The sequence below is a fragment of the Poecile atricapillus genome, chromosome 20 (genome assembly GCF_030490865.1).
Source record: "Poecile atricapillus isolate bPoeAtr1 chromosome 20, bPoeAtr1.hap1, whole genome shotgun sequence".
In the NCBI taxonomy this organism is placed as follows: domain Eukaryota; kingdom Metazoa; phylum Chordata; class Aves; order Passeriformes; family Paridae; genus Poecile; species Poecile atricapillus.
Window position 1 is genome coordinate 5993348 of NC_081268.1, and position 138463 is coordinate 6131810.

General features: G+C 49.8%; 7 protein-coding genes across 18 annotated transcripts in view; 3 read left to right on the plus strand and 4 right to left on the minus strand.

The window, feature by feature from the left end:
- Positions 1-9333: 9333 nt before the first annotated feature.
- IER5L (immediate early response 5 like) lies at positions 9334-11958 on the plus strand. The gene has a single exon (XM_058853888.1). It carries the CDS (start codon positions 9656-9658, stop codon positions 10643-10645), a length of 990 nt encoding a protein of 329 aa, XP_058709871.1. The 5' UTR covers positions 9334-9655; the 3' UTR covers positions 10646-11958.
- Positions 11959-20275: 8317 nt separating this feature from the next.
- On the minus strand, positions 20276-47036 carry PTPA (protein phosphatase 2 phosphatase activator). Of its 2 annotated transcripts, none has more exons than XM_058853862.1 (10): positions 46886-47036; positions 44720-44820; positions 43470-43556; positions 38366-38491; positions 37515-37632; positions 35960-36059; positions 34975-35099; positions 34388-34488; positions 29826-29933; positions 20276-24887 (listed from the first exon to the last, which is right to left on the minus strand). In XM_058853862.1, exons 1-10 carry the CDS (start codon positions 46908-46910, stop codon positions 24813-24815), a joined length of 966 nt encoding a protein of 321 aa, XP_058709845.1. In that variant the 5' UTR covers positions 46911-47036; the 3' UTR covers positions 20276-24812. The 2 variants fall into 2 exon arrangements, with proteins under 2 accessions (XP_058709845.1, XP_058709846.1); XM_058853863.1 differs by having other exon boundaries at positions 46942-46982.
- Positions 47037-47042: 6 nt separating this feature from the next.
- Positions 47043-63362, plus strand: CRAT (carnitine O-acetyltransferase). 3 transcript variants are annotated; one of them, XM_058853859.1, is made up of 15 exons: positions 47043-47407; positions 49516-49618; positions 50726-50989; positions 51464-51582; positions 53663-53716; positions 54641-54806; positions 55348-55522; positions 55964-56142; positions 57143-57243; positions 57425-57544; positions 58036-58158; positions 58290-58425; positions 58879-58941; positions 59460-59597; positions 60149-61060. In XM_058853859.1, exons 1-15 carry the CDS (start codon positions 47058-47060, stop codon positions 60362-60364), a joined length of 2307 nt encoding a protein of 768 aa, XP_058709842.1. In that variant the 5' UTR covers positions 47043-47057; the 3' UTR covers positions 60365-61060. The 3 variants fall into 3 exon arrangements, with proteins under 3 accessions (XP_058709842.1, XP_058709843.1, XP_058709844.1); XM_058853861.1 differs by having other exon boundaries at positions 47365-47407; positions 49527-49618; XM_058853860.1 differs by lacking the exon at positions 49516-49618 and having other exon boundaries at positions 47252-47407; positions 60149-63362.
- DOLPP1 (dolichyldiphosphatase 1) lies at positions 62289-80187 on the minus strand. The gene is made up of 8 exons (XM_058853864.1): positions 80057-80187; positions 71848-71948; positions 70168-70252; positions 69813-69912; positions 68891-68989; positions 67486-67614; positions 66883-66972; positions 62289-66380 (listed from the first exon to the last, which is right to left on the minus strand). Exons 1-8 carry the CDS (start codon positions 80130-80132, stop codon positions 66344-66346), a joined length of 717 nt encoding a protein of 238 aa, XP_058709847.1. The 5' UTR covers positions 80133-80187; the 3' UTR covers positions 62289-66343.
- A 2742-nt stretch (positions 80188-82929) lies between these two features.
- Positions 82930-97774, minus strand: MIGA2 (mitoguardin 2). Of its 3 annotated transcripts, none has more exons than XM_058853461.1 (15): positions 97644-97774; positions 96794-97004; positions 95867-95979; positions 93771-93882; positions 93151-93290; positions 91570-91687; positions 91302-91402; positions 90714-90829; positions 90214-90286; positions 89886-89972; positions 89610-89708; positions 89103-89237; positions 88338-88391; positions 87260-87376; positions 82930-87128 (listed from the first exon to the last, which is right to left on the minus strand). In XM_058853461.1, the coding sequence occupies exons 1-15, from the start codon at positions 97737-97739 to the stop codon at positions 86925-86927; spliced, it is 1776 nt and encodes a 591-aa protein (XP_058709444.1). In that variant the 5' UTR covers positions 97740-97774; the 3' UTR covers positions 82930-86924. The 3 variants fall into 3 exon arrangements, with proteins under 3 accessions (XP_058709444.1, XP_058709442.1, XP_058709443.1); XM_058853459.1 differs by having other exon boundaries at positions 91504-91687; XM_058853460.1 differs by having other exon boundaries at positions 91504-91687; positions 96794-96989; positions 97644-97767.
- Positions 97775-99500: 1726 nt separating this feature from the next.
- SH3GLB2 (SH3 domain containing GRB2 like, endophilin B2) lies at positions 99501-122922 on the plus strand. Of its 6 annotated transcripts, XM_058853462.1 has the most exons (12): positions 99501-99640; positions 107490-107631; positions 107934-108062; positions 108758-108891; positions 109363-109455; positions 113125-113187; positions 116719-116742; positions 119193-119282; positions 119485-119585; positions 120030-120044; positions 120626-120887; positions 121506-122922. In XM_058853462.1, the coding sequence occupies exons 1-12, from the start codon at positions 99578-99580 to the stop codon at positions 121611-121613; spliced, it is 1224 nt and encodes a 407-aa protein (XP_058709445.1). In that variant the 5' UTR covers positions 99501-99577; the 3' UTR covers positions 121614-122922. The 6 variants fall into 6 exon arrangements, with proteins under 6 accessions (XP_058709445.1, XP_058709446.1, XP_058709447.1 ...); XM_058853463.1 differs by lacking the exon at positions 120030-120044; XM_058853464.1 differs by lacking the exon at positions 113125-113187.
- Positions 122923-124409: 1487 nt separating this feature from the next.
- The window catches only part of NUP188 (nucleoporin 188), a 24259-nt gene continuing 10205 nt past the window's right edge, over positions 124410-138463 (minus strand). Inside the window, exons 18-44 of one of the 2 annotated variants that reach the window (XM_058853511.1) lie at positions 138061-138148; positions 137903-137979; positions 137639-137753; positions 137179-137299; positions 136920-136986; positions 136390-136518; positions 136102-136235; positions 135609-135715; positions 134948-135154; positions 134376-134545; positions 134005-134074; positions 133314-133381; positions 132525-132720; positions 131948-132025; positions 131530-131615; positions 130880-131025; positions 129609-129790; positions 129007-129207; positions 128274-128366; positions 127988-128146; positions 127647-127784; positions 127164-127238; positions 126278-126487; positions 125957-126088; positions 125758-125828; positions 125438-125567; positions 124410-125255 (exon numbers count right to left, since the gene is read on the minus strand). In XM_058853511.1, the coding sequence (XP_058709494.1) occupies positions 125085-125255; positions 125438-125567; positions 125758-125828; positions 125957-126088; positions 126278-126487; positions 127164-127238; positions 127647-127784; positions 127988-128146; positions 128274-128366; positions 129007-129207; positions 129609-129790; positions 130880-131025; positions 131530-131615; positions 131948-132025; positions 132525-132720; positions 133314-133381; positions 134005-134074; positions 134376-134545; positions 134948-135154; positions 135609-135715; positions 136102-136235; positions 136390-136518; positions 136920-136986; positions 137179-137299; positions 137639-137753; positions 137903-137979; positions 138061-138148 (3421 nt within the window). In that variant the 3' untranslated portion in view covers positions 124410-125084. Of the gene's footprint in view, positions 125256-125437; positions 125568-125757; positions 125829-125956; positions 126089-126277; positions 126488-127163; positions 127239-127646; positions 127785-127987; positions 128147-128273; positions 128367-129006; positions 129208-129608; positions 129791-130879; positions 131026-131529; positions 131616-131947; positions 132026-132524; positions 132721-133313; positions 133382-134004; positions 134075-134375; positions 134546-134947; positions 135155-135608; positions 135716-136101; positions 136239-136389; positions 136519-136919; positions 136987-137178; positions 137300-137638; positions 137754-137902; positions 137980-138060; positions 138149-138463 lie in introns of both variants that reach the window. The other variant, XM_058853509.1, reaches the window with a different exon arrangement.

Genomic DNA, 138463 nt, shown 5'->3' on the forward strand with positions numbered 1-138463 from the left:
CAAGACTGTGTCAGAAGCTATCAGCTCGGGGGGTGTGGAGGGGTGCATACCTCAGCAGCCTCAGTGCAGGGCTCCTTAGAGGCACCTGCTGCCACACAACCATCACAATGTGTAAGGCAGCTGCAAGGCTGCTGGTACGAGGCTCCCAAATGGCAGCAAGGGATGAAAAGCAAAAAGGAATAAGCAACAGAGATAAGACAGTCCTGTAGAAGAGCTTTCCTGGGTGCTTCTCCACCAGAGAGCTTCACCAGGTCTCTGTGGAGCCCATAATTTCCCCCCAAATGCTGTATCAGGGTTCACACAGCCCTGTAGGCAGGTCCCTGCTGAGCCAGGCACAGCACACACATGTACAGGAGCTGTTTGCAAGACAGAAACTTACCAGCATTGCAGCACCAAGGAGCACCCGGAGGACAGGGAGTGAGTGACTGGACCAAGGTTCAGCCATATGCAGCACCCACCACCTCACCCTGAACAGACTCTGGAGAGCAGCCAGGCACAGCATGAGGTGTTAGACTGAGCCCCTACCAACTTCCCTGCATCCCATAGGATCCTCATTGTTCACAGTTCACTATAAGGGTTGCACTGGTGCTTCCATAAACTGCTGTGAACTGGCAACACCAAGAGCAGGACCCCTTATGGTTCCTTGTCTCAGCATCCCTGAGGCAGCAGGCTGGCTGCATCCACAGCACAGTAGCATCATGAGCTTCCTGCAGCCCAGGTTCCTTGAGGGATGCAGCAGCCAGCAGCTCACCACAGGCAGCCTCTCCCACTCCACTGTTTCCTTTTGCATAGAAAAGGATGTGATACAGACTCAGCTGCAGCCCAGAAGGGTCTTTCTGCTGCCCTCAGTGTGTCCAAGAGGTCACAGCTGCATGGGTTGTGCTCCAGCACCCAACCACGAGTCCCTGGACACAGGGCAGCCAGGGCCAGGCACAGGAGGGCTCTCCAGATACAAGCTCTGATGGGCTTCAGCCCTTCTGCTCCCACAATGTCACTCATGCACCAGGAGTTTTCTGCACCCCAGGGAAGAGTTCCTCTGCTCTGGGTATGAATTTCACCCAGACAACTCCAAAACCAAACAAGACCAGCAGCTCTGCCCTCTGCCAGCCATGCCTGACCAGGGACCAGGCTGGAAGCATTTTGGACACTATCCTGAACAAATAGCACAGACCAGTTAGAGCCCAGTTCCAGGCAGGAGCATGTGTTCCCAATGCTCTTTCCAACACCCACACACATGAAGGAAAAAGGATCAAGTACAGCCCCTCAGCAGGCAAACATCCAGACTGTGAGGAGGCTGAGCTGCACTCAAAAGACCAGGAGCAAAAGGCTCAGCCAAGAGTGCTGGGCTCATCTCTGCCACCCAAGCCCTCCCCTAGCCTTCATGTTGGTGACAACCCACGTGTGAACCGCAGTGTGTGACCCTAGGAAGCAAAAGCAGGCCTGGGCCACCTGCCCCAGAGAATCACCCAGCATCAGCCAGCTCAGCTGCCAGCTCCCTGAAGCACCACAGCCCCCCCCACACCAGTTGCGTTTGGGTGGTTATTCCTGCTTTTCCAGTCAGCAAGGTTCCCGTGCTGCGCTCCACCAGCCTCTCTCCAGCACATTCATCTGCCAGAGAAATTTCATCCCCCTCTGCCGAGGCTCAGAGGGGCATGGAGGCAATGACCACCGGTGCAGGGAAGCAGGGACAAAGCAGTTGAAAGCAGCCAGTGCCGGGCTGCAGCTGCCCAGCTTCACTGGGGGACAGATGTTTCACAAGCACCCTCACCACGATCCCAGCACAGGATCGCCCACCCAGCTGTGGCTCCCACCACACACCCAAGCCAGCCCCGGCTGCCCCACAGCAGGCGGGAGCTGCTGAGGGCTGGATGCTCCGCACTCATCTCCCTCCAGGTTTTCACAAGCTGTCTAGAGGTAGCTGCTGGCGAGGGGCCAGGCAAGCCGCGGTGGCTTTGATGTGGGTGTCTGCTGGGCACATGCCAGGGCCGGGCCAGGGTGTTTTGCTGGAGGCACCGGGTGCTAGACTGAATTATGCCGGAGGGAGGAAGAAATCTCCAGGTCACGGCTGTGGCACAGTGGCATGAGAAATCTGCCGCGCTGCCCACGTCGTCGCTACTCCACGCTTCTCTCCAGAGCTCTTTATCTGCGGCGACCATGAGCAGCGATGTCTCCCCTGCAAGGAAGTAGATTTTCCGTGGCACGAAGAGCGCTGCGGGTTTCGGCACTCACACCCCGGCAGCTCCGGGCTCCCAGACAGAGAGTGCCGGGAGGAGGATGCTCTGGCAGGGATGCAGGACCAGAGCGGTCCAGTGCAGCGCAGCAGCCCCGCGGCGGGCGGGCCCAGCACCGCGCCGGCTGGCGATGCCCAGGCGCCGAAGGAGTTACTGAGAGCGGGAGATGTCGTTAATAAGGGAGGCCACGCGAGTGATTTTTATCTTTAAAAAGCCCACAGCCCGGGTTGCGCGGCTCCGCTAGGGAGCTCGCTCGGGCACAGCCACTGCTCCTTTAAGGTATATAACAACAAAGTGGGTGAACACGCTGGCTCCTCCCCGAGCCGGCACATTCCCTCCGGGTCCCCCCGCCCCAGCCACGAGTGGCAGCGGGGACCCCCACGCCAGGCCCCGGACTACCAGTCCCGGCACACCCCGGGGGTTTGCTCCCTGCCGGGGATTGTAGTTCTGCCGCCGTCTGTCTGTCCATCCGCGGGGCACCGTAAGGACACGCTGCTCCCGGCCGGAGGGGTTCTGCTCGGGAAAGGCTGGAGGTTCCATGACAGACGAACCATTAACCCTTTCGGAGCACCACGCCCGCTGACAGCGCTCCTGGAGTCACTTTCAGCGAAGAAGGGATCCCCAGTGGGACCCCACCGCACCCAGGCCAAACTCCCATTCATCACCCCAGCTTTCATTCCCCAGGCGAGCCACAGCTCCAACTTTACTACATTTTTTACCCCAACTGCCCTCCCTAGAGATCTGGCGGAAACAGAGAGTTTGGTTTGATTGCCCTCAATGCCCAGTGTGACCTGGCACCCCGAACCCCAGGTAGGTTGTGCCACTGGAGATGAGCAGTGCCCATCACAGGAGTCACCCAAGGGTCTCCCGCACCAGTAGGATATGCCCTGCCCTGCTCTGATGGATATCTAGAAACCGCGGGACAGGGGAGATGGGAGGGGAAACAGAGGTAGGATTAGCCCTAGATCACAGGTGCCTGGTCCCCACCCCTCCCAGAACCCTATAGCAGGTGATGCCCAGCCTCCTCCAAGCCTGCTGCTCCCATCGCCAGCAGGGAGCACGATTACAAACCCCACTCCATCCCCAGCAAGTCCTGTCCTGCTCCACCCAGGACAGACAGGAACAGGATTTGCAGGTAAGATCCCTCATTCATGCTGGTGCTGGAGACAGACTTCCCAGTTTGGGTAAGGACTGTGCTCCAGCACAGCCTCATTTACAGCTGTAACTCAGGGTCAGACCAAGTCCATGGATCAACTCTTGGCTACACAGCAATAAAGACTGCAGGATATCTGACCTGGCAATTCAAATAAGATCCCTATCAGATACCACAGCCCAGCAAACAGCACTGGTTGCCCAGGGCACCTCATGGGCCCTGGAAGTGATGCTTTGGGGCAGCAGCAGCAAGACCCCACAGCAGCTCCAGAGAACCACCAGCTGCCAAGGGAGTCCCCTGGCATAGACTTGTTTTCTCTCCCAGGGTCAAAAGAATTCCCAGGATTCCACATGACCCCAGGAGATGGGTGAGCACCATGTCTGTCAGGGAGATTTAATGAGCTTCTTGGCTGGCCAGGCCCAGGGGAACACCCAGTCCAAAGTGTGAAATCCTCACTGGAGCAGACCCCAACTTCATCCCCTCTTCCCAAAAAGGCAGGTCCCGAGCTTGCCACACACTGTTATCTTGCAGCTTTAGCAATGTGCAATGGTTTTGCAGGAAATCAATGGCCTCCAAATGCCAGAAACAAGGAGACAAGGTACCAACAGCAACCAGCACAGCTGGACAGGTTTGTTAGAGACATGGGGAAGTGCCTGTGCCAGGAGCTTTACAATGCTGCCCCTGGAGAGCATCACACAAGCAGCTCTGAGCATGAGATGAGCCAGACAACTCACGCTAAGACCAACTGGGACAGTGCAGCCTCTCCATGAACACCCACAGCTCCGCTTACACCAGCAGCAGCTCATTCCCCTCCTCAGCTCTAGCAAGGAACAGATCTGCTACTGCAGATTGACCTGTGGGCACAGCAAGCCATGGGCTAAAATACATCAGCACAGACAGAAACCCCCTTCTCCTTTGCGTCACATCACCAGCTGGCCAACACAGCCAGCATTTTCCCCCTTGCAGCAGGATAAGCAGAGGTCCTTCAGGAGAGGATCAGCAGTAGGATCCTAGTAACAATAACACCCTCAATTCCACCCTTCCAGGGTAAGTCAAAAGAAGAATCATACAGTTCCCATCCAAGGGACCTCCCAACACTCCAGTAGGAGCATGGAAGGCACCAGGAGAATTTGTAAGCACCATGTGGGGCACAGGTGCTTGGCCACACAGCAGTGAGAGGCCACAAAGCAGGGAAGCTTACAGAAGCACCCCTACCCTGCACAGTGGTTCCCAGGAACACAGGAAATGAGTTGAATTTAGGTAGGAGCAGACCAAATCAAAATACTGAGCATGTCATCCATGCCCAGTGCCAAGGTGGTGCTCAGGAGGCATTATACAGCTCCCCACCTAAAAGCATGGAGAAAAGATAATTAAATGGATGCTTTTCCAGTATGGTTTCAATCCCTTTTTCTCCAGGATTTTACACCAAGTATTTGACTGTGATACAAAAGCTGTGAGAAAGAGCTAACAGCTACAACAGCGAGGTGACAGCCCTACCACAGCCCGCTCAATCAATACAGATGGATATGCCTCTCCAAGGGCTGCTGGCTTTGGGAGCCAACATGCCCCATTCCCCACATGCTACAGCAGAACCTGTGGGTCTGCCCTACAAGTCCCCCCAAGATGGGGAGCAGCCTGGGGAGCCAGGCAACATTAAGCTTGCCCAGCACACAGGTGGCAGAGGCCAGCTCTGCTCCAAGAGCTCAGCCTGAAAACCTTGTTCTGGCTTGTTTTCCCACTAGCTTTGGGTGCCTGACTTGTAATAAGTAAGCCTGAAAAGCAGGCTCCTTTTCAGACATGCCAGGCACCCGCAGCTCCAGCTCATAGATGCATCTCCAGGGAGTCAAGTTCCAGGTGCACCCAAAAAAACTCGTGTTTCAGCCAATACCCAAAGGCCTCCGTTTCCTTGTCTGAGAAAACCTGGGCAGTGCCCAGGCCCAGGACTCCGAGGCTCAAGGGGAAATTGCTTTATAGCAGCCAGTCTAATTGCACTGAAATTATGAGATCAAGCAGTAAATTCACGTCTGTGTTCGTTGCTCTGGGTGGCAAAGCTGCACTGGCAAGCTCCTGATCTCCAATCGCTGCAAATTCACGTTTCATTGGAAAGGGAAGGAGGGGGTTAATGAAGGAGAGCATTGCCAGTTGGAAGTGCTACCTAAAAAGGGTTTCTCCTACTAGCTGAAGCAAAATGGTTTCTCTTGCCAGCTTGTTTACTCTGCAGCTGAGAGCAGCGGACCGCCAGGTCTTGCTGCTGGATCCTGCTGCAGGATCGACGGCTGCGAAACCAGCCCTGGCACCAGGACATCAGCAGAGCTGGAACAGATGTGGTACAGCTGCACCATCCCCAGCCCAGGAGCAGCCTGGGTGCCCCACAGTGCCCAGATCACAGGCAGTCCCCAGCACCAGCATCATCTACACCAGAAAACGTGTAGCTCAGCACTCCAGAGAGCAAATCCTGGGCCCATCCTCTTCTCCTTTGGGGAAATAATGGTTGTCACCATATAAAGGCCAGGTAAAAGCTAGAATTTAATTTAACCAAGATGGTTTTACATCAACTGTCCATTGCAGCAGTAGGGTCCTTAAGGGCCTTGCCCAAGGAAAGGGCACCCAAACCCCAACACCAGGGAATAGGGATGCTTGACAGGACACACAGGTTTTCGTGAGAAAGGCAAGCACCAAACCCATCCTGCCCCACCTTGCTGCTGCAGAGCCAGAAAATGGACAGGACTCATTATCCTCTTTAGAAAAGCAGAGCTTGCAATCATGTGCCAAAACAGGTATCAGCCAGATTCCTGTCTCTGGGAGATTTTGGAGTCCACAGGCCAAACTGAAGCAGCATGGCTCTCACAGTGCACAGCCCATCCCAGCTCCAGGATTAAAGCCACCATGTCTGCAAACAAAACATTGGCACCTGCCAGGAGAGCCAGGCAGGGAGGAGAGCCAGCCTGCAGCTGCTGTGGCCCTGCCGGCCACAGCATGGTGCCCAGCAGTCAGCACCAGGATCAGGCCCACGTTTATAGCCTTTATATTAATTACTCAGAGTCTAAATAAGATTAAAGTTTTAATTCCAACTTCATCTCCTAGAGGCTCCTGCTGTGCTCTTGGGTTTTCCTGGTGCCACGAAGCTTCTCAGGCAGTTACAGCAGAGGGCACTTCTCTGACAGCCAGAGACAGCAGCAGCTCCTGTATCCAGGGCTGCCCTGCAGTGCCCAACCGGCTCCGAGGATGCACAAACCTCTGCACCTCCAAAACCCAGCACTGCTGCAAGCAGAGCTGTGCAAAACCTGACCCTTCACTGAAATGTACAACTTGAGGGCCGCTCGATGATTAAAAAGCTGAGGGCAAACACAGGGCAGTGTCCTGAGGCCACACTCAAGTTGTAGGTGGGAAGGTGAGCAGGAGTTCAAGGCAGAAGGTGTTTGCCAGGGCAATGCTTTATGTCTGGCCCCATCTGCACTGCCCAAGCCACCCCATCACAGTTGGCCAATGGGCAATTCTAGCTCCTAGCCTGGACCACCTAGGCTGGAGTTTTACAGCTGGAGATGGGCCAGAGAGCAGCAAATGCCAGCTGAGCAGGAGAAGAAATCACTGCCTGCCTTGGCTGGGTGGAGGATGTGGCACAGGTTGGCGGCAGCAGCGCTTGCTGCCCTGGTTCCCCAGTGCCCACGAGGACAAAGAAAATGCTGCAGAGCTGCAGCTGGGGCTCAGTCCACAAGCAGCAGCCCAAACAGCCCATGGTGGCAGAGCCTCAGATCTCACTGAGCAGCACCAAGAGCTGGCTCAAGCCACCAAAGCACCCAAAGCTCAGCACTGACCTATGCAATGTGTCAAAACCTAATCCTGCTGCACCCTGTAGTATCTGCACAGACCAGCTCCAGTTATCACCTCCTGGACTTCCAGCTGCTGAGCAGCCACAGCCCTGGAAAAGCCAACTTGCATCCAGGGAGAACTGCAGGGGAGAGAGCCTGGTGGAGAAGAGGACGGACACAGCATAACCCCCGTCTCCAATGCTGCATGTACTCATTGCCTGGAGCTGCAGCCACCCCTTTGGACAGGGTTGTGATCACTTTTTACTTTATGAACAAGGAACAAGCATCCTACAAGAGCTTGGGAATGCACAGAGTATCATTCCCCCCAGCTTACGTGGCTGAAGGCAGATTGTGGAGGTTGCTCCATGAGCACGCAGGACTTAGCCAGCTGCCCCTCAGGGAGCAATGAACTGCCCCAGCCCAGCTGCTGCCCCAGTCACCCTTTCACAGGAACAAAATCCTCTGTGGTGCTGGGTCTACTCCCATTCCCTTGAGTGGAGGACATGGGCAAGATGAGCCAGCAGAATACAGACGGGCCAGGAAACAAGAAAAGCCCTCCAAGCATCCCCCTCAAAGCTCCCCGTGGAGCCCAGGTTTTGCACAGTAAGCTGACGACCCCAGTGATCACCTTATGTCGCTGTCCCCGTGGTTTAGAGTTTGGGCTGCAAAGGAACAAGGGCTTCAGAGGTTTTCTTTCCAATGGGCTCCCCACCATGCGCAGACATGAGGCTGCCCATAGCCACTGGTAAGGTATGTTAGGGTGACCCCAAGGCAGGGTGACCTAACAAGACCCAGCCTAGAAGACCTCTGCAGTCAGTGGGGAAACCCCCTCCTCTCCCCCCTACCTTCTGCTTTCTACAGAAGATGTTGTTTCAGAAGCAGCCCCCCTTGTCCCGGCACTGCAGTCCCTTCCTGGCTACCCATCTCACAGCCCTTTCTCCCACCCAGATACTGCAGCCTCCTGTCCTGAGTCCCCCAGCTCTTACCTGGTGGACAAGGGCTGCTTCTCTACGCTGTCACCAGCTTCGGTGGGTGCCACTGCTCCCGGGGAGCCATTGTTGGCTGTCTCGGTAACTGGGGCTTTTAAGCAACAAACGTGGGGACATCCCTGAGTCTCTGCATCCCCTAAACCCACCCCTGAGCCCCTGCAGTCCTTAACCCCCCCAGGGACCAGCCCAGACCCCTCCCCTCACACCCTTCTGTGCGGAAGAGCAGGGACCGCGCTGCCCTGCAGAGCCAGCACAGCCGTGTGCCCCAAGGCGGGACGGAAGACCTTCATTAGCCCATAATTAACCCGAGTGCGGTCCTGCTCTCACTTTGGGGGAAAACTATGTGTGATTGGGGCACTTTGTGAGGAGTGACTGATGCACGGTCATGCCCCCACATCGGGGGAAAGCTCTGACCCCCTTCCAAACGCGGGGTGATGGCGGGAGCTCTACAGACAGGACAAGAGGTGTCCCCGCCGGGGGCTGTCGGGGCGTGTGGGGGACCCGGCAGTACTGGGGTGCGGCAAGCACCTGAACCGGGAACTCCGAGCCCAAAGCGGAGCGAGACATCCCACCGCACCCTCGGGGATGGGATTCACAGAGGGTGCCGGTGCCACCGAGGGTCCCGCTGTGGGTACGCGGTGCCTCAGGGGTGTCACAGGGCGGGACGGGGCGGGGAGGGATGGGGCCCCGCCTCCGCCGCTGCTCGGGGCCGCCCACCGAGGCGGGCACCGCCCCCCGCTCACCTGTGCGAGGGGAGCGGCTCGGGGAGGCGGTGCCCCGGCTCCGCCGCCGCTCGGGCAGGACCCCCGGCGCTCCCAGTGTCCCGAGCCCGGTTCCACCGAGCCCCCGCCGCCCTCACGGGCCGCGCCGCGCCTGACACCATTTGAACGGCGCGAGGCGCCCGCCTCACTCCTATTGGCCGCGCTGCCCGCCCGTCAAGCCGTCCGCCGCCTTTCCATTGGTAGCGGTGGCCCCGGGGGGCGGGGCTCGGGGGCCGGCGCAGCGGTATAAAAGGCGGGGGCCGGGCGGGCGGGCGTTCAGTGTCTCTGCGCGACAGGTACGGGCGGGTGCGGGGGGCCCGCGCGCGGGTGGGCGGGGCGGGCGGGAGCGCGCGGAGGGGCGGGCGGGGGGCGGTGCCGCGCGGGAGGGCGGGGCGGGGGCGCGCGCGGCGCTGGTGGCGCTGCCCGCCCGCGCCGTCCGTGCTCGGAGCGCGGCGGCGGCGGCGGCAGCAGCGGGAGCCCCCGGCGATGCCCGCGCTGCTCCCGCCGCTGGCCGCCCCCTGAAGACACCCCTCTCTATTTGCCCCCCTTCTCCAGCGACCTCAGGCTCTGTCCCCCCTTTTCCCCTTCCCCCCTTCCCCTTTATTCCCTCCCCCCCCGCCTCTTTATCCTCCTTCCTTACGACCCTCCGCACCCGCCCGGCTGCCGTGTGGATGCGGGCCGGGGTGCCTGGCTGCGCGGGCGGCGAGAGCCGATGCTGAGGGGCCGGAGGAGGATGGAGTGCACCCTCGATGCGCAGAGTTTGATCAGTATTTCCCTGCGGAAGATCCACAGCTCCCGCACGCAGCGAGGCGGCATCAAGCTCCACAAGAACCTGCTCGTCTCCTATGTACTCCGCAACGCCCGGCAGCTCTACCTGAGCGAGCGCTACGCCGAGCTCTACCGCCGCCAGCAGCACTACCCCGACGGCGCCCCGCTCCTCGCCATGCCCGCCTGCCCGCCGCCCGCCGCCGCCGCCCCGCCGGAGCTGGCGGCGCTCCCGCTGCCCGCCGACACGCAGGACCGCGAGGCGCGGAGCTGCGGGGCTGCGCGGGGCGGCGCGGAGCTGCTGGAGGTGCCGGTGTGCGCGGTGCCCCCGGAGCTGCAGCGAGCGCCCTGCAGAGACTCGTCCCCGGGCTTCTACCGGGCCGCCGGCAGCGCCGGTCCCGGTGGCGGCGGCAGCGCGGCCCCGGGGCTGCTCTACGCCGCCGGCTGTGACTTCGGGAGCGGCGGGGCCCCGCACTGTAGCAGCCGCACCACGGTGCTGGATTTGGACACTCACGTCGTGACCACGGTGGAGAACGGGTACTTGCACCAGGACTGCTGCTCGCAGTGCCCCTGCTGCTGCCAGCCGGCACCGGGGCTCGCCTCCCCGCCGCCCGCGCCCGGCACCAAGCGCAAGTATTACCCGGGGCAGGAGGAGGAAGAGGAGGGGGTGGAGGAAGGGGAGCCGGGGGGAGGCGGGGTGGCGGGCGGCCCCCCCTTCGCCCCGTGCACCAAACGCGCCCGCTTCGAGGAGTACAGCGCCGAGCACCCCCAGGACTCTTCCAACATCTCCAACTTGATCTCCATCTTCGGCTCCGGTTTCACGGGGCTGGTGAGCCGGCAGCAGGCGGACTCGGAGCAGCCCCTCAACGGGCAGCTGTGCAGCAAGCAGGCGCTGGCGAGCCTGGGAGCCTGGACTCGGGCCATCGTCGCGTTTTAGAGAGAAGTGGGGGAGCAGACGGGGTGTGGGGGGGTGTTGACAAAACGGGGGTGCGATCCGAGGGACGGCGGCTCCGGAGGGGGGACCCTGAAACAAAGGCAGGGAGGGGGGTTGGGGCGAGGGGAGGGGGGGTGCCGAGGGGTGCGCAGGGGAGGCGGGAGGGCAGAGCCGCGCTAGTGTTTTATAAATTGTACAATAAAGAAAAAAAAATCTAAGATCTTGGGACTTTATTTTTGCAGAGATGAGAAAAAAAAAACAACAAAAACAAGCAAACAAACGAAAACAAAACAAACAACAACAACAACAAAAAAAAAAAAACAGCGAAGCACCTATTTAAATAATCCTCTTTGTGTCCGCTCGGGTTCTCTTCGCGGCGGGCTTCCTGGGGCCGGTGCTGGCGGCCGGTAGCGCCACGTGAGAGCCGGGACCGGCCCCGGGACCCCGCGGCGGGAGCGCCCCCGGCCCCGCTCCCCGCCCCGGGCCGCCCCGCGGGTCCCGCCGCCCCCGGCTCGGTTTGTTTCAGGGTGCGGACAGGGGAAAGCCGCTGCTGCCCCGTCGCTTTTGTGCGTTTCTTTATCTATTTAAAAGAACAAAAAAAAAAAGGCAGAAATGAAAACATTTCAACTTTCCTCCCAGAAGAAACGTGTGCGATGTGACTTCTTCCCACCGCTTGTGCCAGGGGAGCGCTGGAGGGTTCTGAGAGCTGAATGTGGGGAGGGTGGGAATGGGAAAAATTGGGGCCGGGGGTCCCTCCGGGCTGCTCCCCGCCACGCCGGGGAGGGGGCGAGCCACCCCCGGCAGCCCGGAGCCTCCGCCTCGGTGTGTGCTTGTGATGCCGCAGGTAACCGTGTAACACGACTCACGTCTCCAATGTGTGTGTCGGGTCTGACCCTTTTTTTGCTTTTCTCCCCCTCTCTTCCCCCCCCCCTTAAGTTTAACTGTTCTGGTTTCAGCCTTCCCAATCATAAAACCAGCATTGTTTGGTCTTGTGAAGAGATTGTCTCCTGTAGAGTCTCTTGATTTCTATTTTTTTTTACATTATTTTTTTAAAGAAAAACCTTTTGTTGTAAAAAGGTGGGTTTTCTGGTCGTCGTCCCCTCCTCTTTCTTTTGCCCACTCCCAACTTCACGGTATCAGCACTGTGTGTAACTGAGGATGCTTTGCCAAACGGTCTGTTGGGGTCTTCTTTTTTTTCCTGCTCCTTTTTCTTTGTTTGTAAGCCTGTATTTTTGTGCATATGGAATTGTATATCACCGGGTAAAACTGTTCAGATTTGTTTAAATTTATAATCTTAATAAAAAGTCGATTATAAAGTTGCTGTGTTCTTGCTTTCCTTCACCCCGCAGCCCGTCCAAGCCCCTCTCCTGAGCCACTGCTTCCCCTCTGCACCGGGGAGCCTTTGCCGAAACTCCGACACCCCCCTCCCCTCTCCGTGTACCCCCCGGCCTTGGAAAAACCCCTTTGTCTCCTCCCCAACACCATCCAGATTCACCCTCTCCCCACACACACACCCGCAGCCCCCCCCGGCTGCCAGGATGCAACAAAAGCCCCCGCTTGGGTCTGGCAGTGCGGCGCAGAGCGAGTCCCAGGTGGGAAGGGGCCGGTGGGGAAGGGGCCGGAGCTCGGGTCCCCGCCCCGCTGCGGGGGGAGCAGCCAGGACCCCCCGGCCCTACCTCGACCCGCACCTGGGCAGCGCCGCCGCCTCCGCGCCCCCCGACGCGCTCGGGAAGTTTTTTTTAAGTTGGAGTTTGTTATCCCCGCGCGGGGCCGCTGGGTGGTGCGGGCGGGTTTTCCTTTTTTCCCCCTTTTTGTGCATGTATTTTTCTCCTCCCCTCCTTTACCCCACAGGAACGAGCCGGGGCCGCTCCGCACCCCTTCAACATCCCACGGCCACCTCAGGAGGGGAGAATTATTATTTCTTTTAACCCTATGCATAACGCACAGTTTCTAGCATGCAGCGCAAATCCCGCAGTTAGAGCCGTCCTTCTGCCCCCGCACCTCCAGCATCCCCGGGACCCCCCACAAACCAACACCCGGACAAAACCCCCCTTCCCAGCCCCGCGCATCACCGTGGGAGCGCAACCTTCCCTTCTCCCGGCCAGAGAGGCCGAGGCGGTGGGATGGCGGAGCGGGGAGCGGTTGCGGGGGGGTCGCAGCCGCAGAGGAGCCGGAGCGCGGAGCCCCCGGCCCGGCTGCGCCCCCGCTCCGCGCCCCGCGCCCGCAGCGCCCCCTGGCGCCCGCCGGGAGCCCCGCAGCGCCGCGCGGGGCCGGGGGAACGGGGCGGGAGGGGCGGCCCCGACCCCCCCGTGGGGCAGAGCGAGGGGCAGGGGCGGCCGCGATGTCCCCAACAACCGCGGCTGCTGCTGCCCACGGGCAGCCCTGTCCCGCTCAGGACGTCGCAGGCCTGAGCGCCGCTCCCCCTTCCCTGTTCATCCTCCAAATAATCTCACCTCAAAAAACAATAAAAATGTACAATTGAAAATATAAGTCCTGTAAACCCCCTGCCCAGGCGCGGAGGCACTGAGGGAAGCACTGCTGAGCGCACCAGCGCTCGCTCTGCAAAACTAGAGCTGGATGCTTTGACCAGAGAAAATTCACCCATGGGGCCATAGAGAAGCCCCCTCCCTGCCCCGGGACCTCCAGGACCTTCCCTGGCCCCATCCCGCTCCCTTGCCCTGGGAGTCGAGGCTCCCCGGCACGGAGGCGGCTGGAGAGGGGCCCCGGCAGTGGGATTAAGAGAAGCAGCAGCTCCTGCATCCACAGCCCTGGCTGCTGCACACGGTATTGGGGGGAAGTTTGAAAACCCAGGTGCTTCTGCGGACACCCAGAGGTCAGCACAGCCGGCCGCTGAATCTCAAACCCAAACCCTTTTCCTACAGCCCCTGCTCCAGGCAGCCCAGCCAGCCAGAGTCAGAGCTCGCTTTAGCCCAACAGCCCCACGCACACATTCATCACCCTCCCAAACCGCTCCCCATCTCCCACACCTCGGGGTTTCCAGTGACACAGGGACCATCAGCAGAAGAAGCTCCCGTTCCTGAAGGAGTCCAGCACCCCAGGCGCACCTATCCCTCCAAATCTCCCCTCTCCCGGGGGGAGCCAGCTCTCGCCCGCTTTCACAGTGGAAGTTTCTGGGGCTTCAGTCAAGGTTTCAAAGGCTGGAATTGGCAAAGACGCCTCCGCATCACCGGTACACACGCGGGACGGGGGGGAGTCGGGGTGCAAATGCTATAGGGTCACCCAAAAATCCCTGTCACTGAGGAACGAGAAGATCCCACAGCTCCGCGGAGCCGCGAAGGCTCACAAGCTCTTGGTGGCGCAGTTATTTATTTATTTTAAACGCTGGTACATGACATTTTTCTTCTTACGAAGGCGGCAGCAGCAGAAGGCCCATCACAGCCTCTCCTGAAAGCAGAGCCTGGAAACCAGAGTCTCATCTGCATATTCATAAGTACCTGATAAATTAATCATGATGGCAGAAGCATTCAGGCTAGAAGGGAGGTGACAGGGGAAGGTTGCACCCCCCAACACAAGCCCATCCTCACTCTCGCACACGCTCCTCGTCTTCCAGGCACAAAATGTTTTGATCCCTTCACAAGTCGGCTGAACCCCCTGGGTGTTGCGGGGAAAGGGGCTGTGTCCCTCAACACGCCGGTAGGCACCCACCACCTCACCCCTCCGGTCCCTGGCTCCGGTGAGAGATGCAGAACAGATGGGCTGGAGCAGGGTGAGGACCCAAAATCTGAGTGAGTTCAGCTGCACCCCCAGCCCAGCCGTGAGCTCTGCTCCCGTGTCAGCGCCTTTCCCCACGCCAGCTCTGCCCCCAGCGCGGTCCAAGGTGCCTCAGCACTGCCCGACCTTGAGCTGATGCTAAAGGGTTTGACCCTAAAAATCCTTCCATGTCCTCTCCCCCCTCAGTGCTCTCCCGGCTGGGGGTGAACTGGCATTGCCAGCATTTTGTGCCCGGCAGCCCTGGAGCGGGAATAAGGCACAGAGGAGTCCTCAGGAAGGGACAGGTGGAGTGTGGCTGGCACAGAACCGCAGGAGATGGGGAGAGTGAGGGGAGCCAGGGGAGTCCTGCACCGTGCCAAGGCAGAGGGAGCCGGCTCTGTGCACACAGCGCTCGCTCTGCCAGCTGCGAGACAGCTGTGGCTTTCTCTTCCCAGTGCAAAATGCTCTCCCACAAGCAGATCCGCTGCCTGTGGTGTCCTCAGTGTCCCCACACTGAACCCCCTTGGTCTGGGGAGAGTCACTCTGCCCTGACCAGAGACGCTGCCTGCGGTAACAGAGGCAGAAATTCAACCCGAGGCTGAGCAGCGCCTGAGCCCAGCCTGCTTTTCCCTCGAGCTGCCCTCAGCAGAGCAGGCAGGAAGGGCAGAAGGCACCTGGCAGCTGCCTGTAGAACCCAGGAGGGTCCAGATCTCGCTTGATTTCCCTGACCCAGAGGCAACTGCAGAGGTGGCTGCCGGGCTGGGCTGGGCTCACCAACAGCAGAGGGTCAGCACAAACCCAGCACGCAGCGGTCACAGGGCTCTGCCCTGCACCCCCAACACCCCACTGGTGCTTGGAGGGCTCAGAGCTGGCATTAGGGAGACACTGATCAAGCCCAGTGCTAAACCCAGTGGTTCAGCCAAGTCCTCATGCCACTGAAGCAGCTCAGCCTGGAGGATGTCACTGCACATCCAACAGGTCTGTCCGCACCAGGAGGGACAAGGACAGACACAGTGATGGACAACTGACCCTCTCATCTCCCAGGCTGCCAGCCCAGCTCACCCCCAGCTCCCAGGGGGAGATTGGGTGCCCAAGGAAAACCCACCCTCACACCATGAGCCAAGCACCAGTTCCCAGGTGCTGACCCACAGCTGGAGTAGCTCCATGTCTTCCTAAACCACAAGTGCCAAAACAAACCCATACCCAGACCCTGCAGCCCATCCTCAGAAGAGCAACTTCGTGCTCTGCAAAACCCAGCACAGAATCTATCTGTCCTTCCTTCCTTCCATCTGTTGATTTTGAGTCAGATCCCTCCCATCTCATCTCCCCAGCTTAAACACAAATGAGCAGAAGAATATTTTGGGATATGCACATGTTAGCAGATGTTTGTAGGAGTCCCCTGCAGAGAGAGCAGTAGGAGATCAATGGGGGACCCAGCAACGTGGTCGAGAGGCCGCTGCCGTTAGCAGTCTGTTTAATATGTTGGGTTTGGTCTGGCCTGGGTAATTAGCACCTGAGCAGTAATTATTCACACTTGGCCTTTCTATATCCTGGTTATAGATTTGATGATTAATGTTGCTCCTTGAGTTAAGCCTGCCCTGGATTTACCAGCGCGCAGTGGGAAAGTTAGGAGGAGGTTGTTGTGTGGCAGAAGCTTCTGTCCCTCACATTGAACAGTAAAAACAGCACAATAGAAAAAATAGAGTAAAAAGCACTTTTTACAGAAGCAGCAGCCTCTAAGCACAGAGCAGCCATCTCAGCAACACTCTGCCACCACCATCGACACATGAGGAGCTTGGGTGTACAGCAGAAGCAAAAAACCTCCCTCAGCATTCGGAAGACACTGATGCCAAATGATTTAGGGGTTTACTGGCACCCCAGAGACACAAGCTGGGCAGAGCTCTGCTGCAAGTTGGGGTGCACAGACCCCCTCAGCCACCTTTCTGTCCGAGAAGCACAATGAGGGGTCTGCAGAGAAGGACTTGCCCCCACAAGCTGGGAAATGGGGAAAAGCAGCTTCTAACTGCTCCACATTGGGACTTACACAGCTTAGAGGAGCAAAGTCCATAAGCCAGGGGTGGGCTCACCTGCTCTCCTAAGCACTGGCTCCTCTGGTGTCACTGCTGGTCCTGGGTGAGGGGGCTGCACTGCCAGTGATGTCCTGGTCACCTGCAGAGGGACCTGGGGCAGCCTCGCAGCACTGCTGACCAGGACCCTTGGAGGCTGAGGGCATCTCCAGCTGCTCCTCAGGGCAAAAGATTTCCAGCAGAGTCACCCTCTGGGATTTCTATGCCAGGCAGGCAGGAGCTTCATCCGAGATCTCAGCCAGTGCCAAACAGCACATGGAGGTTGGCATGGAAGGAGATGGCCAAACCCAGAGGCAGAGCTGCCATAGCTCCTTTCCTCAGGAAAAACACTGACTCCATATCTCATAGATAAAGGAGCACAGAGGGCAGAAGCCCCCACCAAAGCCTGCTCTTATCCTCACTCCTTGCCCCATGGTCCAGCTGAGCAGAACCACCTGTGCCACACCTACAGAGTGAGACATGAGACAGAGCATTAACCCCATGTGTGCTTCTGCCCAGAGGATGGGAAAGGGCTTTCCCAGGGAAACCTCCAGATCCGTGATGCTGCTGTGGACCGTTCCTGCTCCCTGCAATCCTCCTCTCTTTTCTGGGACTGAAGCTGTCCGTTTTTGCCTGGCTGGCAGGTCCCCCACTGTGCGGGATCGATGTGTTTTCCTCCCCATGCCTGTTGCCTCAAACTCATGAGGACTCCTACATGTCAGAGCACAGCATCTGCACTGTGCCCCTGCTCCCACCTTTCCCATGTGGGAAGCTCCAGCAGCCACTTCATGGCCCCACTGGGCTCAGCCCCAACAGATAAGAGCAGCTTTGGGGCAACCCCACCTGCCTCAGGCTCCTGGTTATTTCCACACTTCCATTCTGGAAGCTAAATTTCTAATAAAGAACCCCTAAAGCAGTGCTTTCTCCCTCTTTTCCTCACCGAAATGAGACTTTTGCATTGAAATGTGTGAAGCTGCACTTTTTTCCCTCCCTTTTTCCCCAGGTTTTGCAACATGAAAGTGGATGTTGATGTGAATGGAATTTTGAAATTGGAGACTGGGAAGTTCTGCACTGGGAGGTGACTGTTTGCTCAGAAAATCGCCCTTTTTCAAGCTCCCCGATGAAATTCTGCACAATTATTTTTGTCTCCTCCTCGCCCAGCCAGCCCTGTGCCCCGCGCTGCTCCTGCTTTTGTTTCTCCTCTTCTCCCTGGTGAGGATGAACAAAACACCAACCATTGCCCATGCCCACTCCTCCTCCTCCTCCTCCTTCTCCTCCTCTCACGGCTGCCAGCGCAGCCCGGTGCTGCCCGCCTGGCAGAGCGCTCAGGATTCAGAGATATTCTGATGAACCCCCCCAGCAGAGAGCCAGGGCTGTTCGGGTGCACAGCTCAGGGAAAGGCATCCCAGCAACTCACCCTTCTGTTTGCTTTCATGCTGGAGAGCAAACACCAGCCCAAAATACATGTGAAGGGACAGGCTTCACCCTCACCCTGTGCTGGTGTGAGGGAAGGGAAAGCTCTGCAGACAGAGGCTTGGGTTGGGATGTGGGATGACCCTGCTCAGGGGTAAAGCAGCACCCAGGGTGTCTGGGGGACACTCAGGGCCAGAGGAGAACCCCTCTATCCAGGCTCTGTGTCTGCTCTCTTCCATCAGCCATCTCCCCCCAGCTTGTTGTCCCCACAGCAGCATGAGCATCCTGGCTCTTCCACTCCCACATGCAGCAGGAGACAAGGACATGGCTGAAAAGCCCAGAAGCCAGGACACGGAAACCCCAGGCTCCGCGGTGCTGTGCCCTCAGCTCAGTCACACCAGAGATGAGGGGGAGGATTGAGCCTGCAGTTTCTTCCCCTTGAGTTACCACTGGATTAACTCAGCCTTAGGTTGTTTCAGGAGCTCTTACATCCAGAGCTCCTTCAGCTCAGCCCCCTGGTGCCTGTGGGGTCAGGCAGTGCCCCTGGCTTATTCCTGGCCTTGGGATCTGTTGACTCAGGAAAATCCTCAGGTTTTGGAGCACATCTGCTAAAACAAGCAGCACTGTGGCCATCCAGGCTCTTCCCCTTCTGCCCATGGACCATGGAGACCTCGTGCTTCAACCTGGTGGGAGAAGAAGAGGAGCCAAGTGCCAGCCAGGGCAGATCAGCAATTCCCACTCCAGGTAGGGTGTGATCTCCTTTCTTTGTCCCATGGTCCCCACCACACCAGGCAGTGACCAGAGCATCCAGATGTGTTTGGAATAGGCAGGACAAGGCATGCAACCAAAGAAGAGCAGATGGAAACATGGCAAGAGGGTGGAAATCTGGTCCCTCTCACCCCAGTTTGAAATTTTCCTTGTTTTTGGTACCTCAGGTTGCAGTAAACAGGACCACACCACCAGGCTGGGCAGAGAGGACACACAACGAGCTGCTGGAAGCCAGTTCATGGTCACCTCCCTGGATTTCATCTTACTGATGTATTTATATCACCCCATGCCCAGATTCACTGGGTTTGAACAGCAGGATGGTGTTTTTATCCTTGGTCTCCAGGTGGGAAAGGGAGGCAGTGTCCTCAGGTAAGGTCATAGCGGGACTCCAGGTAGAGCAGGTAACTGAACACACAGATCCCGAATCCATCCCAACCAGTGGCAGCTCTCTCATGTATATGAAATTTATGTTTGACTCTCTCCCCAGAGATTCATCTCTCATCTTTCCCCTTTAATTATAAAATTAGAAGGTTTGAGGTATATTTGAGGGTTTTTCTTTTCCTGTGTTGACAAAGTGCAATACTTGATGACTCTAACCCCAAATTCTCTGTGACACAGATACCCTACCAATTATAAAATACTTCCAAGCTCGCTCCATAAACCCCTTTGCTGTTTCTATTAGTATGCATTAACATTTTATTGGTGTTACAGGATGAAACATCCAGTCTTGCAGCTCCAGTGGGCTTGGGGATTTCCAGCATCCTGCAATATGTATCCGTGCAGAGGAAATTAAAATGTGGATGGATCAGCAAGATACAGTCAAATCCTCTACAGTAATTTGGAGAAGACTAAACTCTGGTGCTAGTGGAGCATATTCCGAGCTATCTAATAGAGAGTTGATGATCTCTGTAACAGCCTTTTTGTAAGTTTTATTCTTGCCTACAAGAGAATTTTTTCAAAGGGGCTATGTAATACCTAAACTAATATTTTTAAAGGTATATGCTCTAAACATGGAAAAGTAAGGCCCTTTGCAGAGCAGTCACTTCCAGTGATCAGCAAGTGCTTGATAAAAGAACATACTCCAGTATCTTACAATCTAGCTGGAATTTCTAACCACACCAGTCATTTCCCTATAGTTTGTATCATCATAGAACACACAAACTTTTAGGAATATTGCCATGCTTCGCTCTTTTAGTCATAGTACAACACAGGTATCCTTTAGCAGCATCAGCCCTTGAAGCCCAAAGTGCTGTGTCCACCCAACAGCTGTTGGAGCATGATGCTGGTGCCCAGCATCACATACCTCACCATCTCAAAAAAAACCCATTTTCACACATAAACCTGGGAGGAATTCACGTCCAAATGGAAATTTTGGGTACCTTGACTTGTGCAGTGCAGTCTGCTTGGGTTTATCTCTCCCAGGTGCCTTAAAAACACAGAAGAAGCAATAAAGAACTGATCCTCTGCTTTCTCTCCCTCTATTTATAGGGTCAGCAAAACCTTAATCTACTGTCTAAAAGGGAGGAAAATTTGATCAGGAGGACTTAACCCCACACCTCAGCGCCCGCTGGGTCAGGGCCCCGCAGCACCACTCCTAAAGGACCCCCCTCCTGGGGATTTTTTGTTTCCATGGGTGTGACCGTAGAGAGCATTAAGGAGCCCAAACTCTAATGTGGGATTTCGATGTTATTTATTATCTGTGTTACAGTTGCAACTGGGAACATGGGGAGGGACTCGTTCCAATTTTAGCGACAACTGCATTAATGCCCTGTGTAGAGCCGGCCCATGTAGACATTCCCAAGCCCAGGCTTTTTATAGCAAGCAGAAGCAACCACTCCACCCCCTGAAAGGCCTTTTCTAACCTCCAAAACCTGCTTACAGCCTTGTGCTCCTCAGAACAAGCCTATCTCCAAGCTGATGATACCCGTCACGGTTCAGCCCTCGCTGAATCTGATGTGGAGACAGCCCTTTTTCAATTTGGCTCATCCTTGTTTCAAGTTTGGCACAATTTTAGAAGACCCTGCGTGTCCCCAGGATGTTCAAGGAGTTTCTCCAATGTCAATGGCAAGAGTGCTCATCCACCGAAGGGGAAGCAAAGTCAAAGGATGAAGATATCTCCTCTTGGCTATTAGAGCATGAAATGACCTCCAAAAGCCCTGTTAAATTCTGCATCTGAGCCAGGAGAGTCCTTATTGAAGCAGCGAGAAGATTCTTGTGAGCTTCTCAACTGTACAAGGTTTCCACCAGCACGCTGGCAGTGGGAGAGTTCAGGTTACTTTAACAGTTATCATTAACAACCAGTTTCACCTCCTCCAACCCATTTCTGCCTCCTTCCCTCTCCCAGGGAGCCACTGCAGTTGCAGGGACACAGTGCAGATTCCAGGGCTCTTGTGTGGTTCAGCTCCAGGTCCTTGGGGTACAAAGTGCATCTTCATCTTGGCAGGTGCCCACTCAGACTCTGCAGGTCCTGCTGTGGGGGCTGCTTTGTTTATCCACTTGCAGGATCCCAGCACTGCATGGTGGAACTGAGCCACACACCAGGGACAAGTAAATACAGCAACAATGACATCAAGTAGTTCTATTTTTTTATTCTGTTACTTCTATCTTCACATGAGGCTGCTTCACTCAACTCTGACTTCATCACTGGCTGCCACAAGCGATCATTTATAAAGGAGGGCTGTGAAGGAAGAGACAGGGCAAGGCTGACGGCGATTCATGAAACACACCCTGTGCAAAGGCAACAGCTGTTAAACAGCAACACAAACTGCCCTATGTATGGCAACCCCAAAGATTCAGCTCTGAAAACTGAATTTAAAAAAATGGCTTGGTCAGTGGGCTGAGGAGGAAGATAGCCAGAAACCCACGCTACGTCTGCTTCCCCTTCACTGCGCGTCACTGCGAGGGACACGTTCAAGACAAATTCAAGTGCCTTCAAAGAAAACATTTGTGATCCAAGATGACATTTCTGCTCACCATCCACCCCTCCACACTGCTGCCGCTTTTAGCAACGTGCACTCACACAGTTGGCCTGTGTTGATGGAGAAGATGTAACCCAGAGACAAGGAAAGGAGCATTTGCTTAGCACAGCTATGCTACCTCCAACCACTCGTGAGAAGGTCCAGGTTTAATTTAATCCAGGTCTATTATAAGTCCAACAAAGCTGCTGAACTACACTGATGCTGGAAGTCCTGAGTCAGCTCCTACAGCAGGACAGGAAAAACATCTGAAGTAAAAGGTTCCAGTTCTCACCCTGCCTCAGAAACAAGGCTCAAACATCCTTTGGTTATGAGAGTCTCTGATCTTCAAGAGGTATTTGCTGGTCTGGGATCAGGCTTTGCACATCACCTACCTGCCAAATGCCAGATGGGATGGGGGCTGGACACAGCAAAAAAGTTAATAAATAAACCATACAATACAACAGAAAGACACCTTGGAAGGACACAAGGACAGGCTGGATGTACTTAATCATGCAATTAAATAATGAATCAATTTTAGTGCAAGCACGAGGTCAACCACCGACATGGCAAGTGCGTCCACAAGACCTCCTCCCTGCACCGAAGGCTCCAGCCATTGGCTTTGCTGGCTCTGCTCCCAAAGCAGGAGCAAACCCAGTCTGAGAGAGACCAACACAGTCACCAGTGCAAAACACAGAAACTTTAATTAAACCTACAACACGGTGGGAGGTGGGAAGTGCTGCTTTGGACACAGAGCAGCCCTGGGTGCTGCCACGCGCGTGGGCAGAGGAGCTGAGCCCGCGGGGGACGTCACTGGGAGCAGGAGGGAGGCAAAGCAAGTGGCTGCCACGTGATAGGGGCACATCCCAAGCGGGCTGATAAGACTCAAACGAGAATTAGCTGCTTGACATCCCAAAATCCCCAGCAGGACAGATGTGCAGACTCGGGCAAGCAACAAACACAGAGCTGTGCGTGAGCCTCCTCCCACCGCCTCCGCAGGTCCTGAGCCCAGGGACACTGTCCCAGGGAGCAATGCTGCAGCTGCAGGGGAAGGAAGTACCTCTCCACCCTTTTATAGTGCTGTATTCCACATTCCTGGAGTCCCTCCCATTTATCAATATCAAAATTTCCACCTATCCTTTTGCATGGAAGCCTCATTTCCACAAGACAACATGGAGAGATGTTTTCCCAACCCTTGGGCAGATAAAGAAAACCAGAGGCTTTTGCTCAGCCATTGCTGGCCAGATGCTGCACAGTCATTTCAAGTATGGGGACACCTGCCAAAAGACACAGCAACGTGAGGGGACACAGGTGGAGACACCGCGTGTCTGCTCCAGGCACAGGCTGCTCCACTGAAGGTGGACTCATCAAGTCCCAGCAAGCACATAGATCTCCAGCAACATTCCAGGAGTGGATCCATTTGGAAAGCCAAAACACATCCCATTTAGAAGTAAAACAAGACTTAACCCCAGTCTTCCATTTTCATTTAAAATACAAATTTATAGAGTTGTTTCAGGCAGGTCAAAAGCTCCTTGTCCCCCACCCCTTGCACAGGGCCAAGCCAGGAGCAGACAGGACAGCAACAGTGCCAGAAAGCTCTGCTTCAGCTCTGTGAACATTTCAGCACCTCTTAACTCACACTCTTTTCTTACTCTCCTTCCCCTGAGTGCCTGCAAGAACCTTTACAAGACAGAGTGAATAGGTATGTTAAAAATAATGAAAAAAATATTTTAAAAAAAGAGAAAAAAAACCACAACCAGGTTCCCTCCTCTCACCCCAGCAGTAAAGCAGTGCAGCAGCAAAAGCTGAGCAGCCTGGTTGGGGGCAGCCCCTTCATGGTCTGCAGGAATGCCAGAGGAAGTATTCCTGCTGCTCCTGATCCCCAGCAAACACCAGTCCAGACCTCTGTCCCTGTCACACCCAGACTGGGAACCCCAAGAAGAAACATCCCCACTGCAGCTGCAAAGCTGTGCACCACCTTGGTCATGACCTGCGGACAGGCAGCTCATCTCAAAAACAGCACCAGCCCTTTCTGCCCTCCAGTGATGCTGCTGGTGTGATCCACACCACCTGCCTTCAACACACTGCTGCTGGTGGCACTGCAAGTGTGGTCCCCCTGCCTGAGGTCCAGCACAGCAACAGCAGGGAAGGACAAAGGGGAATAACTTTCTCCAGGTATAACCTGCTGTCCTGGGCTCTTTATGCTTTTTGCTTCCAGCGCGAGTATATAAATGCATGAGAAGCTGCATGCTGCCCCCTCATGCTGCCTGTGCTCCAGGGATGTCCCCCTCGAAGAGCTGGGGATTGTGCTGCTTCGTGGGGAAATCCCTTTGCTATGGGGGTGTCACTACAATTTATGACCAAGCAGGAGCAACCACGGTCACCTTGTGCCACTGAGGCCAGCACAGCCCCAGGACAGCAAAGCACGGGGAGTGCAGAGGGCAGGTTGGACCCAGTTATGGATCTGTGTGAATGTGTCAGGGTTTTAAGAAGGAGCCTGAGCCGTCTTTGCATAGCTGTTCCCACAGAGCTGGGTCCCTCCAGGGACCTTGTCTCCAACTCCAGAGCAGCTCAGACCCCCACAGCCCAGAAGGTTCCCAGCTTCACCCGAGAGAAGAGGTGCTAGTGGGAAAGGAAGACCCAGGAAACCTTGCAGAAGAGGTGGAGGGAGAGCACTTTCTTTACCCAGAAAAAGGGAGAGACAGTACCCTGTGCTTCCACAACCCACAGACACCCCCTACAACTCCCTTTTCCCGTTTCAGACCTCCGGTGCAGGCAGGGCTGGCTGATATAGACACGCGCAAGCTCACACCTCACCCCGCGCAGTGGTTTCCCAAAGCAAACAGCAACAGGAAACTCCAATGAAATTCAAAAGGGAAATTGCAGTTACCACTGCCCAACACATACACACGTGCCTTCCTCCCCTCCACACCCCTTTCTCTTGGGAAGCGAAGCAGAGGGCCTTCGCTGCAGGCAGCCCCTGCTCAAACCCACCCCCATTCCCGGCAGTCACGCGGATGCGGCACAGCGGAGCAGCACGGCCCCAGCTCGGCCGCTGGCGAGACGTCCCCAGGGTGAGGACGTGCAGGAGGAGCTGCTCCAGGTCCCATCTCCCGTGCCAGGCCGGCGAGTGCTTCGGATCTGTGGTTGCCGATGAGGATGTGCAGGAATGGATGGGCTGGGTGGTGAGGAGGGGTGAGGGGAGGAGGAAGAGCGCCGTGCTGTGCCTCCACTGCCTCGGCTCCTCCTGCGGTCTCCTTAAGATGTCACAGGCTGGATGGGGAGCAGGCTGCCGAACTTAAAGTGCTGGATCACAGGAAACTTCTCCAGGCACTGCAGGAGGGGAGATAAAGAGAGGTGAATTCAGGAGACATTTCCACCTTACACACACAGCCTGAGCCACATCCTGCCCGCAGGGTCAGGAGCCAGTGAGTTCAGGCCCACTCAGCTCAGACAAAGGCAAAGGATCAGTCTCATGTCTCCCCCTCCTCCATTCCAATCAGGCTTCTCAGGCACTTCATAACCCCATCTCCTTCCTTTCAGCCAGTCTTTTTCTTACTGAAATTCTGTATGGGGAGGCCTGGAGCATGAACAGAAGCAGCATGTCTATGTCAGCAGCTTTCTCCCTCACCACTCTCCTTGCTCGAGCTGATGTCTTTGAAAAGCTTCACCCTACAAACACTGGGAACTGCAGAATCCCCTGAGGCAGAGAGACTCTCCCTGCTCCAGGCCAGTGCCCACACTCTGGGTTTGAGGCACCATTCTGCAGCTGCAAGGCACTGCCCAAACTGCATTCCAGACTCTCAGGTCTTTGATGGACAAGCACCAGTGATTTTGCAGCCATAGTTTAAGATATGATCCTATTTCCGACAACTCTTCATCCCTGAAATTCCCACCTCCCATTGAAGAGTAATGGATCACAGGTCAATCACATAGATTCACTACAAAGCAGATCAACTCTGAGCTACTTCCTGCAGCTACACCCAGGCTCTGCATAGGGTGAGTGGGGCTGCAAGGGCACAGCCCCTTCCACTCACCAGCCCAACAGCAGGAAGATCATGGACCGTGGTCAATAACCACATCAGAGTTTGCCAGCACTTGCCTGGCAGAGCCACTCAGAGCTCTGCTTTTTGAGTTACTGCAGACTCAGACTGCTCAAACCTCATGGAGGGCACAGAGCAGGCTCAACTCCATCACACAGAGCTCAGCAGTGTGCGTTCACCAGCCATGATGTGGTTACAACTCTCCGTGGGAAGGAGTCCTGTGCTCTCCATGGGGCCAAACTGGACTCACTGCAGCAGGGGACACAGCTGTGTGCTGCAGACAGCTCTCACCCCAAGGCAGGACTTGGGCACAGGCACCCTGCCCTCGTGCTGTCGTCATGGGCAAGCAGGAGGATTTGTGCTCAGAAGCCCAGGCCTACAGTAATCCCTTTGGAGCCAGACATCAGGCAACTGGTTCCAAGCACAAGCACACCGAAGCCAAACAAATTTGGAGGTGGTGAAAATACAGCATGGCTGTATCCACTCCTGGGGAATAACAGCCAGGCAGAAAACCACAAATCTCCATGGCAAGACACCAAGGAGAAGTAAGTCCTGTGAGCATCAGGGCATGTCACCTCCAAAGCTTCCTAATGCTCAGAGCTGCTGCCATCTCTGCACACAACCACTTAGACAAACTCTCAGAGGAAGCAGGGCTGGGTAACACAAACATGAGGGGAGAGCAGAGAGAAATGAACACTGGAGATGCTGACAGCTAGAAATGTCAGCCCAATTAGCTCCAAGGAGTCCCATAGAAGACCAGATTAGTTTGGGCTCCAGATGAAGAGACTTTACCACCAGTGGGAAGAAGGAGTATCCAATCCATGAAACACATCACCAGCTCATGAAGACACAAGCAGAGAAACTTCTCCTCTATCCAAAAGGACTAGCACAAGTTTACTGGATTATCATATGTACTGAGCAACAGGGACTTCCTTGCATCAGCAGTGGATAAAACTGTCCCCAACACTAGCTCAATTTCAGACTTATTTCTTCTTGCCACCATCTTGATCACACTGAAGGTGGGCTTGGGACTCAACTGGGGAGTAGATTCATATACCAAGTCCAGCCTTTAAAGATGGAACTGGGACTAGATTAGTTTCAATGGAAACTATTTCCTGACTGAATGCAGAGAAGGAAAGGTCAGGAGACTCAAAAGCAGGCTCAGGGGAAAAACATCAAGGCTGCTGCTTTAACCACACTCTATTCTGTCAACTTCTTCATTTGCCTTTGATGGAAAGAATAAGAAAAGCCCATGGACTTTCAAGCGAACATGTTTTCACCCATTATATTATAAATAGACACATTTGGGATTTCATAAACACACAGAGTTGAAGACATGCTGTCTTCAGTCTACTGCTCATCCACCCTGGAGTGCCTGGATCCAGACCACAGCTCCTGGACACACAGGAGTTATCCCATAGAAGAGACAGAGAAGAGATAAAGCCTTTGGAGTGCTTTTTAGATGAACTAGGTCTGGGGGCTTCCCCACTCTCACCAAGTGGGGTTTCTCCTGATCTGTTTCCAGCAAGTGACCCTGTCCTCTGCTGCTATCTCCACTCAGTCCTGGTCAGCACTGTCCGACACCCAGCGCTCCTCAGCCACCCCAGGTGTGTTACAGAGCTGGAGCCTCCAGCTGAGTGTCTGATTTCACCTGATCTAATTGCAATGGGTGATCAAAGGGGCAAGGAGAAGGGAGGGGAAAACAAAACCTGAAATCTTGCTCTCACTTTGCCAGTTAGACAAAGCAACACCACAACTCCAAACCTTTGTTCTCTTTGCCATCACATGCCCCAAGCTCAGCCACAGAAGCTGCCTGCCTTGAGCTGGATGAAGACCCATGCCAGCACTTGAGGGGTGTTGCTGACTTCTCTTCTGCTAATGCTGGCAGTGGCTAATTGCAGAAAGACTGCACTAGTGAAGGCTACACAGAGAGCAGAAATACACTGGGAGCCAGCAGAAAACAGACAAGATCTCCAGCAGTGACTTTGTGCTTGGCCTGAGACACCCAGACAGATTCAGTTTGCAAAGGATGAGGGTTAAGTGACTCCTAACCTTGTGTCACTCCCAGAAGATCAGTCTAAGAGATCCTCTAGCTGCAAATGTTGGCATAACCTGCAGGGCCAGGCACATCATAATTGAAAGCTCTGCCCGGCCATGCTGCCATGTCCACATCCACACCCCTGTCATCTCCCAAGCCAGGCAGGAACTGGCTGAACAAGCCATCAGGGTAGAAAACTCCCCAGAACAGATTATATCTAAAGAGATAATAAATGTATTGTAAAGAACCCTGAGGACTCCTTGAGCAGGAGTGCCCCCTCTCCTCTGCCTATCCAGGTGAACACAGCTTCCATGCCGTGGCAAGAGAGGACAACATTGCACAAGGATCATGTTTTAGGATTAGTCCTTTAAGACCTCCAAATATTATTTGAGAAAAAACGCTAAATTTAAAGCTCTTTGGTTGACTCAATGTTTTTTACACTTTAGTTTAAATTAGTATCGATCGTTACCCTTCCTAGCAGTTTTTGCATTCTCCCCTTGACACAGCTACATCTCAGATATTTCTAGAAACCTACCAGTACTGGATCCAGCATTTTCACACAAAGTCACCACTATTCAAAACAGACTAAGGCCTTCAGAAAGACCATGTCTTGGGTGCACATAGAAGAGCCAAAGAATCTCCCAGTCTCTAGAGAATCCCCGAGCTGTGCTCTCTCCAGCCAGGGGACAAGTAGATCTGCCAGCACATGGTGGCCCTAAGATATCAGTGAATGTGTGCACTGCACTGTGGGCTCATCACTGCCAAGCTCCTCCAGCCACGTAAGCACGGCACAGGGCATGTGGGGTACCAGGCAGGAGCACCTGAATATCCTGGGGAACACCCAGCTTATGAAGGAACTGATCCAAAGGAAAGGAAGGACCATGGCAGGGCTGTTGAGGCAGCAGCAGACCACACTGAAGCTCTAGGTTTTAGGAAACTCAAGTTTCACTTAAAAGGCACTCACAGTGCTGTGGTCTTCCCTTCAGACCCCTCAGCTCTCACAGCTGAGCCTCCAGCTCAGGGTTTTCCAGCAGGCAGTGTCTCCAGCCCCTGTGACTGAGCTGCAGCCCAGGGACAGCCCCCTCTCCAAGGAGCAGCCCGGGGCACCCCTCCCAGGAGCAGCCAGGCGAGGGGGTCGGCCCCCAGCCCCACTTCTCTTTGGAGGCTGTGAGGAAAACTGAGCTGGGGGCGGAAGGAGCCAGCGGGCCTGGGAGTGACACCTCACAGATTAGAGAGGTATGTGGCCTGGAACCTAAACACAGGATGTGCAGTGCAGAGGAAGGGCTGGGGGAGGGAGCGGCCGTTCGGCACAGTTAACCCCTTTGTGCGCTGGGCCTGAGCAGAGCTTCCTGGCAACAGGAGCTTGTCCCAGCTCCCATCAGGAGCATGGCTGACACCAGCAGCACTGCAGGGAGTGGGATTAACTCTTTCAGGCACCACCGGTCCCTGCTCCCCGGTGCCAGCAGGGAGTGGCACCATCCCTGTTCCTCCAGTGCTTTAGTGCAGCCAGTGCTTCCCACAGAGCCAACACCGTTCCCATTCCCTCCGGAGACCCAGATGTGGCGGTTCCTGTCCTGCTTCCTCAAGCCCAGGGTTAGCTTGAGCAGGAAGGAAGATAAGGGAGAGCCAAAACTGCCCAGTTCTCCAGGTCAGGGTTCACCAGGAAAGCCTGGGGTAATGCCAGCAGAGCTGGTGGGCGGAGGGTGGCCAAACCAGAGAGGTGGCTGTGGTCTCACTGGGCTGGCACATGACATGGATGGGGCTTGTAGAAAGGGCAAATCAGTAGGAAGTATTCAGCTTTCTCTGGGGCTCTTGAAACGTGGGATGGTAATTTAAAATAAGTCTCCTCTAGCTGGTAAAGTAGTGGTGAACCAGAAGAACAAGCAGGTCAAGACATTGGCCCTGGTTTGGAGAATCTGCACTTGCACTGTGGTAAGACAAGACATGGCTAAAGTCATGTTTGCAAGGAAAGACCACTTTGTAATTGGTTTTGGGGCAAACATGAGGCAGGAATTTCCTTCAAGAAAGTATCACCTGAATGGCCAAGGGCTCCCAAGCCACAGTCAGCAAGGAGTAACAAATGGCTGTGATGGGGGTCCCCACACATGGAGCCGCACAAGAGCTGACCCAGGGTGCTGTGGAAGAGAGCAGATGTGTGGCAGAGCAGCCTCCCCTGCACACAGCACTCACCTCTGCCTTGTACATGCGGATGAGGCCCTGGTTGACCTTGGACCAGGAGGCCACGGCACTGATGTTCCAGAGCTGGTTGGAGTGCTCGGCAAAGGGGCCTGTCTTCATCTGAAAGAGACCCAAGCACAGGGCTGAGGGAGCCAGGCCAGCCAGGAAGCTCGTGCACCAGCAGTGACTCATGCTCACACTCTCTCCAAGCAAACATTCCCACCAAGCCCAGTGACCCACGCACCAGCCACCTCACTGCGTCTTCCCTCCCTCCCTCTGTGCTCCCTCCCGCTGTGGCCACATCACATGAAGCCGTGGCAATCCAGCTCCGCTCCTTCTCTGATAAAATTAAGCCTTTTCCTGCCACGCTTTCCTAATCAGACCTCCCTCTGCACACCTCCCTTTTAATGACTGTATTAAAAAAGCCCCACATAAGTCCCATTCTTCCCCTCAGTAGAGCTTGGCTCAACGCTGTTCCTATTCTACCCAGAAACCTCCCAGTGCAGCACTGCTGGGCTTTCCAAGAAAATGACTCATTCCCCATTCAGATCAACAACAAGCAGCAGCGACAACAGTCGCTGCCTTCCCTGAATACAGAGGGCAGTGCAGGTTGGCAGCAGCTCTGCGTCCACAGCCCACTCCACACCTGCCTCTAGCTGAGGAGGGCTCCAAGGGAAGCAGGAGCAGAGGGAACATGCTCTCCAAACTAGCTCCAGAGCTGCGAGCTGCTGGCTTGCAGCAGATGCTTTAAATTTTTTTTTTCTGTTTTTTTCTACTCCACTGTTTCTCCTCCCAGGGAGAGAGGTTTGGAGGAGGGAAGGCAGGAGGGAAGCTGCAATCAGGGGCAGTTGCATGTAGATTCCCTGGGTAGTTGTCTCTCCTTCTCTTCCATGAACAAAAACAGACCCTCAGGGAGAAAAAGAAATACAACACAGCCACTCTGACTGAGCGAAGTTCCCATGACATCAGAAACCACAAGGCCGAAGCTCACGCTAAAGAAGAGCGTGGGGAGAGAGGAATCTCTTGGACTCTCATTCCCGACCTGGGGCTCGAACAACTAACCCCTTCCCTCCATGCACGCACAGGCCTGGAGAGAGGGTGGGAAAAGTGCCTCCAAAACAATCTCTCCGCTCACTAAAAAAGCAAGCAAGGCCAATCAATTTTTGGGAAAATGCTGCTGCCTTTCTGCAGTGCCTGTGTGACACCAGCCTGCAGCAGAGAAAGAATGAAAGAGAGGGAGAGGGAGGGAGGACCCAAAAACCCCACTGCTTGGAGGGTGATGTGCTTCAAACCCACTGGCCTTGGGGCTGGAGCAGCAGGGGAAGCAGGGCTGCAGCTCTGCTTGGTGCCGGGAGAGCGTGCATGCATCTCCACTTCCCCTCGGAGGTTCCCGCGAGCTGGGGGATGACAGATGAGCCGCTCCCTGTCCCCTCCACCACACGCTTCCCTCGTGGGTATGAGATGAAACGTGCACACACACAAAGCACGGCACTCCCCGGCAGCGCCGGCGCAGTACCCACCACCAGGATTTGGCACTGGTGGGCACCCAAAGCAGCGACTGCCAGGGAGCTCTGTGCCAGGCAGCCCCATCAGAACCTCCCCTCCCCACACGGAGGTTTGGCTGCCTGAGATTTGACGCCAAACCTTCCCCCAGCGTCACCGCCCTTCACAGGGGCACAGCTGGCATCAGCCACCACCACCGTGCTCTTCTCCCCTTCCCAAGCCAGAGAGCGGGAAGGAGGAAGGCACAGCTGGCCAGCCCCACGCTCACACCTGGCACGGCCACCACTGTGGCCCTCCTCACCCAGGACGCCCAGCGAGGGGTGGCTTGGCTGGGGTGGGAAAAATAAGAGGGATGAGAAGGGGAACAAAAAAAAAATAATCTCCTTCCAGCCACAAAGGGCGAAGAGGGAGAGCTGGGGGGGAGAGCGAGAGGCGGTGAGCGCGCTGCAGTCCCGCAGTGACCCCAGGGGAACGGAGTGAGTCAGAGCAGCCATATTGAGCAGGAAATTACTCACAGACGTGGCGTTCCTGCCTCTCGGTTCCCAAGAGAATCGGCCTTTTGTAAATGGTTCCTCTGTCAGTGCAGGGGGGAGGGGGACGGCTGAGGCCGTGCTTTCCTGTCAGCTCCTTCCCTTCCAGCAGAAACCCGAGCCCTCCCTTCCCAAATTTAGAAGCCAGATTGAAGCTGAAATTCCTGCTGCCTGCCCTGAGCTCTCAGAGCAGCATCTGGGCAAGTGCACTGATCCCCCACAACAGCTGGGGTGTACCCAGCTTCCCTCTTCTGCATATACACAGGCAGCCCTGCATCACTGTCCTCCACAGCCCCTGGGCAGTAGGCGCCACAGGGATGCTCCCAAACCCTCCTCATCCTCATACCTTCAGGTAACACACACACCCCTTTGGCAGGCAAAGGCAGCAGCAGGAGAACAGCTTGAGTCCCAGCCAGCTCTGCAAACCTCACCCTGTCTAGGTCCAAACCCACCCTGCAGATTTCCCAACATCAGGTCAGCTCATGCAAGATTCAGTGCCGTGCCTGGGCGCTCCTCTAAGGAGGATGCCGTGGTGGGTTCAGCCTGGACATCATCTTGCTGCTGCTTTAAAAGCCTGAGCAATACACCACCTGGCAAACACCACAACAGCATACATTCATATTCCTGAAACATCACCTGGGGGCTGAGAACAGTATCTGCTCAAGAGAATATTCTCTCAGTTGACAGAAAACAACCTTCCTCAGTTGCAGGCTGAAACAAAACCTGCTCTCATGTCGGCAAGATGTACCAGACCCACTATGGGAACTGTTGTGGTGTTTGTTACATGTTTAACACTTTTAAAGGAAAGCTGTTTCCAGATGACAAGCTCAGAAGAAAATAATATAATTAATTTATTCAAGTTCTTAATCCCTTCTATCTTTTTTTCCTGCTGTTTTTGTTGTTGATTTTGGAGAGAAAGCATTTGGGGGGCACTAAGGCTGCCTCACCCCCCCTAGTGGCAGTCGCAGCCTTCCTGGGTGCTTGGGAGGGGGGAAAAAAACCCAAGTTCTAAAAGGAAAATCTTTATAAAAATGAAGCAGTACTCGCATGGAGATGCACTGAATATACCATGGATTTGGTAATGCACATTGCTGCCGTCCCTTTCAGCTCGTGGCAGGAGGGCCAAGAGAGCTCCTTGCCACCAGGTGGCACTGGGGAACTCGCAAGAAACACCGAATTCCATGATTCACAATGAATGTGTGGAAAAGGAACTCAAATCACTTATTTGAAAAGCCTGCTAAAAAGCTGACTTTCTTGCAGGAAGAAGCAGAGTGCCCTGAAGCAGTAGGATGGTGGTGGGTATTTTAAACTTCACCTGTCAACCAGGCACTGCAGAATCTTCTACACACATTTCAAGAGATGTATTTTTTTCAACAGGTCAGTGCACTGTCTGGATATTACAGAGGCCTAAACTAAAATAAATCTTGGCTCCTGATTTCCTGTCCTCATCTTGATCTTTTCCACTAGCACCTCTTTATTACCCATGGTATGATTTATCTTGGCATTAAGGGTTAAACCTTGTGAGGTGCTGAGTACCAACAAACCCTACCAGATTTAGCAGGACTTGACACAGCACCTCCTGGGGTTTGGGCCAAAGGCTCCTATGAAGATTTCCTACATGAAAGGCTAAGTTCATAGTCTGTAACCTCCCTTCTCATCTAATCACTAAATTAGAGAGGCAAGGAAGGGGGAAAGTGAACAGAACAAAGGGGAAGAACTGCACTCTGTCCTTCAAAATTAATCCCATCAACTTCCTCTTGCCAGAGACAAGAAATCCCTCACCACAACAGAGCGGGTAGTTCTTGCTCTCCCTGTCCAGACTGTGCAGTGAGGGAACTGGAGAAACATGGCCAAATCCTCCACTGCTGGTGCAGGCAGCAAGCCATGAGCTCCCTCACTGAGAAACAGCCCAGAGCTGCCAACAAGCTGAGGATCACCCGCCCCTCTCCAAAGGGTCCTGCAGTGCCTGAGCAGAAACAGTCCTGAGAGCACTGCCAGCTGGGGGAATCTCAGCACCACCTCTGCTGAGGTCAGTTGCAAGTAAGATGCATTTAATGGGCAACTCTTTTGGTAGAATCTGGGAGGAGACAGAGCAGCACAGAGGTTTGGGTGCCTGCCCTAAGCAAGGGGAGGCCCAGGGCTGCCAGGCAGCACCCAAGGGCTGCAGGGAAAGGAGGTTATCTTGGCAAGCCCAGTCATTTTGCAGCTCCTACTTCATCTTCCTAGTGTATCTACAGGAACCAGTCTTCTCCATCCAAGTTCCCACTGACTGATCCAAGTGATGATCCAAAGTTATTTGTTTGCACTTGTTACAGGTCCCTTCAACTACGATCCACATCCCATCCAGCTTAATTACACTTTCTTCTCAACATTCCTGTCTCAGCTCATTCAAGGAGAACACCTCAGCCGTGCAACAATGGTTCATCTGCACTCTTCCACAAGAGCAAACAAACAGGCAAAGGAGGAAGTAAAAACCACTGCCAGAGCCAAGTATCTAGTGTCAAGAGAATGTCCCAGTGGGACAAACCTCCCATTCCTCACCTCTGTAATGAAGAGGATGCACTCCAGGAACATGAAGTCCTTATGGTTTTCATTTACCACCTTCTCATCAACAAAGTGCCGAGGCTCCAGACTTGGATGGTCTAAAAAGAGTAATAGACAACAGGAAGTAACCTGAATGGCAATCCCCTCCTGGGACCAAGTTCAACCAGGTGGTGTGCTGCCCCTCACCCAGAAGTACAACCCTCCCAGCAGAGCTCTTTTAAAGGCAGCACAGAGTTGCTCCATTCTATCTCATCTCCCACTCCAGTGCCTCTGCAGGGACAAAACTCCAGAGCAGAAACTGCATTTTTTCAGCACCAAAACCAAGACTCTCCTTTTAAAAAGTTTCATTGCAGTCATTGCAATAAAGACAGAAGTACTATACAAGGAAGCCTTCCATCCCCCAACCAGCTTTATTTGAAAAGGTGAGGTAAAAAAAAAAAATCCAAGCCCCAAACTCTCCTGTTGTATTATACACAAATCTGACATATTTGAATTTAAAAGACAGCCCCAAGTCCCATCATCTTTACAACCTAGACAAATGGGGCAGAGGGCAACTCAGGACACAAGAAGATTTTTATTAGTACCTATCAGCTGGGAACTGCCCCATATGAAAGGCAGGAATTGGAAGTCATCCAAGCCCCACACGCCCTGGCTGCCAGCAGGTTCCATCCTGTAGGTTTTCTGCAGTTTTCGCATCACTTCCAGGTACCTGAGACCAAAGAAAACAGGAAGGGTTAAGGCAAAGCCTTCTCCAGTCTTTCACTTTGTAAGGACAAGAACAACCAGTAAGGGAAAGGACATAATTTAACACTTGTAAGCAGGACCCCCACATACAGCACAGTTCACAGAATATATATTCAGCTCCTTTGCCATAGAAAGCAGCCTGATGGTACCTAACACCAAATGCACAGAGAAATCCAGTGGCAGGGGTTTCTTTTATCTGCAATGTCTTATGATCATGCAGATCTTTCCTCATCCCCACTGTTATTTGAAAACATTGACATTTTGTAACCCTTCACCAACGTCCAAAAGAGCAGTTTTCTACCTTACAGCAATCACTACTTCCACTTTTCAGGTGGAAAATTAAAGCTGGGAGTACTATTAAAGGAAATTGTTTCCTTGGCACCAAACAGTGATACAGCTGGGATTAGATCTCTGGACTCCAAACACCCATTCCACCAGTTTCATCACTATCAAGTCTACCTCCTGGGCTGGAAACACATCTAGAGGAGCAGTGAAGGCCTGCCAGTTGCATAGATTTTTTATTTTTGATGCCTGAAGAGATGTTAGATCCTCTGATCAGATATTTCTGTCTATCACAAAGCACAGAGCCTCGCTCACAGTGTTCACTAACTTGTGCTCCACTAAAGTAACTTTCCAGAAGGACACTCAGCCTCTGAAAACAAGGGGCCATCACCTCTTTTTGAGATAGTTATAATGGGTCAGTGTACAGTCCATTAAAAAGTACATCTGCTCCTAATTTTGTCTAAAATTGTCTTCAGCTTTCCCATTCTACCCTTCCCCCCAACAGCCCATCTACTTCCAGCCCTTCTCCTCCCATTACCTCACCTGTTAAACACTTTGAAGACAATGGCCATCTGGTCATCCACTCTGAGCACACCGATTTTGCAGAGGCAGCAGAGAAAGGCTGCAAATGCAGCTTCGTGCCCTGGAGTTAAAAGACATGAAAAGACATGACACAGGTGTCTCTGGCCCTCAGGACAACCTTTCTGTGGGCACCACAACAGCTCTTCAGAAATCACAGTCCCCTCTCAACCCTGTTGTCACTGTTAATGCCATGAGCTGACAATATTTCATCCCCCTGCAGCACCCACCCAAATTATACCTTCTAGACATTCATAAGGTGATCATTAACTTAGAGAAAATAAGTTCTTAAGTAAAAACAGCTCTAACTGGGCATGCTGGAAACAAGGCAGGGACTTTCCCAGGAGCTTGGCACAGCAAGGGAAGTGGAGCACTGCAGAGTCATCGGTTTGGGGGATGCAAGACAACCTCACATCTGCAAGCAAACAGATTTCCTCCTGCTACAAAAATATCTCTGTGTTGGAAGGATGCAGGTCCCATGACACTGCCAGGAACAGTCTGTCCCAGAAGGTACTGGGATCTCAGGCTAAGCCTCTGCAGCTTGGCCCTCCAGCTAACAGCAAGGAAAAGAAACAACCAGCAAACCCAGAAATGCCTCTTGGTGGGATCACAGAAGAAGGGAGAATACAAGATCAGCAGCTCCACACTATGGTCAGGTGCAGTTCCCTATGTAGGAACAAAATGCACCCATAGTCTGGACACTGTGAGCTGGGACATGGGCCCCTGGCTTGGGACACACGGGATGGGAGGAGAGGTTGAATTTCCTTCTCTGAGCTGACCAAACCCCATCCAGCCTTTCCAAGGACAACATCTCCCCCTGGTGCCAGTGAGCCGCAGCCAGCACTGCACAGCCTCCAATCCTTCAGCCTTTACCCACGGCCTCCTCTTCCTCTCCCTGCCCATGTCCGAAGTCATGTTTCCTTGCACTCACAGCATCCTGCTCTCCTGCTTTTTGGTGAGGATACAGCTATCCTTCAGAGAGGAGCAGAGCATGCAGACAATTCTGTATTTAGTTCTCATTGAAGCGTGTGTAGCTACTTCACCTGCAATTCAGTATCTCCTCAGGTGCTTCTACCTTCAGATTTCCCAGACCCTCTGAAAGCAGTGATTCCCTTCTAGAGACCACCAGACTATAATGGTGTCCTTCTAGGGACACCTCCACTGAACACGAACATGGTTCTCACCCTAGTTCCAATTCAAGCCAGTATGTTTTATCCCTTTAAACTGCCTACTGTAGGACTGCTGCATGCAGTGAAGCAGGTCCTATAGCTCATCCCAGAACAGCTTAGTTCCCATTTCCTTGGATGAGATGTAAAACAGTGTCACAGCTCTAGCACAGCTCCCAGCCCCAGCTCTCAGTCACAGCCCACACAGGGCAGAGGGGTGAAGGGACCCTAAAAGTTCATTTCAAGCTGGCTCTAAAAATAATGGTAATGATATATTTAAATAAATACAGCACCCAACTCCGAAGGGTCCCTTCCAACAAAGCCAGCCTTGGCCAGTGTGTAAGCCCAGGTACCTGTGCCATAGTCAATGCGGGTGGAATTCCCCACGGATTCCTTCAGGTACACAGCCACTTCTGGGGCAGCATCAGCCAAATGCTTGGGAATCACTGCTGACACCAACTTTTCTGCCTCCTGAAAGATATGAAAGACCCCCCCGGGTGAGCACAGATCTGTCACAGTTCCCAGACAAGGCATCCTGTGCTCAGATGCTGTCACAGTGTGAGGGCTGCAACGGTGCTCTGCAATGCCTGGAGGCAGCATGAGGGAGGAGAAAATTCTGCTGTTGGAGAAGTCATCTCCAGAGATAGAACAAGTCAGGGAGAGCTTGTCCTGAGACCTATTCAGGCCACACACATCCTGTAGGACAGAAAAGCCTCATCACCCAAGTACATTGAACTAGTTACCCACTGAGCCATCTCCAGGACAAAAGCATCACTAGAGCAGCAGAGCAGCTGCAAAGCCACTGCTGCTGGGACTGGGGCTGTGCCACCTCCAGAGCTTGGTGCAGGCTAAGTGCTCTGAGATGAAGAAATTTGAGTGGTTTTCCCCAAACTTTCTCTCATTTTGTGACACAGTGGGCAGTTACAAAGCAAAGGAATTCCTTGGGCTTGGATAGCCCTTGTGACTCATCCAGAACCTGGAGACCCAGCCAAGAGCATTTACATGGCTCACAAGAGGAAAAGATAGCAGCAAGTCAGGGGTAAGTGATGCATATCAAGAGGCAGATCCTTCAAGGCTTATCTGAGCAATTTTCTGTGAGCTGCTTGGCTGCCACACAGTGACAGAGCCATTCTCCCACCCCTGCTGGGCACACTGCCCTTCTGTGGGAGCTGCAGGTAACACTACACAGCACAGACATGCTCACCTGGTCTAGTTTGGCGTACCAGGTCCTGAAGGCTTTGTTCCCAAAGCGAGAAGGTTGATCCACTGGCGGGGTTTCATCGATCCATCTGTCGAGGGTGTTCAGCAGAGCCACCAGCTTTTCAATGGGCTATAGAGAGCAAGAGGGTGAGGGGTCACAGTGACATAAAACAGAACAGTCCCTCAGTCTCTGACATCTCTCCCCTTGATGGGAGTTATTAAAGCCCACATCATTCTTCCCAAGAGAGGCACGTGGAAATGGGCTGTGCCAATCCTCCTCAAAATGCAGAGGGGACAGAAAAACCATTCTTCCCTGCAGGAGAGTAGCCCAGTACAAAGCCCAGCCTGAGGCAGACTCCCCAGTCGCCCACACAGCCTTTCATGAGCTGTAACAGCACTGTGCTCCAAAATCTCTAGAACAGCTACAGCAAGCCCCCAGCCTGTAGAACAGTCCTCACAGGACTGAGAGGCAGGGAAGTGCTACACAATTCAGGGATCTCCAACACATAACTCAGGCTCAACATCTTAAGGGTTCTGCATTCCCCATTGGATAAAGAATAGCATGTATACAGAGGTATGCATCCTCACCAATGGCTGATGATGTGATTTAAAGGCCCTTCTCAAGGCTCTAATAATTGTCCTGAAGTGTCTCTTAGGAGCCAGGATTAGCAGTTGATGCTGTTAAACCACAACACATTTGTACAGCAAGTCAACCTTCTCAGCATGATTCCTGTTGCTTCAAACTCCTACCAGCCAGACCACCAGGCAGCTAAAGCCCAGGGACACTCACTGCATGTGGCAAAATACAACCTACCCAAGGGAAGAGGCAGCCTGGATAGCCCACCAGTGCTCTCACCAGGAATGAGAAGCTCTCAGCACCAAGCGAAATGTCTCAATTCAAACACAAAGCTGATGGGAAGACAGCAACAACAGCAAGATCACAGCCATGCTTCTCACACCCAGTGCTGGAAGTGAGGGATCCATGTAGGATGGACAATAGTGGCCATGAAGGAAAAGAGGTGCAGCAGGTGACATAGCACAATGTCTCCATCTGTGCTATCAGACCAGAGCTGGCCACTGCCCACCATCTCCCTGCCTGGCCCAAATAGCTGGAGAACAGCTACACTCCCCCATACAAAGAGGCAACACCACAGGCAGCACTTTTAGCAGCTCCAGACGGTTTCAGGAGGCTCTGCTGACAACTGGTCAAGCCTGACAGAGGCTCTGGGATTCTCCCTGCCTGACTCCAAGCAGCTGGAGAGCCATCAGCCGCCACAGCAGCTGGCCAGGCCCCAGGCAATATACGCTCCTCTGTCTCGAGAGGGGATTCCTCCTTCAAGGGGACAAAGAGGACAGCAGAAGCGGCGGCTGGTTTGACTTTGCTGGAGGCATCGACCGTGTGAAGCTGGCTGGTCTCCTGGGTTGTGGTTCAATTCTTCACGCTGCTGTCGGGAGGACAAGGAAACAGCACAGCCCAGCAAGTTTCCAGCCCTTGAAGTGCCACTCTGAGGGGGTGGGCAGAGCCAGGCATGGCAAAGCTGTGCTGCCACTGAACACTGAACCAGCTGCACTTCTTCCTTCCTTGAAGGAAGGGTCTCATGGCAGACCCAGCCTCCCACAGTGACTCCTGAGGTGCCACCCCAAGGACATGGTGGGATCAGCCAGTGGGAATAAGCAGGAGAGAGATCCTCCCACCCCAGAACCTCAACATTTGGCCACTGAGCCAGACAAGTGACTGGGACAAGACCTGAGCACATGGAGTACACAAAAAACGGGACAAGACAGCCTAAAGCTCCGGGTGGCCCTGGAGGCACTATAGGCCAGTGCCCCAGATACGTGTGGACCGAAGCAGCACAGCCCCCTCTGCTTCAGCTCCCTGCTCCCAAAACACTGTAGGAATCAAACACATTCCCATTGCACTGGGCCACGTTTGGACTCAGCCCTACTCTTTCCTGGCTATTGCATTCCCCTCCAATTAAGCAACAGCATCCCCAACACTGGGTTGCATTAAATAATTAAATCATGCTGGTGATTTATCCGCCGGCACCAGCAGCTCATTATGAGCAGCCACCGTATTTCAAACCCTCTCCACGAGCACTCGGTGCTGCCTGGATAAATGGCTGGCATGGACCAGCTCCTTCCCTGGGGAGCAGAGAGTCCAACCTCCCCTTCCCCACTCACTGGCTTTAAAGGGATTAAAAGCCCAGCCCCACTGAACACGGGAGAGCAGGACCCAGCTGCCGGCTCAGCCACATCAATAAATAATTAAAGAGCTGCAGCTCATTTTGGGCTCAAGGCCCTTTCAAAAGGGGTAACTAAAAGAAGCAGCTTCCCATTGTCCAGCAGAGGAAGCCTGTACATCCAGGGCTGACCCCTGTGGGGGAGAAAGGAGCTTATGGGAACACAGCCATCAGCACCAGTGCAGCCTGTTTTGCCTGGCTGGGTTTTTAAGCTCTATTTTTGCTTTACCTTTCCAGTGATCAAAGCAAGGGCAGCCTCCCCCCTGCTCTCCTTGCTCTTCTCGTTGTGCTGATTTTGCATCTCCTTGACCCTGAGTCTGCCACCGGTCCCAAAGGCAAACCACAGGGCTTCCTACAGAGCACAGACCTGTCAGCAGCTCTCAGGAGCAGGGGCCAGGCAGACAGAGGTGCTGAGGAGGCATCACAGCAGCCAAAGCTGCCCGTGGTGACCAACTCTCCCCCTCTGGGCTCCTCAGGCTCTGTCAGAATGGGGAGCTGCTAAAATCAGAGCATTTGCTGCTTCTCCCACTTCTTTCCTGGAAGCGGAGCAAGCCACAAGACCAACCAGTTTCCCCCAGTGCATTGGGCTGTTTGAAGGGAAGGTCTGCTCCTTGCATGGCAAAAATTAACCTTGTCCTCCTCACTGCACTGCTCCTCTGATCCAAGTCACTGCTCCAGGCTGCAGCCCCAGCAAGTTGCTGATGGATCCCCATGTGGAAAACACTCCCTCCAAGAGGGGAAGGCAGGTCACAGCCTATCACTCACACAACCTTGTGCCAGACACAGTGTCTGTGCCAGAGTCTGCTATCAGTGCCTGTCAGATGCCTGCAGCAAACCCTGGACAGCTCCACACAATGTGTCAGGAGCAGAGCAAGCTCAGCAAGTCTCCAAGGGAGCTCAGCCCCCACAGGATCCAGCTCCTGCCCCAGCAGAAAGGTTGGTATCAACACACACTCTCTGGAAACCACTAAGCTGCCTCTTTCAAAGCACAGCAGACCATACTTCCATTTTTTACTTCATGGCAAAGCAATACCAGTAAGTCACAGAGAGGATATGTATTCAGCAAAAAGGATTTCAGGAGGTCATTTGCCAAAGGAAAGTGTCCCTGGCATTTGATCAGGGAGGAAGATGGGATGGCACAAAAGCACATTGGTAGCCGGTACAGCAAAAGAGAAGAAAGCCAAGCAGAGATGCAAGAAGAGGCCACGAGGGGCTGAGCCTTTAAAAGCACAGATAAGCAGTTTGATCTACAAAGGAGCCTGTGTGAACAAGCAACCTCATCAACAAGACAACCCTGGGGATGCTCCACCTGTGCCTCAAGTCACAGGCTTCTGCACTTCTCGGTGTGGAGAATGAGATTTGTTCCCTGCCACTTCCCAAGAAGTTGGGATTGTGTCTCTTGTTTGTTACTTGGACTTGGACCACTGATGGAAAACATTCACTCCAAGAGGGCTCTTCTGCAGACACAGCCCTGGTACAGCTTTTCCTGACAGCTCAAAGGGCTTGTCGAAGAGGGTTGGGTTTTTTCCCCTCCCCTCTTTGTTTTGTTCATTTTTAATGCTTTGTTTCCCTAGAAGTGCTCTGTGAATGGTTGGGAACAATTGAGATCATGACAGAGACAAAACTCAAAGGTGAAATGCAAACAGCAGAAAGCAAGAGCAGCATTTGACAGCAGTTTCTACTGAACTGAAGGAACAAAAGGGGGGCACAAAGCCTGTTAGGGAGAAACTCATTATCCCCGACCCCCTCCATGAACTACAGGGGAGTTTCTCATTCACACACTGGCTCCTAGAAGGGAAGGCTGGACTCAACACAGTACTTCAAACATGAAGACTGGATTAAACACCATCATCAGCTGCCTTCCCACACCAGAATGAAGCTATAAACACAGGGCCCAGTCTGCTGCGCATTTTGCCTAGATCTTTATACATCACTCTCAGCTTTCTTGCACAGCCATGATCAGTAAAAATGGATCCAAGAATCCATTGTAGCACAGACCAAGGGAGGGGGATTCAGTATGCAACAAGGAAGCAAAGCTGGTGGCCAGCCATCAAGCTCTGTGGATTGGCAGCACCCAGAGAGCCCTCAGGGTAGCACTGACACCACTGAGGGTGCCTGTCCTTTCCCTCTGGCTCCACTGTGCCCTCAGAAGGTGAACAGCCATTAAAATTGGCTATGGCAGCAGGGAGGGACAAGTGATAGCCACTTGCATGCAAGGGGAAAACCAGGTGTTTTCTGCTTAACACCTTGGGAGATCCTGCCCCACAGGTTAAACCTCCCAGCCCAGCTGAAATCTCCCAACTCAAGCCAGCATCCCTGTGGACTCTGCAGGCCCCAGGACTTTTAGCGTGACCCTGGGCAAGGCAGGTGCAGCCAGTGACATGCCTTGAGGTCACAGCCATCAAACCAGAGCTTGCACAACTTAGCTACAGCCTGAGCTGAGGAGATTGGGTGCAATTAACACAGTCTGAGCAACAAGAAGGGACAGGGAGAGAAGTGGTTTGCCCTCAGATTTCCGTACAGAAAAATCTCTTGGGAAACAGGAATGGTACAGACATCCCAGCCTTTTGTCTGCAACCAGAGGGAATATCACATCTTCAAAGTATCACTGGTTCCCCACCAGCTTCTGCCCACTTACTCAATTTCACATCCACCAAGCACATCCAGAGTCTCTCCACCTTGAGGGGAGGATGGCACCCTGACATCTGCATCCCCAACAACAGCCCAACCACACTCATTCTCCCTTGGCTCCCACATAAACTACCAATTCATTCCTCCCCCAGGAAATACTCACTGTAGAGAAAAAAAAAAAAAAAAATTAGAAAAGGCTGGAAAGGAGTAACAAGGGGATACAAACACTCCTCTTACCTCAGAAACTTTGTAGTCACAGGTCAGCTTCTTGCCCCTGACACCTTCATTCAGAGTGAGAATGAAGCCCATGTAGTCTGCATATGCCTGTGAACACACCGAGAGGGCAGAGCTTTAGAGAGAGCTCAGGGTCTGTCTGAGCACAAAACACAGCACAGGAGCATCCTGCACCCCAAGGGAATCTTTCCCAACACACAGTATTGCTTCCTTGGAGATACCCGGGGGTGCAGGGCTTGCTGTGAAATTACTGCTCTTTTTGGCAGCCCTGGCAGCAGAAAGCAGGTGGTGATTGCATCGCTGCGAAAATTACAAAAAGGAGAATCCTAAAAATGCTCACACTGACCCCAAAATCATTCCCTCAGCTCCTAGCAGGTCAAACTCAAACTCCTAGTTCTGCAGTCTCAGCTGTGCCCAGGCATCCTGTTCTGCACTGCTCCTCCCAGACCTGTGGTTACCTTCCCTTTCCCCCTTGGACTCTTCCCCAATGCTCACAACAGGGAAGTGGGAGACAGCCCAGGCTCCTCACTCCTCCTCTCTTTAAATTTGCTGCTTTGGAAGCAACATCTCCAGTGCAGCTCCACAGCAGCACACTGCCACTTCTCCCTCCCTGCATCAAAATCCTGACCAGGAACAAGTCTGTAAACCCAGGAGACTTAAATTGGAAGCTGCACCCAGAGGTTTGCTTGACACCTGGCTGTAACCTCAGCTTCTCTAAAGACATCTCAGGTCAGTCATCAAGCAAGAATTTGCTCCTAAGAGCTGGGACAAGTCTGGGCCAACACCCCAATCCCCCAAAGGCAGAGAGGGGAGAACCTGTTTGTTCCACCAGCTCCACACAAGCTGTCAACAAAAATTATCCAGGAAATTGAAGGGCTCAGCTCTAGAGTCCTTCCCAGAACAGCACAATGTGAAGGAACCAACCCAGGCTGGAGCTACCAGGGCCAGGCAGCAGAACCATGTTTAAGGTGAGCTCAAACAGGGCTGAGTAAATCCAGTTTGGTTATAAAGGACAAGCCTGGTAGGATGAAACAGTCACCAGCTTCTCATCAAGCTTGTTGTGAGGGAGCAGTAATCATTACTGCCAAGTAATTTTCCTACAAACAAGCATCAACTCTTCTGCTTTAAAACACAAACTCATTTCCCATTCTCTGCCCAAACCTCCTTTATTGCCTGGCTGTTCCCAGTCTAGACCTGGCTGCCACCAAAAGATCAGCAGCATTGCCCAGTCTTCCCTGTCCCCAGAGCCATACCTGAGATCGCTTCCACTTGGCCATGTCGGAAACCACATTTATCTCCTTTTTGGGGACCATGAAGCATTGCTGGACAGGAGGAGCCACCTCCTCAGAGGCACCTGGGAGATGCAAAAAAGAGGTAAAACAGAGGCACTGGAGAAGGAGAAATCCACTATTTTTCTTTCTTAGAAATGAGCTTTATTTCTCAGGAGATACAAAGCACACAAATCCATCCCAGCTGGGCTGTAATCTCACCAAGTCCTCCTCACCAACGTCCTCCTAAGGACACTGCAAGCCTTCAGAAAGAAGCATTATGTCTGTTTTCATCGTTAAAAATGCATTTCCCATTTGGACAGAGAGACTAGTGCAGGAGATAACAAAGGCAACATCCAGGCAGTTTAATTATTTCTGTCTAGTGCAGCCAAGCCTTAGGTCATGCTGAAGCACTGATCTTTCCTACAAACTAACTCTGCCTTGTTTTTAAGTTTTTAAGCCTGACCTTCATTCCTCTAGAAAGGATAATTCCTCCATGGACAAGCTGGACCAGTGCAATAAATGCAGCCCAGAGCCACAGCTCTGGTCCAGGTAGCACCAGGACTTGGGGGATGATGGGACAGAGCTTCTTCCAGGTGGAAGCTGTGAAGATTGTTTAATTTCAAAGCTCTCTTAGAGCCTAGGACACACTATGTAATGCAAATATGAGTTGCTAATGAATTAGAGGGGCTCTTTTCCCCAGCATCCCGAGGGCTCAACCTGCAGAACCAGAAAAGTTCTAGGAGGTTTAAAGTAATTTGTATTATGCCCCTGTAAATGCAACTTTTAATAGCAAGAGGCACAGCAGAGAGCATTGTCAAGGAACCTGGGCACTAAAGCAGATTTAAGAATTCTGTCAGAGTCACTCAGTTCACCTTTTTAATCCCAGAACATCTGCAGGCACTTATGCAGCACCAGCTGCCCTGACACACTCCAGCAACTGCTGTCCACAACCCAGCCAGTTCAGGCACTGTCTCTCTAACAAATACCACCAAACTCCAACTCCTTAAAATATCATCAGCTGCATTTACATAGAAAACACCACCCAGAAGCATCAGCAGCCTTTTCCACAGTGCTCTCTAGCAGGCAGATCAGATTAAAAGAAATCCAAAGTCCCAGGAACGACAAAGAGTCTGCTATAGATTTGTCATACAACCTTTGACAGTCATTTGACTTCTCTGCCTTTCACGTTCCCATGCACAGAACAAATTCAGCCTCATCTCCTGCCCCAATGTTGCAATGTTCAGTTCACTGCTGCAGAAGTTACAGCAAAACTTCCAGGTACGAGGATGAGAGGAACAACATGTGATGAATTTAAATTAAAGACAAGTGTGTCTCTCTTCTGAATATTCAGCACACAACTCACAGTGACTGGAACCATACCATGGAGCTCTGCTTTTAAGAGTTTATAACATGGAAATAATGAAAAAGTCCCAAGCAATGATGTGAAAAGGCAAACACTGATGTGTCCATCAGTACAGGTGACATGTAAATCCCAGCGCAGTGTCCTGATCTGGGTGTTTGCCATTAACAGAACTCCTTTCATCTCTCTGCATTTGTTTCTCAGCCATCACTGCTTCTGACCCACACTTTGTGCAGCTTCTCTTGGTGAGGAGACCAGGAATACCCAAGGAAGGAAACAGTGAGGGCTGCAGGGGTTACAGTATTCTGGGATGAATACAAGGAGTCCAAGCCTAATGGTGGGATGGAGACAGGAGTGTGTCGGGTCAGCTTTATGACGAGAAGCAGCCTGGACAGAGGATGCACTTTCAGGCTTGTGTTACGGTGTGAGGAGGGGGAGGCAAAGGCCACCCAGCTCAGCACGAGAACCAGCCACAACACCGGGCTGGGCATCCACAGGGATCTCCGATCCAGAGGCTCAGTCCCGACCACCCACCTCGCCCTTGGGTGGTGCAAGACTCGGGGGCCCCAGGTCCTTCACACCCTCAGCAAATCCTCCCCCACCATTCCCCTCCCCGGGCCGGGCGCTGCTGCCACCGCCCCCCGCAGCCCGGGCCCGGAGCCCTCGGCCAAGCACCCAGGGAGCGTGTGGCCCTGTACCGGCGCTCCCCGGCCCCAAGCACACCCCTAAGAGGCCCCGAGCACAGCCCACAGCCCAGTAGTTCCCACAGCCCCCAGGCCGCCCCTCACCTGCCGGCCGCTCGCTCTCTGCCATCTTCCCACAGCCCGGCCCGGCCGCCCCTCACCTCCCACCTCCGCGCACGCCGAAGCCACCGGCGGCCATCTTTGAGCAGGGCACGCCGCCCGCTCCTCTCGTTCCTGGGGCCGTCACACGGCGGAGCGGCCCCTGCCGGCCACCGTCATGCTGATGCCGCCATGTTTGTGCAGGGCGCGGCCCTTCCTGCCCACACCGGGTAAGGACAGGTGTGCGCGCAGGAGAGCGGAGGAGGAGAGGGGCGATAGGGAGGACCCTCATCACCATCTTCGGGAAAAGGCAGCCGAGAGAGAGGCCGCAACACGGCTCCGACAGCCCCCTTCGCTCACAAACATCACTCTGCCCTTCTCAAAGATGGCACCGCGGGATTCGCCCCACTCCAAGATGGCGGCAGGGCGGCCCCGCCCCGGGGCGGTGGAGCGGCGGCCGGGGTGTCCTTGCGGCGGGCCCGGGGCCCGGGACGCGGGGCCATGCTCGCCTTGGTGGCCAGAGCTGCGGTAAGAGCGACACCGGGAGGGGTGGTTCCGCCAGGACCGGCCAGGGACTGGGCGCGAGGTGGCGGCCGGGCGGGTCCCTGCACCGGGCAGGGTACAGGATGGGCGAGCGGCGAGCCCGGGTCCGTGCGGGGCCTTTAGCCGGGGCACGGCAGACGGTGGCTTCCGGCGGGCCCTGGAGCACAAGCCCAGGTCCCTGGCCAGGGCCGTGAGGCCGGGTGGGTTCGGGTGGGCTCGGTGCCACCTTCCCCGGGAGCGGGGCAGGGACCCTGCCGAGGTCAGGACCCCGCTGGTTTCTTCCCGTGCCTGGCGGCAGCTTGCCTGGGAAAGCTGTCCGGGATGGAGCTGACAACCCCACAGTTGTCAAGGTTGGAAGGGATGGATTTCTGGCGATCATCCTGTCCAACCCCCCTGCCAACGCAGGGTCACCAGGAGCAGGTGACACAGGAACCTGTCCAGGTGGGTCTGCAATGTCTCCAGAGAGGGAGACTTCATCCATGGGCACTAGGGCACAGTGCTCTGCCATCCTCAATGTAAAAAAGTTATTTCTCATGTTGAGGGAAGACTCCTTATGTTTTAGTTTATGGCCATTGCTCCCTCTCCTGTCACTGCACCACTGAAGTGAGTCTGGCACCACCCTCTTGACGCCCACCTTGATGATATTTATATGGATTGTTGAGACTCCCTGTCAGCCTCCTCTTCTTCAGATTAAACAGGATGAACTCACACAGCCTCTCACTCTCTTCATATGAGAGATACTTGAGTCCCTTAATTATCTTTATGTCCTCCTCTGGACCCTCTCCAGCAGTGCCTTATCTTTCTTGTACTGAGATGTCCAGTTGGGTCTGGATAGCAGGAAGGTGGCTGCTGGCCAGGGAGGGGCCAGGGAAGCCCGGGGATATGGCATCCATCGCTCCCAACGTGCCCATCCTGCTGTACCCGCAGCAGAGCTGTCAGACCCCTGCCAGGCTTTGGAGCTGCTCATTGCAGTTCCTTTCAGGTCCTGAGAGGAGGAGACAGAACAGCAGCTAGTGTGGATCCACTCACAGTTACTGAAGGACCAGGCAGGGCCAGTTGTCTCTGGGCTTAAGGGGCACTCCACATTCTGATTTAAAAATAAAAGACAAACCTCTGATATCCTGACACTCAATGCTGTGGCTGTGCTAAGCATCAGCTATGAAATTCCTTCCACCTCCCAGCAGGTGGATTTCCTTTCCCACCAGCTTTGCAGGCTCTGGAAAAGGTTCTTTTCCGTGTTGGAACATGGCTTGGCAGCGATACCAGCCCACAGGCTGGCCCTGTCTGCACACCCTGCTCCACTGGTGTTCATTTTCCTGCTGCTTGTGGGGAGGGTTGGGCTGTTCCCTCTGTTTGCTGCCAGCTGCTTCCTTAGCTATGATCACTGTTCCTCCTCCCACCAAATCCTTGAGTTTAACCCCAAACCAAACAAGCAGGGGACAGAAAAGAGGGAAGATTAACAACTGCATTCCACATTTTAAGATACAGTAGCTCCCATGGGTTTGTTTTGGGATTTTCATTATTATCCCATGGAAAATCTGCAGCTGTTTGTTTGAAATCATCATACTGTATTCAAGCTGTGCAGACTCTGCTTATCTGCCCCTCAATTCATTAGACAGATATGAAGGAAGGGCTGATATTCACTGTGACTGCATGGCACTCTCATTGCCCTGCTGTGAAGATACTTTTTGGTTTTTTGGGTTTTTTAAGAGTTGACAACCCAGAATTCCCCAAAGTCTCAGCCTGCAGTAATGACCACATATCCATGAGGAGTGAGGGCAGTTAAGGTACTGCCCATGGTGCCACCTCCAGGACATAAACTGGGGTCTCTCCTGCCACAGTAGTTTCATGGGACAGGCAAAGGCTGAAAGAACTACATCCCCACTTCTGTTCTAGCTGGAGCCCAGAGCTTGGTCAGAGAGAGGCTGTAGCCAGGTATTGATCAGCTGCCCAGAAGGGCACCTTCAGGGCCGTTGTTGCAACCCAATGTTTTGATAATTCCTGTCCCGGCCGCGGCTGTGCCAGCTCTTGAGCCCTCTGATCGGAGCAGTCATGTGGCAGTTGGCTAATGAGGTGACGCCCTGCATGGGCAGCACATTGTCAGGTGGAAGAGGAGACCCAGACAGGCCGAGGGAGAGGTTTACGGTCTTTTCTGTCCTCCCAGCCATGGATAGGAAGCAGAAGCAAGCAAAGAAGGTACAGTATGTCCAAGCTGCTGTGATCAACACCTTTCTTTTCCTCCCAGTCCCATTCTTCTTTTATGCTTTAGTAATTCCTCCTCATGTTGTTTTTCTCATTCCTTCTCCAAATCGCAATCTCACAGCTCTTTCCAGGTCCCAGAAAGACCCAACTGCCCAAAGACAGTGCAATTTCTGGGGACCTTTCTCACCTTGTAGATTCAGCTTTTTCTGTGCTTAACTGCTGGGAGGAGGTGTGGGGACAGTTGTTTTCTCACTGCTTTGGAAGGCTGTACTGAGGCTTTGCATCTTCAGTACACTGACAATGCAAAGTTCAGAGTCCTGCAGGAGTGTCTGATTCAGTAGATCCTTGGGAGAGGGAGGTGCAGAGGGAACTGAAACCTTGAGAGTACTACTGAAACATCTTCAAGCTGAAGAATGTCCAACCCTGTTCATCCAAAAGGATGTTGTTATTCTTTTTTGGGAAAACTGGTGAGTTGATTTCCTGGTGAACACTTGGGTTTGCTCTATTTCTTCAGCCAGGGAAGTGGTTGGTGTTTTCTAAGGCTTTTGCTCCCACATGACTCAACTGGATCACAGCAGCCTTTTGTCATCGCCTGCAGTTTTCTGAATAGACAGAAAAGAGGCATTTTTAACCTGCCCAAAACTTAGCTAAATTCTGCCTTCTCAAATCCAAAAGTGTGGTTTGGTTTGGCACAAAGGTTCTGCTTTTTAGCCTTATGCTTTTGTAAGAAATAATGAAAGTTTCTGATAGTATATGATTATTTTTTTCACAACTTTCTTCCCGCTTACTATGGGATGGGAGGGTTTGACTTTGTCCATCACATGGAGTCTTTCAGCTGGAAGGTGTCCAGAGAGTGGGGAGATGTGTCATTATCCCAGCAGCATTTTCTCTGAGGAGCTGAGAATAGGTATCTTGGGAGATGGAGTTTCTCTTTCCCAGCTTTCCTGGATGTCCTGCACACTCTACAGCACACAGCCATGTTCTTCTCCCAGGCTGGGACACCCATGTGCCCACAGAGGAGCTTGGATGGAGACTCCTAGATCCAGGTCCTTTGCTACCTTGGGGGGAGTTTTGTCTCGACATTTGCTCTGTGCTTTGCAGGCCAGGCCCAGTGGCCTGCTGAAGCAGACAGCTCTAAACAAGATCCCGGGCAGATTCCAGCTGCACCAGGAGGCACTGCCCCACCTGCCTGTGCCACCACTCCAGCAGACACTGGATCGGTACCTGCTGGCCCTGCAGCCCATCATCAGCCCCGAGGAGCTGAGCCACACACAGGAGCTGGTGGCTGAGTTCCGCAAGCCAGGAGGCGTCGGGGAGAGGCTGCAGAAAGGCCTGGAGAGAAGAGCCAGGAAAACAGAGAACTGGGTAGGTCAGGGCTCTGGCCCCAGCTCTGGTTAGGGAGGGTTGAGGGCTGATCTGCTTCTCTTCCTTGTCCTGGCTGCATCCACTGGCACCTGTCTTTTAATTGCATCACCTTCCTGACCAGTTTGCTGCTGATCTCCCCAGGCTGTGCAAACTCCTCACCAGGACTTGGGTGAGCAGAGATATTATGGCAGAACAGGGAGTCACCAGCCCTGCCTGTGGCTGCTGAAGGCTTGAACCTGTCAGCATCACACAGCTGCTCCAAGAAGCGGAAGGAAACCCTCTGCTCAAGCCCTGCACCAAAAGCCCCCCATGTCTTGCTCAAATCCTCCTTTCCCCTTCTATCTGCATAGTACAAACCCCAAACACTTGGTTTGCAAAGTGTGGGGCAGAACTGGTGGCAGGATGCTGAGACCCATCAGCCAGGGTTGGGTTGGACAGCAGCAGCTCCCTGCATGTTTTCTTTCTCCACCCCAGCTCTCAGACTGGTGGCTGAAGACAGCTTACCTGGAATATCGCCTGCCAGTTGTGGTTCACTCCAGCCCAGGTGTGGTTTTACCAAAGCAGGATTTTCTGGATCGACAAGGTCAACTCAGGTGAGTTCTTTTCTACCTTCCCTTAGGTTATAGGTGGGATGAGCTTTCTGTGCTCAACAGGGATGAGGGTATTAAGGCAGATTGGGAGTGAGTAATTACAGTGTGGTCGCCAGGACTGAGCTGTCTGTGCTGCAAGGGCAAGCCTTCCAGGCTGTAAGGAAACTCCTGGTTGCACCAGACTAAATATTTAATCAGGGGAGAAAACCAAAGAGTCTAGTGGTTCAGGTGTTAAACAGGGACTGAGAAACTATGTTTACGTCTTTGCTCAAGCACAGATCTTCACTGCAAAATGGTCCCATCACTGGTTTGAGACATTGTGAGGATGTATTGGAGGCACTGTGACTGTGTGTGCAGTTAAAGGAGGCATAAAAAATAGCCCAGGCACATAAAGATTACCCAGAAATGCCTCTGGAGTTTGCTAGTTTAGAGGGATGGAGGAGCCTGAGAGGGACTGTCCCCTATTGTGATTCACAGTTTGGGAAACTTTGCAGTAATCAGCCTTTCTACTCCAAGCTTTTCCTGGCACTCAGACCCTGCCATGCCCTCTCTTTCTCATGGACTCCCTTTAATTTTTAACCACCACTAGGAGTGTATTGAATCCATCTGCAAGACTTTAGCACTAACCTTTACACAGTTACCTTTGCCACAGTTACCTGTCAGCACTGCCCTGGCAGATCAAAAAGTACCAGCCAGGGGATCAGTGAGGCTGGGAAAAAGTCCTCCCTCCCATTCCCCGATAGACCTGAGCAAAGGATTAGCCTTACAACAGTGCAAGAGTACACAAATGTCTTAATCTCTCTGTCATATTATTCACTCTTAAGTTTTCCAAATAATCCGGAGAACTGTAAGTGCCCAATTAGTGGAATTCAGTAGCTGCATAAGAAGGTGGGCTCCTGTGTCAAACCCAGTCTAAATGTGTGTTGGACAGTTTGTGGCTGCACAAAGAAGTTTGACAGTGCAGCTTGAAACTAAAGCTTCCAAAAGCAGAAGGCAAATTTGGAAAGTGGTGGTTTTTTACTCCTTAACCTGGCAAAACTGCTGGCTGAAAACAAGTCACTCAACCTCTCCCATCTCCTCGAGCCCAAACTCCACTTCCAGGCTGGTCATTCTCTGGAAAGGAACACAGACTCTCTCCTCTGTTTCCCTCATGTTTTCCAATAAGGCTGAGAAATTTTCATTGAAAACTGACATTTGCAGAATGTCTCATTTCACAGAATCCTTAGGTTCTTGGAGTTGTGTCCTTTGATCTTTCCTAGGGATGGGCAGGCTGAGCCAATCTAAAGGATACTGCCTGCAAATGCCAAATATTGGCACCACCTCACTCAGCCAACACAACCTCCTGTCCCAGTGACCTTCTGCCTCCTTCCTTCAGGGACAGGTGGGAGCTCCCATGTCAGAGAAGGCCAGTCTATCACTTCCAGCTAAGCAGATTGATGTGGCTTGTCACAGCCCTGCTGGGAGCTGGCATTGGCAGTGTTTACGTTGATCCTGGTAAACACAACACCTCAGAGTCCACATGCAGCACATCTGCCTTTGTTTCCAAACCCTCGATGCCAGAGGAAGGTTCTCTGGACTTGTGTTAGCAGCAGGATGTTCACTGGGGTAGCAACTCAGTCAGCACTGGTGTCTTGGATGCAGGGAGAAATAGCTGCATCTTGGCTTGACACTCCAACGTGGCCCCTGGCCAGGGAAGGGCAGAAATCCCCTTGGTGCTGTTTTAATGCTGAGAATCAGAGCTCAGATGTGATCAAATTGTAACACATCAGTAGCAAACATTGCTGTTAGAGGGTCATTAATGCATGACTGAATCCTGCTTTCTTGAAAGCTGTCCAGAGTTCCATGGCTGTACAGTAAGACACATAAAAAAAGAAAATGCCACATGGTAGGACTATCTGGCAATCTCAAATCACAGCCTAGAGTGGCTGTATCAATGAACCAGAGATGGGCACAACAGGGGCTTGGCAGAAAGGCTGAGCTTTCTGAGGAGCAGAGAACAGTTTTGCTAATCCTTCTCAGCTCATCTCTCAGCCCCAGACAGTCTGTGCTTGATCTCAGCTTGTTACATTTGGTATTTTTACAGGTTTGCTGCCAAGCTGATCGAGGGTATCCTGGATTTCAAGACCATGATTGACAAGTGAGTTACTGACCCTCCTGAGAGCTCACACCTTTCTTAATGTCACAGAGAGGCTGAGCCTTGTCCATAAATCTCCCTTCCATGTAGAAAGGCGAGAGATGACAGTACATATTCGAAAAGAGATACTGTAATCCCCAGCACTGCTCACTGCCACAGTCCCCCCCAGTGGAAAAAAGCAAACTTACTCTTCTGTCTTCACATTCTTTGTTTACCTTAATGCTTTCATTGGCATGGGAACATGCTTGGAGGGATCGAGCACGACTGAGTCCCATGGAGCTTTGCACTTCTGTTTGCTCACAGGACAAGCTACAGCTCAGGCAGTAGGAATTTGAGTCTCTAATTTTGGGTTCCTGGTGTTTCTCATCTCCCAGCTAGATGGGATAAACTCTAGAGAAATTTGTTCCTCCCTTACCCTTTTTCTTTTGGTCACCAGCAAATCTCTGCTGGACATGCCTCATTTAAGGTCCAAAAACATGTTTACCAACACAGACAGTCAAAGTTCAGGGTAGCTGGAATATGACTGCAGAAGGGAGTGATTGAGCCCCTGCCTAATTCATGAATCGTATCAGCATATCAGACACTCATCACTCAGAACTACAGCCATGGAGTAGGTCCAGAGATCTGATCTTCTGCTGTCACAGTAAAAGGATAGTGCTTTTTCCCTTTCCCAAATGAAAGGCCAGAAAACAGACATTTTTTAATAGTCTGTACTAAGAAAGTTGATAGGAATGGGGAAGGACAGCCCCTTTTTTGTGCCACAAACACCTTTAGGTTTTGCGTGAGTGAGTGAGTGAGTGAGTGAGTGAGTGAGTGAGTGAGTGAGTGCAGCTGCAGGGCTAAGCCTGTGACCTGTGTGGGGAGCACAGGCCTGTTCCCACTGATCTGTTTTCTCTCTCCACTCTCCTTACCTTGCTGTGTCTCCAGTGAGACCCTTCCAGTGGAGTACATGGGCGGGAAGCCCCTCTGTATGAACCAGTACTACCAGATCCTCTCATCCTGCCGCATTCCTGGGCCCAAGCGGGACTCCATTGTCAACTATGCCAAAGGCAAAAAGCAATCCAGACACATCACAGTTGTTCACAACTTCCAGGTAGGGAAACTGCTGGGCTTTCAAGGTTTGTTGAGGTGCAGGTGTCCCTTTTGCTAGCTGTTATCCAGAGGAAAGGGAATAACAGAAAGTCTCTGCCCACAAGGTTTGCCTCACTAGGGATTTGTTCCTGCTCCCTTTATCTCCTTTGGCCAGTGGCAGAATTGCTAGAGACAGAAAAATACTGTCTTCCTCTGTTTCTTGTCCCTGCAATTCCTGTCTCTCAAAGCCCAGAGACCATGTCTGCAGTTGGAAACTGAAAGTGGAAATTGGATAACAAACCCTCCCACTGCAGATTAGTCTCAGAAACAGGAATTCCTCATTGGTCCTTGTTACCATGGCTTCATAAAACCAGGACTGTATTTATGCCCTGCAAGAGAAGCTGGACTTGGTTCTCTCAATTTTGAGCATCCTTCAAAGGTCTTGCAAGCTGAATTCTTCAGCCAGGTCTTACTTTCTCAAAGTAGCTGTTCCCAGTGTCAGGGACTGGACAATAATTATCTTCTCTCACATTCTGCCTCTGTCCTTGTCCACCCTTCTTTAGTTTTTTGAGCTGGATGTTTACAACAGTGATGGATCACCCCTTACTGCTGATCAGCTCTTCATTCAGCTGGAGAAGATTTGGAACACCTCCCTCCAAACAAATAAAGAACCTATTGGGATCCTCACCACCAACCACCGGAACAGCTGGGCAAAAGCCTACAACAACCTCCTGAAAGGTCTGTAAAGCCCCTAATAAACAAGTGCTAACAAACACTACAGATCCTTGAATAACAAACCTCCCCACTGTGCTCTGCTTAGTTCTTTCTTTTGTAAGCTTGTTTTGGACAGGTAACATGAGCTTTTCACCTGAAAGAAGCAATCATTACAATCTATTGTAAGTTTTGGGTTGCAAGATACAGATTCAAAGTGTGAAGTTTAGTGAAACCCCAGAGTTTGTTTCCTTGCAAATGGGTGGGATGTAAGGAAAGTGAAAAAGAGAGGATGAATCCAGCATGTTCACCCCTATAACAACCCAGCTGGTTGCAATTTTAATAGCTGTGTACACCCCCACTGAAGTACAGTGGGAACCCAACACTGCATCCTTCAAACCCCACTCTCAAGTTTCTCTCCTTCCAATGACACAACCCCCTCTTAATCACAGTTCATTTCTCTCCCAGATAAGACCAACAAGGAATCAGTGCGTGTGATTGAGAAGAGCATCTGCACCGTGTGCCTGGATGCCCCCATGCCCCGGGTGTCCGAGGACATCTACAAGAGCCGTGTGGCCGCGCAGATGCTGCATGGCGGCGGCAGCCGCTTGAACAGCGGCAACCGATGGTTTGACAAAACCCTGCAGGTAAGAACTGACGCTCTAAAGGTGCTGAAGAGGTGGCTCTGGAGGTGTTTCCTGAGACTACAAAGTCAAAGAAATTCCAGGAACCTTCTGAAGGAAAAGTCCTCATGTCAAGAGAGTGAAAAAACAAAGGAGACAGGAGTGGTGGCTGATGGTGTGAGATCCTGTGGTTCCCCCTGCAGTCACCAGCGTTCACTGCTGCCTCAGGGACTTGTTTCTTTTCTGCCTCTGTCTGCCTCTGCCCACGTTTATTCAGTGCAGCAGGTCTTTGTGTTCCTTATAAATCAATTTTCTGCCTGCGGTGAACAATGCCTCGTCTGCTCGGAGGCAGCCCAAACGATGGGAGGTCTGTTCCTTGGATCTCCTCCAGGCTTGTCACTTTTCCTGCCAGAAGCTGCCCATTGGCATTTTGTTCTGTTTTTTGAAACATGCGCTGCCATCCCACAGCATCCCTCTGATCTCTTCTCCATTCAGTCTTAAGATCCTTCATCAGCAGCTGGTGTTGGAGCTTTTCCTTCATTACATGGTATATCCTGGCTTGCAGATTGTAGCAATGGTGCTTTAGAGGACTCTTCTCATACCTGCTGAACTCTTCAGTGTTTTCAGCTGTTTTGTTCCTATTTGAAACTCTTCACCAAGGGGATAAAATTTAGATGCTCCAGCTGATTGAAAAGTAAGAGTAAGCCAGCATGTGGCAATGTTATTTCTGTACTGTGGGTGCATCTCGGTAATTCAGAGCCACTGAACCTCTCCGTATGGCCAAAGCACTGAGCACACCAATATTTCAGGCACACCCTTATCCAGGGAATTTGCAGACCTCTAACAGTGCTCTCAGATCTCCTGCACCTGCTGAAAGGCTTCCACTGCTGTCCTGCTAAAGGAGACCTCTGTGCAAGGACAGGCTCTGACACAGACAGGGAGACTCTGAGGTCTCTCTGGGTATCTTCTGCCTCACACACTGCCTGTCTGTCTTCAACACTGTCCTCTCGTGCTTCTCTCCCAGTTCATCATTGCTGAAGATGGCTCCTGTGGTCTCGTATATGAGCATGCTCCCTCTGAAGGCCCCCCCATTGTTGCTCTGCTGGATCACATTGTGGAGTTCACGTGAGTCCTGCCCCTGCTTTTCCTCGGTGTTGGGAGATCCCTTATTGGCACTGTGAGGGGTCTGTCAGACTGTGACACAAGGTATTAGGGAGTATCTCCTGTGCATTTCTATCCAGGCTCTGGCATTCCTAGCTGAGCCTCATGCCAAAGTCTGGTCAAACAGAACCATTTCTCTGCGCAGGAAGAAACCTGAGGTGGGCAAATCACCCACAGTTCCTCTGCCAATGCCCAAAAAGCTGCGGTTTAACATCACCCCAGAAATCAAGAATGACATAGAGAAGGCAAAGCAAAACCTCAACATGTGAGTATGAAGCAGTGGAGAAGTGGGTGGGTGACTGAGGGAGTAGTTCATGTCCCACTTTGGAACCTGTCAGTGGTTTAAATGAGGCTTTCCCCACTGCAGCCAGGGAGTTTTCCCAGTGACTTCTGGGCTCAACAGCATTGAGCTGAGCTGAAAAGCACTGCCAGGAATAAGGTCAGAGGTGCTGGAAAGGGGTTATTACTGATTCATCCCATATGCTAAGAAAGAGCAAGGCCTTACTGGATCCAGCTAAAAATACTGGAGCAAAAACACACACATGACCATCTAACCTGGTGAAGACTTTCAGCAACCACCAAAAATTCTTACCTCTGTGGTGCTGCCCGAAGAGATCTATGTGTTCTGGAGGTCTCTGTCCCTGCATAGGTCAGATCCAGATGGCCTGTTCCCTCTGAGCCTTGTGAAAGCAAATCCATTCCTCTGCATTACAAGAGCGAGCAACAAAGGAACAGTTCCTCTTTCTTTCCTTGTAGAATGGTTGAAGATCTGGATATCAAAGTCACAGTCTTTCATCAATTTGGGAAAGGTTTCCCCAAGTCAGAGAAGATAAGCCCTGATGCTTTTATCCAGCTGGCCTTGCAGCTGGCATACTACAGGTAAGACCATCCACAGGTCATTCCTCAACCCCCTCACTGACAGACTTAAACACATGAGCTTGATAAAGGTGGCACAGACAAGGCTCTCCCAGAGCAGACTCACTTGTGTGGCTCTCTCCTCCCTGCCTCAGGATGTATGGCCACGCCTGTGCCACGTACGAGAGCGCATCACTGAGGATGTTCCGCCTGGGCCGCACCGACACCATCCGCTCCACCTCTGTGGACTCCCTCAAGTTTGTGCAATCCATGGACAACCCTGACAAATCGGTGAGGATCTCAAAGAAGTGGAGTAAGGGGAATCCAGAAAAGAGAAAAGCTGCTTATTTGGCTAACCCTGTGTCATCTGGCTTCAGCTAAGGAGGGCTGTACCACATTTTGAGCTAAACCATAGCTTGCAATATCTTTACACATCAGGGGTTTGATTTGACTTTTCTATTATATGTACTGAAAGTCTAGGAAACATCATGTGGACATTTCTGAGCCCGTCAAAAAGTCCTTTGTAAGTGTGTTTAGCTACTCAAACTAAGTTCTGCAACTGATGGATGAACTCTATTCAGAATGAAGTAATGCTGCCAAACAAAATGATGTAAAACTTAAATCTAGTAAATATAAATGAGTTTCATATAGACACACAAAGCAGAAATGTCCTCTATCCTACAGAACAGCCAAAATGAGGTTCTCTGTTCTGCAGAAAACTTATACAGATGTGTGTGTTCTCAGGACCAGGAGAAAGCAGACCTGCTGAGGAAAGCCACGCAAGCCCACAGGGAATACACAGACATGGTGAGTGTCTTCTGTGCAGACAGGATAGGGGGTTTACCCAGCAAATGAGAGTTCTGGGGAAAGACAAGACCTGAACACCTTTTGCTCCTGACACAGCAGGGTGGCCATTAGTGTTGCAAAGGTCTGACTCTGATCCAACGGTGCTCTGCGGTCACCAACTGAATCCTCTCTAGCTGGTGTCTTAAGTGTCCCTTGTGACTGGCCTAAAGGAGAAAATTACATATTACAATAGCTTCATTTCTTACCATCATTGTTGCTGATAAACACCAAAGTTGCACAAGGAGCCCTTAAACCAGAGGGACTCCATGGGCAGGTATTGTAAGGTTTATTCCACTGGTTTGTTTAATTTCACAGTCCTTACAAACAAAACTATTGATCTTAAAGGCAAGATGTAGCTTCCTTCTAACTTTAGACATTTGGAGACTTTTTAGAAGTGTTCTTTTCTTTAACCCAAAGAAATAGTTTTGCTTACTTGCTGCTGGCCTGGCTTTAATCTGTCCATCCTTGCTTTGCTCCAGGCCATACGGGGCAACGCGATTGACCGGCACCTCCTGGGACTGAAGCTCCAGGCAATCGAGGACCTGGTGAGCATGCCTGAGCTCTTCATGGACACAGCCTATGCTGTTGCAATGCACTTCAATCTCTCAACCAGCCAGGTACAACTCATCTGAGCCAGAAGTACTCTCTGTTCCTTTTCATGCCTTCCTTCTCCATGTTTCTCTTCAGTTCTTTTATGTTAGCACCTCCCTTACATTGGGTCAGAAATTTCTAAGCTGGCTGCCAATATCATAAAGCTCCAGATCTGATCTTAAAACTGCCACAGTCTTTCACAGACATGTAAAACACTAACATAACCAAAGCCAGGATCACAAAGAGTGTTTGGTGTCTAAATCCAAGTGAGATCAGTGAAGTCAGCAGGCAGAACAGCTTTGAGTTAAGTGCTGTGCTCTGATTCTTACTGAATAGTTCTACTTGTGACTTACTACAGCCTTACCCTGGGGGGAAGCACTCCTGTGCAAATGCAGAGGAAAATACATTGCTGCTAAATGGTTGGATCCAGCATGTATGGTGGGAGGCGAGGTTGACCAAAGACCCTTCTAGAGCAGTTTAATGGGATGGGTTTCCTCTGTTTGATAGAGCTGTTTGCATTTGATGGTTTTATTTTTCTCTGAATGGTCAGAAGGTTTTAATCACATTGTCTCCACAGGTCCCAGCCAAGACAGATTGTGTGATGTGTTTTGGTCCCGTGGTTCCAGATGGCTATGGAGTCTGTTACAACCCTATGGAGGAACACATCAACTTTGCTATTTCAGCCTTCAATAGCTGTGCTGACACAAATGCAGCCCGCATGGCACATTATCTTGAGAAAGCACTCCTAGACATGAGGATCTTGCTCCAGGCTGCTCCCAAATCCAAACTCTAAGAGGGAAACCCCCCAGTTAAATGGGCTATCCCTGATGCACTGAAGCTCCCAGTTCCTCACAAAATGATTCAGAGAACAGCTTGCCCTGGAACCTAAAAAGATATCTACCATTTGTTTTCAGCAAGATGTTATAGAACAATCACCCGCAGATACTAGACTGTAGTGAGAGGAAACATTGTCTCAAAACAAAAGTAGGATTGACAGGGCCTCTCCCATCAATGCAAAGTGCACCTTCCCGTCCTCAAAGAGGACTCAAATGTCATTTTTATGAAAATTACTGCAAGGGAACACAGAAAGCACAGTCCTTACCAGTATTTAAATCCACGTGGTGAAGAAGGTAGTTCTTGTCCAGGAAAAGCAAGGGAATATTTATTGTATGACAGAACTACTGTAAGACCAAGTCTTTTTCCTGGTTTCGTCTTCTGAAGAGCATCTTCAAATCTTGACTGAAGATTTTTCCACTGCTCCAGCAAAACTTCATCATTCAACTTCAGCAAGGGAGAAGGAAGTTAAGCCAGAGCAGATCCAGTCTCTTGAGAGTACACTGCAGCACTTATCCCGGCCACTGCAACCAGTACAGGCTTAACAGGAATGTTCCCTTCCCCCTGTTCAGGATGCTGGGATCTCCTTCCTCTGACACTGATCCTCTTAACAACAGAGCATGACTTGATACAAACTAAGGTGATTTTTACTGTTTCAGGTTATTTTGTTGTTGTTGTTGTTGTTGTTCTTGCTCTGGGCTTTTTGTTAAACTTCCTGCCATGGTCCTACCATTGATCTTGAGCTCACCTGAAAGCTTTTTCCCTATAAATCTTCTACAAAACTCTCATCATGTAAGTTTTGCCAGCTTTGGCTTTATGTACCTTCACATCTGCAGAGATGAGAAGGGATGTCCTATGCATTTAGCAGGACATTGTACCTTTGTTTGGAGCTGAGGAAAACAAAAAGATGCTGACTGTTTACTAACAAGCCACGTGCCTGATGTCATTCAGGACACACATTAACCCAATGTGGTTTCACCTTGCTTTCAGAAACAGCCTTTTTCTACACAATGTTATGCCTGAGCTGTGGACAAATACGGATGTTTCTGACCAGGAACTCCAGAACATACTTCCATTCCTGGCCCACAGAGTTGAAATCTGTTAAAGGCCAAAGGAAAAACAGCTGCAGAAATGCTTCTTTCACATCACTTTGCTGTAACAAGGCAGAAAATCTTGAAAAACAGGAAGAAAGCAGGGCACACATGAACTCTGTAGGTTTTTCCTGCACTGTGGCAGACACTGTTCCTGCAGTAACATCACAGAACCTTTTCTGCCACTCTGGGGAGTTATTTCTTACTGAAATATTACTCCAATTTGTGCCAGCTTTATTCTGTGAGAGAATGATCTCATATGATATTGTTTTTATGTTCAGTTGACAAACTTGAGACAGTAAAAGATTATATATAACATTAACATACAATGATAGCATAGGAACTATTTCCAACCAATCTGTCAGAACCCAAGCTCCTGACTACACTTTTATTTAGTAAAATTGTATGGTAATAAACAATTCTAGTGCTATTTCTTCAGTATTTAAATTGGACACCCTTCAAGATGTGTCTGCTGGGACATCACCATAAACAAGAAGCATTAGAAGTGTGATGGCCTGTTTTGTTAACTGGGAAATAATTGCAAGGGACATGATCAAAGTGCCTTTATGAACATATATGATGAAATTTGCACTACAGCTTTTTAAAGTAAAAGAAGAAAAAATAATTCTAATTTGCTTCTCAAAAGATACAAGCCAATGCTTTGGCATTTTTTTTTCCTGAAAGGATGTTATTCCAAAGCTTCTATCTTATACCTAATAACAAACCTTAAAAGAGGAAAATTTAATTGAAACTCACCTGCACAGCCAGTGATTGTATTGAACTTGATTGAACTGCCACTTTCACATCATCTACATGGATTTAGTTGATGTTTTAGAAGAATCCTGAATGGAGTAAGACAGCCTAAAAACTACAGACCTGCAAGCAGAAACCCCTGCTCTGGTGACTCCTCTGTATCAATTAGACTGAAAACTGCAAGAGGATACTCAGTATTATCAAACTATAAGTGATTGTGTAAATACGACAGACAAGAACAAACCTTACTGGAATAACATCTGGATTTATGGAGCCTTTTACACGGAAAAAAATATTCCTTTTTCCAAAGTAATCCTCCCCCCATGCTGAATCAACCTCTGTTGCCAGGGGATGAATTATTTTTCCATGTCTGCAATGCCTTCAAGCACAAGTAGTGCCACTGAAGTATTTGAGACTGTCCCTTTTCTACTTCTGTCTCAAAGGGGAAGGCTCTCAAAGAAAAGTGCCTATTAAAGATTAAGCATAAGCATGTGCTGCTGAAGACTGTACCTCAGAAGATGGGATTGAGCTATTCTGGATCTAAATCTGGACATGCCACTAGCTTCAGCAGAGTACAGCTGCAGGGAGCAGACAGAAAGAGATACAAGATTCATAAACCACCTAAGGCATCCTTACTGATACACAGAGCTGAAATTCAGATGAATGAGGCTGGTTTTTAAAGTGCTTGAAAGGACACTAAAATCATTACAAGGTTTTTCCTTTAAAAAGTCGTTTCTTATGTGACAGGTTCTAAAATGTGATGTCCTACTGGTTCATATCTTCTAGATTTTTTCAGTGTTGACTTAATGAATACTATTCTCCCTGTTTCTGATTGTTTTACCAAGAGATGTCCATTGTCTTAAAGGCACATTAAGTAGAAGAAACTAAAGCTCCAGAAAAACGACTGATTTAGAACAAATTATTTCAGAAATTCATAGACTGAAAATATTCAGATAATTCTTGGGGTATGAGTGCAATTTTTGACACAGCCTGGTAGTGTTGCATGTTTTGCTGGTTAGCTGTGTTAAATACTGTTGGGATCCATATTGTGCAAAGTTTGGAAACGTTCGTTGAATAAACTGGGACACAATAAACAGATAAATGCTACAAAAAGGCTTAAATCTCCTTAAACACTGCGGAAGTTACATAACTGCCCTTAATGGGACAATGTTTGTGTGGGGATAGCAAGAACAGTGAACCACAGCATTCTGTCACCTTCCTTTTATTGTCATATCTCCATCCAGCCCCCTTGAGTAGAGGGGAGGAAGACAAAGCATCTGCTTGCAAAGCCACATATTCCAAAGAAAATATTCAGTTTCAGAAAACTAGTGGCAGGAGACTTCATACAAGTGTAGGATAATAAGGCAGAGCTCATTTTTTTTTCCTGCACAGCACCATTTAGTTAAGAAAATCCATGGAATCACTAAGGAATTTCTACTGTATATCAAGTATTGCAAAGATTTCTGAAAAGGTACAGCAAAAGTAGGCAGAAGATGCAGATTACAAACAACTCACAGAGAATAGAGGAGAGTTTATTACAGTGTCTTACAAGACCTCTTCTTCCTCTCCTTCACTCCTAAGAATTACTAGAAATTCTTAGGAAGGAAGCTTGGGTTTGAAGGCAACATGAAGTGGAACAGCTTTTTACACTGCACTGCTCTCCATGAGGAGATGAGCCCTCTTCCCTATGCTCAATAGGTGCTTCCATATTTATTTTTTCCAGCAGTCTGTCATAACAGCTCGAGAGGCTGAGGAAGTGCCAAGCCACTCCTGAAACAATCCATTCCTTCAGCAGCCTTGGGGAAGAGAGGTGTGATCTCTGTTCTGCCTTTTTAAGTTCACTTACAAGAGATATAAAATGAATGGTTTTGCAAGACTTAAGTACCAGTTTTCAAACTGAAACATATGGTACCGCCATGTCAGGGGACCTATCTGATGTCCTGTCCCATCCCAACAGAGCTGGTCTAAGGCAGATCAGATGTCCTTGTGAAAGCTGCAAGATGCCTCTTTATTATGATGCACCTTCAAAGCAGATCCAGTGCTCGGGTCCTTCAGATGTTACAGGATTGCCTATGTTATGCAAGTACTAAACAGTCCTTAAAAAAATGTGTGTATATATATGTATATATATATATACTTGCTGTACCAACTGAAAACAGTTAATTTGCTACCCATAGCTATTTAAACACAGAAATTTAAACAGCCTTCATTCCTGATCTCCTGGATCAGGATCACTTTCTACAGTTAACACTCTGGGTGTCCAACAGCAGCTTCCACTCCACACAAACACACAAACTCCTATAGCAACAGGCACAAATGAAAACTTAAAAAAAAAATAACCAGGATGATCAGAAAAAAAAAAATCTCACTTCAAGCAGCTTTATAATGTAGGAGTCTGATTAAAGTGGAGATAGTAAAACAGGCAGCAAGACTGAGATGTGACAGTCATTTTACCTCTGCTCATGACTGCATCGAAGGCACACCGATGACCTTTGAGCCAGTTCAGAAGCTGTCCTTTATCTGTGAAAGTTCAAGTCAATTGTGCTTTGAATAAATACTTCTGTGTAGTTACACTTGAACTGCTGCATTATATACTAGAAATACAGAAAGTGTCCATGCACAGCCCTGAAGCACTTTGAGTATAGCCCTTGCCAGGTCAGCTCATGGATCACAGAGGTCATAGGCATCACCAGCACACAGAGATGGCAGGCACACTCCCACAGAGACACAGCATCCAGAGCGCCACTGGCCAGACGGAGAACCAGAATGGAAGAAGGGTGGAAAGCAAAACTTGCTTGTAGGAGTTCAGCATTCAAGGTTACAGCTGCAGAACCCCAGCCAAGCTACTGTGATAACTGGCAGGAGCCTCAGCTAGGACAAGTTCCCTACTTGGAGTTCATGGATTGAGTCTAACAGGACTCTTCAAGGAATAATTCAGAGAGCAGCTGAGCTAGTTATTAGTAATTTGCCTTGTTCATTTCTGGTTGTCACTGTGTTCATTCTTAAAAATCCCTCCCTACTTTAACAGAAACAAAAATAAAAAAATCCAGTGCTTAAGACAGAGACCAGCAACTGAATTTTGTAAGGCTTTGGGCTGACTCTTACTGGAGCACAGCACTGCTTAAAACCAACAGGCTTCCCAGTGCCCTCTGCACACTCAGTACAACAAAAGCTGTACAGATCACAGCAACCCTGAGATAATAAAAGTATAAAGGAAGAGATGGAATAAATGTGCGATATGTATGATAATCTTGCCACCTAGAACAGATTCTGAAAAGGACACTCTTGCTAATTACACAACAGGAGCAGCAGTGGAAAAAAAAAATTAAGAGTCAGTATATTTGTGGTTTTCCTTTGTTTTACACACACACTCCCCTTAAGTGGTATCCGTGCAGGCTTCCCTGCAGAATTGTCACTAGTGTTAAAAATCAGATCTTTATAGTCTGTCTTTCTTTTTGTACTTGGTTCCGAAGTACAGCTGGAATTGATTTTGATCTCCCAAACTGACTGCAGAAAGGAAAGTCTTCCTCTCCACTCTGTCACCCCTCCTAGATCCCCTCCCTCCTAAGAAGCATGTAAGAATTAAAAGCCCTAATTAAACATGACCAACTTGAGATTAGTTTTGTCATCTTCTTCCAAAAAAGAAAAACCCGAACAATAAAAAAAAAAGAATAAAAAAAAAAGAAAAAACACACAATCACCTCACCCACCCCATAAACAATAGTTCCATTTAAAAAAATAAATAAATAGTGTGTATATTTCATGCTGAAAAAAAAAGTCACAGAAAGGATTCGTTTTTGGTTTTCCCTCCCCCGCACACGACACCAGGCATTTTCTCCCCCCTCCCCTGACGTAGACACGATGGTACATCCAACCATGTGCATCTGTGTTCAAAACGAGTTTCTACTCCTGCACGGTCCCACATGCATCAGGGAGCATCCAGCTTAGCTGCTAAAGCAGAGCAAAGGCTTTCAGGTTTTGGGTATGGTCCCTGCCTGTTCCTTTGGTCCGTCTGTTAAAAGGCTCCTTGCTGTTCCCAGGTCTCTGCTCTTGTCTGTCTCCGTTAAAACGTGCCCTGGTCCCCACGTTCCCAGTCACTGGAGCTTCGTACCCAGCTTGCGCTGTCTGTTCCTGCAAGGCAACACAGGCACAGGTGACATAGGGGACCCCAACCCCATCCCAGGGGGCTGCAACAAACCAGAGAGAAATACAGGAGGATTAAACCTCTGGTTTAATTAATTAATTACACCTCTGCTTAGCTCCACACAAAACTAAAGTGCTCCCACCATACCCACCAGGCAGATCAGCCCTTCCCACTCTCCACACTCCCAGAACATCCACCCCACCTTCAGTATACGCAAGTTCACTTGTGGATGCGTTATAAACAACTGCTTGTAAAAACCATGAGCCAGGGAGCTGAAATGCCACTTAAATGAGATTAAATTCTTGAATCACACCCTCTCCAGACTCACCTTTCAGATGCAATTGTTAATCCATGACTTGGTATTTCTTTACTTCGACCTATTCTACCCACAGCAGATGAAAATTATTTGCTACATATCAGAAAATGAATTAATAACTGCATTTGAAAGGTCAGAGCAGCAACAGCTCCTCCACTCCCAACAGAACTTACCTTGCTTCTGCTCTCGTAACTGTGTATTCAAACCACAGGATGTTAGGAATGAGGCTGGTATCTCGGATTAAAAAGAACTCTGAAATTGGCCTGAAAAAGGACAATGTGGTGGAAAGGGGAAAAAAATTAGACTTTCTCTACTGCAATTTTGATTTTTAAAAAAAGCACAAAACCTGCTCCAGTTAACAGTACTATTCTATCACTTCAGGTTGTGAAAAGGCTTCTTTGTTACATTTAATAAAAAACATTTTTTTTCTTTCCTTATACAATATTTCCAGACTATATTACGTTTAAATAGCTCTGCAATTTGACTAGATCATTAGACATTCATTAAGAAAGGTCTGCTGTTCATCTTGCAAAGCTCCTCCTGCATACTGCCGCATCTCACAGCTTTAGTAGGGCTTTACAAAATGTAGCAATTGATTGAATTCCCTCTTACCCACCCTTATCAAGGACACATGATCCTTTGTATATGCGCATGCACAAGAAAACATGGAGGAACAAAGTAGGTTACACAACAGCCAGTATGCAAAACTGGGACAGAGCTCAGGAATTCTCATTTCTAACATCCATAACAAACCTCCACAGAATAAAGAGACTTACCACGCAGCTATCCTTGGGAAGAGGGGAGTTAGGATCTCCTGTGTGAAGGCAAACCAGGCTATGGCCATGATGCTTCCTGCCACACCTCCATATAGGACTTGGCTCCAGGTGTGGTAAAGCAAATAAACCCTGCAGGGGAAAAGAAGAGTCATCAGACAGGCTTTAAAACAAAAGGAGCCAAGACTCAGGAGCTGAGGTGTCACTGGACCCACAGACATAGGTGCAAGTTATCCTCCAGATGTTAAAAGTGGGTGTCTTTTTTCAGTAAAAAGCTAGCAAAAATAAGGGGCAGGGGGAAATTGCGGAAAAAATTCTTCCCAGCTATAGCAGTTTCAGCTTTGACCACTTTTAGTTTGAGCTTAACTTAATAACCCTCACATTCTTCTTCATCCATCTTTGGATCAGTTGAAGAACTAATACTGTTAGTTCCCACAAGAGACTTTTCCAAAGGCAGTAACAGGACAAGTCCCCTCCAGGCCACCAAAGCTGGGGCTTAAAGGCTTTTAAGAACATGGACAGCATTTTTTTTTTTTGTGATTTTGCTGCTCTCCAATGTGACAGGCACAGAGGCTGCATGACCAGTGTGCTCACTATGACTGCAAGTACTCAGAGCTGCACTGTTGGCCTGTTATATGTGTGCACAAGCTACATTCAAAATTATTTTTGCCCATATATAATTATGATCATCTTATCTGACCTTCTGTCTAACACAGGCCACTTCATTTCCCCTAATTTTATTTTAATTAGACCATATATCTCTGACAAATTTGTCCTGCCAGGATTTTAAAATAATTAGTAATAAGTAATCAGCTGTAGCGTACAATCAACTGTGCCAACAGGTAATTACTTTCCTGTGGAAAATGTGACCCTATTTCTAGCTTGAATTTGTCTGTTTTTCCAAACACTGGAGCTCACTTTACATTTAATCTACTAAAGAGAAAAAAAAAATCATGATCACAGTTCCATTTTCTTTATCCACCTTAATACAACTAAATCTTGCAAGCCAACGAGCTATAAATGTTTTGATTAACTAATGTTCAAGCAAAACAATGGGATTGATCAACTGTAGCAATCTGCAGCTGATGGTGTGCCAAGGCATGGGGCAATGCTTCCACACTTACTGCTGGAAAGAGGGCGAGGCAGCAGGGCTGGATGGAATATGGCACTGGAACCCACGGGGAATTGGCACAAGCTCAGCTGATTTGGGGTTTTGTAAATGCTTCTGTGAAGCACACACATGTAGCACCTTTGTTTATTGGGTCTCATGGCAACACCTCTACAAAGCTCTGACTGTAGGGCGCAGTGGAGAATTGGGTGGGAAAGGCAAGATAAGGAATGCCAGGGCTGCTGGCTGGGACAGGCCACGAGGCTGTATGAGAGCAGAAGACAAACAGTTGCTCCATACCTACTATATGAGACTAGCAAAGCCACTGTGACGAGGCAGATGGACAGCACATGTCGCCATAGTAAATCCAGAAACCTCGCATTGTTTGTTTGGTGCATTCTGAAAGAGATGGAGAGCCATTAGCACAGGGCAGGGAGCTGAGCAGTCCTGACCTCCCTCCCTCTGAAACCCTGGGAAAGCTTTACTCCATTGGGGTCATGGGCAGCTCAATCCCATCCCAGCAGCAATCTGTCCCACTGGCAGCAGTTAAAGAGCAGCCAAGAAGCCGTAAGTGTTTCTCTCCAACTGTGAACAGGGATTGCTGTGATGCTCACACTGATGTGAGAGGCAAGTGCTGAGCATATGCAAAAGGGAGTCAAGACAGAGTCCCTCCATCACCCACAGTGCCAGAAGGAACTGTGGGTTTTGTCTTCCTGCACACATAGAACCACAAGACAGAGCCATGCCCCAGCAATAATTTCGCCAAAGCACAGGTAAACCCAGTACTTGGTAAGGGAAGTCAACTAAAAAGTCATGCAAATGGACAGCTGTTATCCAAAAGATTGTAGCTAACCCCACTGAAACTGAGACAAAATGAGAAAGCAGCTCTTCATTTCTCCTCCTTATCCTTCACCTCTTCCCTCACACTGGGGCACCATCACAGCTTAGAAAAAGAAAATTGGGAGACCTTTACCCTGACAGGTAAAAGGAAGCCCACTCACATCCTCATTTTCAGCCATGGTAACTCCAGCCCTACATTCAGATTGAGACAGACATGCTCCAATCCCACGTGAGCCACAATAAGTTGTGCATGTCCTCAGATTCAAGTCCCACTCAAGTGTCCCCATTCAAGTTATCCCACTCAAGTGTCACCCAGCAAGAGAGCCACCCATTTCAAGTGTTTCAACATGTTAACAGCCAAAACCTAACCTGAAAATTTTACCTTAAATAAAGGAACAGAAAGGAATAGACAGAGAAAAACCACATGAATTGGGAGTGGCTGGACGGCATCCCATATTTTGTGGTCACTGTTGAATGGGCTTCTGGGAAGAGAAGAAAAAACAGTACGGTCAAGGTATGGTCAGCAGCTGGAAAACTCCAGATATGAAGCCAGACCATGCTGCTGGAGGACATACAAAGTTCTCAGGACATGTCCCTGCTCAGATGGCTCTGTCAGCCTTTTTACACCCAAACATCCACAACCAATGTGAGGCATTGGGGGGAAAAACCTTCTAAACCCCCAGTCAGCATTCCACCCAAAACTCCCCAAACCACCACACTCATGGTCCATACCTTACCTTCACACGGCCGAGGCTCCCGGATTACATTTTTTATTAACCAGTTCACTCCCTCGTTGAACACCAGCCCTCCCAAGAAAGAGATCTGTGAAGGCAAGACAGCTATGTCATCCCCTCTAAGAGATCCTTCTACTTACCAGGCTCTCTCTGTTGACAAAACCCCAAACATTATGTTCCTAATTTTCTTTTTTGACTACTAGAGTTAAAAACAATGGCTTCCGAACTCTATACCTAAGGAAGAAAAACATTTCTTTTCAGCACGCTTCCTATTTGACAACATGTTGTGTATATGCAGCTTTTCAGCAGCTGATACACAGAAAAACAAAAATGACACTGTAGGGCACTTCTGCCAGCACCTTACACCAGCAAGTGCAGAAAGTGACCTTTTTAACAGGGCAGGTTTTTGGGAACTGGCTTTTCCTGATGACCAACAGGGGGAGTGCAGACACTGTTACTTGGGTAAATAGTTTAAAATAAAGGTGACTTTTTAGCTTTCTGGCTTTTCCCTCTATGAATATTTTCATCTTGAAGCTGCTGTCTTCAGTCTAAGAAGAATCCACATTCTGAGCTAGGCCAGACCTGGTAGCATTTATTTTTACTCTTCACAGTTCATACACCTCCCCTAAATTAGTCCTGCTGCTGTGATCAAATTCCCAACTGGTGATGACACTCTGCCTCCTTAGCACTCACTCCCATTCCACATGATGAAGCAATTTTTCACTCACATCCTGAGCCACAGATCAGGCTGCTGCAAGTCAGCCAGTGTCTCTCTCCAGCCCAGTGATGATCTCCCACGTGAAGAACTGAGAATAAACCTCAACACTTGTCTCATTACCAACACCAAACAAATCCCTGTATTGAGAAACCTATACATCTGTGCAATAGTGACTCTGGCTTCTTCTCTCTTTTGGGCCAACACGAAACCTTTGAGTTGCCAAAACTGAACAGCTGTATTCCCTAGTTAAAAGTCCTATTCCCAGGTCCCTTGGGCCACTGGTTCCCATGACACTGTGGCCCTATGTAGATTCAAAATGTGCTGTCAAAATCCTTTCAGTGGCCCATTTTATCTGTTTACTGAGGACAAATGTTACAAGAGGTTTGTATGTCCTAGAGGGAGTTTATCCATGACACTGATTCCCAACCACCTGGCAGAGCAGATAGAAAGCATTTTAAGAATTTGGATTGAAACAAGTCTCTTCTGCCCCTGGTATTCAAACTCACATTCGAAAAACAGCCCTTAAAGACAGATCCAGTCCCTTGGAAAGCTTTAGGTTTTATTTTTATTCCCTTTTCTGCTTCAGTAGTTCAAAGAAAGTGCTGCATCCCCCTGAGTTACACACACCATTTCCTGCATATGCTGCCCAGTGCTATGATCCTACTGGATCTTGGGAGTGTTCCCACTCTGCAACAGCATTCTGTACTTCCTCAAACATCTCCCTGGATGGTTCTGGACAGATAATGTCCAAAACACACCAGAGTAACAGAGAAGTCAGAAAAGGCTGAGCGGCCTTTTAACATGGTCCAGGTGCTAAGTGTCTCCTGCTGTTCCCTGACAGAAAGATGGCTTTCCTCATCTTGCTCCTTATAGAGAGAAAAAGAAGTGTGAATACAGGAGCCCCAGGTGACAAAGGAAAATACTTTTGTCATAAGGAGAGGCTGGGAAGGGAGAGAAGGACTCACCGTGTGAAGCTCTCTCTTGAATATGATGAGTGTTACAAAGCCAACAATAATGAATATTGGACCAAGACTCAAATAAGCTAAAAGCTGGCCAGAAAAATCACCTGGGGAAACAAACAAGAGAAACAAATCAGTATGAACTTCACAGGTACTTGCCTGCCACCATAACACGGGTTCATCAGAGCCCTGCATCACAGAGCAGAGGGGCAAACTCAGCAGTGCAGCGAGTCCCTGTGCTCCAAAATGACAGAGGAGCTGAGGCAAGGAGACAGCAGTACTTCCATGCAGGTTCAAAATCAGGGATGAAAGGAGCCTGGAATCATTCAGTAGAGATTACTGCCACCCAATGTGCAACAATAACCATGGGTGTGGGCCCAGAGCCGCCTTAATCCAACATGAGCACAGGCTGCTGCAAAAGAGGCAGCATCTTTCCCTTCCCCTCATTCCTATTTCTTTTCTGTGCCAGCAAACAGTCCCCAAACAAATCCTTTTCCACTCCCTCACTAATATGGGTTAGTTTTCAGCTGGATCAGCTTCCTAATCTGTCTCACCATGTGTCTGCACGAACACTAGCATTAGCAAAATGGGAAGGAAATAAATAGCTAAACATAGCAGGAGATGTCAGGGAAATAAAGGAGACTCTGTCTTTTTAACCAGTAGCCCACTTGTACCACACAGAAGGGGATTTGGGCCTCCAACCCATATAATTAACAGTCTAATTATCCTCCAGGAAGAATCAGAGAGCAGCAATGGGACCTCACAGAGGTCACAAGGTCCCTCAAAACCTTTATTCTGAACAGAAGTGGGCAGCAACAGTAAAGAGCAGCTGTGCATTTTGATCCAAGTTTCTCTTGCCTCTCTTCCCCAAAAAGGGAACACATACAGAAGTATTCAGAGAAAAGATGTCAGCACAAATAACAAGGAAACAAAAAATTATCACAGCAATTTTGCTCCAAGATCAGCAATTCCTATCAGAAGAGTGAGGACTGTCTGCCAGAGAATCTTTAAATACAGAAGTCACCACAAACTTGCTGTATGAACCCAGTGAGCAATAGAAGAGATGGGTACTTTTGTGTATTGGTTCTCACAGACCAGATCATCTCCATCCCATCAATGAACACAAAAGGCTCAGCCCGCACATAAATTTGTCCGTCTTCACTCCACTCAAAAGAAAACAGGATGCCTCTGCCAGGCTGAGCATTGGACTCATTCCTAGATCAATTACACTGCAAGATATCGAGTCTCCCCAGCCCACGCACCCACATTTCAAAGCAGCACTTGGCCAAAAGGACTTTAACCCTGGCCTCTGAGTGCTGGAACTGATAAAAAAAGAAGTTATTGCCCTTTTACAACAATGTTCACGTTGCTGATGTTACTGCCACAAAGTTGTGGTTACATCAGGTATAGTACATGGAAGCCTCTGGAATTCCAGAGTCTGAGTTAAATTTGGGAACCAGCAGCAAGGATTATTAGCAGGAGTTAGGTGAAAGGAGGAAGATTTGGAGGAAAAAAACACCAAGTACACTGAGTTTCCACTGAAGTGAGGTTCTACTTTGTTTTTAACCTGAAAAGCATTAGAAGACACTGAATTTGAAACTTTTCTTGCTCCATATGGCAGGTTTGTCTTGCATCAGGCGTGTTCTGAATGTTCCCAAAGCAATAGATTATAGTAACACAAAGGGGATGTAAGTGACAGTACCAGTTACCTGGCAATGGAGAATCAAGTCCCTTATGATTTTACATAAATCACAAAGTCTCGACAAAATGAGTTCTGTCATCAATGATGAAGGAATTCATGAGAGAAGCCACCTTGTCAAGAGACAATTAAACTACCCCGAAAGCCTTAGGAATACTTTCCAATAGTCTCAATTCCAGTATTACCAAATAAAGAGAGCTCATCATCAAGAGATCACCATGTTTCAGATCATTCACTGTTAATCCACGGTACATAAAGGCTTAGCACTTCCACACTAAAAGCCATAATTTTGTCAAGTACAAACCAAACCAGATTATTTATCTTCTCAGGGGGTTCTATTTCTTGTGCAGATGGTGGAAAGGTACTTAAGCAAGTAGTCTTTTAATTTAAATAGGATCAGCAGTAGCAAACTCAAAATCCTCTGTTATGTTACATGACAAAACTCCCAATAAATCAAATCACCCAGACTTCACAGCCACAAAAACCACACCTGAGAGGGGAACCATCACTCCCAGATGTGCCTACAAGCACCAAGTCCTCTACTCAACACAAAAGCTCCTCAAGTATTTCAGTGGTCCATTTAAAACAGAGCAGATATCACTAATAATACTTCATGTTCCTGTGGCTAATGGCAATTAAACACAGTCACATTCTGAAGGCACTTTTTCTAGGGGAGGCAAATAAACAGCTGGGCACTAACTGAAGGCAGCACTGCAGCTACCCCAGGAACACACTAATGCCATCACAAACGGCCCCACTGGATCAGCAGCTCAAGGCAGAGCTCCAGTGACTAAACCAGCTCCGAAAGGACTGGAAATCCCCAGCGGAGAGGCAAAGTGAGCTCCGAGAGAAAGGCCAGCGCTGCTCAGCGCACAGTGCTCCAGGGGCCTTGGAGCGTGATTACTTCTGTCACTCCCGTCTCCTCTCACGCTCCAGTGCGCTCCGAGACTTATTCCCAGGGAAAGGAGACGTGCAGGAGAGCCACAGCTAAAGTCCAGTCAGATCTAGCAAGCAGCACCCCTGCCTTTTTTTATAGAAATTAATTTGCCTTTAATTTACTAAACTTGGGAATTTAAAAGCAGTTCCTCCAACCAGCAGGAACAGAGAAAAAATCTGCAAAAATGCAAAAGGAGAATCTACTTAACATATCTTGGGTTTCATTTAGTTTTAAATTCTGCTTTTTTAAAGTCCAGCTTTTCCTGGACATTATTTGGAGCTCAAAAAGCAAAAATAAAGGATTCAACTACCTCATTTTTGGGCAGCCAAGAGATAAGTACGTGCAGCACTATACATAGCTCAGACACACGCTATTTTTTTCAGCCTTCATTCAGCATCTACTTCTGCTCCAATTCAACATTTTACCCAGCATCCTGCCAGTGGAAATAGCTGAGCTTCACCACATCTACTTAACCTGTATAGGATGTAAAAATGTGAATCAACAGCCCCCAACCACATCCTACCACAAGCCTTGCCACCGCCACTTCCTATTGAAGGATCTATTTGTGGCACTGCCACTGGTTGTGTGCTCTTGGCTAAGTGCATATGTGCAAGTTGCACAGACAACACACAGTGTATGTGTGTCATGGGCATTTACATCACTAAATATTCATGATATAAAAGAGTCATTTCCTCTGCTTGTGCACATCCCCATAACATGAGCTGTGGGACAGCAAAAATATCTGCAGGAGGCTTTAAATTATGGCACATCAGACATAACTTCTGCAGGGAGATTAAACAAAAACCCTGCATTAAAGCAGCCAAACTAGAGTGGGATCTGCTTCTTCCAAGAGATACTGCTCAGCTATGGAATGAGCTCTGACTTGTGAGCTCCCACCCTGCACAGAATCAGAGAAGGGTTATCAGAACAAACATTCCTATAGGAGCAGCATGTGCTGATACTGAGCACCAACAAGAACTGCTGAGCCAAAGCAGACACAGCACCAGCACCTTTGAACCTCCTCACCCACTGACTGATTCTGCACACCTGCCCCTCCAACTCTGCCTGGCTGTGGGAAACATCCTGGAGAAACTGGGAATAGTCTGTCACTCTGCAGAAAAAAAGGTTTGGCACACCAGGTTTCTCTCCTTAAAGAATTTGTCCAGTGTGAGGAGGTCCAGAAAATCCCAGAGCTCTAAGAATCCCAGCTGCACTGAAGAGAGGAAGTTTTCTTTCTTTTCTCCAAATAATAATAAAAAACCCAAACAAACCAGGAACTCAATGTTTCTCCAGTAAAACTTACCCTACAGGCAGGAAGTCCCTGAAGATGAGTTTTAAGTCTGCAGCACAAAGTCATCCCATGCAAAGCAATGCATACGGGAAAAAACAACCCTAATTATACCCATGACATGACAGGATTTAGTTCGGTTGTTATCAAACAGAAACCCTCAGACTCAGTGCGTGCCAATACCTTCAGAGTAGCATCCAGTGCTCTGCAGCAGTCCAAAAGGCAAGAACATTTTTAAAAGCACAACAGAAGTTACTGTTACAGCACTACAAAAATTTATTATGCAATTCTGGTGTCACCAGCTAAAAAGGGAGAGTACACACAGAAAAGACAAATAGAATGGGGACAAAGATAAGTATGCGACAGCAGACGTCCAGAAAACATCAAACAAATCATATTTTCAGCTGAAAAAGGAAAACAGATGATAGAACAGTTCTATAAAGTCATGAATTATATGGAGAAATTGACAGCAAACAATTGCTGCCTCTCACTGCACATGAGAGAGTGTTTGATGAAATTACTGAGCAGTGAACTTAAAAACAGAAAAGAAACAACAACCACATTAAGCTACAAAGCTCAGTGCCAAAGATACCGTGAGATCCAAAGCGGAAATGGATTCAAAGAACAATTAGAGATACAGCTTTTATACATCCATCAAAGGACTTAACAGCCCTGATGCAATCACCAGCTCATTACTGGAAGGACATAGGGAAGAAGGATTATTCCTGCCTACCTGCCAGCAACCTGACACTATGCCAGATCATTCCTTGGTCTCACTAAAGCAGAGCTGGTAATATGAAATGCTCCAGGATCAAAAAATTCTGAAAGCAGCATCAGGACGATATTTTTACAGGCTGTCCTCTGCAGCAGCATGCTTTAGCACAGCCATGGCAGCACTGCCATGGCGGATTTTTTTCTCCCTATGTTTAATCCTAACATTCCCGATGGGTAGTATTTCAGTCAGGTCTCCAAGATTCCATTCCTCAGACCAGCCTGCAGTTGATTACCACAGCATTCATCTGCTGTTTCTCATTTGTTTTGCTCAAAGTGAACATCACAGAAAGCCCTGGAGAGGTGTGTAGCCACACAAGCAACTAAGGATGGATTTGATGGATCACTATTGATAAGGAAACATTAGATCAGACAGGGAACACATTTCTGGAGACACCTCTCCACAATTAGAAGCAGAATCCCAAATTCAGGCTTTGTCTGCGAGGCAGAAATCAGCAGTGACAGCTTTTTACCCAGTCCCAGGGAGCGAGACCATCGCCCATGGCAGATGAAAGCTGGGGTTCTGCACTGGAAATCTCTGGAGATATGAGATTTTCAGAGGCAGTTGCCACAGCGGCTCAGAGCCTCTGGGATCAGCCAAAAGCTGAAGCTGTTTGCCACAGAGCACTGCATGACATGCCAAGACAGCTTAATAATTGATGTTGGTAAAAGCAGGATCTATTTCTCCTTCCAACCCCTCTCAGCAGCACAAGGCTACATTAACTCCACTGTGCTGAGCATGCTGCCAACATCACTCCTTTATAAATATACATTACCTAGACGCTTTATGGACCTGGACTTCAGATGTGCTCAGGCTGAACATAAACTGCTTTCTAAATAAAGTTAAGAGCACTTTCCCCAAATCCAGGTAAAAGCATCAGACCTTACCGTTTACTGCAAGTCATTATTTTAGACCAAAATGTTGTCTACCTTGACTTAGTAGTCTTTGACACTGCTTTCCACAGCATCTTCTTGAAGAACATCCATAGCTTGGATGAGTGCTCTGTTTTCCAGTTAAAAAACCTGTCCAGGCCCAGATCGGTGGGGAATGGAGTTAAATTCAGTTGGGGCTGGGCTCAGTTCTGAGGCAGGTTCTGTTTCATACCTTTATTAATGATCTGGACAAGGAGATTGAGTGCACTCTCAGACAGATCACTGATAACACCAAGTCTCCCTGCACTGGACACTGCAAAAGCTCCACCTCAAATCCTGGGGTCAGTTTTGTGCCCTTCACAACAAAAAGACATTAAGGGGCTGAAGCACATCCAGAGAAGGGAAAAAAGCTATAGAAAGGTCTGGAGCACCAGGAGCAGCTGAGGGAGCTGCGAGGGCTCAGCCTGGAGAAAAGGAGGCTCATTAGGGGACCTTCTGGCTCTGAACAACTCCCTGACCGGAGGGGGCAGTCAGGTGGGGGTTGGGTTCTGCTCCCAGGGAACAGGGACCGGAGAAGAGGAAACAGCCACAAATTGCACAAATTGCACCAGGGGAGGTCTGACTTGGATATTAGGAAAAGCTGCTTCACAGAAAGTGTTGTCCAGCCCTGGCACAGCTGCCCAGGGCAGTGGTGAACTCCCCATGCCTGAAGGGGTGGCCTTGGCAGTGCTGGGGGAACAGCTGGACTCCGTGATCTAAGACGCATCTCCAACTCAAATGATTCTATGAAAACAAATTAATAAACTTTTATACGTCCAGCTGTTTTATTGTTTTAGTCCTTTGTCTCCACTTTATAGGCTTTCATAAATACATGTTTTATCCAAGATAAACACAGTGCCCATCTCCTCCATACACAACCCTCAGCTGGGTGGTGATTTACCCCTCCACACAATCATCTCCTCCCTCTGCCTAAGAGCCCTCAACGCAGAGAGAAAATAATCAGGTTATGTCACATTGTTCAAGATCTGACAGATAACCCTTGTGCAGCGATTTCCACCACCTTCATTTCCCAAACCAATCCAACAAATGCAGCATAGAACACTCTGTGTACACTGTCAGGTTCAGATAAGGAGATAAGATACAAAGATGAATATATCAGTACTACTGGCAAGATTGTTTCCCATCTCTCCCAAACTGACACATTAATATATTTGAGAAGGGGGATGGCAAAGGAGCTTACAGTGTGGAGGAAAATGCAAGACAGAAAAAGGAAATGCCAATATTTCACATAAAGCATCACAGAAAACCATGAAACAGCCATAAGGGGGAGGGCTAAGAAATAATGTATCTCCAGTGCCAGGTATTTTTTCAGTGCTGTCACATTTCAAGTCTCCTAGCTAAATGGGCACTTTCAACCCAGAAGATCCCTAAGCACTTTAAAAGCTTTAGGAATTGCACTATTGAGAGGAGCTTTCATCAGGAACTAAAGTCCAGCTATTGAAACAGGACATACAGCAACACTTCACAGCAAGTTGGGGGCTCACTAAAACTAGAAATACTGAGAACAGTGTTTAGACAAGACTTGGATTTTGAACAAACTGTTAATACTACAACTCTGACACATCATTTTTCTATTATCTCTGATTATAACAAGCAGCCAAACCCAGCACAACACAAAGCACCCACAGGAGCTCCAAAGGACCGCAGGTACTGATGGAATGCAGTTTAGACATATGCCAGCTGAACACAGACCCACTTGCACACTGGCACATCAGGAATTCATGCCACCTAGGCTGCTGGTGTGCAGGACCTTTGTGGATCATACCTGTCCCAGCTGGAATAGCCTATCTTGCACTTAGGCACCTATTGCTTCTCAATGTTGCCAGGACCCAAACCCACCTTGTCAAGACCTGAGCCACAAACATCCTGTGACTGAAGTCCTCGGGGCATTTCCCTCAGCGCTGACTGACCGAAGTGCTCCCAGCAGATCCACCTGGGACAGGGACACCCTGCCACCCCCACTCCCAGCACAGCCACCAAACTCCCCTGGCAGCCGAGCCCATCCCGGGGACATGGCCACCCTGCCACATCCCCGCTCCCTGGGGTGTCACGAGGGCCCCCAGAGTCCGCTGTCACGCTGATACACCAAGCCAGACCGGCAGAGCACGGAGGTGACACCGACACCAGCACGCTGCTGCTGGGGCGGCAGCGGGGAGCTGCAGACCGTGGGTGGGACCCTCGCCTCGAAGCCGGGGGCACCACACATGGCCAGAGGGCTGCAGAGGCGGCGGTGTGGAGCGGGCAGGGCGGCAATGGAGGGCCGGGCGGCTCCGGGATCCTCGGGACGGAGCCGCCCCCTCAAGTCCATTCCCGGTCCCCTTCCCCGTGCCCCCCCCCCCGCAGCCCCCAGCCCGGAGCCCCCACCGCGCATGCGCATCGCGGCTCCCGCCGCGGCTCCCAATCTGGCAGAGTGCCTCGCCGCCCCCAACGCGCACGCGCGCCCTGCCGCCTCAGAGCTGCTGCTCAATGGCTCACTATTTGGCAGCCGCCAGCGCGGCCCTCGGCAGCGCCGCGGGGCGGCGGGAAGGGGCCCGCCGCGACCGGAGGTGCGGCGAGGAGCCCCGGCGGCGGCGAAACGGAGCGTTACCTGCGGGATACTCGACGTGAGTGAGGGAGACCGGCCGCCACGGCGCGGGCAGCGAGCACTCCCCGACTGCGGCCATCTTACCCGGATACCGGGCCGGGCCGCTACGGCCAATCGGGACGCTCTAGAGGGGCGGTGCGGCCAATGGGCGGGGGCGCGGGGAGCGGCGGGCCAATGGCGATGCGCGGCAGGTGAGGCGCCGGGCAGCCCAGCACCGCCCAATTAAACATCCAGCCCGGGGAGTGCCTTAACCAATCGGCTGCCCGCACCGCTGGCCGACAGTGGGCGGGCGCAGGGAGCGGCACAGCCAGTCGGAAGAAAGGCGGGCGGCAGAGCGTTTTCTCATTGGCCAGAGGTGCCGTGCGGATGGGCCAATCAGCAGCTCGCCCTGGCGCCAATTCTCAGCCAATCAGCGGCGGCGCCGGAGCGGCGGGCGCGGGGCGCTGAGGCGGGGGCTCGGCGGGAAAATGGCCGGACTGGTTCCCCTCAGACCCCGGCGAGAACGGCCCGAACTCCCCTCACATCCCCGGACCCCGGCGCGACCCGCTCCAGGATCCTCTCACACCTCGGCGGGAACACTCCGGGCTTCCCTCACATCCTGCTGGGGACAGCCCGCGGGTTTCCGTTCTGTTGCCGCCCGGTCTGCCCTCACACTCCGCTGCATGCGCCCGAGTTGGTGTTGAAAAAAACAAAACAAAACAACCAAACACCGAAATACGAAAAAATATATGGATTTAAATGAGAATCGTTCATTTGCAAAGGGTATTACTAAATTCAGCTCTACATCACAGCCCCACCCCGGCCACATTTCTCTTTGCCCCACACAGGAGTAATTCACTGATAACGTCCAGGGTCCGCTGAAAATGCATATTTGTATTTTTTTTTTTAAATAACACTTAGGAAACACATCTAGCTATGTAAAGGATGAGCAGCTCCTGTGTGGACATGGACATCTGAAAATAAAAGCCTGGAATAAAGTTATCAAATCTCAGAATGGTTTGTTTGAGAAGGCACCTTAAAGCCCATCTCATTCCACTCCCTGCCATGAGCCTTCCACTATCCCAGGTTGCTCCAAGCCCCATCCAACCTGGCCTTGGGCACTTCCAGGGATGCGGCAGCCACAGCTTCTCTGGGCAACCTGAGCCAGGGCCTCCCCACCCTCACAGGGAACAATTTCTTCATAAGTCCTAGCAGGAGATCCTTTGAAGGCCAGGCAAACACCTGGTCCAGATGATACTTTTTTTTTTCCACCCCAAATACCTTTAACTGCTGAAATCACTTTCAAGACCATGCCAAAAGGAATGTTCCCGTACATGACCACAGAAATAAGACTTACCTGGGGAGCCTGAGGAAATGCAGAACATGGAGCAGTATCACACAGAAAAGCTTTAAGAAGGCAAATCCACCTTCAGACCAAACAACCCAAAATTTAATTCAATATAAAAAAAAACCCAAACTTATAGAAAAATAAATAGGCAAGAGTCCCACAAGAAGTGATCAACACAGGCACAGGGTTGCCTTTAATTTGTGTCCGGGAAGCACATGGACCAGGATTTCTATCCCATAAATTAAGATTTCAAAAAGGGTAGAAAACTCCTTTTCCTGTAGTTTGTAATATACCTGCTTCAATTATGATTATGTCCCACCTAATTTCAACAGGCTTGTCAGCTTCATGTGCTGTCAGCTTCATAGCTGACATTCTCCCTGGCATTTCAATAATTAAAATAGCACTAAAGTCTTATAATTTGGAAAGAAAGAGAAAATATTTACTGCAGGAGCTCAGTTCAATGAAGAAGACTGCTATGATGGAGCATGAGTGATTTACTCCTTTCATTATTCAAGTTAAATAAATCTCCTCCTTTCCAAGCTATTGAATGTAGAGTTATGCTGGCAGAGTGGATTACATTTGATCTATGTACCATGACAAGTACTGAAAATTGTGGGCTTCATTGCTGTATTCACCCACTCCTTCCTGAACAGGAGAAAAAAGTGTCAATACACGGAGCAGCCTTTGCTCTGTGCCTCAGCACAAGAAAGCACAAAGCTCCTCTGGAGCTGTAATGAGTGTGGAGTCTGACTCCATGGAAACTGAGATAAACTCCTTTTAACTCTCTCAACTAATGATCAGGGTGTGGCATGAGACAAAAATTTTCCTATCCACGAACATTTTATTTGCATATATCTGAGTTCATGACAGGCTTGTATTAATGCTAACAGAGACTCCTTTTTACTTTTATTTTTAAGCGTAGGGATGAAATTTTAATCACTGTGGAAGAAACAGCCAACCTGATTCAGTCTGGTTTCTTTATCGTTTGAAAATGAAAGTATTTAAATCCACTGTAGTTGTGTCAGAAGAGCAAGAAGATGATTTTCTTGCCTTGCTCAGCAGATAGGCAGCTCTGATACCAACCCGCAGACTTTAGTCTGGGTTTCACAGAGTTTGGGAAGCTGCTAAGTGCTGCAGGAAGTTTGACAATGTTTCAGAGGTTCTGCACCTCACTGGGATTTCTGTTATCTCTTCATCACAATCTGCTCACACCACACCCCAACAGAGCCAAACCACCACAGAAAAATCTGAAAAATGAAACCCCACAGTTTCCAACCACAGCTCAAAGTACAAGGACTTGTTTTGTTTACTTTACAGCCCACTTCATCTGTGGACTTGTCAGTAGACCCAGGAAGACTCCCTATGCAATCAAACCCTTTAACTTTACATTTAAACTTTTCACGTTCCTCATTTCAGCCCTAGGAAAAGCAAGTCTTGTTTGATACCGCCACCAGCAGCAGAAGTGTCACCACAACTGTCACCTCAATCAGAAACCAAAGACTGAGTTTCTAGCATGTTTCATTAGGAAATTTAGGAACAAAAACCACAATCATGAAGGAAAGTTTTATTGTACTTGTAATGCCCACATCCTAAGATTAAAGATATTTTAAAAAAATTAGCTGCAAAGAAAAAGATAGAAGCAAAACAAGAACAGATTTTTACATCTTTAGGAAATAAAAAAAAAAAAAATAGGCACAAGTTTACATTCATTAGTTTCAGAAATGGCAGAGGAATGTTCTACTGAAGAGGGATAAATAAAATCCTGTTTTCCCACCTCCCTGTATGAGACACCACAAGTCATGCTTTTCAAAGCCACACTGATCTTGTAGATACAAGGCAGATTTTTCCTCATAATTTTTATATTAATGTGTTTAAAGATCATAAAGACCCTCCTAGAGCCATTTGGCATAGTCTCTACATACATACTAAAGTACCAAGGATGTACTTTAACCTCTGGTGAAGCTTGTTTCCACCTCCACATAAAAAATGAAAGTCATGCATATTTTAAATTCTGTTTAAGCATCAGACATTATTGAGGGATTTTATTTCATAGCTGCTAAGCCACCTTAAATCCCCATCAGTGTTAAAATCTTGCAAGTGTCAGCCCAGGATGATTTAACCCCTTGAGAATAAGGGTTCATCATTAAAAAAAGTGAATGTCTTATCTATCTCAAGGGATTCTACCCGAATACACAGCTGTTACTAATCCTGAAGAATTTCCGTTGCTAAACACAATATGCTGGGGAAGGGATTTTCTAGGGCTCTCAGGAAGCCAGAGGGCAGGCAGGTGTTCCATCATAACCTTTACCTTGCAATACAGGTACAAGAGTCACATTTTGGGCTGGGCCCTACTCTGGGTGGGATCAGTGGAAGCAGGCTGAGGGCTGCATCCAAAGGACTTGAACACAGCAAGTCCCTGACACCACTGGTCAGGCCAAGGAAAGCTTCTTCCACAGGAACAGCTCCTGTGAACGTGCTGATCCCTGAAGTTCCCTTCAGAGGCTCTAGACACCTTTCTGCCTTTCCTCTTGAGCTACACTGGGACTGGGGAGGGACAAAAAGCAGCAATGAAGTGAGGGGGTGGTGTAGAGAAGTTGTTAACATCCATCCCAGTAAAGATAAAACCAGTTTGTCTCGGCAAACATCCTTGGCTGGTGCAGGACCAAGTCACTGCTGGTAGGAAAAGGCGGAGAACTTGACCTTCAAGAAGCTGCGGATGTTTCCGAGGCAGATTCCTCTTTACCTTCACGGGGAGGGCTGTGTAACCTACTTGCAATAAGGACTAAGGAAAAGCATCAAGCTGTAATAAAACAGTCTTTCTTCATTTCATTGATTAGGAATTTACAATTTCTCAGCTTAAAAAGCCACAGTGCAAGTTAGTGTTTGCTTCAGGGGGACCCTGTTTCAGTATCCTCTCACGCAAGGATGCAAAAGCCCAAAGTCAGCAGCCAGTGTTCTTGTCTGTACACAAAACAGGCAAGCTGCCCAAGCACTGAGGCCAAAGACACTCAAAATATTAAATAAATACACATAAAACAACACTAAAAATGAGAATTTAACAGCACTGATTGTTCAGAATTACAGCCCTCTCATTATATTAATCTTCACATTTTAGCATCTTTTTAACCACTGTACAAAAGCTGCTGAAGTGACTTTCTTCTAAACCAGCCATACAAGAGCACAAAGCACTATCAACATTCTTTTTTTGGCAAAGTAACTTGCTTTCAGAATATACCATACTTTCAAATCACAGTTTACATGTAGCAGGTGTGTCATGCTAATACATCCTCCATTTCTTCTCTTCCTGCACACTGCCAGGAGCAAGACACCTCAGAGACTTTTCCTAATTTTAACTGCTGTCTCTTAAATCCTTCTCATAACAGTTTATTCCACGCAGCCTCACTTCGGGCAGCTGCTCCTAATTTCTGCCTCAGCATTGTCCTGTTTATTGCATTAATCTAGTTTCCAGGATAAGCCACATCAGTCTGATGTGCTTACAGAGCACCAGATGTTACTGTGCTCTACACGCAGCCCCCTGCAAACATCTCAGGAGCATTTCAAGGAATCACAGAACCACAGAATGGGTCAGGTTGGAAGGAACCACAGTGGGTCATCTGGTCCCACCTCCCTGCTCAAGGAGGGTGTCCCTAAAACACATGGCACAGCACATTTATCTGCTCCTTTTACATCCTGTTTACTTTTTTTCTCTGTTTACTTCCTTCCTGCTTTTACCGGCAGAATCCACATTAGATATCTGAAGAGGAAGAAAGCATTTGTATTCTCCAAGCCCACGCACTGACTCTCCACTCATATGGAAATTCCAGATTCTTACATATTTTTTCCACTTGCAAAAATACATCCGGGTAAGCCTTGTGTCTTTCACCCAGAACAGGCACAAGGGGTAACAAATCAGTCAGGAACAAAAAGACTGATGTTTTTGTGGAAGTCCTGAAGACCTCCTCATTCCGAGGGTTGGACTTGGACTTATATGTGGACTAAAACAGAAGAAGGCACAGGCTGGATCTCTACTTTTATTTGTGGCATTGTACTCATGGAGGACTCAGCAAATCATTGCAAACCTCACACAAAAGCCAAGACTGTCTCAAACCAATGAAGCTGAGTCAGAGAGGTTAGGCTGGATATCAGGAAAAGGTTTTCTACCCAGAGGGTGGTTGGGCATTGATCAGGCTCCCCAGGGAAGCGGTCACAGCACCAAGCCTGACAGAGTTCAAGAAGTTTGGACAACTCCCTCAGCACATGGTGGGAATGTTGGGGTGTCCTGTACAGAGATGGAAGTTGGACTCAACCCTTATGTGTCCCTTCCAACTCAGCATATTCTATTATTCTGTGATTTTTATGATTCACTAAGTCCAGCACACTCCACTGCTGCTGTCCTACATGAGTATGCAACTCAGCTCACATCCCGAAGCAGCCAGATTCCAGATGCTGGCTGGGCAATCAGGATCACAGCATTTGAGAAGCACTACCATACACACACACACGTGATCATTACCCAAAATTATGCTGTGTTTCTTAGAATTGACAGACTGTAAAGAGTCATTTCCTCTATAGAAGCTTAATCCCAGCTCTCCAACTATTCACATAACCTCACATCCAACATCTACACCTCTCACAACCCTTTGCACAACAGCAATAGGCACCACATTATTACCCTTTCCCCCTGCTTGTACACTCCCCAGCAGCAAAAGCTGCTGCTGGCTCATTCTGAAATCCAGCAAGGCACTTTGATGGATGTCAAAGACTTCGTGCAAGCACAGGCAGGATGCAAATCCCCACCTCCTGACACTAACTTGCCTCAGGGGTACACATAGACCTCAGCAACCTCCTAAGCAAGGATGACCAGCATGCAGAGCTTGTCATCTGGTCTGCAAAGAGCAGCAATACCAAGGGAACAGACCAATTTCCCTAGAGCTTCAGACTGCTTAAAGAAGTCTGCCTCTTACTTCAGTGCTTTACAGAACTATTTCTTCCTCTCTGGGAAAGAAATCTTTGCTAGTCACATTGCATATGTTACCACACTTAGGGTAAAAATCAGCAGTAATTAATGGCTGCAGGAACACAGCAGAGAAGAACAGTAATAAAAATCCCAAAGCAAGCAAAGCCTCCTTGAGAAGCTAATGGTCAAGTGGAGAATTTACCAACAATATTCCTGTTCCCACATACAATCGTAAACGTCAGGGATTAATCTCCCAGAAAACACAAAGGCAAAACAGGTACATACATTGCCCTATTCAAGAGAATTGGGCAAAAATCTGGGCCCAGGCAGCTCAGGACACAATGTATATATGAAACATTGAAAGTAATAATAATGACAGGAAGGTGGAACAAAGAAGAAATTCAAACCATAAGTTGGCAAGTGGTCCTGGATCCATCCCAGCAAACACTACTGGCTACAAAAAGCAGAAGGTCCCACCAGATTGCTGTGTGTTCACAGTCTTGCTGCCACTGCTGCACTTTGCAGGTAGTTTTATCCATCTCTGGGAGGAAAAGGTCCGTGTACAAAAGTGTTTTCCTCGACTGCCATCAGATGAGCTCCTCCTTCAGTGGCTCAGTTTCCCCAGGAAGCATGCCATTCATCTCCGGGGAAGTCTCGGTGCCCAGATATCCTAAGAGGATCTCGCTGCGCCGCCGCGACAGCTGCAAAATGTCCTCTGCCAGCAACTGCACCGTCGTGTACCTCACATTGTCGAAGTCAAACATGTCCTTCAGATACTGCACGATCTGGTGCTGCAAGAAAAGGAAAGTTTACAGTCAGACCTCCTTCACCTGCCAGTACCAGCCACCAAGGGCACACATCAGCAACTTGACACCAGCAGACAGGTGTCCCACACAGATGAGGTACAGAAAAGCCACCTTACCTTGAAGAAACTGCAGACTTCAGATAGCTGCTGCTTGGGCCCCAGAAAACCAAAGGCTAGGACAGGACTGACATGCTCCGATACGGAGTAGAAATGAGAGATAAAGCCATCTGGTACCTGTCACAGGGAAGGACAGAATTAGTTGGTCTTCATTCTCAGACAGAATTAGCTGCTTATACCATATCAACCACCAACTTCCCTGCCAGAAAGCTTCAGTAACTTTAGTTAAGAGCTATTTGGAACATCTCTTCCAGCAAAACTACATATATCTTTCAGGTCCCTTGAAGGATGACTAGAGCTTTTTATCTTAATGTTTCTAAACTGCTATTTCAAGAGGGAAATGAACAGAAGAAAATGAAAAGCAATCACCAGCCAGCCTTTATAGCCTCTATTTATAATTTGCTGACCAAGCCAGGAAAGGACATACAAATATCCAAGGCAGAGCTACTGCATGACAGCACCAGTAGAGCTTCCAGTGCTCTCATTTCTCTCTGTGCCATCTCAGGAGCCAAACACTGTCGTACCAGCTGGCAGTGGGATCGAGCTGAAAACTTGCCAGAGGCCACAGAACCTGTGGCAGAACCGGGGTTGTGAAGTTGTGGATTCCTGTTCCTCTCCTCCATAAACTCATCTGCTGTGATACCTTAGGAAGTCACAGATTTAAGTGAAACTCATCAAGTAATGGCCAATTAGCATCACCCCTGGGGAGCGGAGCAATGCCTGGACCATTCATTTTGCTGCCAGCAAGGAAAGTACAATTCAGAAGCAGTCCCTTGCTGCTTGGGGTCTGTGGCCATTCCTACAGTATTGTGAGCAGGGAGAGGGAATACCAGACAGGCAACATGGTCATTTGATTCCCTCACATGAAGAAAAAGGGAGAATAAACTCAGACTGACTCAGTAAAATACTGATGGCATAGCACTGGAGCAGCAGAACCCCAGGGCTCTAAAGCATCACAAAGAACATGACTGGGTTCAGTCTTCTACCACTTAAGATTACACACTTTGTCAAGATCTATGTGTTCTCTTTCCAGCCTTGAATACATTAGATTCTTTCAGTTTTGATTAATTTTGCTTACCATCAGAAGCCTCCTTTTTGCTTTCAGAACTGACCAGCAAGCAGTTGCTAAAGCCTACAATTAACACAGAGAGCCCATTAGTTACTGGGATTATTTTTAAAAACCCAAAGTTTACCAACACATTGTCATCAAAACATCAAAACAGTCACCCTTTGGTGCTAACTCTAAATTGACAAAATTGAAGCAAACTGGAAGCAGATTTAGCCACTTCAGATCCATTCCAGAGAAGCCAAGGGGTTTTCGAAGATTGTTAATGTGATCTGACATAGTTGCCCAACAGCCCAGGATCCCCTGTAAGCAGACAGCTGTTACAAAGTGCCATTTTACTCAGTCTATCAAACTAATCAGTCTTAAAAATACAGCTGGGGGCAGGACTAAAGGAAAGCTTTCCAATTTGAGCTTCAGTGTCTGCTGAGGTACTGCCAGAATCAATGGCCACATGCTAAAACCCACATATTTTTCCCTATATTTTGGCACTTTTATTCTCATTCATAAAAATAGGTGCTGTCATCTTTTAACATCTCCATGGCATCATTGATAAAGGCCCCTAGAGCCATAAGTCTGGTTGCCAACCAGATGCTTTCAAAATAAGGAAAGCTTTCCTGTAAACAATTTCAATGCACAAGAAGACTGTTGTTTAGAGCTTCAGGAAAGCGTGGCATTTATAAAGAGAGAATTCAGCTCAGCCAGGAAAGATGAGGTTATGCTCTTTTCTGGCCTTGGCACTGATCTCACACTCACACCAGCACTCCCTGTCTCACGCACCGTCTCCTTGAAGCTGTCGGACAGCCAGCGGTTACGCAGCACAGCCAGCACAGAGGAGGGAGGGTTCTCTAGATCCTCAAAAGCATCCATGAGGATGAAGTCCAGCACAATATCAAAGAAGCTCATGCACACCACCTGTCAGGGAGCAGAACAGTCTGTAAAGGGAACAGGTTTTAAAAAGAGAGACAGGTTCTTTTGGTTTGAAGCAAGAAGATCTAACAAGCTGAAGTCAATGTAATTGCGTTTCAACACTAGGTCTTTCACTCCTGGGCCATTCCTACATATGCATTATAATACAATCACGGTGGTTTGGCTTGTAAGGGACTTTAAAACCATCCAGTTCCATCCCCTGCCATGGGCAGGGACACTTTCCACTAAACCAGGTTGCTTCAAGCCCCATCCAGCCTGGCCTTGAGCACTTCCAGGGATGGGAATTCCAGAAAATCTCTGGGCAAGGATTATCTTCCAACTCCACTGCAACTCTGTAAAGACAATGTCTTTACCAACCCCTCTTCCCTCAAGCTCCTGCTGAGTGGTTGGCCAGGTCTCTTGCTTCAAGGCATAACGCAGCATCTCCTCGTAGCTTTCCAGGAAGGCTTTGGGATTCTGGGAGAGCAGAGAAACAAAACAAAAGTTTGACTACTCGGATTTGAGCTGACATCAACATCACAGTAGTCACCAGCATGCTGATGTTTTCTGCTTCCAACATCCTGGACAAATTCTGAGTTGGGATGGGGGAACAAGTGCTCAAGACACAGTTCAGTTGTTACACAATCTTCCTACCTTTTCAGCTTTTGTCATCAGTCCTATCACCATCTGCTTCCCAACCTCCCCAAAAAACAGCTGATTGCTTTCATCCTCCAGCAGCTCCTGCAGAGGGAACACAGATGTCTCATGTGTCTGTCTCATGTCTCATGAGCACCTACACACCGTCAAATTCTGAGTTGGGGAAAAAAAAAAAAGGGCAGGACATGAAGCAGTGCAATGCTGCACACACCAGTATCATTAACCTTTAATAAGCTGGAACCTAGGAAACAAAACTGCGCTCTCCAGGAACATGCTGCTGGCAAACATGTGCCATGGAAGTCTGGGAGTCTGGAGCCATTCTCACCTGGAATGCCTGCCTGACACAATGCAGCTTTGCCAGGAAATCCTGGTCACTGTAGCAGCCAAGAAGCTCTGTCCTAGAAGGAAAGGGGAAGAATTGTGTAAATTCTGGTTCTGATATTGGTGTTCATACAACTATGGTCCCCTAAAAACAAAAAACTAAATTCTCCATCTGTGCATAGGAAAAAGGAACAGAAAGGAACATTCCCTTTATCCAGCTCCCTGGGGGAACAGAGCACCTCTGCCAGGCTGGTACAGGACTATGCCAGCCTCCCAGAACAGTCACACTTTCTATCACTAATTTCCTGTGACAATTACTCTTTCTTAACATGGAAGTCCCTAAAATCTGGAGTTAATTCCCTGGGAAGGCTGAACCAGCAGGAAGGATGCTGTGATTTTATGACCCCAGATGGTTATTCTGGTTATGGGGCTGCTGAAAGGCAGATGATACATTCACAGCGCCCCAGGGGACACAAGGTCCCACAGCTCCAGCTGGCTCTTCACCTCAGCGTCCGGCACGCGACCTTCCCTTCTTTCACCAACTGCAGAGCTTCTTCATATGCTGCCACTGGCCTGGAGAGGTGGAATGGCATTTCCTCAAAGGGGAGGGAGTCAAAGAGCTGTAGAGGTAACAAGAGACATGGGAAGAACAGAATGGGCTCATTAAATATTTGCGAATACACAAGTGACTGCACACAAGCAACGTGAGTCTTCTTCAGGGAATCTTCAGCTAGCAAAGTTTGTCACTGACAATTGTTTCATACAAAGATATTCCTTTTTTCACCAAAAGCTGTCTCAGCTCTGACACTGCTCAATATCCTATAAAATTTACATGACCAAGCCATCTTACATTGGAGAACAGCAGTTTCCTAGCTGTTATGGCATGTTTTCTGTAGTAGATAAGAAGATGACATGGAAATGCTTCTCGGAAAAACCTGCACCATCCCCCTCAGTAAAATCTTTTCCTAACATCCATCATGAACCTCCCAGCCTGGGGTGTTCTGTGCTCTGTTGCTCTGTGTTTGATCATCTTCCTCTCCCAAGATGTGTTTGGCTCTGCTGCCTTTGTGCATTCCCTGACACTTCAGTCACCTCTGCTGCAGAGAAGAAGGAATCCTCTGAAGCTGAGCTGTCTTCATCATCCGTCCGCAGCCGCAATGATCCATCCGCCAACGGAAGCATCAAAGTCTTCTCTGGAGGAGAGAAAGAAGCCACATGTGTTGGAGTTCATGGACCACCATTTCTCTTAGCTCCTGTGCTCTCTTCCACTCTCACTTTGTCACTCCTCCTTTACCTGGCTTACAGAAAAGACATAAAACCAGACAGGAAATTGGCATTTTACTGCAGCCGGGTGCCCTACCCAAATCAAGCAGCACGCTGTCTGAAGGGAGCGAGGAGCCAAACTCTTCCTGGAGGTGGTAGGCTCGGTGCAAGAGGGACTCCAGCTTCTCAGCAAACTCCCTTTTCTGGGACTCCTCCTGGAACACACATAAATGTCACCCTTAGTTAGCCAGCTGGGCACAGACAGATTGGACAGCACAAATACAGGAGGAAATTTTCAGTAAAAATGGGATTTGCAGTCTGCAGATTAAATGATTAAAAATAAAAAGAGAGAGGAGTCATTAATCCTACAATGCAGCTAATAATGCACAGGGAGGAAAGCTTCTACAGAGCCTACTCAAACCCTCTGGCTTTTGAGCTTCACTATTTTGTTTTCCTGTTAAAAAAGGAAGAAAGAATTAAAGAACTTTAACCTGCTACCCAGAAAAACAGGTATTTTAATAAGTTCTACACCACTTAAATCTCCTGCCTTTTGACTTTATCCTAGCTTCCAGGAGAAATCACACCAGGAAACTTGTGTTGAATATAACAGGATATCCAGAACTGGATAAAAGAATATTTAGATTAAGGTGCTGGGCAGAATCAAAGTTTGCTGTAAGCAACACAGGAGGATGGAGAAAAAAAAGGTATGGGGAAAATAAGACTTAAACAGCATCTTGCCTTCATGTCCCTATGTTTGCATGAGTATCTCACCCAGAAGACAGAAGCATTAGCAAGAAGCACAAAATCTATTTTCATAATGAATCAACCAGTTTTAAGGCAGTTTTAGAAACACTACAGGGCCCTTCAAGGAGAGCCAAAAACAACAGAATCCAGATTTGACTTGGATAAATATTATCCAGCACAAAAGACAAATGTCCCACATACTTACTACACCAGACTCTGTTTACAAAAGGCTGGGAACACTTTTTTTCCACTGAGAACTCCTGGAGAGTTGGGAGTTCAGCTCCTTTCACAGTCCTGAGTTATAGCAGGGCTTTTTAGCTTTGTGGCTGTCACTGAGCCATTCTAGCTTAGATCTCCTTTAACACAGGTATTGTGTATAACCTGCATATTCCTCAAGTCCCAGACAGCAAGGGGCTGTCCGAAAGTCCTTGTTTCTGTAGCTGCAGAGGCCGAGTGAGGTACACATCTCCCTGCAGGGACCATACTCAGCTCCTACCAAATTACCACTGCTTTCCTCTTCCACACACACAGAGCTGGGCTCTGCTCTCCACCCAGCTCCCAGAAGTGGCAGTGACCACCAAGATCTGCATTTTAAATGCATTAAAAGTTACAGAGACAACACTGCCAGCCAAAGCAGTGCTGCATTCATCACAGCCTTTTCTCACCACAGGCTGTGCCACGGGAGGACACGTGTGACAGTGAGTGACAACAAGGCTGGGAGGTGGATAGAAACGCTGGGGAATGAGGGGGCGAGACGTATTAAGAAGAGAAAGAAATTAGAAACACCCACTCCCATTGCATAAGGAAGCTGTAGATGCAGACAGCTCTTAAACAGAGTCTGGCTTGACTCTGCACTTAATTTGCTCTCCTTTTAACCTCCCACTGTTTACTGCTTCCAGCAGCCAGGCTGGCCTTTCAGCATGTGGGGACCTACCTCTGAAATGTTCTCAGACATGCTCTCTTGTTGTTTCCTGCTGTCCCAGGGCACAGGGGTGCTGGTACAAGCACTGTCCCTCTGCCTGATGCTCAGTGCCTGTTCCCATTTCTGCAGGGCCTCCTCAAACAGCTCCATGCCTGGAAACCAAACCAAATACTTGCTGTGAGAGTCCCGGGGCACTCAGGAACAAAGAGATACAGGATGAGTCTTTGCTCACTCAGACAATCCAGCAAAGAGGGAAATCCCTCCCTAACAGAAAGAATAAACATATTCTATTTCTTTCTTGTTTAAATAAGTTTTATTTTGGATTAGAAGGAGAACATCCCCAAACTGGTTAAAGCATCATCCATGTTACTGCCAAAACACTGTTCTCTGCACATGATGAGCCTGCTGCTCAAGAACAGTAATTCGGAAGTAAATTATTCACTGACAAAAAAGGTTTGGTTTTTTTTAAAAGAAGATGGGATTTTGATTTGAGCTTAAGCTGAGAATGGAAGGGAACTTCTGTTAGAGCTCTACATTGACCTACTGATGCTCTGTGTCAATTCTCACCCCCTTCTTGCTCTCACAGTGATAAACAACCCCTCCAGAGCAATGTTACCCTTGTGCCTGCTTACCTTGAACATAGAGGCTTTCTGCACTGGAATCACCAATGGCTCCAGCATCTCCCATTGCCTGGGCCTCCCACATCCCTGGGGGTATTGGACTTGAGGAGTTGACTGCCACCATCTGCAGGAAGGGAGCAGAGGGCAGTACATGCATTTTGAATTCTCTTAAGGTTAGAGACGATAAGATCAAACAAACACCACCAGCCTTCAGCAAAAGAGCATTTTCCTTCCCCATGTTTGCCCTTGTGGAGGGCATTGATAGAGGAAATAGCCCAGGAAAGCTCCAAAGCAATCACTACAAAGGCACCAGGATTTTGATGGAAAGCTCATGTCAGCCCCAGCTGCCTGCACGAAAAAACGCTGGAGGTGACAAGGAAACAAGCACAGTCCAAACAAAAGAAACAGTTCCCCAGAAAAAATACAGCTGAGGATTCCCCAGAGGGGAAGGGGAATCCTCACTCTTCTCCTTTGTAACCAGACCCTCTCCTGGGAGGGTTGACAATCCACACACCAGCGTCAGTTCAGCTTTGTCCAGTTTCACACCAGGGCATTGATGTCTTCTAAAGTCTGACCCAACAAAGTGCTGGATTCAACACTATCAGTGACCAGTGTTTTCCTGTGGCTTACAGAAGGATGTCCAAACATGTGCCTGGTACTAAAAAAAGGCTACAATAATCAGCTGACAGAAGAATTCCTATTCTGCCTCCATGGATCAATCTCTGTGGAGTGTTAATAAATCACCTTGAGATCCCAAACTGCAAATCATCAGTTCACTGCTGCCAATTTACTTACTGGATGGCAAAGAGGAGCCCAGGAAGCAAATGAGAGCAGGCAAAACCTGCATCTGTGCAAAGGATGAGCTGTTTTTCCACCTAGTAATATAAAAACTCGAAGTACAGGGTCAGCTCATCTGTACAGAAACAGATGCCTCTCCATGGGGATATCCCCACTCAGGCACCAGCAGCAGAAAAAGGTATTTATGGATTGCTATTTATTTAAAGAGAAATAGAACTCCAGTGATACAAAACCTGGACAGCATCTGTGTGAACTGAGAAGCCACGGGGGAATTACATGGATGTGAATCCCTGTGGAGGGGAAAGAGGCCAGAGCTGGACACAGCCCGGTGCTCAGGGACACATCCCATCACAGCCCAGCTCCCCAGGGAACGCTGTGCCTGCCCAGCGCCGTGCCAGCACTGCCGCCTGCTGGAGACACACCTCGGCCAGCACGCTTTTGGCAACTCCTGGCGCTTTAGCTGTACTAAAAACAGCAACACCAGCATGTGCTGAGGAGTGCTGGCACCCAACAGCTCCTTTCAAAGGGGTGATTTTTCCCTCTCCTTGCCCCTGCATTGCCAAGCAGCCGCTGAGCTCAGGCGATGATGAGGGAGGGCTTTGCAGCAACTCACAGAGGTTCATCTGTGTCCCCCCTGCTCCAACAGATCGTTAGCTCTGAGCAGTGGGGATGTGAAACAGGTCTTGAAGACACAAATGCTTCCAGTTTTGCTCTCACAAAAGGTGGATATAAGCACCGATGGCTTCTCCTGCCTGGTTAAGCCTGAATTACCTGTACTCACAGGCTGCTTTTTTGGCTTTGGAGGAGGCAGAATGACTAGGCTGTGTTCTCACCCTGATGTTTCCTGAACAGAGCTATCAGATTTTGGTAGTTAATTTGGTTTTAAGAACAAAGCAAGCTGTGAGCAGCCCCAGCACAGAAGGGAGGGGCTGCTAGGCCACCCAAACCCCCACCAGAGAGGGAAGCAAACAAGCTCCCCACTGCTTTGAGACCCAGAAACAACCCAGCCTAATTCCTTGAGGGGGGTCACAGAGAATTCCAAGAAACCATGGCCATATCCCACAGCAAAATCCCTCCTGCAACTCCTCCTTGGCCAAAGAACTGGCCAAGGAACCCTGGAGCTTCTGGCCACAAAACATTGCTGCTCACAGGGAACTCCAGACACTCAGTGCGAGGTTAACATCAGAACCCACCCTACAATTATACTGCAACCTGTTCTGCTCCATGGGCCAGCACAAGCCCAAGGACTTGGTGATCTCGTGACAGGTACATGCACTGACATCTCCCAGCCCTGCTAACAAGGTCCTTACCGAGGCAAGGCTGTGGGAGGAGCTGGAATGTTTGCTGGGCTCAATAGAGGAAATCCCGCTGAGAGTGTCATTGCTCTTGCTGCCAGGGCTCTGGACTCTCCTGCTGGAGTATCCTGCAGTTGGGAAGGTCACACAAAAACAGGATTTTAGGCTCAGGTGACTGCAGCAGGGAATAGGGAGGGGAACATCACCTTGTCCAGTGTAACTATGAATGGGCAAAGCAGTATCCAATACCTAGAAATAAGCCACACATCTCCTGTCTGCTCTGCTTTACTCTGAGACTGTGTCAGTGGGGATCTGAGGCTGAGGAATGTATTCACTGCTACGGACAGCAAGAGGCAAGTGGAAACAATCAAGCAAAAACTCCTCCACCTTCCCTCAGAACAGGCAGAATACAGACACTGCTGCCTTGATTTTCATGTTTCACCAAACAAATGCTTAATCCCTAAAGTGCTGTGCTGAGGGCTTGTGTCAGCCTTACCCCTAAAATCAGTATAAGCAAGTGAGGAAGCTGCCCAAGGTCTGGGAGTCACCACAGAGCTGGATGGACACTCCCAACTGCCCAGCCTGGCTCAGGCCACCCTCCTCTCCCTTCAGCTGAGCACTGACATCATGAGATCAATGCAGCACCAGGTCACTGCGTGCCCGGGTCGTTATTATTGGGGCAGCCCAGTAATGGTCCACAGGCTGCCTACAAAGGGGATGGGAACTGCAAACCTCAGGGAAAACCTTTTGTTCCCAAGGACTGTGTGCTCAGTCTATTTCCCTTTGCTCCCCAAACCCTGTGCTCATGGCACTGTGCTTCAGAATTCCCACTCCATTCCACATTGAAGCACTACACAAATGGCTTTGCTTTCCTCTCCCCACACCTTCCCATCGCTCCCTGTACAACCTCTCTGGGGATTTTTCCCTTTTTGCAAGGCAAACCTTTCTTCACGGAGGAGACCCTCCTGGTTGGCAGGATGGGCACTGTGATCCCTCCTGGCTTAAAGCCGCACTTGTCCGGAGCAATTTGCTTCTTTCGGCGACGCCGTCGCTTCAGCTGATGAGCTGCAAGAGCCAAGGCCACCGTCCCCAGAGCTGTGGCAAACAGCACCTTGCGCAGGCCTGGAGAGAGCCGCAGCTGAGAGAAGACAGACTTTAAACACAAAAGAAATGGAAGAGCAACAATGAAAAACCAATTCCACTGCCCTTTAAAAAAGAAAAACTAATTAAAAACAGTGTTAAACATGAAACACCCTGGCTTTACCCTCCCACCCATAAAACACACCCCCTGCTACACAACTGAGACACAGCAGCAAAGAGACTGTGGAGCATCATTTTGACAGGACCTGGAGAACTTGGTCTCGATCCTCACTGCCAAAACACACTGCAAAATCTGCACACAGCCTGGGACAGATGCAATCCAGGTTACCCAAATTCAGCTTTGAAACCCTGCTGTGAAGCTGAGCTTTACTGCTCCAAGTGCTGCATCACTACAAGTGGGGAACATATTACTCTTCTTTAAAAGACAAGTCTTTTTTTAGCGCCTTTGATGAAGAGAAAGATTGAACCTGGGTGTTCTTCCAGGGAGGGATGTGGGAAGCGCTTTTCTCTCCTCTCCAAACCCACTCAGAACAACTCTCTTCTACCACCCCAAACACCCCCTGCAACTCCTCCAATCTCTCAAACTGCCCAGGTCCCCCATCACCTCCCCACTGTGCCTCCATCTGACACAGACAACCCCGCAGAGCCAGCCCAAGAAATGCAACAGGAAAACCTTTCCCTCTCCTTGTACCTGCCCAAACGTCGTGTAAACGAACACGGGGATCTCTGCCACGGTCATTGCCAAGGCCTGCATGATGGACATTCCCTCTGTCCTCCTAAATGCCATGTCTGCACGAGGATCTGGGCACCTTGAGGAGCCGCCACGGGGAAGGGCACTTGTGGATGCTGTGTGAGCTGCTCACAAAAGAATCCAACTTTTGTCTGACATCTGGCTCACAGTCCTGGAGTTGGCCTTCATCCAACAATCCTCTTCCTGCGGGAAGAGAGGGAAAATCAGGTGAGTGAGGGGAGAGCATGTCCTGCTCCTCCCTGCACTGCATTTCAAAAAACACACACCAGGTCCCTTGAAGCAGCAAATCTAAAATATCTTCTTACCAGCAGCAGCAATTCCTTTGCTTGTCCTACCAACCACAGGGACAGATTCCCAAACTGCTCTACAGCAGCAGCACCCTGGGATTTGACAGCTCCCAGAGATTTCTACGTGTACCAGACCTGGCTGCACATGGCTGGAGGGATTTTGTTTACAGTCTCCGTATTAAAAAAAATGTCCCAATTATCCCAAATAACCATACACACATTTTCATCGCCAAAACCCTGCTTTCACAGAGTTTTCTGTGCATCACAGCCCTGCTCAAGAGCCACCAACCAACAGGGGTTTTGCCCAGGAGGTTCCAGCACTGCCAGCGGGGCTGGGCAGGAGGAGTGAGCGGCTCTGTCAAGGACAGAGCGGCAGCAGGCACTGAGCTGTGACCACAGAACACATCAGCGCGGGTGACAAAGCGCTGTCCCCGCCTGACACCCACCCACTGCCCCCAGCACCCCATGGAATGTTCTCCGGGCAGTGGGAGCCCGCAGGGACCGGACACCGGACATGGGCTCTCCCCACAAGGTTAAACACAACGTCCTGGTCACCGCAGGGACGAGAAGAGCCAAGTGCAAGGAATTTTCGGCACAAAAAGCAGCCTGGGGTTACCATACCGGGATAGGGTGTACAAGCACCGAGGTACCAAGGCAGCCCCTCTGTCCGGGCATCTCCCCCAGCCCTGCCTGCCGTGGGCACCCAGCACCGGGGGTTCAACCCACCGGCCCGGCGGGGAGAGTCCCGCGGGACCCCCCGCACCTGCACTGCAGCACGCTGGGCCCAGCAGAAAGAGATCCCGCTCCCCCCGCAGCATCCCCCCGCACCCCCGCATCCCTGAGCATCCCCCGCTGCGCCCTGGGGTGCCTCGCACCCCTGCTGCATCCCCGGGCCCCTGCATTCATTCACCCCGGGGCCATCCCCGCCGGCCCCGCAGCCGGAGATCCCGCACCCTCCGCGCCTCCCACCCCCATGACCGGCTTCAGCCGGGGGTCCCCGGCTCGGCGCTCCCCTCTGCTTCACCCCCCCCCAACGATGGTGCGGCCCGGCGGGCCCGGCCGCCGCGAGCGGGCGCGGGCGGCACCACTCACCGCGGCGGGGGGGGCGCGCGGCCCCGCTCGGCGCCCTCTCCCCGCGCCGCGCGCCATGGCCGCGGAAGGGCAGCGTCTCCTTCCCCCGCGCCGCAGCCCACCCCGCGTAGGGGCGGGACAAAGCGGCGACTCCGCCCCCGCTCCCATTCCAGCCAATCAGAGAGGAGAACCTCCCGCCGCCGCGCCAATCGGAACGCTCCCGGCTCGGGGATGCAGCGGCGAGCGCGGAGGAGCGGCACGGAAAGGGATGGGGCGCGCGGCGTGAGTTCCTATTGGCGGACGCTGACAGCTCCCCCACCGCCGCCGCCGCCCTTAAAGGGGCCGCGTCCTCTTCCCCGCACGCTGAGGCACTGCCGGTGCACACGGACCCTGTAAGAAGTCCCAGCCCTTTTAAGAGGCGCAGAGCGGGCGTCACCCGGCGCTATAAAAGGCGGCAGCTCGGCGGGCGCGGTGACAGCGGGGGCGCGGCGCGGCCGGGGGATCTCCTGGGCCGCCATGGAGTTCAACGTGAAGAAACTGGCGTCTGACGCGGGGGTTTTCTTCTCCCGCGCCATGCAGGTGAGGTGGGGCGAGTCTTCACGGCAGCGGCACTGCCCGGAGGCCGCGGGGTGGGAGGCGCAGGGGATCCGCGGGTCCAGGCCCTGGCGGAGCCGGGGGGCGTTTGCTCGGCCCCGGGGAGGCTGGAGCGGGAGATCGGAGCTGGGTGGGTCTGGCTGTGTGAGCTGCAGCCCCCGGAGCATCACCCGCAGATGCATCACCTCGGGATGCGGGGCTCGGGGGTGCTGGGACAGGTCCCAAGGGAAGAGCCCCAGGGATGGTGCTCGGAATGAGGAGGGCAGTTCGGAGGGATGTTTATGCCTGGCGTTTGCTGACCTCAGAGAAAGCTGTGTGATCTGGCATACGGCTGCTTTGTCCGTGCCCGGACCCACCGGGAAGGGATGCAGAGCTCTGGAACAGCTGCCCAGGGAAGCCGTGGAATCTCCCACTCTGGAGATATTCCAAACCCACCTGCATCACCTGCTGCAGGTCACCCTGCCTTGGCAGGAGGCTTGGATGGGATGTTCTCCAGAGGCCCTTCCATCCCCAGTCATCCTGGGATTCTGTGGGATGGTCCCTGTTGGAGGTGCCCTGCCCCTGGTCCGCACTTCAGCCCCAGCGGAGCAGGAGATCCCAGGCCCTGGGAAAACCCTGGGACGTTCAGGGGATGGGGAGGAACTGCTGGGAGCGAGCAGGTCGGGCCTCACGGGGCTGCTGAGGCATCAGGACCACGTGAGGAAATGGCAGGAGCTGGGTCGGGGGGGTTAGATTGGAATTAGGAAAAGGTTCTTTCCCCAGGGTGCTGGACAGGCTCCCCAGGGCAGTGGTCACAGTCCCAAGGCCTGTAGAGCTCAAGAAGAGTTTGGACAACACTTTCAGGCGTGGGGGGATGCTTGGGACCATTTCTGTACAGGGCCAGGAGTTGTGCTTTGATAATCTTTGTGGGTTTTTCCAACTCAAAATATTCTGATATTCAAAAACTTGAGAACAGGAGCTTCTGGGGGTAAAGTAACCCCCCTGGAGCTATGAAGAAATTTGGGTACACATGAGCAGCAGAAGTGCAGCAGGTGGTGAGATGGAGCTGCTGAGTGTATTCATTTCTTGGGCATGACTGGAAAACTGCTCTTGTTTGGCCAGGAGAGGAGAGAGGCAGGTCAGAACTGCTTGGGATCCTGCCTGGAAAGTGAGGTCCAACTGGTGACTCCGGGACTGGGCTTCTTACTCTGCCTATTGTGTGGGGGCTGGTAAACAAACAGAGCAGAGCTGGCTCGTTCCAGACCTTCTGTGCAGTGGAGTAATTCTGGCTCTGTTGAGGACTGGTCTCCTGTAAGCAGATATCACCTCCTGTAACCATGCCTGTGAGTCATATGTTATGAAAAAAGGAGATATTAACTACAGGTGCGAAATAAGGAGCAGATGGGAAGCCTAAAGATGCTGTTCTTGTGCAAATGACCTTGGATGCAGAAGAAATGGTGGGAAGAAATCTTATGTTTAGAAGCTTTATTGTAAGTCTCTGATAAGTGTTTTTTAGCTCCAAAGCGTAGGAAGGAGACAGGCCTGGGAACAGTGTCTGCACACAGTGATTCCAGAGCAAGGAGGCGTTTATAAATCGTGGCTTCTGCCTGCTACACCTACTCCACTGTCTCGTACATGAATATTCATATGCCTAATTACAGTAGTAATTTATTGAAACCAAATGAGCACTGGTACTTGTGGACAGCGAGCAGGTGTGTAAGGAGGGGGAACTGGAAGGAAAGAGATCTCTGAGGCTGAAAACCACCTCATGAGTGGTCACTACTGGAGGAATTCAGACTTTTTGGGTGCCCACAGAGCCCTGGTGTGGGTGAGCCCTGCTCCATCTCCCCCAGATCCAGCAGTGACAGCTGAGGTCTGCTGTGGGCAGTAAGGGCTGTGTTTGTAGCACTCTTTAGCACTGCAAATCTTCTAGGGTGGGAATAAGCTGTCTAGAAAAAGCTCTTTTCTGTAGCATTTGGAGCTGCTTCCTCCAGCTCCAGGCATTTAACAAAGTGATGTTTTACTGGAACTGCAGCAACTGGGAGATAAATGGACTGGCCATTTTGTGCTGTTCCACTCAGGCAGCATTAGCTCCTGCTGGCTGGCAGAGCTGTCTGACCAACACAGAGGAGCTCCACTTGAACTGGAATTAGGGCTCAGCCTAAAGGAAGAGAAAGGAGATGGGGCATGGTCAGCACAGCACCTCTGGGCTCAGGGCAGGAGCTGGTTTGAAACCTGTCAAATATAAGCCTGTGTAGGTGCTGGAAGAATGATTTTGGGACTAGGCTCCTCGTGACAAAAGAATGCCAATTAAAACAGCTCAAACCCACTGCCTCCTTTACATGGCTGTTCCTTGCTCAGGCTTCAGTGACAGGACTCCTCCGGAAAAGCAGAGCACACAGTTGGGGTGGGAAAGCAGTGGACAGCTCTGGTACCCTGGGAGGGGGGAATGAGCTTCTAAGCTTGGGTAGGCGAGGGTATAGAGCTTGTGTAGGATTCAGCATTCACCTGAGCATGGCCTGTATTGACACTTGCACCTGCAGCCATCAGATCAGTACTCTGAGGGGATGCAGCACCTGCAGACACTCCTAACAGGTCACTCTTCATCCTCACTTGAAGAAGGGCCTCTCTCTTTGATCAGGTGCACCTTCCAGTTACCAGTAAGTGGGTCTGATCCCAAACCTTGGCCAGTGGAAGCTGTGTGGCCACACATTGGATGTCTCTGTTTGAGATAGGCTGTGAGCCAAGCTCTTCCAGGGAGGTCTGGAAATAACTATAGGTGTCTGTTTTTTGTCAGTTCTGATGTAAACAGGCTCTGGGTGAAGATACCCAAGTGTGAATACAGCTTTTGGGTGCTTATCCCCCCTAATGTCATTAGTAAAACAGCTAAAGGCTGATGTACTCTAGCTTGAAGCCCCTACAGACAGACAGACTGACTCCCCCAGCTCCCTGAACTCTGGTGATAAAATAGATTTTTATCATTAGCAGATAAAATAAACCCTCTGCTTCCTGACCTTATTAGTGTTCATACTTTAAAAGTTGAGACAGCAGAAGGGGACCCAAGGCAAGGACAAGGTCTTGGTAGGGACACAGCCAGGACAGCTGACCCAAGCTGCCCAAAGGGATATTCCATACCACAGGACATTGCTCAGCAATAAAACCTGAGAGAGAGGAGGAGGTGGGACATTTTATAGATCACTTTTTTCTTTTGGAGTAACCATGACATGTACTGAGGTCCAGCTTCCCAGGAGTGGTCTCACATCACTTGCAGATGGGAAGAAGACAAGAAAATCTTTTGGTTTCCTTTGTTTCCACACATAACTTTTTCTTGATAATCTGCCTTTATCTTGAAATATGAGGTTTTCCAATCTTATTTTCAACCCCCCTGTTCTGCTGAGGAATGATAGAAAGACTTGGTGGCACCTCACATCCAGCCAAGGTCAGCCCACTACCACAATGTTTTTCCTCTCCTAAATGCTGTGCTCATGAGTTAACCAAGCTGTCCCTGTTAATAGCTTCCTTCTGTCCTTTAGCACAGTTTCACTTGGCTCCCAGCCTGGCTTTCCTGACTCCTGGTGACCAAAGACTTGGAGCAGACTCTCTATCTGGTTCAGAGTTGCTGAAAATCAGGTAGTTTTCAGCTGCTGAGTGACTGTGGCTTCTTTCCTACTGCAACCCTGTGCAAAGAGGGAGCCAGACTTGCTCAACTGACTGTGTTGTGCTTTTGATCACCAAAAGAGCAAATGTTACTGTGTTTTGGGCATTTTGAGCTATTTGGAGGCTTTGAAAAACCCCACAGTCTAAATCTACTGGCAGGTACAGGAGGCTATTCCTCTTTTAAATCTCCTGGCCCTTGTTTGATCTTTGTAATTTAAAGTGGGAAGTCATAAGTAACATCCAGTTGGATAAAATGGGGACCCTGCAAGGGGTACAAGGGCCTGAACTCTGCCACCAGATCCTCTGCAAGGGGGCTACAGCCACCCTACCAGAGATCACAGGGCTGGGGTTTTATTCCCCTGACTTTTAAGGAGAGGAAGGTGCTGATGCTTTCAGCATGGGCTATTTTAAAGCCTAACTCTGATGTCCTTTAATCACAGGCCCAGCCTGTCTGATCTGTACCTGTACTGCAGCTCCCCCCCCAGCTCAGCACTGCTTGCTGACCCTCCTGACATCCCAGATGTGTGTCTGCCAACTCTCTTGGGGGAAGGGGCTTTTCCCCAAGCTGTGAATGCTTAGGGCAGCTGCCCTAACTGTAGTCCAGCATGCCCGTTCTCCTTTTGGGCCTGTGGCCCAAGTGCTGCTCTCCTGCTGGGTCACCCTGTTTGCCCACCTGGGCCCTGATAAAGCATTTCTTGTTCCTGCTGGCCAGCCAAGCCTCCCAGAGGAAACACAACCTTTGGCTGAATTATTGATGTCCTGGAATGCAGCACAGCTCTTTTCTTCCTGGAGAGTGAGAATGGCACTGACAAAAGGCTGCCCTGCATTATTAAGCACCTGCTCTGGGTCAGCTGCAAGGATGTTTCCTGCAGGGGAACAGCCTCTCAGCACTGAGACCTGGCTCATGATCCCAGGATGCAGATCTGGGAATTGGTTCAGGACTATTGACCCAGTCCTCAGGTTCTAGAAAACAAATGGGAGTAGTTCTGCCATGGCAGGATGGAGGAGCTGCAGGTTCCTCTCAGCACTGCAATTGTCTGTGCTCTGCCAGCCCTGTCTCTCTCCCAGGGGATCTGCACCAAGCCTGTAAATCAACTTGACAAAACAAAGTATCACTCCCATTTGTGGCAATCTGTTGTAAAAGACAGCAATGCTTCTAGTCTGGGAGCAACAAGATATAAAATACTCAAAATCTGTCTTTTTACAGTCAGGAGGCTTGAAGGTATGATCGGTTCATTTCTCCCACATCTCTTGGTGTCATAATGAAATCTTTTCAATCAAATTTCTGGGTTACGAAAACAGATTTTTAGGAACAGAAATCCTTTACAGGATTTCTTCTTCTGCCTGAAGTGCTTGAGTAGCCCAATTTCATAAACTGCTCTTCTTCTACCCTTCTTTTCACTGGGCGGCAAGGTAAGAAGGGACCAGCAGCTGAGACCTGTTGTAACCTAAAATCTCAGATTTCCACTTGCACCAGACAAAAAAAGAGCCAGCTCATAGATCAGTGTAACTTACCTGTAATCTCCTGTGCTGGCTGTGCTTCCAGGAGAAGCACAGATCTCATGGCAGGCTGCTCCTGCAGCAGGTGTTCCTGCTCTCCTTGCATTTCATGGCACATCCCCACTACTGCTGTGCAGTTGGCTGGGTTCTCTCCTAGGTCTAAAAAGTCACATAAAAGGTCAAATTGAGCTGGATCAGTGACTCTGTGCACAGGGAGGAGGAGGAGGTAGCACTGGGCAGAGATAGCCCCTGCAGTGAGGCACCAGCCCCCCGAGGCTGTGCCTGGGCTGGGTTCAGCACATCCAACTCCTGGGCAGGGGTCGGGGAGACACTGAGGGAATGAAGTGTCAGTGGAGTCACAGCCTCCTGTGCCTTGCACCCACTTCCTGACCTTCATGCACTCCTTTCCAACCCTGAAAGAAAGCCTGAATAGGAGGCTGTTTTCTGGCCTGACCCTTTAGAACCAGGGGCTGTGACTGAGATTCCTGCCCATCCTCCCCTTCTGGCATAGCCCCCAGGCTTGCTGTGATCCTGGTGCTGTCCCCAGCCTTGTCACAAGACAAACAGCTTTAGTGCCTGACTTGAGAGAAGAATTGAGTTTCTGAGTTCTGTCAAGTGCTGAGCTGGGACCGCTGCACTGAGTTACACAAAACAGCCACAGAGGACAGTGATGCCAAAGATGTCACTCGCTAATAAAGCAAAGGACCCCAGAGCTGGAGTGGTTCAGGATAGTGGCAGTAGCACTGTGGGGATGCTGAAGGGCTTCAGCAGTGATCTGGCACTGCAGCAATGCTGTAAGAAGCTGACTCAATTCAGCTAATAAGAAGCTGGGTTTAGGTTTGACAGCTCCAGGGCAGATGCTGATGCAGGATAAGCCTAAACTGCAGGAAAAAGAGCTGGACTTGAAAGTGAGATGAGGTCTCAGAATGCTGTCTCGGAAAGGGGGGCGAGAGACACTTATCTTTGCATCAAAGAGTCTTGGCTTGTTTAGGAAAGATCTTAAACAGATGACTCAAGAATTGGTGCCAAATACCTGGGAAGTCCCAGTTTGCTGCATGGCAGTGACTCAGCCCAGCCTGGCAGAGTCTGAAAACAGCCCTGGGCTCCCAGCAGTGACAGAGGAAAACAGCTTCAGCCACTGAGAGCCATGTGTGATCCCCAGAGAAATCACAGACCAAACAATACACCTCTCACCCTGAATCTGCTTTTACCCTTGTCCAGCAATGGCCAATGGACCATGGCAAGACCTAGGTAAAATTACATGCCAGTAACCAGGGGCTGCTGCAGGAGAGACCAGGACATGGTCCCTGTCCCTGCAGCTGAGGATCTGTCCCCACCCACATCTGGCAAAGCACTCCACTGGCTGGAGCTGAATGGTGCCAAACAGGTCGCTGTGTAAACATACCTGGAGGGCTTGTATATCTCAGACATCTGGTAACAGGACTCCAAGGGCTGTTTGCCCCTGCTCTGGGCTCTCCTTATCTCACTTTGTTCCCAGCACTGGGCTGGGTGGGAAAGGAAAGAGCTGGCCAGGAAGCCTTTCAGGTAGGGCAGCAGACACCAGATCAAGATCCCATGGAAGGGACATCTTGGCCCATGTAGAGCTGAGCTCTGGTGTAGGCAAGCAGAGAGAAGGTACCAGTGGTAAATCAGACAGGAGCTGCATTTCATCTAAGAGCTTTAGCCAAGCTTTAATCTTTGTCATCTGTGCCAGTATTGCACAGTACCATGTCCTGATGACTCAGCAATGGCATTAGAGACCATTAACAAGGGTTAAGGAACAGCTGGAGCCTCTGTAGGGTCCCAGATAGCACAGCTGTCCAAAGGGTCTTTTAGCGTGATCCAACAAGATGCTGGTTCTGCCAAGAACAGGGAACTGTGCTTAAAAATATACTGAAGTTGGCCAAGTTCACTGAAAGGAGCAAGTGGGAAATGGGGATGGGACAAGAGGGAATGGGCTCTTCTCTCAGAAATCCCTCAAGGAAGCACTGGAGGGTGTCCAGGCCATCTGAGGCTGCATCTCCAGACTGACAAACCTGGTCAGATGTCACTGCCCAGCATGAAAACACTGGAGACTTGCACAGCCTAGTTCTCCCTGCTGCTAATTTTAAACTTAAAAGGAATTGCAGAGGGAGGGATTGTCCATTGCCAGTATGAATCTGATTGCTGAGAGTTGGACAGTGCTATATTCCAATTCCCTGCTTCAGAGTGTGTCCCACAAGAGTCACTTGCTGGAAGTGGTTTTATCTAAATTCTGAGTTTGAGCCTCCTGACTTCAGGTGGTAGTGGCATTATTCCTGACCCCTTGGGTTTGCAGGACATAGTGTTGGTCAGTAGGAGATAAAGGGATTTTGTACCTTCCTTCATGTGAAGCCGTGGAAGCCACGTGCATATTTAAATAGATTCCTCACAACTAGAGTATTTTTGTACTAGACGTTATTAGAAGTTACTTATTTTGGAACACCTCTCAAACCTGGAGTCTATTTTTAGCCCAATGCTTGTTCTACTCTTGGGCAAAAAATTTGCCCTCTTCCCCTGAAAGATGCCCAGGAAAAAGAATGACATCTTGAAGGGTTTTTAGCTCTATTCTAAGGTAAATACACAAGACAGAAGCAGCTTCACTGTCCCTTATTAGTTCTCTACCACACTGTAAATTTGCATTGAAAGAACAGACCTAATGACTGCCTTCCTCCTGCAGTTTACTGAAGAAAAGCTGGGCCAGGCTGAGAAGACTGAACTTGATGCCCACTTTGAAAACCTCCTGGCCAGGGCAGACTGCACAAAGAACTGGACAGAGAAGATCCTGCGTCAGACCGAAGTTCTGCTACAGCCAAACCCCAGTAAGTCCGGCTTCTAAGGCTTGAAGGACAAATGTCACTTGCAGCTCAGTGCTGAAAGATATGGCCTCTGGCAGAGAACCCTGTGGAGTTCCTGGGGCTTGGGAGAAACTTGTGTTTGCAGGCCCTGTCCTTCTTCCCGGCGTGGCTGAGAGCACCTCCCAGCCTGGCAGTGCCTGGGGCAGGGACCTGCTCCTGGCACTGGTGCCTGCTGTCCAGTGCATCACTGAGGACTGCTTGGGGTGGGCTATCATGAATCCCAGTTCAGGGACCCTCTTTCAGCCTCCCTGGTGTCCCCATTCCAGGTGCCAGAGTAGAAGAGTTCCTGTACGAGAAGCTGGACCGGAAGGTGCCCTCCCGGGTCACCAATGGGGAGCTGCTGGCACAGTACATGACAGAGGCAGCCAACGACTTTGGCCCAGGGACACCTTATGGTAAGTTAGCTCGCTAATGGAGGAGTCCTGGAAATCCATTCCTTCCCAAGAGAATATCCCCAATACTGTTTTGCATTGAGATGTGTGAAGCAGGCTCATTCCTGACTACAAAGAGCATCTTTCTGCTCTTAAATCCTCACAATTGTCCCTTCCTGAGGGAGTTTTGGGCTTCTTTAAGCAGCACACCTGCACAGAGACACAGCCTTCACTTCCAGCTGTCCTTGCCCCTGCTGTGAGCTTTGTTCCTGCTCTCCAGATCAATAGTTGTTCAATAGTGAGTCCTGTTACAGCCAGAGCAGCTCTAACTGCATCTATAGCAAACACTGCCTAATCAACTCATGTTTTCTGCTCTGGTGCTTTTTAATTTGCTGCCCTGTTCCTGTGCCTCTGTTTTATGAGGCAAAAAAGGATCAGTCTGTGCAAGCTGGTAGAGCAGTAAAACACATCAGTGGCATAAGTGCCTCAGCAGATAGATAAGATCAGAGCTGCCCTGGGAGCACTGAAGAGACGCCTCAGGCCAGCAGCAGAGTGGGTAGGGCTGGAGCTGCTGTGGGACAGGCACGGTCACCTTGCCCAGGCCAGGGATGGCTGTGCCTGTGTCCCCAGCTCTGCAGTGTGGCAGCTCCAGGTGAGGTGGCTGAAGCCAACAGCATGTTAATTGGTTCCTCTGGAACTGAAGGTTCCTGTTGTTGCAGGAAAGACTTTGATAAAAGTTGGAGAGACTCAGAGGCGCTTGGGTGCAGCAGAACGAGAATTCATCCGCTCTGCCTCCATCAACTTCCTGACGCCACTGCGCAACTTCCTGGAAGGGGACTGGAGAACCATCTCTGTAAGTGTGGGAGCAGGGAAGGGGAAGCTTGTCACGTCCCTGGAGGCAAGGAGGGTAGGGGGAGAGGGAAACAGTGCTAAGAGAACTCCTTTTCTTTCCCTGTGATAAAGGATGACTCCATACCTTTCCCCTTAAAGAATGCAAGGATGATGGAGTTCTAACCCTAGATCTGCTCAGGTTCCCCCTCTGATAGGGAAGAGTTGCCAGGTGATGTGGATGAGGAAAGTAACTCATTCCCCACTCCTGCAGCTTGTGGGCACCACCCATCACAGGCTGCCATTTCCAGGAGGTTATCCTGTATCCCTGGCAACCAGCCCCAAAACTCTTGCTAAGGAGACGAGCATAGCAACTGGTTCTTTCTCCCTGGCATGTTTTAATAAAGAAATAGATTTGATTCCTAGGTGATACCACAACCCCTCCTCAGCCCTGCTTCTAAACAATGTGCTCTGACCCATCTCCTGTCCCTTCCAGAAAGAGCGGAGGATCCTGCAGAACCGACGCCTGGATCTGGACGCCTGCAAAGCCAGGTTGAAGAAGGCCAAAGCTGCCGAGGCAAAAGCAGCGGTAACTCCTCCCCTCATTTCCCTCCCTGTCCTTCTGGCCCCAGGGCTTGGCTCACATGGTCAAAAAATTAGGTTACCCTGCTGTGTCCTGTCTCTGGCAGGCAGGGATTGGGGGAGTCCTCATGTGGCATGGAAGGGAACTGGGAGCAGGAGCCATGTGCCTGTTTGTGAGATGTCCTCCCTTGGGGGAATTGTTGAAGCAAACAGTTCTGAGCTTCTGGAGGCTGGAAACTTGCACTTGACCCAGACTCCTGTCTCCTGACTGATCAGGGTTGCTGGATGAGTTGTGCTAGTCACTAACAGGCTGCATCTTCTGAGGACTTGCTAATTTTCACAGGGGGATCTTAAACCAAGCCAAGAGAGAGCTGAGCTGGGAGGTGCACAGGGAAAAGGCTGCTGGAGCTCTGCAGCAGTCCCAGCCTATCAGACTAGTTAGGATTCTGCCAGCTCCCAGGCAGGAGTGCTGTGGGAGCCTCTAAGGGGTGGCCAGGGTCAGACTGGCTACCAGGTCTGTCCCTGAGCCTCTCTGCTCACTCAGTTCATGGTGCTCTAGTTACAGGCTTATCTTGCTTGGCTTTGGGGAATTCATCACACTGGGCACTGGTGGGTTCCCTGGAGGGCCTGGTTGGAGCTGGTTGTCATCCTGTAGAGCTCTGGCTGTTGGCACAAGGACCTGCCAAGTTCTGCTTTTGCCTTTGGGCCAGGAGCTCTACTGGCAAATGTGTGCAAGTCAGAATCAGCCAGTCCTTGTCAGTCAGTCTCTGGGATACACAGGGATACCAGCCCAGCAGCCCTGCTATGAGCCTGCTTCTAACCATCTGCCAGCTGGGCCTCTGGCCTTGTCTCTCCCTGGGTAGCCAGTTCCCAGGTGTTTTCCCTTTTCTCCAGCTCCAGTTACATCCAAGGCAGATGGGGGAGCTGGTCTAAGCTCAGCAGCCTCCATCAGTGGGTCTGACAGTGCTCAGGACAGCTGTGAACAGTAGTAGCTGCTCTTTAAAAAAGCCTCCTCTAATGAGTCAGGTCCCCCAGATCCTCTGAAAGTAACTTCAGTAACTTCCCCATTCCCCTTCTGGAGGGGACAGTGCCCCCAGTCTCAGGGGGAACTGGTGGCCACTGCTTTATCTCTAAGCTCAGATCAAAGCAGGAATTCCTGAATTCACTCCTGTGCTACCTCCCTTCCCACCCTCTTTACCTTGCAATAAGAAGGTGATCCCAAGGCCTCTCACCTGCACACACTCCTCTGGTTTAGGGACTCCCTTGTAGCTGGAAAAGAAAAACTTTGTTTCCCACTGGAACTTTTGGGGTGCCCCAGGCAGGTGCAGAGCCAATCCAGGCTTTCCAAGGTTTCCTCCCCAAGCCAAGCCTCAAAGTAGCAGAGTGGCTGAAGAACAAATTCAGTTGCTGCTGTGGGGACCCATCTCTCACCCAGCTCAGCTTAAAGGTGGCGTACCTGGGCTCTGGGTGCCTTCCTGACTGCTGGATGACAAGGTGGAAGCTCCCAGCAAAGGGGAGAGCTGCTTCCCCTGCTCTAAATGCCTCATCTAGATCACAGCATTCCCTGTAACGTGCCTGGAGTCCTGTGTCACACCTCCCCATCCAAGCTGAAGTATCCCAGCTCTCCCAGCTCACCTCTCTCTTGCTGCTCTTCCCCTCTGTAGCAGATTCGTGTTCCCACAGCTTCTGTCTCCTGATCCCCTCGAGCGCTGCTGCCCAGACCCGTGAGCTGCTGTGGAGCACCTGGGCTTGTGCATTTCCCACAGACTCTGTGCTTTGTCCTTCCTGTTGATGCTGTTTTGTTTACTAACCTTTTTGTTTTGTTTCTTTGTAATTTGCTCAGTGTGAGGGAGATGTGAGTATTGATTGTGCTAACAGTGCTGTGATTATTTTTTTCTTCCTTTAACACCTCTCATTGTCTCTTTTCCATTTTTAAAAAGAAAATCCATATCTCCTTTGTCCCATTGGGACTGGCCCTGCAGCATGTTCTGAGCGTGATCAGGGCTGTGGCTGCCTGGGGAAGGTGCTCCAGAAGGATGGGAGTGTCAGAGACCTGCCTGCAGCCCCTCTGGAGCACCCCTCAGGTCCATCCACATTGCCTGCAAGCAGTGCTCAAGAGGGGCAGGGGCTCCCCTAAAGACCCCCTCGGGCTCCTCCAGCTGTGGGCAGGAGGAGGTGGGGTTGGGTGGCCAGTCCCTCTCTGGGAGGGCAGCCCAGAGACAATGACAGGCAGGATGATTCTGGTTATGCTGCTGTTCTGCCTCTTTTCCCCATTACCAGAGTGGAAGGGGGAGGGAGGTGGGTCCCTGTTGACCACTGCTTGCAAATACAACTTCTCCATGCACAGAAGTACAAGAGAAGCTTGCCTCCTTCATCCCATGTGCTGTGACTAGTTTTGGGACTCCCTGGAGACCAGGGAATGGGAGGAGAGGTTTCTTCAGTTGATCTTCAAAAAACAAAACGCATAAGCAGCTATTTCTGTGAAACATCCTTTCTCCCCACAGGGAGGAGTCCAGCCTACTTGTTCTGCTGGTCTCAGACCTCACTGGTGCATTTTTTTCCCTATGCTCAGGTTTAACTTGCAATAGGAATTGCTCCTCCTTATTCCTTCCTCCAGCAATCCCTAAAACTCTTAAATGGTATGAAAAAAATAAAAATAGTTGGGATTGCCTGACTGCTCTTCCACACACTGGTCACTCATTCCAGCCAGCTGCTTGGGGCCCAGCAAAGTGGGTCAGTGTGTATAAGTGGATCTGGGTGACTGCAGAGAGATTAACCTGGGGGAGAGAAGGAGGGGCCTGAGGGGATTAAGCCAGAGCTGGAATCCAGCAGGACTGTGCCAGCCCTCCACAGCAGCCACTGTGCAGTAAGGGCTGACCAGGAGGATTCCTGATGTCAGGCAGCTCCTTGGTTTGTCTCTAGGTAGTGCTACAGTCAAAGGCCATGCCAGGAGGATGCCTGGTCTTAACTGAATAAAAGCACCACATTATGTGGTTGTTAATGAGCCCATAACTATGTGGGGGTGGACTGGATCCATTGCAGTTCCAGTGAGGAAATCTCTGGAGTGTTCAAGTGTTTGTGTCACAGGGCAGAAGTTTAGTTATGGAGAAGGTGGTTTGGAAGTTTCCTGATCTCTGGGATGAAAACTCCTATGCTGCCTTTGGTGAGACCTGGCTTGGCTAAGCCATGTGTCTTCCTGAAAACAGCAGATCTGATCTGGCTCTGTTAGGAGTAAACAAAGCTTGGAGAGAGTGAGAGCAGTAGAAGGCACTGTGGAAAGAAGCACTCCTATTTACAGTGACTGTAGGCAGGAGACAAAGGGAAGGGAGGGACTGAGCTAATGCAACACGAGCAAGCTGCTGCTCGCAAGGGAATGGGAAGGCCTTTGGGGTTGTGCTCTATGATACCTGTGAGTGCAGGCAGAGTTCCTGACACTAGGAGTGTCTGCTGTACCAGGTGTGACTGCACAAGCCAGTCCACCTCCCAGTGCACAAGCCTGGCCTCCACACACCACTGCTGAGATGTTGGGAGCCCTCCCTCCTGCCTCTCATCAGAATCCAAGCAAAGCTCCCAGCACAAGCAGGAAAAAAGCAGCTGGTCTCTTGTTCCACCCAGTGCCCAGTGCCTCCTGTTGACTCCTCTAGTGCCTTGTACATGACACTCTATTCCCCCCCAGGCTGTGCCTGACTTTCAGGAAACCAGACCTCGTAATTACGTGCTCTCCGCCAGCGCATCAGCGGTAAGATCACCTCCTCCTGGATACTGCCTCCTCCTGGATATTGCCTCTCCAACCTCTTCCTGCCCCTCTCTCTACCTGACTTAAACTCAGGCCTAGTGCTCTGCTGTTTTCAACATTTTAATGTGACATGGTCTGCCCAGGGTTCCTCTGACTCAGCCCTGAGGATTCACATCACCCCTGTGTGGGTGCCTGCTCAGGGTCTGGCCCTTTGCAGCTGGGTTTGCTTTCCAAACCAGCTTCCTGCCAGCCCTCTTCCACATTTCTAGTGGAGGTCTTCTGATGGGTTTTTATTGCTAGGGGAGCAATTGAGAGGAACAACCTTCAAGAGTGGCTTTTCTGGATGATTCCAGCTGTATAGTGGCAGTATCACACTGCCTGATCTGTACCATGGTGTCAGAGTCAGAGGCTTTGAAGCTGGTCAAGAGAAGCAAAGGTGGAGGAATCTCTCTGCCACCAGTGTCAATAACAGTGGAGGTTTGTCTATTCTGCAAACAGAGGTTATTTTATACCATTTCATTGTGTTGGCAGCTGTTCCACAGCCAGATGTGCCTGGGGTGGGTGAGCAGCCCACTGTGTCTCCACTCTGATGCACTGAGTGGTTGTGGCCAAGCAATTGACTTCCTACACTGTTCATGGCTCCCCATTGCACAATGTCACATTTCTCGTTAAAATGTTGAAAACTGATCATCTTGCTTCCTAAATAGCATTCAGAACAACACTGATGCCTGCTAATAGAATAATCTGGGATAAACAGGAAGTGCTGGGGAGTGGGATCCACAGCTATGAAAAACGACAGCCCAGCCTTCTCTGAAACAAAAACACTATGGAAACAAGCTGGATTTGGTTAATGGGAAACCCATCCCATTTGGAGACAGAGGTGTGTCTGAGCTGACAGCATCAGTGTTAGTTCCTAGGGGGATCTGTCCTGACCTTCTTGGAGGGTGATGCTGGGATCAGAAATAGCTTTGCACAATACCTGGAAAACGATTTCCATCGATCCCAGGCTCAGTGATGAGAATCCTGCAGAAGAAGCTGACATTGGTGAGGCTGCAGCAGGTGCTCTGTTCTCTTGTCTCCTAGTGCAGCTCAGAACCAGCTTGTGGCTCTGAGCTTTCCCTTGGGAAGGTCTGTTCCAAGGGACTGCAGTTAAGTTCTGGGAGACCCAGGAAAGAGAAACTGGGCTTTCCCTGCCTCTGAACAGACCAGGAATAAAGCACACCTGAAGACAAGCATTTGTACAGTGTGCATTGGCACCTCATGCAGTGCCCAGACGCTCAGCTGGACACATCCTGCCCTCACCAAAAAGGGTCTTGGTCTTCTTCTGCTCTATTGCAAAGCTGCTCTGGGGAGCAGGTGCCAGATACAGGAACATAACAGGAAAACAGATTCTGTGAGGTTTTTTAGCCAACAAGTGTCTACCCTGGGACATCTGTGCCTAGTTCAGTGCTCCCTCATCAGGCTCTGCTGGTGCTGGTGGCCCTGGGCAGCAAGAGCAGGGCTCTGGGAGAGCAGCCAGCACTGACCCGATTGGGTTTGGTGATTGCACAGCAGGGCCTCTTACCAGGAGTGCCTGTGGGAAAGGTGCTGCTCCCTGGCTCTGAGCAGGCAGGGCTGCTTTGCTGCAAGCTCTCAAATCCCAGCATTCATCCCAAGGGGTCAGGCACTGCAGCAAGGTAGGAGCTCTTCATCCTGTTGCTCTGCTTTTCTTCCAGGCCAGAGTCCTTGTGCTACTTCTTAGTGTGCACTGACAGTGCAGAGCGGTGGCTGCTGCTCACCTCGCTCTTGAGCTCGGCTCCTTTCTGGAGGGAGGGGTTGGTTGTGCCCAAGGTAACAGCTTTGTCTTACAGGTGAGCAAACAGGTCAGCTCTCTCCTGGACCACACGCCCTCAGCCGGGCTGATTTGGATTCTAAATTTACATTGTTGGTTTTGGAGAGGTGGATAACACGGTGCTTTTATTTTTTTCCCTTCTGCGACAGGAGGGCTCAGATGGAATTAAATCCAAGAAAAAAAGCACCTCCCTTGTTTTGAATGAGTTGGAGGCTGAGGAGCCATTTCTCCTCTCTCCCACACTGACCTTTTGTTTTTGTGTAAGAAGGTGTACGTGAGCTGTGCAAGCCTAAATATCCCTTTCTCTCAGACCCTGCCACGTGCTGTACTCCTAGGAATGATTCCAAGAAAAACATATTGGGTACCTTGATGAGGATTCCTCTGGCTTGAGCTGGGGTGCAGGAAGACAATAGCAGATTGTGGCCTTTTCTGCTCTCTGAGCTGTCCAAAAAGGATCAGACCAGTTCCTGATTTGCAATAACAAAACATCCCCTTAAAAGTAAAAGAAAACATCCACCTCAGCATCCAGACCAGTACCATAATTCCACTCAAGTCAGAGATGCCAGTCATTGAGGAGGGAGCAATCCCATGAGCCTGGCAAAACACCTTCCTGCTTCAGCCCCTCCTCAGTGCAGGCAGGTCCTAGAGGTGCTCCTTATGTTGCCTGCTGAAGTCTCTCTGCACCTGAGGACAGTTGGTGAGCAAAGCCCAGCTGGGAGAGCCTGGTCCAAACACAGTCTGCTCTCCCTCTGACACTCATGTCCAGCACAGGTGCCTCCAGTGCAAATTGAGCTGTGTCTGGTGACCTTCCCTGACCTGCAGAGGTGACACTGGGTGGGGAAGCTGAGCTCCACAGGGGTCACTCCCTTGGCCCCACGGGTGTGGGTGTTGCAGGCAGGCTGCTGTGCTCCCGGATCCAGGGGGATTTCACCTTGCCAGGAGGACTGAGGCAGACTGAAGAAAGGCCAAGCCAAGGACCTCTGGGAAGGATCAATGTGTTTTTCTGCCTCCTCTCTCCCTTTGCCATTGCTCTGTGTGACTTCTGTTCATTGTTTCATGTCCTGAAGCCAGATCCCACAAGCAGCTGGAGGTATCCAGTGTTCTGCTACCTCAGATGTGCCCCTTGGATGAGGAGAGTAGGAAGGAGAATAGGAAGGAGTTGTGTCATGTTTTGCCTGGCTCAGAGGCAGCATCCAGCCCCTGTTTCCTCCCTGCTGTGGCTGAACTGGCCTGTTGGCAGTGCAGGCTGGGTGGGTTATCCCCTTTCCCTGGACCATGGGTGAGGAACACTGGCCTCTGTGTGGCCTGAGCTCAAAAAGCTCACTTACCTCTCCACAAAAGAAAGGCTGTCCTTCAACACCAACCTCTACAGCTTCAGCAAAGGGAGCCTTGCTGTGCAGAGGACTCTGCTGTTAATCCTGGTGTTTTCCTGGAGCCCATGGAATGCAGTGGCTGTAGCAGAGCTGGCATGCTGCTGGCTCTGGTGGCAGGGACTTGCTCTCCCATTGCAAAACTGAGCTCGAGGGTGCAAGAATGAGGGGAAGGGGCATGGATCTGGCAGCTGCTGCTGGGTGAAGGGCTGGCTTGTCCCTGGAGTTGGCCTGCTGTGTCCATGGAGCGTCCTTGCCTGTTGGTGTTATGCCGCGCGCTTCACGACGTCTCCAACACTGATCTCCTTTCCTGTTGCTCTGTGGCCCCTACAGCTTTGGAGCGACGAGGTGGAAAAAGTAAGTACCCAGCTGGAATTGTGCTCAAACCTTCTGGGGGTGTTCAGAGGATGGGGGTGCTGAGGAGCCTTTCCAGCTCACAGGCAGGGAGGATCAGGGCCCACTGCTGTTGTGTGCCCCAGCCCCGATCCCTCTGTGTGGTTCAGTGCAGCTTGGGATGAGCCGTGGGCCCGTTGGCTGTCCCTGGTGGGAGACACTTCCCCAGCATCCAGGTGTGTGTCTGTGCTAAAAGGAGGCTCAGAACCCTGTACTGTGTGACAGGAGCAGAGGTGATGCTTGAGGTGTGACCCAGCTCTGCTCCTGTGGCCAAGACTCTGGTCCTCCATGTGCCCTGGTAGCCTAATCCATCCAGCTGGCTCCACACAGAGCTGGAGCAAGGACAGAGCATTTCCCATGCACAGCCCCAGCTGCTGCAGGGACCAGCTCGTTCAGGGGGGAGGTTTGAAGCCTCAAGGAGTTGATTCTCTCTGGCTGAGCTGCACTTATCCTTCTGATCCATGGAGGCTCTGGAAGAGAAGTGTGACTTGTCCATGATGGAGGGCTGAGACCAAGGTGGGCTCTGTGTGGAGCTCCAGCACAGCATGGAGTGTCCAGCAGAGACACCTGGGATCCTGTCCCTTTCACACCTCAAACACCCCCAGCAGGCATTGCCATGAAGCCTGAAGTACAGAAGTTCCTGTGTGCTGTGCATGGCAGCAGCCTGTTGCTCCAAAGGCATCTGCAGAATGGACTGGCTGTTCCTGACCCAGCTCTTCCTGTTTTTAAATCCTTTGGTCCCTCAACCAAACAAGCTGGCTACAGTGAGCTATGAGCATGCAAGGATCTGTTCCTCTCCCCTCTCTCCTTGGGCTATTCTGCTTGGATAGACTGAAGTATATAAGTAAATGTTGAAGTTCTCCATGCCTTGGAGAAGCACAAGACTGGAAGGGGCTTCCCAGGTCACCATCCAGCTCTGGCTTTATAGGAAAATACATCCTGCAACTTCTCAGAGTTGGCAGGGAGAGGCAAATCCCAGGCAGCACCAAATGGAGCTGGGTCTGCTTGGCACAAGTTTAAATAGGTCTGAATACTAGAGTCTCAGCTCTGTTTACCAAGAATCTCTTGGTGTTTTGAAGGCATTGCACTGGTATTTCCTGTTACATTCCCCCTTCTCCTTTAAATAATCCCCTTCACACAGAGGATGCAAGAAAATAGATCAGTTGAGTTGCAGCTTAAAATAGACAAATCTGATTAAAAGACAGTCAAAGCGTTTCTTTGTTGTGGCCTGGCTCTACGCTGGTAGTGCTGGTACCAGATGAGAGCTGTGCTGGCCCCATCTTGTCCTGCTGGGAACACTGGGTCTCCTCTGGGCTCTCCAGTGATGTGGCCTCTGCTCTGAGACTGACAGCCTGGGTGGATCAGTCCTCTGGGCTCAATTCCACACATGTCAGTCCTGTGCCAGAACGGTCAGGGCAAACCCCTGCACCAGGGCAGCTCTCTGATGGCTGCATGCTCCTGGAGGAGGGCAAAGGGTTCTCTTTCCAGTGAGCTGGAGATGAGTGGGTGTCACTCTCCTGTGACCAGTCACAGCACATCCCAAAAGGGCACCAGCACTGGTGCTGCATGCTGGAGAGAACACATGGGGATGCTTGTCACCCCTTTCCATCAGCAGGAGGGAGAGCCAACAGCAGAGCACTTGGCTGCTCCAGCACTGCTGGAGATCTCCTTGTCAGGATCCACCTGGCTATTCTGGTACTGCAAAATTGCCCCAGTGTAAATGCACTGTTTGGTGGAGGGGGAGAGATGGGTCTCCACTGTGAGTCTGTCTCTGAATTCCCAATGCCTGCTGTAGAGCTGCCAGCTATTCACCAGTGTTTAATTTCTCCTAGCTCAGAATCAGTAACTAGCCCCAAAGGAGACCCTTGGGTAGAAAAGCTGGATTGGGATGTTCATCTCCATTGCAGATTTAATTAGCAGCAGCAGTTTGGTAAATGCTGCCTGGCCTCAGCCTTTGTTCTGTGGTGTTAAAAACGAAACCACTGCACTTCCAGAGAGAAGCCTAGGGAGTCTGTGACATTCCCATGCCTACAGGTGCAGGAACGGGATTAAAGGGATTTGAGCTGCCATGGGACTGATTTCTCACATACCTTGGGGTTAACAAAGTCTCCCCATCTTCATGGTCTAGTCTTGTGGGAGTAGGAGCTTCCATGCTTGATGCATCAGTTTTGAGCTGCCATGCCATCACCTGCAGTGATCCAATGTAGAATTAAGAAGGAATCGAGCTGAAATACAGCCAGAGGTCTCTGGCATCCCAACCCAGGGTCCCTTTGGGTTGCTGCTCAGTGTCACAGCTGCACGTGGATCCTGCAGCAGCCGTGCCTTGCTTCCAAAGGGGGGTGTGGAGGTGGGGGGCTGCAGAGGCAGCACAGGGCTCCTGCCTTGTGCTGCCTGAGCCCCCATCCTGTTTGCAGGCGGAGCACGAGCTGAGGCTCACACAGACCGAGTTCGACCGGCAGGCAGAGGTGACCCGTCTGCTGCTGGAGGGGATCAGCAGCACACACGTGAGTCCTCCTGGGCACCCGGGGCTGACAGGGCCTACAGAGACTCTTGGCTCCTGCCAAGAGGATCGTGGAGTCCTGCATGTGGAATACAGGTAGAAGAGGTGGTAAATTTGGGGCACCTCAGGGGAGCAGTAGCTGCAGCAAGAGAGTTTCTGTGCCTGGCAACCAAACTCAGTCAGGCTGATGGTCCTCGTCCCTCCAGGTGAATCATCTTCGCTGTCTCCACGAGTTCGTGGAGTCTCAGACCAACTACTATGCTCAGTGCTACCAGTTCATGCTGGATCTACAGAAGCAACTGGGCAGGTAAGAGAATAGACTGCTTTTACTTTTCTGAGGGTTATTGATCTCCTTACCCCCAGCTCAGGGCTCTTTCCCCCTCCCACGCTGTAATGTTGGGCAGAAGTTATAAAGTTCCCTCACTGGAACTTGGTGGTGGTGGTGCATTTAGAGCAGGTTTTGCCATTGGATTTTTACATTCCTCTCAAAGCACGATGGCCATGGGAGTTTGAACATTCTTCCTCTAAATTAGTTAAATCACACAGGACTCAAATTCTTGTTGCCAAGCAATGAGGCTGAGCATACTCTGCTGCAGCAGAAACAAATCCCAGATTCCATATTCCATGCTGCTGGCTGCACATCCCATGGGGTGGGCTGGGATGTTCTGTCTGCTGCTGTCTGACCCAGGAGGGGCTGTTGCCTCTGCATGCTCACTCACAGTCCTGTTCCATTCTTTTTCCATGCCTGCAGCTCCAAAGGAGAAATGTAAGTATGATACTGGCCAGGAGGAGCTCTGAGGGCTCTCCCTCCCTCAGTGACTCTGGGGTCTCTATATGATCACTGCCAGGACCAGAGCAATATCCCCTTAGAGAACTGAGCCTGAGCTCCATTCCCTCTCCCTCTAGACAGCCTGCAAAGCCTGGGAGCCTCCAGCTGTGGTATCCAGTTCAACAGTGTCAATGCCCATCCCTTTCCAGAAGAATTAACAGGCAGAACAGAGTGTGTGAGAGCAGGGTAAGGGCACAGCACAATGGACCCAAACAGAGCTGAGAGCAGCACCTGCCCAGCTGCCTCTGCAGTGCCACACATCAGTTTGGTACTCTGCAAGTTGGTGAAACAGAGCACTGGAGTCAGAATAGGCACACAAGTGTCTCCTGCTGCTCAGTCTCAGCACCTGAGAACTGAGGGTGTTGCCCCACTGAAGGGCAGTGTGGCTGTGTTACAGCTGGGTATGTAGGCTGCAACTCTTGAGCATCATCTGTGCAGAGCAGCTGCTGAAAGGAAGAGCTCATTGGGGTTCCTCAGGCTGGAGCCTCACTGAACTGTGCTTTTTTTTCCTGTGGAAGATTTTCAGGCACGTTCGTAGGCAACACAGAATCCGCATCTCCCGCAGCCGCTGCCTCTCCTCCAGCTGTTGCTGCTGCCACGCTCCCGGCTGTGCCTACAATTCCAGTGGTGCCCACAATTGTTGGGGTGCCCAACACCGTGGCAGAGGGTGTGCTGAACCCCAATGAGGTCAAGCCTCCTGCCAGTGGGACACGCAGGGCCAGAGTCCTCTACGACTACGAAGCAGCTGACAGCACCGAGCTGGCACTTCTTGCAGATGAGGTTGGTGGCTTTCCTGAGAGTTGGATTTGGCTGTAAGTGCCCAGCAAGGACTTTGGTTCCTTTTTCTGCCCCTAAAACCTGCTTTATCAAACTAATAGAGTCTTTACCTGGATATCAGTATCTGCTGAATTGCAGTTGTGCTCACAGCCATTTACTATTTAACATCACCCAAATAACTCCTCCTGTTGAAGCCCAACTGTACCCAAAATAAAACACTGCAATACTCAGTATCATCACTGTGACCCTCAAATGCAGCTGCCTTATCCAGAGCCATGGGATAAGATATTGGCTGGAGGCCTGCTCTAATCATGCTGAGAAAAAAAGAAAAATCAGCAAGTTGGACACTCTTCTGTTCTCTAGACTGAACTTCTGTATTCAGAAGGGATGACATAGCAACATGTAAAGTCAGTTTGGAGAATGAAAAAGCAACAGGGACATCACTGGGCAGTTTTCCATAGATCTTTGTGTGTTAAAGCTGCAGATAGCTCCAGGGAAAGGGCACAAATGACTGCTAAATGAACTTCAGGAATTACTGTTCTTTCAGTCCCCACCTAACTGAACTTCTTGGCTCTGTCTGCACAGTAAGGTTCTGTCTAACGTGCTGTCTTCTCTCCCCAGATGATCACTGTGTACAGCCTGCCAGGCATGGATCCAGACTGGCTCATAGGGGAAAGAGGGAACCAGAAAGGGAAAGTTCCTGTCACTTACTTGGAACTGTTAAGTTAAATATTAAGGAAGAAGAATGTACAAGCAGAATGCACCCCTCATCTGGCACTTCTAATGCGGATTTCCTCATCCGAGACCATTGCTCTCTTCAGGGTCGACACTCCATTGCTAACACAGGAATTTGGGAAAGAAGTGGGAAAACTGTTATGGTGAGGTTTTGGGAAAGGGTTGATGGCACCCAAGACTGAATTTGTTACCTACCAGTGCAGCCTGCTTTGAGGTTAGTCCCAATGGCACAAGATTCCTTGATTACTTTTTCCCTTCCCTGCCCTAGTCTTGTTCCTCACGGTGGGGAGGAGCTGTGTCCCTCAGCAGCTGCTCACCAGTTACATTTCCCTGGTGTCTGGTGTGGGTTAGTGCCTCTCTGCCCCTCCTCTCTTCTCCAGCAGCAGAATTGCCCAAGTCCAACCATTGAACATTCCAGTAGGGAAGTGTCCCACACACCCCCTCTGACATGTCCTGGTACGTAAGGCAAGGCTGCAGTTCAAATTTAGGAGCCTGTTAAAGCCACCCACCCTGCTCACCTGGGGGAGACCAGCAATGCACAGCTGGCCAAGAGCTGTAATCACTGTCCTGGGGCCTGCAGGCTCCCACCCACCCTTGTCCCCTGAAGCTGGAAGATTTCTTTGTGGAGACCAACATGCTACCGTAGGGCCTAACCCCAAACCTCCATGCAAGGGACCATGCATCTTGCTTGCATTTCCTCTGGGAAATTGCTCTTGGACTGCAAAGTTTACAAGCCTTTTTACAAGCTTTGCTCCCTGTGTTATTGTCCAGGCTTTTCTTTCAGTGTGTCTGTCCAGGCATGTTTTAGCCTGACTTTATTTCCACCCTGAATCACTGGTTTAATGAATGTTTCCCCTCCCATGTCAGCAGTGAATAGACTTGGTGCATCCTAGTGCAGAAAGGGACAGTCCCACCTGCTGTGACCCCCAACAAGGAGCTGTTCTTGGCCATACACACACCACGACCCAAGCTGTCCTTGAGGGATGGGGTGGTTCAGCTCAGGTGTGTGTTTGCTGCTCACTCTGGAATGAACTCTTAGCTAGAGCTCACCTAAAGGACTTCCACATGATGTGTCACAAGTTTTCCACTCAAGCTGGATGGAAGAGAAACTCACCTGCACCAAGCTCTGTTCACACCCTTCCCCTGGGTATGTCAGAACTAACTTTGCTTGTTTATTGATCTTTTGCACTTTCCCCAAAGGTATTGTGACCATTCTAATGTAACAGGGCACTGAGCACCTGTGTTTGTGGGGCTCATGGGTTTCAGCACTTATTTGCCAATAAACAAACTGCCTGACCTCCTGCCTCACAGCATCTTCTGTGGGCTCAGGGCTGTCCTTGCTCCCCAGCCACAGGGCTGTGGGGACAAGCAGGGAGACAGAGGAAGCAGCTCAGGTGAAAGCTTCAGGCTTGGAAGCTGGGGTTAAAAGCAAAACAAAGCTGCTCATCCTTCCTGTCCCACCTGACACTCCCAACATGCTGTCAGGGCCTTGTGGTTCCTTTCCCAGCTGACACATCTCAGTTGTACTACAGCTTCAGGGGCTCTGAGAAACAGCAGCTCCTCCTGCACCTGAAGCAAAAATAGAGCAGCAGGATGACTTCAGCTGCTGAGAGACCCAAGTGCTATTCTAGATCTAAGAGACTTTTTTAGTTGTTATGGAAACTAGATCTGCTGCTAATCTAAAATCCTAAAGTCTCATCCCTAACACCAAGCTTGGAAGGAACTCCTGGGAAAAGCAGCTGTTGAAATGCTCTGTAATGCAGCATTAATAATGCTTGGCTGTTCTAGTTAGAGAGAACAGGGAAATCAAATGATGTAGCTGTTCTAGTTAAGTTTTAAAACTGCCAGGACCATCACTCTCATAGTCCTGATCCATTACAGATCTACTCCTGCCTATTTCCCTTCCAGCATGTGTATTTTCCCTCAGGCCAGTGACATCCCTGTTCCCCTGTTATTCCTCTCCTTGGTACATTAAAGAAGCAGCAGCTTAATGAAGCAGAAAATGGTCTCTTCCCTCAGAGCAGCCAGAAGGAATTCTCTTCCTGGCACCAGCACTCTGTTCCCTCTGCAGTAGGAAAAAAAGCACATGGAAAATAAATTGCAACTCCTGACTCTACACAGGAAGGTGACACCTGTGCTGCTTCTCTGCAGATGTCAGAGGAGCCCCCGTGGCTGGATCCCCTCTGTGCCTGAGGGACAGGGACAGGTACGACCCAGGACTGAAATGCTGCTGTAGCACTTAAGCTTACAAGGTAAAAAAGCTCAAACAACAACATAATCTCATTTTCTAGCTCTAGCCTCTTAAAACCATTGAAATTAAAGATATTCTGGCTGGTAAAGCAATCAAGTGTCTATTTAGGCAAGAACTGGTAGGTTAATAGCTCACAGCTACACTAAAATTTGATTTCTTACCTTAGGTAAGTCTATCTAGATTTCAGGCTGTATTTTAAGCAATAATCACCAACTTTCTCTTACTGTCCTTACTACACACTGAACCTCAGAAGCTCAAGGAGTTTGTTGATCTGCACCACAATGTACATTCACTGCACAGTGAATCCTTTGCAGGGCACTCACCACCATGTGCAGGGGAATCATCCCTGAGGAGTATTTTATAGTGCTGCTCGTTTCAACCTCCTACGAGTTCCCCAACAGGAGAGTAAGAGAAAGGGAGTGGGTGTGGGGAACCCAGGGAATCAGCCTTTAATTACAGTCATTTCAAACAGTCTGGATTACCAGCCAGACACTGCAAAACTGGTGTTTCTGTATCCAACACAAACCCATGAACGCAGCTGCTGTCTATAAAGGTTTTAATATCAGTATAAATAGGGCACAGTTACAAAAAACTGCAAGACTGGAGCAATGGAATTTTGACATAAAAACCTTAAGTGAGGCCTTGCTCTTCAAAAACACACACAACACACAGACTGCAGGGTGAAGGGAAGGCGTGAGCACACATACACCATCGTGCCTTGAACCATTCAGTACAAAAATAGCAGTAGAAAGATGGTCTCTGAATTGCTGGCTGATCCCTTGGGTGTGTCTTAGCTGGACTCCTCGTGGGAGACGCAGATTGCACCTTGTGTTAGGAGCAGAGTTAATGCCCAGCAGAAAGCATCGCTTCTCCCCATCCAGCCACAGCTTCCCCAGCTGAGGTACAAGCTATAAAAATAAAGGTTTTGACTGTTCAATGCTTGTATCCAGCCAGGATGCTCTGGCAGATAGAGCGAGCAGACTGTGCACGTGCGCTGGTCAATGGAGAGCCAGCTGGGCTCTCCTTACATTCACTCTGCTCTGGGGTGGCAAGAGTTCCATGGGATCTCGCTGCTCAGGTGACACCACTGCCCACACCTGGCCTCCCTCCCTTCCCAGTCCTCACAACAGCTCTGCCAAAGGTGATGCCTTCTGTGGTGGACGTGAATTGTTCCGCTGCAAGTCCTGACAAGGGAGGCAGGGCCAGGACAGGATCTATCTCTGCACATGCCGGACAAAGGCCTGCACGAGCTGAAACAAGGGCTCCTGCCCCTCTGGACCCAGCTTGGAGGCAGACTTTCCTTGGGGAGAGGGAAGGACCCCGCTGGCAGGTGAAGAGGGACCGCCCCGGCGGAAGTAACGGGACAGGCTGGAGAGCAGCGTACTCTGAAATCAGAGTGTGTAACAAGTCAACTTCCTTCCACCACACACCCTCTCCCTCCCCCAGCCGGGTGCCGTGGCACAGGAACGTGCCAGTATGAGCAGCCCAAGGCTGTTCAGTCATGCAGGGAAATGGGCAGCACAGACAAGACACACTGAAAAGTGAGAGGACAGCACAAGGTGCTCACCAGCTCCGAGCTGAGCTCCTGCTTCATCCGCTGCTTGTCCCGGGGGTGCACAGCGGGGTCCCGCAGGTACCGAACAGCCTGGGAGATGAGCAGGTAGAAACAGTTTTCCATTGTAAACATGAGCAGAGACCTGTGCAAAGAAACATAAATCAGCAGGAGCCAACAAGGTCAGCACACTCTGGTTTCCAGGTCAAACAGTTATTGAGAGACTAAACACAAGGGATGTACGAAGATACACAAGTGCCTCTAAACTTCAATTCTGATCTGAGGGGCTCAGACTGATGCTTGGCTCTAACTACATCAAGTAACTAGAAACTTACTTGAGGGTTTTGGTTCCCTCTTGCATATTCAGCCCTGCAGCCTGAGGAAAAGGTTCTTTCTTCTTATCCATCTTCAAGGGGGAAAAAAAACAGGCATTAGAGTCAGGAGATGGAACTCATGCTCTCCAGAGTATCGGTTGAAGGATCACTCTGGGATCACTGCCACTGCCATGCTCCCAGACACAGAAAGGGCCAGTACCTCTCCCAGCATGTTCAGAGCCACATTGACGGTGGCAAGGAGGGTCCCAAAGGAAGGTGCAACGTCCGAATCAAAGGCTGGTGTGGTGAAGCTCAAGACAAAGAGCACGTTGTACTCAGCAAGGTCCAGTGACTGTGGAGGAACAGAAGGAGTGAGACCCTGGAGAACATGAGTAGGGTGCTGCCACAGGAACAGGCATAGCCAGTCCCTGCTCTGTGCAGAATAGCGGACAGGTATACAGTGGGGTCACTGCATCAAGCAGGACACACAGACCAGAATATCCCTGGAAATGCTGGAAACTTCCCCCTTTGGAGAACTCACCTGGTCCAGGAGGATCTGGCAGACATCAGGGGTGAAATGGCGCAGGGCAGCGAGAGACTTGCTGAGGATTTTGAGGAGGCTGTACTGCACTGTGAGCAGAGCCTTCTGCTCTGCTGCCTCTGACTCGGGGCTGGGGTGTTTGGAGGAGGCCTGAGGATTACGCTGCACTCGGGGAGTCACGCTGGATGGAAGGGAATCACCATTTTTTGTCTGTGGAGAAAGAAAAGAGAAAATCTTGAATACAGGTATGATTAGTTTGCTCCAAGACAAATGTTTGGAGAAAAAAAATATGCTGTGAACAAAGAGAATGAGGAAATAAGGCACCCAAAGTCTGTCACTTGCTGAGAATCTACAGTTGGTGTGGGCTGGGGAGACACTGCATTGCAGGGAGGCAGCTGCAGAGGCTGTTTAGACTCCACACTCCAGAAAAAGAATGAACACACCAAGCCTGAGCCCTGCTGAAGGAACACTGCAGCAGCAATGCATCATCTCCACCTCGTGCAGCTAAGGATGTTCCAAGAACAAGAACTATCTCCCTTTAACAATTTAAATCAAATCAAGGACACCAGGTCAACAGTGGCTTAATTAATGGCACCCCAGAGTCCTACAGCAACGCAGCCTCCTTATGACAACAGACCATTCAGCACAGGCTGCTGGTTATCTAGGACTGGCTTTACACAGCCCAAAGGTTTTCAGAGTCCAGAACACTCTCTGCACATTTTTTTTTGCTGTGAAGAAATTCAAACCCTAACTGTTGATGGGTGTCAATAATCACCACAAGGATCAATTATCCATTCAATATCCAAGACCCTTGATAATGAATAATGCTCCCTTCTAACAAGGAGCATGGCCATGCAACACTTAAAGTTTGGTGTAGGATCCTCACCTGCAGGTAGTGCTGGAGCATTTTACGACTGTGCAGGAGGGAGGTACAGGCCTGGCACAGGTAACACAGATTCACCTGAAAGAAAAAAAAGTCAGGGAGAAATCTCATGAAAGCTCAAACCCCATCTATTCACTGCCACTGCTGGAAGCTAGAAAATCCAAACATAGCACTGTGATCATTAAGGGCCCACAAAATATCTTAATTTCCCAGTATTTTCTTGAAATCACCTGGCATTAAGAACTGAAAGCAAGCCACTGAACTCCCCAATTTACTTTTCCAAGCTACCACTTCTCTCTCTCCCAACAGTTATACTGCCTCACTCGAGACAAGGTGCTGACAGAATGGTCAGTCAAATAATCTCAGCTGTAATTCTCATTAAAGGAGTGGTAATAAAAAAGTGATATAGTGTTATTTTCTCTTAAGACAACCAAATCCCTGCACTCCAAGGCAATGTATTATCCACAGCAATATCCTGATTCCTACCTGCATGTCCCTCATAAGCTGTGGCAGGTGGAAATGCCACTCCTTTGTGAAATTTGAGAGCTGAAGAATGAAGCCAACAGTGTGATCAGCCTCTTCCAGACAGGCCAAGCTCTGCACAGTCCGTACTGCATTCAGGCACTGGGAAGAAGAGAGAAGTAAATCAGGGCCATGACAGGTAAGGGACAGATGGGATTAGATTCCATCCTCCTCTCACAGTTATTTCCACTGTAACCCTTCCCAAGGCAGGAGTGACTTTTCAGTGCTTCTGCCCTTTCTGACTCATTTCCACTGCTGTTGGAACAGAGGAGGAAAGTGAAGCACAGAGGCAGTTTGTGGCACACCTGAAGGATCCTCTCTTGATGGACACCCACAAAGTCCAGTGCTTCTGTCAGGAAGTTGTATCTCAGTGTTTTGAGAAGACGTTCCATCAGGGACATGGACAGGCGATAGACCCCGGGCCAGGAGGGGGCATCCAGGGACTTCCGGGATGAAGCAGATGTCTGAACAAATAACATACAAAAATAAGCCACTTTTCCACATCACTCTGGCAGTCTCCAGCCACAGCCTGCAAGGGCATGGGATGCTCTCCAGGTGCATTCCCAGCTGGAATAAGGAAGCAGCACCCACCTGAATGGCTCCGTTTGTGCTGAGCTGGTACACGCTCAGGAGGGGCAGGCAGACACTCTGGGTGACACCAGCTCCAGCCATTGCTGCTGCTCCCTACAAGAACAGACTGCTGTTGGAATCTGTGCCTCTGCTCTCTGAGACTCAAGAGACCTGTGTTGCAGTAGATACTTCTGTCCTTTGCACTGTCACCACCCTTTTACAGAACTGTCATCTACACACACCTCCGTGTTGTTAGAAGATCAACATCAAGAAAAACAAAATCAAACCTGGGTAACTGTACTCAGAATTCCATTTATCAACTGTTCTGGTATGTACATAATCTCTGCAAAGGGCTTTGGAACAACCTTGTTTTCACCTAAAGTCCCACACAAGTTGAATTATAATAGTGAAATAACACTTTATTAAAACTAATGAAGAAGCAGGTTCCAACACTCAATGCTGGTTTAACGAGGGGGTATTTGCATTGCAGAATCCATTCAGTGAAAGTGCCTGCTGTAAATGACAGGTCTGCTTGGCTGGCTCAGCTTTTCCCACACATCCCACTATGGAGAACAAGGCAAACTAAGCAGGTGTACATACAGGACCTGCTGCTTGCCAGCCTCCAAAAAATATCCCTTTAGCTACATCTCATCGTTCAGCTGCATCACAGACAAGACAATGAGATAAAAAATGAGACAGACTTTTCTTATGTCAAGTGTACAGCTATGCACTCTCACTTCTCTGCATCTCTCACCTGCTGAGTCCTTGCTAAGGTCAGCAGCAAATGTAAGGAGGCCTCTGTGAAGTGAAGGTTTTGTTTAACTCTCAGGCTGATCTCCAGTGCAGCAAAGATGGTAGGAAGCACAGGGACTTTCCTAGTGATCTGCAGCCAGTAGTCTCCATCTTCATCCACTTCACAGAGCTCCTTAGCCAGATGCAGACCCAGCACACACACCTGCAGTGACAAGGAGAGGTAAGCAGGTACAGGGTTGTACCAAGAAAAATCTCAAAAGCATTTACTAACACAACCTAAAGTTCAATCATTCTCAGAATCACAAATGAAGGCTCCTGGTATCCCTCACATTGTACTCTGCACACTTCTTGGCTGTATTAGCACTCATGACTATGTTTTTAGGATGCATCTGAAGACAAGGCAGCAACAGCCAACTTCCCAGACTGATGTGAGCCAAGAAAATGTTGAATAATTCTGAAATAGAAACTGCTGAAACTTCATTTGAAGGCAATGGAAACATTGCCTTCCCTACAAGGGAAAGTTGTTCCAAGTATCACTGGATGATTAGACTTTTGTCTAGAGAGAAGAGACAGGGCTGCAGGGCAGATGAACAGGTCCTTTACCCCATCTCGCTGGTCCTTGTGCTTTACTCGGGAGGCATCATCAGTCTCCATGCTGTCCTTGTCATCTGCAGCATCTCCCAAGGTCAGGCTGTGCCGAGTCTGGTCGAAAAGCGCAATGACCTCATCCTGGAGAGTCTCACACACACTCAGCACCAGCTGTGGGTACTGGGGGATGTCATTCACTGTGACACACACAACAGACACCAGTTAACACACAGTCCCTGTGCTCAGCTTTCCAGTTTAACTGGCAGCATCACTGAGACACATTTCTTGGAATTAGCAGTTATTCTGTTTTCATTCCAAAACCTACAAAACAATGTGAGGAGCTGTGACTAAGATGTTTAAGTCTAGGAGGATATATTAAGGGATTATATTCATCTTGATAACAAAAACATGTAGTTTTTGTCATACAAAGTCATATAAAGTCATACAAAGTCATAATATCATACAAAGACATATAAACCCATGAGTCATATAAACTCATGACTACTACGGACAGATTATTCCACCACAGCAATTCCCACCCACTGCTCCAGACTGCTGGTACCAGCCTATGCAGATTGGGTGCAGTCTATGGTCTGTGAGTCCACATAAATACTACATTCTTATCAAAACCATCATAATAAATTGCCCCATCTTTTACCAGCATGACTAGAAACTCAAATTCAACAGCAAAGAAAACAACTACAATCAAACCAACCCTCCACTTCCTATTTATTTTTCAGAATGTATAGGTTTGCAGAGCCAAAGCAGTGGGACAAGGAGCACAGACAAGTAACCTGAGACACAAAGGCACCTGTGCCTAAAAGTATGTGTTGCACAGAGAAATACTCTGAGGGTCTTCAAGTGCTACTGCAATGCCAGATGCCCCACAAGGGACAGGAGTAATGAGCAGACTGTTTTCTGTGGTTTGTAACAAATGTACCCTTTCTTGTGCTGGAGTCTTTTGTTATCTCTAACTAGAAACCCATATCAGAATCTAAGCTCTATAGCCACTCTGAGAGAGCCTGACTTACACATCCACTGAGCTGTTTCTAAAAACACACAGGAACCAAACTGATTAGAGGTTATTGTCAGGGAAGACATGGACATAGAGTGAATGAATGATAAACCTCACCTCTCCAAAACCAGCTAAAGAAAGGAAGAAAAAAGAAGTCCCTCTCCATTCAACACCCTGCACTACCACCAGCACCATGTGTTTATCTTGCACATGCTGGGTGTAAGGCATGTTCAGCCCTGGCACCTCATCACCTGCACATGCACCACCTCACCTTTCATCTCCTTCATTTGCAGAACAGTGATAAGAGCTGAGAACACTTTGGCTTTGGTTTTCTCCATCATCTGCTGATCTGCCTGCAGTACTCCCTCCAGAATCTGCGTCAAGGAGTTTATGATTTTATCCACAGAACTCAACTCGCTGACAACAAAAAGGGAGAGCTCTTCAGATTAGACAAGATCCCTCAATAAATATACTGCCTTGAATGAGCTGTGTGGATCATAAGTTATATGACCCTCAAAAATAAAAGCAGTTCTTCAAAGTAAAGTTTAAGTCACCACACCACCTGGATCTCACTAAAGACATTCCATAGAATGAGAGAATGTATTTTCCCTTCATTGTGAGAATCACAGTGAGAAAGCAGGACTATCACAAAACCTCTTTTGCTACTTTTCACCAGCAAGCAGGAAACCAAATAAACTGTATTGCTACCAGAGATTTCTCACAGTTTCAGCAACAACCAAGAGACATTTGACATCCCAAAAGAGAATTTAATTATAAGGCTTCAGTTTTCTCCCCAGGTCACTAAAGGATTCTCACTAGAGCAAAACACTTCAACATAAGCTCCCAATTTTTTATTTAAACACGATCTCCCAAGTTTTTATTTCTAGCAGTGACTAATAATTATCCAAACAAAATACCTACCTTTTCCACTGCTTGAGCAGGATCAGAAGAAGGGTACACAGCATAGACCCCAGCTGCAGACAGGGCACTGACATGGGAACTTGAAGCTGAGGAGAAATACTGTAAGTTACAGCTGGAACAGCCACATGTAGAAACACTTCAGAAATGCTCAGCCCAAGCACCACCACCAAATGACCAGGTTTGTTCTTCAGCAGAACTGAGGGGACCAGAGCCAGGACCCTCACAGAGTCATTTAATGATGACAAGAATCACACACACAAAATAAAGATTTAAGCAGCTCAGCATCTCATGGAGAGAGACTCTGTTTCAGACCATTTTCACAGGATCTAAAAACCCCTATGGTTACAAGCATCTGCAGAAATAGTGCAAAGAAGACAAGAATTAGGAAATGAAAGAGCTGACAGGAAGCAACACTTACCAAAACCTTGGTGCCATTTAGCACATCCAGAAACAATTGCTGATGAACTGCAGAATCAGTCAGATGCATGATATCAGCCTAAATCAACGAAGATAAAGATCAATCAGCACAACAAGAAGTGCATCTTCTAAGCAGCCTAAAACCAGTTTACTGATTTGCTACTTTAAGAATCCATCAACACTATAGCTGCTGAGTTTTACAGAAATCACTTTAGTCCTACATTACCACTGACACGAAGCTGGCAATGACTAATTGCTTAATGGTGTATCCTTGCCTCATTTGACACAGGAAAAGCTTGTCAGGACTACAGAATTACTTAGAAACCCTCTAAAAATTATTTACTACCTCCCTCCTTTGCTGAGAGGACAATATGCTCATTTTGATCAAACAGCAAAACACTATCCACTCTAACTTCTTGCACCATGCTCATGCCAACCTGTACTGTGCTCACACACACAACAAAACTGAAAGAAAAAAAACAGTGAATTCTGCTTAGCTGGCCCTAGGAAGCTGTTGACATTGTATTATTCAAAATGTTAATTTCAGACTCTCCTGCAAGATAAGAGGCAGCCCTTACATGGCTTGTGGAGATGATGAGCAGCATCCGCCAGGCTGAGATGAGCATTTGATACTCGGTGATGGAGGCACAGCTGGTGCCCTCGGTCTCTGCCACGTGCTGTGCCAGGGACTTCACGTACTCTGACCAGTAGGCAAAGCGCTTTTTGGTGGAGAAATTCTGCAGTGTGTCCTTCAGGGACTGATCCAGAGAGCCCCTGACCAAATCAAGAGGAAAAGTTATCTTCATTTATTCTTGGGTCAGAAAATATACTTCTGAGATTCAGGGAGGAAAGCCAAGGACACAGCTTGCAAGTGAAGGTTATTCCACATATTTGACCTGTGCAGGGAATCCCACTTTTTGCATCAAATATGAAGGGAAAATATGATCCCTGAAGAAAATCTATCATTTTTTTTAAACAGAGATTTTAGTTTATCCTGACTTTTCAAAATATGAAACAGGGGTTACTTTTAGGAAAACAAATCAAGTGGGAGAAAACTACTAAATGTGATTCAATCACTACAGGTTTACTCAGCTTAGCTGACAATTAAATAAATACTCTATATTTTTATTTCAGGATACAAGGAAAATACTAATACATTCTCACCTAAAGGCTGCGGAAGAATTGTAATATCATTCTGCAATTAGTGATTGCAAGAATTGCAAATGAATGTTTGTAATGTGTTCATGAATTTCATAGGATTACATATGCTTTGCCCATCAAAGCCCATATGGTATTCCAAGAGTTAACACACACAGTTTAGACAACTAAAAAGTACAGAGATGAAGGAGAGACTACCAAAGACTCACTTGACAACATAGTAGATCTCCAAACAGATGATTTTCATTATTAAGGCACAGGTATCCAAGACACTGAGCTATGAAGACAAAAAAAAAAAGAAGCAACAAAAAAAAAATCAAAATCTGAGCTCTACAGGGTAAGTGAAATTCTGATTTATCCCTACCCATCCACTTGGGATGGCTGATGAACTCCAGTTCTACAGGAGACTTATTTCTCCCACAATAGCAATACTTACGTCATTTTGACCATGGACTGGTGCCAATAAGAACAGAATACTGTGCTCAGAGTTCAAACTCTTGAGGTGAGAGCACAGGGCTCTCACTCAATGATGTGAAAAACTCACACAAAATGGAAGAAAAAGAGCCTAATCAATTCCTCCATGATACCAGTCAGCCTGGGCCCACAATATGGATACACTTCAGACACTTCACACCTTCTATAGTGAGTGTTACCACAGCTGCCACACAGTTATTTTTGTTTCATATGTGAATAAAGAGCAGAGAATTTCAAGAGACAGTTCATGGCTACCCAGTCTCTGAAAAGCCAGACAGCATGCACTTCATCTCCTGCCTGTGTTTAACCCACTTGGTCACAGCCCCTTTTAGGAAGCTGCAAGCAGAGGGAACAACCACACATATCACTTAGAAACCTTTTCTGAGAAGTACATAAATCCCTTCATTTTGTTTGGATGTAACTCACCTCTGATGATTCGGAAAGCGGAGGAAGTGTCCCAAAGAGGGGATTAGTTAAATTTTCCCAAAACTTTGGCCTAAAAGACATAAAAGTGTTATCAGTTATTTCCCTCATGCCATGTGCCTAGCAGCATTTTGAGTGTTCCAAATTTGTAGAAAATATGCTAAATACAAGTCTATTTAGCTTCGTATAAAAGAAACAGAAATATATTTCCTTCTGACACACTGGGGCTTCTCACCTTCCATACTCAAAACCCACACACTTCATACCCTCACCACACACTAAGATGTAAATGTTCCTAAAAAGTCTGATAAACCACAGAAGGAGTGTTTTGGAAAACAGGAAAGAAAATGCCTTGTGGAGGAACACCAACTCACTTTGTCCTCAGCACGAGCATGGCGCTGTCACGACGGTCCTGCCACAGCGCGTGCAGGAAGGCGATGGCAGCGCGGTGCAGGAGGGGAGGGCACCAGTACCTCTCCTGCTGTTTGGAGTCAATCAGCTCTAACACCACTTGGAGGCAACTCCACTCTCCCAAGCTGAATTCCTAAAGCAGGAGACAAGAGGTTACAAGTGGTTATAATGCTGGACAACTATATTGCCCATTGTAGCCATGTCTTTAGCTTTCTCACTGCCAGAGTGTCATGAATGAGTCTTTTAAGGTTGCTTAAAGAACACAGAGCGAAGAGAGCAGGTCACAGGCACTCTTGATCTTAGTAGATGCTCTGTTGCTAACTCAGTATCTGCCTTAAAATATTGGGGAAAGTTTCTCTTTGGTTACAGGGAAAAGTGAAACTGGGATAGCACTACATCCATTAAAAACAGCACACACTGCATTGATCTTTACATTTAGCACATCACATTACAAGAACTATCAGATTTTAGCATCCAGTGCCGTAATATGCAAAAAAAAGCCAGCAAGTCCTTGGGCAAGTATCTGCTATTGTACCTTTGACCCATCACTGCCATCCTTTACTTCCAAGTTCAGGAAGAGCTCAATAAGCCCAGGTTGTGTCTCCACTGCAACTGTGAGGAACTCCAGGATCATGACCTTGATGCGCATGTCCTCGATCTTGCTCTGCAGGTGGGTGAGGAAGGCGTCGCGGATGGCAGCAGCATCACTGCCCAGGCAGGCGTACACAGACATGGGAGCAACCTGCCCATGGAAACAAACATCACAGGGAGAAAGAAACATGCTGTAGAGAATGCTTAAAAACTTAAATGGGATATTCTTCTCAGTAAGATGGTAAAATTCCAGGTAGGAAGGTCTAGGAATTGTATTTAAGAGTGTGACTTGAGAAAGTTTCTCAAAAATTGGGAAGAGGACAACTGGAGGTGCAAATACTTTGCAGAAAAAACCCCACTCATGGGATGCCTCTCAGTGAGTGCTAAGTGACTTCTGAAACAGCAGATCACATTAAAAAACTAAAGGGTCTTTTAGATGATTTTTCATGTGCCCTAATTTACAGCTATCAGTCCACTCTGCTTCAACTGACTTGCACTAAGCTCTGATACAAAAAAAGCCTGAGGAAATTATTTGAAAAAATTTCAGCAGTAAAATCAGTCACAAGGGGACAAGCAAAGAAGCCCTGGTGTGTGTCTTATCTTACTGTAGCCAGTCGTTTGAGCAGCTGGATTGCCAGGCGTGGAAGTGCAGGGTCATGCTTGTGGTAGATGTATTTGGCCAAGACAGCAATAAGGTTGTTTCCATGAGCACCTGGAGAGAACACAAATAAAATCAAAGAGAAGAAACAACAAGATGTAACTATTTACCAAATACTGATTTCCACAGCAGAAGATGAAGACTAAATTGGTCTACCAAAAGAACATGGTATAGGTCCAGCCAGAGGCATTAACAGCAGCTGATTTAGTATATTCTGTAATTACACTAATCTCATTACAAAGCAGGAAACAATAAGCCATGTTTGATTAATCCTTTAAAAGCTGTCCCAGAGGGGAAAAATGCCTTAGAGGTGGGAGAAGAGGCCTTCTCCCATCAGTAGCAACCACTTTTTGTAAGCTGGAAACCTTAACTAGTGTTTGTGCTGAGAGTCACAGTGCCATTTGCAGATCACCCAGGCTGCCCCAAGGAGCAGTACCCACCATGCTGAGTGAGTGCCTGCTCCAGGGGAGACACCACGCTGGACGGGGGCTTCAGCCGGATGACGTTGTTGGTAACGGAGAAGGCCAGCTTAACTGTCTGGATCAGCAGCTGGCCTTGGCCTTGGGACTCATCACTGCTTCCAAAGAGAAACCAAAGTAAGGAACTGTGTTCACAACCAACATTTGTTATGTGCACAACATTCAAAGACGAAACTCCAGTGGAGTTACAAGACACTTTCACTCAGAGCCAGCACACAGAAGCTGCCCAAATAGCAACACTCCACTCACCTGCTGGACTGAGAGGCCATTACCATGTCAATGGTGTCCACCCCAATTCCCATGATGTTAATGACAGCTTGCCCTGCCTCTGTGTTGGCCAGGCTGAAAATGCACAAGGACTGCAGGCTGGGGGCATTGCTGTGACACAAACACAGGACAGGGTCACCAGGAGCACTTGTGGCATTTTGCCACAAAATAACCTCCTCATTTCTACACTCCACTGACTCTTCCTTTACTCTCCCTTCTACTTTGACCAGAGCATACCAAATAAGAAAGTGGATGGCAGTCTGCTCCAGGAAATCTATGTACTCTTTTCTTTTTTTTTTTACCAGAAGCTCTAGAAACCAATGTGATTTCCTCTGTCCCTAATCTTTTGCTACCCTTCCTGTACTCAGTAATGCAGAAAAGATCTCTACAGCACTACACAGCTATGCCAGCTCCCTCCTAGTCATCTGAATTCAAAAACTGAAACAAAATGACAGTGATACGTGCACTGTAAACCAGGCTTGTGCGGGTGTGAGACCTCTCACCTGTCTTACCTGCTGCGAGGATCCATTTCAGGGCATAAGTTCAGTATAGCATGGATCAACTGCAGAATTAGGCACCCTAAAACAAAGATTAAATGGACTACTCAATTTTTGAAAACTTTTGCCTCATTCCTAATATTTTCAAAGAAATCACAGCATCTAACAATATTAGGAGATGTACAATGCAAATCCCAAATGGCTTCTAGTAAAAAGAAGGCAGGTGATCCCTTTTATTCCCTTCCCCTCCTACTCCCCCTTTTAAAATCCTTACCAATTTTCTCTCTCACTCCATGAGAGTTGTATCTCCATTTGTGGTAGTTTGGTAACATTTCCTTCAGAACAAACACAATGCAGGGCACCAGGCCTTGGCTCTGTGTGTTACCAAGTTGTCCCTAGGAGAAAGAGAAACGTTATTTAACCAGGAGGGGGACAAGAAAGCTTTTGGAGAAAGATATTCTTTATTGTCTTTGAAGTGTGAAAAAACCATGGAACACAGGGACATAGATTTACAAGCAATTTCTAGTCCTTTGACACAAGTAAAAATATTTTTTTTTGTAAGAATCAGATCACAGAAAGCATAAACAGCAGTGCAGAAGGGAGAGTCAAGCAAAGATTACTGAGAGAGCCCTGCTGCACACAGAATGGTCTCAGACATGGCTGAGGACACTTTCACTTCTCAAACATAACAGCTCAGAGCTGGTGTCACATCAGGGCACTCCAGAAGTACTCACCCGGACAAGAGTTGTTACCAGGTTCAGGAAGGAGATGGTAACACTGTACTCGCCTTGGGGCTGTTCCATGCTCATCAGTAAGTTTCCATAGCCCCCAGCATTCATTCCCTCTGCACTGTGAAATGAGCAAGAGAGTTCATCACATAAACAGGATTCTGACATGAGTAAGAAATGTCAGGTGCAGAGATTGCACACTCACAAAAAGTTCTTATTACATGTTATGAATTGGTTAGGTATAAAAAACGGGGTGGGGAACATGAATACCTAATCATATGATTCATACTGGACAGTGGATTGGCAACAAATGGCAAGAACCCCGTGTGGTGAAGGTCAGTCCAAACCTGCAAGAGAAGAGGTAGAGACACTCCTCATTTACATATGAATGTACTAGTTCTCACCAGCAGGTCCTTTCCTTTCCTCACCTTGGCTGGCATCCGAGCAGCCAGGACTGTCAAGCAATTGACACAAGAAGCAATAACATCCACAGGGGGAGAGATTACAGTCGTTAACCTACAAAAGAGAAAGAGCACAAATGAAAAAAAGCACTGCCACCTGTGGTCTAGTCTATTTTTTTTTACCTAAAAGCTTCTTTCCCTCTCACTGAAGTGTATATATATATAAAATTTAAGCAGATAAATACAGACACCAGAGTCTGCACTTTCAGTCTAGACTTGTCACCTCCCCCTCACACCTGAGTCAGATCAATTTACTGCCAGAGCAAGGCTGGCAAGACAGCAGGTTGTCACAGCAAACAATAATTATACAGCTGAAGATCAATTCCCAGGAAGTTAACTCTGGGAGGAGTTAATAAGTATAACTGTTTTA

Coding starts and splice junctions, on each gene's coding strand:
- IER5L (XM_058853888.1), top strand. CDS start 9,656: ATGCTGAGGGGCCGGAGGAGGATGGAGTGCACCCTCGATGCGCAGAGT.
- PTPA (XM_058853862.1), bottom strand. CDS start 46,910: ATGGCAGAGAGCGAGCGGCCGGCAG. Junction 37,633..38,365: donor GGTACGCCAAACTAGACCAG/GTGAGCATGTCT, acceptor CATATCTTTCAG/GAGGCAGAAAAGTTGGTGTC. Junction 36,060..37,514: donor CCGCATTGACTATGGCACAG/GTACCTGGGCTT, acceptor TTTTAACTCCAG/GGCACGAAGCTGCATTTGCA.
- CRAT (XM_058853859.1), top strand. CDS start 47,058: ATGCTGATGCCGCCATGTTTGTGCAGGGCGCGGCCCTTCCTGCCCACA. Junction 54,807..55,347: donor CAGTTGTTCACAACTTCCAG/GTAGGGAAACTG, acceptor ACCCTTCTTTAG/TTTTTTGAGCTGGATGTTTA. Junction 57,545..58,035: donor GCAAAGCAAAACCTCAACAT/GTGAGTATGAAG, acceptor CTTTCCTTGTAG/AATGGTTGAAGATCTGGATA.
- DOLPP1 (XM_058853864.1), bottom strand. CDS start 80,132: ATGGCCGCAGTCGGGGAGTGCTCGCTGCCCGCGCCGTGGCGGCCGGTC. Junction 67,615..68,890: donor TTGCTAGTCTCATATAGTAG/GTATGGAGCAAC, acceptor TTTCCCCTGCAG/GGTTTATTTGCTTTACCACA. Junction 66,973..67,485: donor TTCCCAAGGATAGCTGCGTG/GTAAGTCTCTTT, acceptor GTCCTTTTTCAG/GCCAATTTCAGAGTTCTTTT.
- MIGA2 (XM_058853459.1), bottom strand. CDS start 97,739: ATGGCATTTAGGAGGACAGAGGGAATGTCCATCATGCAGGCCTTGGCA. Junction 93,291..93,770: donor AGAAAGCCTCTATGTTCAAG/GTAAGCAGGCAC, acceptor TTTGGTTTCCAG/GCATGGAGCTGTTTGAGGAG. Junction 88,392..89,102: donor CCGACAGCTTCAAGGAGACG/GTGCGTGAGACA, acceptor TGTTAATTGTAG/GCTTTAGCAACTGCTTGCTG.
- SH3GLB2 (XM_058853462.1), top strand. CDS start 99,578: ATGGAGTTCAACGTGAAGAAACTGGCGTCTGACGCGGGGGTTTTCTTC. Junction 108,063..108,757: donor TGGCCCAGGGACACCTTATG/GTAAGTTAGCTC, acceptor CTGTTGTTGCAG/GAAAGACTTTGATAAAAGTT. Junction 119,283..119,484: donor AGGGGATCAGCAGCACACAC/GTGAGTCCTCCT, acceptor TCGTCCCTCCAG/GTGAATCATCTTCGCTGTCT.